This window comes from Tripterygium wilfordii, chromosome 13, assembly GCF_013401445.1.
Source record: "Tripterygium wilfordii isolate XIE 37 chromosome 13, ASM1340144v1, whole genome shotgun sequence".
In the NCBI taxonomy this organism is placed as follows: domain Eukaryota; kingdom Viridiplantae; phylum Streptophyta; class Magnoliopsida; order Celastrales; family Celastraceae; genus Tripterygium; species Tripterygium wilfordii.
In genome coordinates, this window is record NC_052244.1 from 3,960,399 (window position 1) to 4,097,876 (window position 137,478).

Here is a 137,478-nt window from a genome sequence, read left to right on the forward strand (position 1 = left end):
TTCTTTTTTATTTTATTTTATCAAAAAGCCAACAAAATCTACTTCGATTGTTGAAATAAATTGAATAAATCAAGATCAAGCTTGAATTGCATATAAAAGAAGAAGAGGACAACCAAAGAAGATGAAGAAGAGAAGAGAGAGAGAGTATACAAGAACGTGTATGCATATATACACGTGATGAGCAACGATCATGAAATAAAGTTGTTGGGACATATTTTAACAACTGTTTTTTAATCCACTGTTTATGTAATAGTGTCATCCAACCCATAATTAAAAATTATTGTCAAAGCAGAAGTAATTAGATTCAACTTTCATGTTCAATTGATTTCCTTAGAGTCAAAGCAAGTTGTAAGTAGTTGATGCGTGTGGAATGAGGGACTCAAGCTATTTCAATGGAACCTGGATTTGCCAAGTTGCTTTTGAGTTCCCTTTGAGCTAATTGAAAAGGATTTGATGTTTTCTAGGTATTGTAGTACTTGACGTGTGTGGAACGAGGACTCGGTACATCGGGTAGTTGGATCAGTTTTAAACACGGGCTGTCAATTCAGTCCACTCCACACTGGATCGATAATTCTTCGACGCAACAGTTGTTTGCTTTGACTCGAACCGTCAACTCAACCAACTCCACACTGATGACATGTAAGATCGGGTTGAAAACTATGCGACTCGAAAGCTACCATCAAGTCAACACTGCTGACATGTATGACATGATACATAATCTAAATTAGTCATGATTTAATTCATAGATGGAATTCAAATTTGACACAATGTATCTCAGTAGTCTAATTTTCCCGTTGTGGCAATCCCCTAAAGATCATGATTGACAAATATATATGTACTTGTTATATATGTCCTTTTCAGATTTCAGAATGTACACGCACAAGTAACCATCATATGAGGTACACTAATTAATTGAGACTCCTTCCACCCCTGCATCAAATACTTAAACCGACAAAATATTAATGCCACTAACATTGAACAAATTTTGTCAACTTTTTATTCCATGATAAATATTTTAGGTAATTAACAGCTTTTCGTAGGTTTTTAATTACCTAAAAAAGGTGGTAATTACCTAATATATGTAAACAATATCTTCATATATATATATATATATATATATATATATATATATATGGAATCCATATATTATATGAAAATAAGGTCTAGATACATTCTGCATGTGTCCGACTATATTTGCTCACAGGAGCCATTCATACACACGAGAATTGTTTCTCTATTAATAGTATCTCCATATATGTATAGACTCCATATATTATATGACAATAAGGTCTAGGTACATTATGCATATATCTGTTAACAGGAGTCATTCATACACATGAGAGCTGTTTCCCCTATTAATAGCTTTTGGTAGAGTGGTGATTATTGAGGTTCAAAAATAGCATTACTTTTAATGGCTTGTTGCCTTACTTGTACATATAACCAATCGGAATTTATTTTCAGAAATATATACCAACCGCTCTTTCTCATCTTGAATTGGATTTTTCCATATATGCATGAAAGAATGACTTCACCAAGCCCAACTTTGCAAATGTGACCAACGAGCCGTGACATGACAACATGTGGACTCCACTAATTTAATTCTCTCTCTCAACCAAAAAAGTTAGGGTTTTCTTTGAAATTAATTCATCATACCTTTGTTCCGCAACACAAAAATTAATGATGGTAAAAGATGTTTTTATCTTGCTTGTTATCTACTGTTTTTTAATAATATAAATATAAAATAATGTATGTAATTTAATTAAAATGACTATAATCTTCCAGATCAAGTTATACTCACGAGATGTTATTAAATGACATATAAAAAATTCAAAAAATTATTTATAGGTACCCTAATTATTGCATAACCTGACTACGTCCATACTGTCATTATTATTTATTTCCAGAAAATATGTACGTATCCCTTTTTATCATCATAAATTGGACTTTTCCTGTTTTCCATTTATCATATATATATATATATATGATATGATGTATGCATGAAAGAGTGACGTCACCAAGCACCACTCTGCAAACGTCATCCTTCATCAACACAAAAACTCCCCACTATATATACAGATAAACACACTGAAGAATTATACCAAAATTGCATTTGCAGTAAAACCTCTTAAATCTCAGCATTCATGGCTGAATCACCACATGTTCTGCTAGTTTCATTCCCTTCACAAGGCCACATAAACCCAGCTCTCCAATTCGCCATACGACTCGTCCATGCCGGCGTCCAAGTCACCTTTGCCACCACCTTCTCCGCCCACAAAAACGTCTCAAAACCCCAAAATACCCTTCCAGGCTTGTCCTTTGTCGGCTTCTCTGACGGCTACGATGAGGCCTTCTCCCTCGGGGTCAATCTTGACATTTACATGTCCGTGTTCAAACACCACGGCATGAAAAATCTCAAACAAGTGATTCTTAACATCAACAACGACAAAGAATCACGTCCGATTACACGCGTATTTTATTGTAATCTCATTCCTTGGGTGGCATTGGTGGGGCGTGAGCTTCACATTCCGTCGACGCTTCTTTGGAATCAAGCCGCGGCTGTTCTGGACATTTATTATTATAATTTTCATGGCTACGAGGGTTTTATTAGGGACAATATTGTCAATGAAGACTCCTTTTCGCTTAGATTGCCGCGTCTACCACCGTTAAGTGGCCGTGACCTACCGCCGTTTTTTCTGCCGTCAAATGTACATGAATATGTACTGCCGACATGGAAAGCACATGTTGAGGTTCTTGACGAGGAGGAGACCAAACCAATAGTGCTTGTCAATACATTTGATGCGTTAGAAACAGAAGCATTGAAGTCGATTGAGAACTACACTTTAATCGGCGTTGGACCGTTGATTCCATCTGCTTTTCTGGAGGGAAAAGATCCCTCCGACCATTCCTTGAGAGGCGATCTGTTCAAGAGTAGTGAATCGAAAAATTACACAGATTGGTTGAACTTGAAGGGTTCAAGTTCTGTAATTTATATATCGTTTGGAAGTCTCTCTGTTTTGGACAAACCTCAAATGGAAGAAGTGGCACGGGCTCTGATCGGTACAGGACGCCCATTTTTGTGGGTCAATAGAGAAAATCAGAAAGGAGAAGGAAAACAAGAAGAAGAGTTGAGTTGCAGAGGAGAACTTGAGAAACAGGGGATGATAGTGCCATGGTGTCCTCAGGTGGAGGTTTTATCTCATCCTTCGCTTGGATGCTTTGTGACTCATTGTGGGTGGAATTCGACATTCGAAAGCTTGGCTTCGGGAGTTCCAATGGTGGCGTTTCCTCAATGGACTGATCAAATGCCAAATGCAAAGATGGTGGAAGATGTGTGGAAAACAGGGGTGAGAGTGAGGAAGAATGAGGCAGAGGGGTTAGTTGAAGCTGATGAGATTAAGAGGTGTTTGGAATTGGTTATGGGGAGTAACGAGAGAGGAGAGAAGATGAGGAGAAATGCAAAGAAATGGAAGGATTTGGCAAGAGAAGCTGCCATGGAAGGTGGTTCTTCAGACAAGAATCTCAAGACTTTTGTTAATGAGGTCTTGAGGGGTTAAGCAAAAAGGAGTTTCTTCTCTGTTCCTGAATTGTTTCTATTTTTATTTTTATTTTTTGTCTTTAATGTGTGGGGTAGCATTGATTTCATTGCGTGGGAATAAAGTAATGCTTTCTGTTTCAACCTGTTCAACTCAAACTTCAACTAGAGTTGGTCTCTTTCACAATTTCAGAAAGTGATGCAATCGGTACTTTTTGATTCATAAATGATGGCATAAGAGCAAGAGGGCATAACCCGGTGCTGGCAAAAAAATCAGGACAGGTCCGGTGCTGGCAAAAAAATGGGTTTCGTATCGGTTTAGAGTCGGTCAACATTATATTTTTATAAAATATTTATATGTCCGAAACTTAACTCGGAATGGTTCAAACATACATGGTGTGTTTGGAAATGATTTTGGTATTTTACTTTTAAAAACTGATTTTGAGATTATATTTTGAAAATAATTTTAAGAAATAATGATAAAAACAAAATTCATTTGACAGAGAATTCTATTCAGAGAAAGAGGAAAAATGAAAGACAAAATAATAAAGAACTTTATAAAACTTCATATAACAGTTTTGGTTTTTTAGTTTTTAAAAACTAAAAACAGTTTTCAATTTTACAAAACAATTTCTAAAAACATCCACCCAAACGAATTTTCAATCCCGTTTGAATTTTCAAAAATAGAAAACAGTTTTGAAAACTGTAACCAAACAGACCCTAATTGACCAAATCCAGATTGGTTTAAATTTAGACAAATAAACTGAACAATAACCTAATTCGGATTAGTATTTGGACAAGTAGAGCAGACAAAATTTTTATGTTTACACCAAAACCCGGTTTTAAACCTAACAAAAATTGTTTGTTTAGACCTAGATTTCGAACATATAACTTATGTCCAAACTTTATCTAATACTGGTCGGAAATATTCGGTTATGTGGACCAGACAGAGTCTTACCACCCCTACACTTATGCACCAAAATATGTTTTTTTTTTAATTTTTTTTGAAATAGTTATATTTTAATACTGTGAATATAATAATATATATTTTTAAAATAATAAATTCATAAAAAACTATTATCAAATATGAACTATCAGATGAAATTTAAGCAATAATTTTTTATATAATTTTTAAGGTGAATTTTTTAAGTCTAACGGTTGAAATCATTTATATTTTATATTACCAATTTTTATCATTATTTGTTTTAATATGAAAAAAAAATGCACTTTAGGTTTTTTTTCTATACTTTGTATTCACCCCCTCTGTCAAAAGCACAAAGTAATTGGTTCACTAATGACTACATGGTAACACTGAACATGACGAGTTGAAAGTAGAGCCTTTAAACGGAAAGAATTTACTCTACACAACTCAACTACTAAAGATAAAAAGATACATTGCATTTACCAGAGGTTTAATTCACTGATTCCTCTACTTGAGGTATGGCTCTAACAGAATGGGTACTAAAATGAAACCCTAATAATAGAAACGACTCAGTTGAAAATAGTGATAGTTTAAGGACATAATTAAATGATCATTTTGCATTAACTTTAATATGTTATCGGAAGCATTACATATGTATAAAATAAATATATATAAACTTACATAAACATGTGACATGCCTATGTGGCTTCTTTAATAAAGTTTGTTTATTTTTTTTAATTTATGTGACATATCTATCTGATTTGTCACCTAAATTATGTAAGTTTATGGATGAAAAAATTATGGAATTTTATTAGTTTTGTATATTACCAATCCTAAAGAGTACAGACTATACATCCCCATGTCCCTAAACATATGATGATAAAGGTCAAACTAAATCATTTTCACTAAGGCTAATTTGAATGCATGGATCAAATGGACGTGGGCAAAACATGGGCCTTGTTCCGAGAAAAAGATTCAACAATCTTAGTATTGTGCCACTTCCAGAACCTAATGGGCCGCTTCTAGAACCCAACTTGAAAACATTTCCAATTTCCCATCAACAGTAGGAATCATCTGCCAGTCCAGTTCTTTTTTTCTTTGTTTGGAAAGAGAAAAAATGAAAAGAAAAAAAAAAAAAAGAAAGAAAAGTACCATGCATGTGTTTAGGGAAGGGTTAATTTGCAATAGGTACCTCAGAACAAGCTTTTATTCCAATATGTTCACCCTAATTTTTTTTCAATCCATAAGGTTCATAAGAGAACAAGATATGTTCCATTAAAAAAAATAATTTAAAATATCTTTTTTATTGACCAAACTACCCTAAACCATTGTTTTACTTCTTAATTTTAACAAATTTTTTAGTTAAGCGGCACCTCCCCTTACAAGACACGTCACAATGTGCACTCATAAACACCTACTATTTCAAATGTATTCAATGATTAAAACAAAAAAAAATCGGAATCATGTAAGTAAATAAATGACAAAAAAATCGGATATTCGATTATCGACGTTTTTGGTATGTTTCGGTGACACATATTTGATTCATAGTGATGAGACTCCTAGATTTGAGAGAGATCGGCATCTCTTGATGAATGGAAAGCTAATATCGATCGTTGATCTAGAACCATGGTGTTGTTAGTTTGATATTTTGTTTAGTATGTGTAATTGGCGTAGTCTGGCATAGGATAGGGTCGTTTGATGATGTTTGGTGTAGTATGTTGTTGTCTGAGAGTGTCTAGAGATAAATGGTGTTTTGTATATAGTTCTCCTCTTGTTGTGATGTAATCCATCTTTATGGTGACTCAAGTGTATTAGGGTCTCAAATTCTCTTATCCACGGGTAAATGAATACAATCCGATCTATGACATATTTTTCAAAGAAAAAGTTCACGTACCAAATTTATTACATATTTTTTTAATGCTATTGATATTTAGAATAGAGATATTGATGAATTTGTCATTGAATAGAATATTGTTCAGAGATATAATGTGAATACTCTTAGAAAAGCATTCCGTGTGATCCCATCTCATCCCATCCCATGCGCAAAAAGTCTTTGAATTCCTCTTGGTCTTTCACATACCTTTCATGGCAGGCACCATTCTTAATAGCTTCTGGCAGACGGGTATCTGAAGTAGATTCCTTACTGCAGTTTCAATCAATACGGTCCATTATATTTACTAAAGTTATAAAACAAATTTGGCCCCATAATGATAATTACAATGAACACTCTTGATTGAAACTACAAGGCTACTGCAATGACTTCCACTACAGAGCTTTTAACTCAGCTTCTAGAGGCGCTTTTTGATCAAATCGAGAAAAGTTATTACTGTCCACGGTTCTCTAATGGGGTTTGTCTTTGGTACTGTTAAAACTAAATCCCACATCCAGTAGTTGGGCAATGTAATCCAACATATATAGACAAATCTAGTTCTTTACCATCAACAATGTGTTTTCTTAAAGGAGATGGGGAGAGCGCTATTAGGATTGGTGACCTCCTAGGAATGCAAAATTGTGCGGGCCCGATGTATCTATTGGCGGACCTAGGAATTAAAATCACTAGGGGCACAAAGTTGTGCGGGGTCAAGAGGCAACACCCTCCATAATTTATTTATTTTTGCTATTCTTTGGTCCTTATCAATGGTATCATTGGTGTTCGGTCTCTGCACATGTGGGTGTTTGGATCTCCCTTCGTCCAGGTATGGGACTGGATTGGGCCGCCACGGAAAGGGCTACCTGTGAATTTGGTGGTACGGCTAAGGACCCCAACCCAGTGAAAGACCCCCACTAAGTGCAACCGACGTGAGCGTCGGCTCAGTAAAACGGGGGGGGGGGGGTATTGATGTGAATGTCCCACATTGCCTAGATAGGGTACTTGTGATCTATTGATAAGGAGGGCAAATGCCTTCCTCAATCAGTCAACAAGTTTTATAGGTAGTAACCTATTGAGCTTGTTGGTTATAACTAGCCCATATGTGGGTAGTGGTTGGACTTGTGTGGTTCGTTAGGGAATATATGGGCGCGCACCTGAGCTGGTTCTTAACAGTGATATCAGAAAAGCGGGGAGAATTGATAGAAATTCCCACATCAGAAAGAATTGATAGAAATTCCCACATCAGAAATATGGAGGAGTTAAGTGCCCTTTATAAGAAAGCAAATGTTACTCTTTAGCATGTCTAATAGGTTTTCACATGAGCTCATGAAATATTAGTATTGTGGAGGCCCATTGGACTACAACCGATTCGGGTTTGGGTTTGATAATTTATGAGTGTTAGTTAGTGGGTTGGGTTAGAATTAGTGGATTGGGGGCCTAATTTTGTTTTTTGATTGGGGGCATTAGCGTCATCTATGATGCACACCACCTATATAGGAATCGAACAACTCAAAATGGAAAATATTGTTGATGTATAGGGCTGAAAATTCTGATAGGTACACGAAGCTCGTGCAATTCCAAGTGTGGAGTCGTACACTTTCCATCGTGTGCCTGTCTTTCACCGTTTTCTTATATGGGAAGAATTGGAAAAGAAACTAGAGAGTCAAATGCAGTGATCGCTGCAGATTTTACTTCCCTTCAAGGATGCTCTCTTCTAAGTTAAGTAATTTCATTATTAGTCAATATGAGTTTTATAAAACAAATTGGCACATTGGCTATGTTTCCAATGCTTGCAGAATTTCGGAAGGACCTTACATGGAATTGCCTGAAACAGAAACCAAGGACCATGACCTTAAAGCAAAGCAAGAAAATGAATTTAGGCTTTAAGAGATGCTTCATTTGGGAACCATCTGTTAGTTTTTGATCAAAAAGTTTGAGGAATTCAAGTATGACGAGAGTATCAATTCGAGTTTGACTAGGATTAGGATTTGTACAACCTTATAAATTTGTACTTTAGGCATGAGAGTGGGTAAGCTTAAGAACAAGTATTACAACGAGAGAGCAAGGTAGAGAAAACTTTGTGGGAAATCTTTTTGGTGTAATTGGGCTTCGTGGGTGAGAAATGAAAAAATGTACGGTCTTAGAGAGCATGAGCTGAGTGGAGCTTATGATAATCTCTTGGATTCTTAAGTATTCTCAGGTAGAGATGTCATTAAGAATATAATTGTACAAATTTTTTATAAAGTGAAAGTTTTTCTAGTTGTCTTTAACAACGACAGTGATTTTTTTCTTTGATTATGGAGTTTTCCACATAAATTTTTATATTGTGATTGTGTTGTTTTTCTATATTTCAAATTCTCTTTTGTTCTTATTTCTGAAGGAAGATTCTGATAAAATTCCTACCACCATCCCAGCCTTTGTACCGATCTACCGGCCAGGATCTCTATCAATTTACCAGCCTTCTAAGCCTTTGCCCTCGTTTGGTTGACCTCTTTTAATAGCAATATATTGTTAGTAGACCCTATATGATTAACATCAACCAAACAACAATATTTTGTCCCAAAAACCGAGATAATTTTGAAGCAATATATTACCCATTCTAAAATGATCCCATTTTGTACAATTCTATTATTTTTGACCCTCAGTTTATATTGGAGTGATTATAATACTCTCATTCTCTCTGTACCTTTTTTACCTCACTTTGTTAGTTTGGATTTGTTAATAATTTAATTATTCTTCAAATAAAATTATTTAAAACAATGTAATTTTTTATTAATTTTATAAATGATTAATTATTTACTTTAATATTTATCTGTATCTGTTGCAATTTAAATGCATAATACACCAGCACGTAATTTACACAATAATTTTAACAACATATATGTTACCAATAAAAGTATAACCAAACACCTACCATCATTTCAAGAATTATATCTGCTATCATTTTTTATCAACATACAATGTATGTTATTGTCAAAGTTGAATATCAAATGGAGCCTTTGTACCGGTTTGCCACCCGGCCCGGTCCATGTGTAGACAAATTCCATTGATATGATGGTTGTGTTGAATGCCCTTTGCTTTTCTTATTAGTGTCGGCAACTTATTCTCTCCGTTTCGACTCCGTTTCTACTACTTTTCAACCAAACATCATTTGGGAGCTAAGAAAAAAAGTGAGTCAGCTTGAACAGGGAATCTCCCATTAATTTGTGATCATCACTTTTGATTGACTATATTCATGTTTAATGGATATGGAGGTACCGCCATTCTTTTTAATAAAGAAAAAAGTGTAATGTGAGTTTTCAATTATAAATTTGGAGGGTTTTACAGTAAATGTGTGTCTCTATTTTTGTTATGTTTTATAACAAATATTGAATTTTAAATTCACAAAGTTGATTCACATTTTTAGTTCACATAAAATTTCTTATATACATAGGAAGTGAGATCGAATCAACCACAACCGACTTGTGTCTATTACGTATCCTATTCAACAATGATTTAGTACATGGAATTGAAATATGTATTAAATAAAATAGACTATATATACATACATATATATATATATATACACATTTTCCCCTTTGTTTCTACATACATGCTAGAAAAATGCAATGATATATATATGGCCAAAAATTGTTTCATTGATGATGATTAGAGTGCATTGAATCATCATTAACTAATTAACCCATGATATATATTTTTATATTTTTACGAACATATTAACCCATGAATCCTTTTATTATATAATACATATTTTTTTAAAGATGTTGAGATTTAGAATAGAGATATTGATTCAATTGCTGTTAAATAGAGAATTTATAAATTGTCAAAAGGTGGTGTTTGAATAGATAAAATAGAGAATATGTTAATGTTGTTGAGATTTAGAATGAGAAATTTTATTTACACCACATAAACTACTAAGTTTACATAATTTTTTGATTTTTTTATTTACATATATATCCTTATTTCGAATTACAAATATACCCTTTATTAAAAATAAATATTAAATATGTATTTACATATTATACTAGAAATTTATAAATTTACACACAAATTCTCTCAAAACAGAGATATAATTTTATAGGCCAAAAACTTTTCAACGCAAGATTTATTGAAGAAGTGTTGAAGATGGAAGATAACGATTCACAGAAGGATTATACGAATGACTATTAGCTTCAACAACTTGAACATTGTCGACTATACAAGGAATGATGATGGCGTAGAGGTAAGTTTTTTAGGGTTTGTCTCATATATGAAACGATCAACAAATACCCTCTGATTATTTGTCTAATCCAATTTTATGAATCTAAATCGATACAAGGTACCGATATATTTGAGAAAAAGGTTTTGAGTTTGGGTTTTTATGGTTTTTTGTTCGTCTAGAACACTGTCTGTGTTGTAGTTTCCTTGTTGATTAGGTTTCTTACTGGTTGTTTTCATCCTTGGCAACAACAGGGTTACGTGTTAGTGATAAAAAAAATTTTAACGTAACTGCCTAGAACCTATCATACCCGATTGTCGAAATCCCTTCTTCTTCTTTTTTTATCGTCAACCTCCAAAAAGATCTCCCCTTATTGACTTGTAATAAGGTATTTATATATGTTTTAAACTCTCCCCAACCTCCTAGGGTTTCCTTCAATAATAATAAACACGTAAACCTCAAAGGAAACTTCTAAAACAAGTCAAACTTCTAATTCTCGGATTTTATTCTGTCGAGTAGCTGTTGAGCTCCTGTTGAGCATCTATTGAGCGCTAGCTGCTGGTCAATATTGTGACATCTATGCTCGAGCATGGGTTGAGCAGCTGTTGAGCGTAAGGAGCTGTAAGTATGGTAAAAAATTATAAACAACAATCATATGGATGAGAGCTTTGTGCAGTGATTTGGCTTAACTAAATCCAACATTTTGAATTTTCCTAATTCATCTTGTTGCATAGCAGTTCAATTTTGACGAAACAATCATTGCCAAATACTTGACTAAAATACAGAATATAATTTTAGTTCAATTGATGAGGTGTGTAAACTTAACACTTTTAATGAGGTGTGTAAACTTAACATTTTGTTAATCATAATTTTATAAATTAAGGGTAGTTTAGGGGATCCATTAAATATTTGGTGTAAACTTATCAAATTGATGTAAACTTATAAGGTAAAAAAAATGATGTAAACTTAGTAGTTTATGTGGTGTAAATAAAATTTCCCATTTAGAATAGAGATACTAATGTAGTTGTTGTTAAATAAAGAAGTTGTAAATTATTTTAAATAAGAAAATGCTAAACTTTCATACAACTATTTATCCATAAGTATTCATAATCCTGCCAGCTAGATATATAAGAAAAATAATAAAAGTCTGCAACAGTGTAATAAAGGCTGAAACAATGTAATTAGAGGTTGAAACAATGTAATAAAGCTCCGTGCACAATTGCTGAAATTGTCAGAAAATCCCCGACTTGGATCTTGCTGAATTTTTATTTTGTGACGATACTGAGAGCAGATTCCGACTTGTCTCACTACCTTGAGCTCAATTTCGACGAGTTTAGCTTGCCAAAGATAATTTGGACGCTTCTATAAAAACAACGTGAAAGAAGTTTGGTTCATTGAGAGAATAATGTAATAGGTTGCTGAGATAACGTAATAATAACGTGAAACAATGTAATAAGAGGTCGAATTAATGTAACAAATATTCGTATTTTTATTACTCCAGATAGTGTAATAAAGTACGACCAGACGAAAAATATCAATAATGAGTTTTGTTGGAAATTGTTTTACATGATGATTCCGAATATGTAATTGTTTTCGAAATCTAACATGCATTTTGAGAGATAAAATGAAAAAAGTAATTATGGATACTTAGGGATGTTTGGTTATGTAAATAAGTACTACCGATTTAAATAGGTAAAATAGAGAATCTGTTAAAAGATGCCATTGTGAATACAAAAAAATGACATGTAGTGCAACAGTTTGGTAGCTCATTAGAGTCTAACAGGTTATTCCATTGATTTAATCAATGGAATACCTTTATTACACTATTTTATCCCATAATTCATTGTCCAACATTTATTGTTTTAATATAGATTCCATTGTTTTTTAAAGCACAATTTAGAATCTATTGTTTTAGTACTGAATCCATTATTTTTGAAATTCCATTGAAAAATCCACCCGATAAAACTTATTGATGATATATCTTGTTAGAAAGAGTTTTATGCGCTAATTCCGAATATGTATTCTTTTTTTAAAAATCTAACATGTTGAGAGTTAAAACTTTTTTAAATTTTATTTAAAAGATTGGGCTTCCTTGGATTACCACTATATTTATATTGATTACCTAGCTTGTGAATACTCTTAGAAAAGCATTCCGTGTGCTACCATCTCATCCCATCCCATGTGCAAAAAGTCTTTGGATTCCTCTTGGTCTTTCACGTACCTTTCATGTCAGGCAACATTATTAACAGCGGTGTACGGTCACATGAGACTATTATTCTCACCGCGGCCTTGTATTATTGTGTGTGTGTTTTTTTTGGTCCGCGTAAATATTCAGATATTTTGGAGCGGTTCACTTGGCTATCTCTAATGCATTAGTAGATAAGTGTTTTAGTATTGCTCGATCTACTCTGGATCCTAAAACTTGAGAGCATAAAATTCTTTGAATGGGTGCCTGGGCTTCTTCCTTCTTTCCTCCCCCTCCTCCTCCTCCTCCTCCTCCAGCAGCAGCAGCAGCAAAGTATGACGTTTTCATTAGTTTTAGAGGGATAGACACTCGCGACAACATTACCAGTCATCTCCATGCTGCTTTGAGTAGAGAAAAAATTGTAACTTTCATTGATAATAGGCTTAGGAGAGGAGATCAAATATCAGAGGCACTTGTGAGGACCATCGAGGCATCCAAAGTCTCCATTGTTATTTTCTCCGAAAACTAGCTTCTTCCAAGTGGTGCTTGGAAGAATTGGTGACGATGCTCGAGTCCAAAAGAAAGTACGGACAAATTGTTATCCCAATCTTCTTCAACGTGGATCCATCACATGTAAGAAAACAAACATGCACTTTTGCACAAGATCTAGCTTCCTATCAATCTCATCCCAACATACAAAAATGGAAGGACGCATTGACAGAAGCTGCTAATTTATCTGGATGGGATTCGACTGTCATAAGGTATATATAATCTTTCACCTTCTTTGTTTTTTTATGAAATTTAAAATTGTTTGTGACGAATGAGTTTATAGATTTTACTACCTCACAATAATTTAAAAATTGTGATTTAATCGATTGTTTGGTTGAATGTGATTCAAAAAAAATCTAGTTGATGGTTTCCTTTTATTATTATTTAAGAAAAAATATACCTTTTCAAATTAATGGTTAATAAATTATGTCGTTGTTACTGAAAACTAGATAATATAACATTAATTAAATCAGGTTTTATGATGAACAATTTCTTTCTCTTGCATTGCTTGAAAAGGAGAATTATTTAGAGACCAGCTCTTGCTTATATTGTGATATTTTGTACATTATTTGAAAAGAACTTTCTTATTGGAAGTCACCCCCTCTTGTGTGAGCATAGACTCGCCAATATAACTACGTACTCTCGAGGTTACACAAAACTATGATGATTTGACCATTAGTTTTTTTTTTTTTTTTGTCATGGTTTGATTGCAGGCCTGAGGCTACACTAGTTGAGGAAATTGTCAGAGATATTTTGGAAAAACTATACCACGCCTCTTCAAGTGATATTGATGGCCGCTTGATTGGAATAAGATCACGCATTAAGCAAATTGAATCATCACTGAGCACTTGTTCGAGAGACGTTCGCATCATAGGAATTTGGGGCATGGGAGGGATTGGAAAATCAACTCTTGCTGGAGCATTCTTCAACCATAATTTCAATCAATTTGAAGGGCATTGCTTTCTTGCGAACGTTAGAGAAGAATCTGAAAAGCGCGGGTTGTACAATCTACGCGAGAAACTTCTTTTAGAAATTCTCAAGGATGAGATGAATCATGTAGATATTGGCGCTCCTCATCTAGGAATAAATTCGTTTACAAGGAACAGGCTTCGCCAGAAGAAGGTACTTGTTGTTCTTGACGATGTGAATGATTTGCATCATTTAGAATTTTTAGCTGGAGGTCGCGACAACTGGTACTTTGGCCCAGGAACTATTATTATCCTAACAAGTAGAGATAAACAAGTGCTTAAGAATGGAGTCGATATGATCTACCAAGTCCAACAACTTGACCAGCATGAAGCTCTCGACCTTTTCAGCCAATATGCTTTCAAACAAAGGCATCCCATGGGTGATGATCATATTGGATTATGTGACAAGGTAATAAAATATGCTAATGGTAACCCTTTGGCCCTAAAAGTCTTGGGTTCCTTTCTATTTCAGAAGAGCAAGGAAGAGCAGGAAAGTGCACTGAAAAAGTTGGAGAGGACTCCTAACATGGATATTCAAAAGGTTTTGCAACTTAGTTATGATGGACTGGACTACGAACAACAAAATATATTTCTTGACGTTGCATGTTTCTTTAAAGGGAGATTCGTAAATGAAGTTAAAACCATACTTGATGGTTGCGGTTTCTTTACTGAAATTGGAATAAGTGTTCTTGTTGACAAATCTCTTCTAGTTTTGCGGGATGATAGACTAGAGATGCATGATCTGTTGCAAGAAATGGGTCGAGAAATCGTTCGTAGGGAATCCATTCAAGAGCCAGGGAAACGTACTAGGTTATGGGATTCTCACGACATTTCTCGTGTGTTGACAACAAATACAGTGAGGATCAAATTCATCAACCTCGCATTTATTGCTAATTTTTTTAACGTTTTATAAACTACTTTTCTATATTGACTTACGCTAAGTTTGGGAGGAGGTCGGATTCGCTATGGTTAGAGAGGGAACTTTCCGAACTCCCATATATGAATCCTAGGCTCCTCCCAAGTTTAGCCTAAATATTGCTCCCTAGCTAATTAATTACTTGTTTGTTTGTAGGGGACCAAGGCACTTGAAGGTATAATCCTGTACACTTCTGAGACAACAACGTTAACCCTACCTCCAACAACATTTACCAGGATGCGTAATCTTAGATTACTTGGAATTGACAATTATGGGTCAAATGTGTGCAAAATCCTCCTTCCTCAAGGCCTTGAATTTCTTCCTGATGAGTTAAGGTATCTCCAATGGGATGCATATCCTTCATCATCCTTGCCCTCAAATTTTCAGGCGGAGAATCTAGTTAAGCTTAAAATGTGTCATAGCCATGTTGAACAACTTTGGAATGGAAGACAGGTATGCTGTTTTATATTTTGAAGGTATAATCCTAATACTACGTACCACTTGTCATTCAACCCTAAGATCTCCTTGATCTATGGGTTTTTTTTTTTTAATGGGGAAGAAGATGAGGTGGCAAGTCTATTTTTTTAAATTTAATTTTTATTATGAACTTCCAATCAGTGGCACTTTAGAAAATTAATAGTTTGACTTTTTAATGACACCTTGGCATGTTAACTGTCCGGAAAATCTGTCTGAGTGATTATAAATCAATTTCAAATATTGAATTAGTACGTAGTTTGGAGTGATTGAACACTGCATTAACCCGGAATTTTGCCAATCGAAGATAAAATGCTGGAAAACCATTTGGAGATGGTAGTGCAGCAGTAAGACAAAATGAGAGGATTTCAAATTGTCAGGCGGGGTGAATATTTAAATCTTATGAATTATTTTAAGCACTTATTATGTTACAAGTATATATTATTTTCTTTTCTTTGTTGGCACATGCAGAATCTTGTCAACTTGAAACAGATTGACCTCAGTTCCTCGACCAAACTGAGGAGAATTCCAGACCTGTCAATGGCAACAAATCTTGAAACTCTGCGTCTTTATCGTTGTAAAGCTCTGATTGAGCTTCCCTCCTCTGTGGAGCACCTTCACAAGCTACTACTCCTTAATCTTAGGGAGTGCGAAAGCCTTATAAATCTTCCCACAAACTTGTCTGCTTTGAAATCCCTTGAGTTTCTTGATCTCTTCGGCTGCTCCAGCATCACTGAATTTGCAGATGCCCCAAGGAAAATCAAACACCTGGATTTAAGTTGTACTGCAATATCAGTCGTTCACTCTTCGATCGGATATCTTCCTTCACTTGATACATTGAAAATCTCAAATGATATTCACTTGGACAAACCTCCCTTGTCAATACCTAGTAGCATTTGGACCTCAAAATCCATCAGAGAGCTTCATTTATCTGGAGCAGCCATCAAAGAGTTACCGGAAAGTCTTGGCAGCTTATGCTCATTAGCATTTCTACACCTAAAGGGGAACAATTTCCGGCACATACCTGCAACCATAAAACACCTCACTAAGCTGCAATACCTTGACTTAACAGACTGCAGGGGGCTTGAATCTTTGCCTCAACTTCCAATGAATATTGAGAGTGTGTATGCAGATAATTGTACGTCACTACAAGTGGTGTCGACTCCATTAACTACAACCAGAGAGGCGAAGTTTGTTGGGGATCAGTCTAAATCGTTCTCTAGGATTAATGTCTCTTTTTCCAATTGCTTAAAACTGGATCGAAATTCGCGCAACAGCATCGCCGTGGATGTAGAATTGAAGGCTCCATACCTTGGAATCTCTCGTATAAATACAAACGTGGTATGACGAATTTATATATTCATGTATCATGATGTATGCACGTAGCTGCAAAGATAATTAAGATTTTGATTATGATCTTGATGCAGATCCTGACTTTGACGGATCAGGTATGTTTCCCGGGAAGTGAAATTCCATATTGGTTCAACCATAAAAGCAATGGATCGTCCATAACTGCCAAGCTTCTTCCACGTCCGAGGAATGCTAAGTTCCTGTATTTAGCTCTATGTTGTGTTGTTGAATTCAAGGACTTTCCCGACAACTGGGGATTGATACTTGATTACAACTGCCATGTACGATACAAAAATGGCGACAGCTTCAATCGTGAGGGCTGCTTAGTACGATGGTTCAGTTATGACGGTGCCAAATATTCCAATTCACACCATGTATTTTTGAGGTACAAGGAAATGGAAATTGAAATTGAAGCAGACCACAATGTTGATGAGATTACAATTGAATTCTTCATCCCTGGCGAAAGTGAGACAGAATATCATTGCAAGGTTAAAAAGTGTGGGATCCATTTGATGTACAGTACTGGTACCAACGCTGACCAGTACTTATACTCAAAGCATGGCGTTGTGGATGAAGATGTTACAGAAGCTATGGTAGTAGAAGAAGAAGATGCTGAAAATGGAGGATGCTTTAATGGGGGCAAAACGCGTAGAGGATTCAGCCCTGATGAGGACAAAGATGAACTGGACGCTAAGAGATTAAAACTTATGGTTTGATCCAGATCGATCTCCATATGCTTCATTTGTATACCTAATTAATGTTCAAACCATATATATGTACTTTAAATATAATCTAACATTCAGCTTACAATAGGGTTTTCACTTTTCAATATTGTAGAGTTTTTTTTTTTCTTTCCGAATTCAATATCTGTCGGAAGCCCGTCTTCCTCACAAATGCTTCAAGCTTCTGTAAACAGTTCACATATTGACCTTGCTCTTTTCTGTGTAGGTGATCGGTGGAGCAAGAAGTTGGCTAGGTTTTTGTCCGATTCCCTTGGCTTCTGGACATTACTTACTTGAGTGTATCTTATAGTTGAGAATCCAAAGTTCTGCAACGGGACACAAATAAAGCAAGTGAGTATTCAATCGATTAAAAGAACAATCCGAGGATGCATTAATTAGCATCATGATGGTGAAAAAATCATGTGTGCATATATATATATGTGTGTGTGTGACGGAATCATAGAATAACATAATATGTTTAACAAAATTAAATAATGAGGGAAGGAGGTTAAATGTCAATAAAACCCTTACTCTGCAGCTACTTGGTCATAATAGACCTGGCCTAGAGAGATTCAACTTATAAAATGATGAGAGTTTAAGTAAACTACCAAATAACATTTAAGGTTTTTTTTTTTTTTTTGGTAACAATTGTCTCTACCTACAATCCTATTGATCTTTGACTTACTTTTAACTTTCAATACAACTTGATGAAATAATACTGGCCAAAAGCTCACGTCCCACATCATCAAATGCAGCAATATCATTTCCATTTTGAGATCATATCAGTTCAATTAGTGATTAATGAACTCATGATCTATCCAACTTGAGGTACTTTGATGCTTGTTTTTGCATATGAGAGTTTAAAGAACTTAAATTAAGTAGGACTAAAACATAATATACGAAATGTAAATTCAGTAAGAGCAGACAAGGGAACTAAGAATGATCAAATTACATGAGACAAAAGTAATAAAAAGTAAAGTCTTGGATTGATTTTCGAAGATGACGGAGATATTAGTGAAGATGTAGTCAATATGATTAAAAAACAGGGGGATGAAGTAGAAGAGTGCCTTTGGGAGTTTTATGCGATCAAAAGATTCCTTTTAATCATATTGACTACTGAATGTTATGTTTTTAATTGGGGTGTACTTAGTTATTTTTGGGATGCATATAATGTTCATCATATAAAAATCCCAAAACATATGAGAATTACAAAAGATAGGAAAGAAAAAGTGGCTGAAACCATCGAAATGGCCTTTTACGTGGCTGAAAAAGTCGTAAGCACCAAGCTGTCGAACTCGAAATAAGTTCCAATTTGATATTTTATGGGCCCAAAACGGACACATCTGCTGAAAGTTATGGCCCATTTAATTAGTTAACATGGGTCAAACATATCCTTGTTTGTAATCCCAATCCGCATAGAATTACCTCGCAACTGCATCATCCTCCCTGGCCAGGAAAGATTTCGTTTGAATTCTTAGAATCATCATCGTCAGAATTCTCACCTACATATGAAATCATATGCTTAACATTGAACACATAAGCAATACGGATATGGTTGGAAAGCTTCAATCGATACACATTCGAGTTGATCTTCTCGAGAATTTCTAATGGCCCAATTTTCTTGGCAGTAACCTTAACCTGCAAGAAACCGATCTTTGGTAAGTACATCCCAAACAAAATCTCCGATGTCAAAGTCCACAAAACGATGCCCCTTGTCCGCCTGTAACTTATGCATAGTAGTCAATTGATGCACATGTTAGACATTGGTGATGAAGTCCTCTGCCTTACTATAATACTATGAATCTTGTGAAGATCAGGAGCGAGGGCAAGATCAAGAAGATTTTGCGGGTTCATCCCATAAACAACAAAAAAGGGCTCTTACCAGTACTCCGATTGACCAAATGATTGGATGCGAACCCAGCCAAAAAAAAAGCGATTGATTCCACGACTTCAAATTAGCACTGACACTACAACAGAATAGATTTTTACCGACAATTGTTTACTAGCGTTTTAGTCATTTGCCACTATAACTTTTATATAACTTATTTTGAGATGGGCAATACTGGCAATATCAATTGCCAGTATTGGCCCAGGTGAAGAGTCCAAAACATTCACTTTTTCGTTCGTGGCGCGAAATTGTATTTCGTTCCCTCTTTATTTTAGATAATTTTATTTCAAAAATAAATTTTTTGTGTCAAAAATAATATTTCCTTCCTTAATTCTGCTGGATTGTTTCCGATTGAAAACCTAGCTGAAATCCCCTTTTCATTTTGCTGGGATTGTTTTCGTTTGAGACAAATTCCAATCCCCTCATTCCACAACATTCACAAAGGCGAAAGAGACGAAGGCGACAGCAACGAATTTGACGGGAACCAAGGCGGCGACGACGAAGACTAAGGAGACGATATCGTTGCCCACCACAAGGTACGTCTCACATCTGTAAAGACTCTTTTAATGAATACTGAGAATTGGACTCTCTTGTTCTTCTCTATCTCTATTTCTTCTGCAATTCTTCTTCGTTAAATAATACTTTGTATCGATCTATCACGCGAAGAATTGCTCATTCGATACACAAAGTTATTCAGATTGCCTCCGATAGGATATTTCAACTGCTACTCAAATAAACTTTGATTCACATATAAATATGTATGTATATATCTTGCTGGTTTTTGTTCATATATAAGTGTGGATTTTATTTAACTGTGACAATTAGCGTTGCAAGTTCATCTAGTAGGGCCAAAAAGCTCATCTTAACTACTCCAAGAGGTTGGATCGCTATTTCATGTCAAAAAAATATAGAAATCAAGTGATGGTTCCATGACTCTATCACTGAAAGCTATTTGCTTTTTGGCCCTACTAGATGGCCATAAATCCATCAAAGTAAAGCTTTGTGCACTATATCAGAACTTTTCTGCCAAGTCATTCTTGAAAAGTGTGTGAACAACCACATTGGCACATTTAATTTTCTTACAGAATTGGAGGTGATTATTTGTAAACATAGTCACTAGAATATCTCTCAAGCTATTGACATGTTCATCACTCGGAGAAAATTGGAAAAGCAAAATGTTGGATTCACTTTTCTGACAATTGTTTGATGAAAGTTTTTTTTACTTTATGCCCATGAGTGGACTTATTGAATTTTAAACTTAGAATTTCATTGCATTCATCTATGTCTGTCAATAACATCGAAAAATTCCTATCCCAACTAAAGATAGTCTATTTGCATTACGAAGTACTCTAACTCTCATTGATTATTCTTCAATTTTTGAACACTGCCAGGGCCCTTTTTGCACTTTCTGTGGTGGCAGAGACAAAAAATTGTTCATCATCATCCTTTGAGCGTCTGTGTTGTGCAAGCTCTGGTAAGACAGCAACAATTTCAATGTTTCTTTATCTTTGCAGATTTTGGTATGTCCTTTCATGGTTTTAGTTGAATTGGAGGATCATTTGTGCATTGACGATCTATTCTAGCCTTCTAGGTTTTAAATGATTTCTAGTGATCACTCTCTTATAGAATAGTAACTGCTTCTGCTAAATAAACTATTAGATTGCGTTGATTTATAGTTCATTGGGACTATTCAAAGCTTAATTTGTGTTGATTTCTCTGCGATGTTTTGAATGAATTTATTAAACATATTAATGTACTTTATGTCTCATATTATATATTTGATATGCAAAATTAAGGGATAGAAATCTAATATATTTTTTTTTATTCTTTCACTAGTGTAACATGTCAGGGAATTATAACAGTAAAATATGGATGGACTATAGTAGACTTAGCAAAGTTTATACTGATGGAGTGGAGAGCTTTCTTAATTTTGCATTTAGGAGTCAACCAGAAGGAGGAAAAATCCCATGTCCGTGTCAGCAATGTGTGCTTTACAAGTATGGAAACAGAGCAGAGGTGTATGATCATCTAGTTGTAATTGGCATTATGCCGGGATACAGGGTTTGGGATCACCATGGTGAGTCAAGGTCGAATCCTATTGAAGGTCATCATCTAGAACAAGAAACATTTAGGGTTGATAATATGAATGAAATGATACAGGGAGCTTTAGGAGTGAACAACCTAAATGAGAATATGAATATAGATGGAGAAGCTTTAGGAGAACAAACTGCAGAAGGATTTTTTACACAAGAACAAGAACAAGAACAAGCTAATCAGTCTTCACATGCCAAAAAACGTAAACGATTACAAGAAGATGCTGATACAGAATTATATTCTGGGTGCAAGAACTTCACTGTACTTTCTTATGTGCTTTATTTGTATCATGCCAAGTGCTTTTATTTGTATCATGCCAATGGAATGGACTGATCCAAATATGGACAACAGATAAATCAAAGGTACAATGATAAACATTAAGATAGTTATTAAGTCTTATATAGCATGATCGATATTAAGGGATTTATATATCATAGTTTATACTTTTTTGCATTATGTAAGAAACGCAGCGCTATAAATAAAATAAATCGCGCAAAACAAACTATGGCTCACACAGCGGGATCGAAAAGTTTTGCATGTTTGATGGCTGAAAAGGTACTTCATACTTAAGTGATTGTGAATAATATGTATGTACAAATTTCTGCAAATACTTCAATTTTGAATGATTCTTACCAGGCTAAGGATGGGGTAGAGCCATCACGAGCTCAAATATTTATTGAAACGCATAAGGACCGTAAAGATGGGAGACCAATTGACCAAGAGTCAGCCAGAAGAGTTGTAAGTAATCTTAACTTATTTCAATATACATGTTGGAAATTGGAATGATGTTGTGCTTTGTCCTTGGAATGATTTTTGATTTCTGAAGGAAAAATTTTTACCCTAATTAATGTGTTTAGGAAATAATGTTGGAAAAGCTAAGTCAAACTCCAGACTCTATCGAGCAACCTCCAGAGAGTGTTGCTTGGGAAGGTGATGTGTACTCCCAAGTAATGGGCCCTGAAAGGAATGGTCGAATGTGTGGGGTAGGACTTGGTCCAACTGTAACAAGTTTATGGAGGTCATCAGCATTTGAACAAGGAGAAACTTCAAATTGCAATGCAGCAACTGATGAAACTATCCAAAAATTAAAGGATGAAATGAAATTGATGGAACAAAGACATGCTGATGAAATGAACAATATGAAATCTGAACTTAAATTTTTCAGAGCATGTATGAGTAAGATATTTCCTTCTGAATTTGGAACTTCTGGATCTAATGGAGCATCCAATAGAGAGGTAAATTGTTCTTTTATGGAGCTTGGTATATTAGTTTTTAAGTAACATGCATCTGTATATGTGACAAAATTATATCTATTGCTTTTATGTTAGGTTCCTGATGCATCCAGTCCTCTTGATAAAGAATGAGGTAAGAATATAGTTGGGTGGTATTTTCTTAAATATTGTCCTTTATTATTGAAGAATTTAAGATATTATTAACTCTATTAGGATTGACAAGTATACCACGTTGCTATTGATTTTAGTAGTGCTTGGAGAGACTGTATTTTTCTTAGTTAATACATGGATGTTTGTGCTATAAATTTTGGATGTGTGGTGCATTGGCACCATGTTCGCAGGGTTTGGACTTTGGTACTTTGGGCATGGTTAAAAATTCAAGGTATGCATTTTTGTGCTATTACATATTTTGCAGGGTACTAGATTTGTGGGCATGGTTATGGTTTTATTTGAGGTTTGCATTTTGTGCTATTACATATTTTGTAGGGTTTGGATTTGTGGGCATGGTTATGGTTTTGTAATCACATATTTTTGTGTTATTTTCAGGTCAGATTAAAAATGATAACTTTCAGTTGTGAAGACTTTGCAACAATGTTTTGTGTTCTATTTGGGATGCTTCGGAGAAGATATTTATTATGAGACTAAGCACCAGTGAAAATGATTCTATTTTGAATTTTCTTTATAATATTTGGCTACTCAATGTTAAGAGTTATTTTGTAAGTTTTACCTTTTATGATGTCATGAATTAAAAAATTACCTTTTATTTTACATAGAATTGATTCCTTTCATAGCATGCAAACCAGACTCAAATTTAATGATTTTTTAGTGGTGATTAAAATGGTCATTAAAGATCTCTTATATCAACTATGCAATTAGTCCTGCTACAAATTCAACAGCAAATGTTGCCTGAAGCAAATGTCGGTAAATGGTTGTACTTTTAACGACAATTTCAATAGTCAGTAAAGCTCATAACCACACATAGAATGAACCAACATTTGGTGGCAATAAAAAATGCCAGAAAAGGTTCAAGTTTTAACGACAATTGCAATAGTCGGTAAAACTCTTGAATACATGTAGAATTCAGTCGACATTTGGTGGCAATTGCAAATGCTGGGAAATGGTTTAACTTATGCTGGCGATTCCAAAGGTTTTTACCAGCAATCAAATGAATCGCTGGTAGAACCTTTACCGACGAAGCCTTCACCGACAAAAGATTATTCGCCGGTAAAACTTTTCACGGCTATTACAATTGCCGTAAAAGAACAAAATAAACGCCAGTAAAAATCTATTCTGGTGTAGTGTGAGCAATTAGAACAATAAGTTTCCAAGAGACTTGTTCACAATTTCAGTCTGACCATTGATATGCACATATTTGATCCCACTTTTGTGTATATTTCTATATTCGATCTTGGTATTTTTGATGGAATTGGGTTGATAGTACATGAATTCATCATGTTTTTATTGTAGGAGAGCCCGCGAGAAATTATGAAGTGGAAATCGCTTCAGAAAGGAGTGAATTGGAATTGAGTTTCATATAGGACCTTTTAGGCACAAATGACCGCTCAAGCGGCCTAGTATTCCTCTCAAGCACCCCAGAGAGATCGAGCGGAGCAAAATAGAGCTGCGGGACCAAAAACTGATTTTTCCACCGCTCAAGTGGTCATTTCTGCTCAAGCGGAACTCGACGGACCAATTTTCTGAATTTACTTGGAATTAGGTTTCTTGGTGCTAAAAGATTATTGTAAAAGGGGGGCCACGAGTTTAGGGTTGAACTCACTCTTTTCCTGGGTTTTCAAGCAACAAAACTCCTTCTCTACAAGCTTTTGCAAGGATCCAAAGAATCAAGACTTCCTATCCAACAAAAATTTCATCAATTCAAGGGGGTTTTTTCATCTTCTTTCTATGAATTCTATTTTTGATTTTCTTTTTGTCCCTTGGATGATGGGTTGTAACTAAACTTCTTTGCTAAGGCTTGATGTAGCTTGGCATGAATATTGTAAGTATTTCAATTTAGTGAATGCATAATTTTGGTTCAATGATTCTTATCTTTAATTTTCATGCTTATAGTATATTGTTTGTTTGATTGCCTGATCACCAATTGAATGCTCAATTAAGCTCATCTAGCTATGACTAAGGAATGAACCGAATTCACGTGTGTTAGTGGAATCGGAATTAAAGAGATCAATTGTTGGCTGCCATGAACAAGGTTTAGGGGATTGATTGGTTTCTATAGTTCTTTAGATCGTAATGAGTTATTAGCCTTGGGTTAACGACTACGAACCAAACAGGATTAATCCATTGTTAATAATATTTGTTGGCACCGCAAATGAACGAAGCATCATATTTAAGAAAGAATCAACCCTTGAATCAGAATCATAATTGTGTGTTTGTTAATTGAATTCTTGTGATAGGATTACTAAGTGAAATCATTGTCCTAGTGTTCTTCTCATATTGATATTCCAAAAATGTGAATTTCATTCCTTGTTAGTTAGTTTAAATACATCATTCACGTCTCACTCTTCTTAAATTTTCATTCGCATAATAAGTTAGGTACATTAATTAGATTAACTAGTCTCTGTGAGATTGACCTTGTACTTACATACACTGTGCTATTCGTAAACTCTTGTGCCCTTGCGAGAATTTATTACATCAACCATTTGTTTGAGTATGGTAGGCACTGCTAAAATCAAGTTTAGTACTGGACAACCTCCATAAAATCCGCCAAAAATACCGCTTGTGTGGATAATTCCCTTGATATAATGTTGGTGTTGCATGTCTTTTGCTTTTCTTATCAGTGTCGGCAACTTATTCTCTCCATTTGGACTATGCTTCTACTACTTTTTCAACTAAACACCATTTTTGAAGTAGTGCATTTGCGAACCAAGAAAACAAAATGGGTAATCTTGAACAGGGTATCTTTCGGTCATTTGTGATCCCTTTTCATTGATTATATTCATGTTGAATAAGTGAGTATTTAGGTTTCCCTTCGGCATAAGTGAGGGTAGGGGTGCACATGGGTCAGGTTGGGTCGGGTTTGGAGAGAGACCTCATCCGATCCACATAGGTTCGAGTGAGGGTTCCTTCAACCCTTAACCGACCTCATTTTAGATTAGGTTGGGTCGGGTTTGAAACCATAGACCAAGCAATTAATTTAAGTTAATGAATTGAGGATTAGAATAGAAAACTAAGGATTAAAGAATTAAGGATTAATATAAAATTTTCATATTACATTTAATAGCTTAGGGTTGTGACTAATATAGATAGGACATAGTATAACATGTAATATATTCATATATTACTATATTTATATAAGTATAAACTATGTCATTTAATCCTAAATGGGGTTGGGTCGGGTAAAAACAGGTTAAAGACCCTCACCCGACCCATTTTAAGTATGGGTTAGATATATATGATCCATATCCGACCCTCGTTCACATGGATTAGGGTCGAGTTTCGCGAGTTCGGTCGGGTTTTAAATGAGTTTTGCATACCCCTAGGTGAGGGTTTAATTGATATGGAAGTGCCGCCCTCATCTTCTTGCTTTTTTTTTTAATAAAAAAAAGTGTAAAACGTGAGTTGTCAACTAGTCTCTTTTTTTCTTTTTAAAAGTCGAGACATTTGAAATTTTGAAAAAGTAATGTCTATAATTTTGACAAATTTAAGCTTTACCATTTTATTACTCCATCATGATATGACCTAACAGCTTATGCGTGTCTATATATATATATATATATATATAGAGGCTATAGTACGCACACCCGCACTTGTTAATCCAGCAGTTTATTTATTTGATGATAACAAAGTTTCTATTGTTACGATAGTATCCTAAGAAATTACAAACCGAACCCTAAGGAAAGGAGACACTCGTACTCAAGAAACAAAAAAAAATCAAACAATCACAAGAAAATACCAGGGTGACGACACTTTTGATTGGCTATATTCGTGTTGAATAAGTGAGAACTTCAATATTATGATACTAAGGCTACTATTAATATTACTAGTATTGTGCCCGTGCGATATGCTGGTGAGGTCATTCTTTCTAAATGTTAGTGAGTGAGAAGAAAATTGTTTTTTTCCCTTCTTTTTTGATTCATGAACGTAGAATTAATTTATTCTAAAATCATATCTCACCCGTTCTTCAAAAAATGTTTCTCATGTTAATGTACTTGAATAATCTACCAAAATCTAGTGTATTTTTTTTCTTTGACTACATGAAGCATTTAGGAAAAGTTCTACCAAGTTGTTACAACTACCCAAAAACCCTCATACTTATGGATTTCATTTGAATGAGTAGTGCAAAGAGATTAGGGCAATACGACAGAACACATAAAGCACAGAATTGAAAAGAGAGCACTTACTATATTTCTAAAATGAATCAACAAAAATGACTGAAAATTCAACACTTTAAGTCAACTCCACGAGAAATTCCACAACCTTCAACATTCACTACCCCACATTCAGGAAAACGGCCGGGGAACCAGCATGCAAAGACTTCTGTAATTTGTATGGATAAGTAAGAAGCATAGGACAATCTAGCACGGTTTGTCGGTTTAGAACCAGCACACGAATCCACTGTCCGCACACCACCTTAATCAAACACGTCATATTTCCGTTTTGAAGAATCAACACTGCCTAAAAAAAAACAGTTAATGATGAAAGGGAGATCACATATTTGGTTCATAGTGATGAGACTCCTAGATCTAAAGGAGATCAGTCTCTCTTGATGAAGGGGAAGCCAAGATCCTTGATTCATAATCATGGTGTTGTTAGTTTGATGTTTTGTCTTAGTCTGTGTAATTCGGTGTCGTTTTACGATGTCTGGTGTAATATGTTGTCTTCAAGAAATGTTCAGAGATATCTAGTATTTTGTATATAAATCTCATCTTGTTGTGATATAATACATCTTTATGGTGACTCGAGTGTCTTAATGACTCAAATTCTCTTTCTCATTGGATAAATGAATACAATCCGCTCTATGACCTTCTTCAAAATATAAAAAGTTCACGTTTATATATATATATATGATATTGAGATGTATAATAGAGATACTTATGCGATTGTTATTGAATGGAAAATCTATAAATTATCAAATTCCCCATTTTGTGACCCCAAAAAACCTTAAATTTATGTGACATTAAAATAATCATTGATTAAAAGAACATATGTAGGTTTCACTTCACATTCAATTCTCCACATAAGATAGAGTTTTTTTGAAATAACTTTTTAGGGTCTCAAACATTATTCTAATTTGGGTCTCAAGCATTATTTCAAGTAGTAATATTTGAATAAGTAAAACAAAAAAATCTATTAAGAGATAACAATCTGAGTAGTCTCAGAAAAGCATTCCGTGTGATCCAAAAAGTCTATGGATTCCCTCTTGGTCTTTCATGGCAGGCAAAATCATTAAGTGCGTTGAATACGGTAACAGAAGACTTGTATTAGTGTGTGTTTTCCTCGCCCTTTAAACATAAGTTGTACCCGTTTGTCAGTGTGTTTGCATTACGTTTAGATGCACCTCACCTCACAGCATCATAGTTTTTTATGACACAACAAACATTTTTTGTCAGTAGAACTCATCTCACAATATTACAACTTTTTACCTTGCAGCACCTCATCTCACCTCACAACACTCCCAAAAACTTACAATATATGTTAGATTGTCTCACGTAATCAAATTAGGTCAATTATTTTATTTTAGATTAATGTACAATGTAAACGTTAAGTGATTTTATATTAATATTATTAGTCATCTAATATAACCGTAATTTAGATACGTCAAACGCAACTCACAGCACCGCACCACAATTTTAAAAGTGATGCGCCAAATAACTTCGCATTTGAACTAACCTCACATCACCACATTTTTAGACCTCACAGCAGTTCACAGCACGCCTAAACAGACATAATTTTACTTGTCATTTTTTATATTTTGAGATGTCCCAAAACTAGTGTCATTTTTCTTCATTAATTAATAATTTTATTATTGTGTTTCAAAATTACCCTTGTTACTTTAATTACTCTTGATACAAGGGAAAAAAAGTACCCCCATAAATAAGGGTAGATTTGAAATAACATGATTATTTTGTGTAGTTGAATTGCATTAAATGGTTTCCCCTTAAAAAGTTTGATTTTCAAAGGATGACAAGCAAATTGGGACAGAGGGAGTATTTACTTTTTATTCCGCGTAAATATTCAGATATTTTTGGTTAGCTCCTATCCGATATATGCATTTTTAGACGGGTGTTTAAAGTGTGTTTTGATTGAGGAATTGGAAGAGAATGGAAGGAATAATATTTTTCTCTCTCCCATGTTTGGAGTAGATAAAAAAAAAGGAAGGAAATAAAATTAGTTAAATTTACTAATTTATCCTTATTTTTATGTTAGAGACTTAGAGTCTCATGTTACAAGAATAAAATAGGTTTTTAACATATAAATAACTTAATTAGTCATCATTTCCCTCCAAATGACTCCGTTTTGGGAGGAAGAATTTTGACAAAAACTTAATGAAATATTCCCTCCAATTCCCTTCAAATCCCTCCCCTTAATTTTTTATAAACTATCTAAACAAGGGAATCGAAAAGAAAATTCATTTCTTTTTCTCTTCTCTTCCTCTAAATCCCTCAATCTAAACACTACTCTACTCTGGATCCTAATTTTATATCTTTCTTGATATTGTCAAACCATACTCTCAGCTCTCATACCATATTAAAAGGGAAAACTCTTTGAAATCAATTACAATCATACTCGTCAATTAGCCTAATGTAACCATATCTTCTGTATCTTTGTTGGGCTCTTGTGTGGGCTTGTTGGTGGAGCTGAGAGTATGGTTTGACAGATATTTTGGGGAATCTAAGCATAACTCTCTTTGAATGGGTGCCTGGGCTTCTTCCTTCCTCCCAACTCCTCCTCCTCCACCGCCACCACATCCTCCTCCTCCCCCTCTAGAACCAGAAGCAAAGTATGACGTTTTCATTAGTTTCAGAGGGATAGACACTCGCCACAACATTACCAGTCATCTCTATGCTGCTTTGTGTAGGAAAAAAATTGCAACTTTCATTGATAATAGGCTTAGGAGAGGAGATCAAATATCAGAGGCACTAATGAGGACGATTGAGGTATCAAAAGTCTCCATTGTTGTTTTCTCCAAAAACTATGCTTCTTCCAAGTGGTGCTTGGAAGAACTGGTCACGATGCTCGAGTCCAAGAGAAAGTACGGACAAATTGTTATCCCAGTCTTCTTCAATGTCGATCCATCACACGTAAGAAAACAGATAGGCACTTTTGCACAAGATCTAGCTTGCTATCAATCTCATCCCAATATACAAAAATGGAAGGATGCATTGACGGAAGCTACTAATTTATCTGGATGGGATTCAAATGTCATAAAGTATAAATAATCTTTCACCTTCTTCAATTCGTTCATGAAAACTCTATTTATTTACCTAACTTGACTTATGCTCTGATTTTTTTAATTAAATTTAAAATTGTTTTGTATGATTGCGGTTATAAATCTTCTTGGATTTATAGTACTCTATTTATAATCCAAGAATTAATGAGTTTATAGATTTTATTATTTCTATTTTCTTGGATTTTTAGTTTAACTCACAATAATTATAAAAAAATTGAGCTTTAATGGATTGTTTGTATATGTGGTTCAAAAGAAAATATAGTTGATGGTATGCTTTTATTATTATTTAAGAAAGAAGATACATTTCTAATGGTATAAAACCATATCATTGTTACTGAAAGCTAGATAATAGAACATTAATTAAATCAAGTGCTATATATGAACATGGTTTGCAGGCCTGAGGCTACACTAGTTGAGGACATTGCTAGAGATATTTTGGAAAAACTATCCTACGCCTCTTCAAGTAATATTGAAGATGGCCGCTTGATTGGAATAAGGTCACGGATTAAGCAAGTTGAATCATCATTGAGCACTTGTTCTGGTGATGTTCGGGTCATAGGAATTTGGGGCATGGGAGGGATTGGAAAATCAACTCTTGCCAGAGCATTCTTCAACCATAATTTCAATCAGTTTGAAGGGCATTGCTTTCTTGCAAACGTCAGAGAAGAATCTCAAAAGCGCGGGTTAAACAATCTACGGGAGAAATTTCTTTCAGAAATTCTGAAGGACGCGATGAATCATGTAGATTTTGGCGCTCCTCATCTAGGACTAACTTCATTTACAAGGAATAGGCTTCGCCAAAAGAAGGTACTTGTTGTTCTTGACGATGTGAATGATTTGCATCATTTAGAGTTTTTAGCGGGAGGTTGCGATGACTGGTACTTCGGCCCAGGAAGTATTATTATCGTAACGAGTAGAGATAAACAAGTGCTTAAGAATGGAGTCCATATGATCTATCAAGTCCAACAACTTGACCATCATGAAGCCCTCTACCTTTTCGGCCAATATGCTTTCAAACAAAGGCATCCCATGAGTTATGACCATATTGGATTATGCGACAAGGTAATAAAATATGCTAATGGTAACCCTTTGGCCCTAAAAGTCTTGGGTTCCTTTCTATTTCAGAAGAGCAAGGAAGAGCAGGAAAGTGCACTGAAAAAGTTGGAGAGGACTCCTAACATGGATATTCAAAAGGTTTTGCAACTTAGCTATGATGGACTCGATTATGAACAACAAAATATATTTCTTGACGTTGCATGTTTCTTTAAAGGGAGATTGCTAAATGAAGTTAAAACCATACTTGATGGTTGCGGTTTCTTTACTGAAATTGGAATCAGCGTTCTTGTTGACAAATCTCTTTTAGTTCTGCGGGATGAAAGACTAGAGATGCATGATATGTTGCAAGAAATGGGTCGAGAAATCGTTCGTAGGGAATCCATCCAACAGCCAGGGAAGCGTACTAGGTTATGGGATTCTCGAGACATTTCTCGTGTGTTGACAACAAATACGGTGAGGATCAAATTCATTAACCTCGCATTTATTGCTAAATTTTTAACGTTTTATAGATTGCTTTTCTATATTAACTTACGCTAAGTTTGGGAGGAGGCCGAATTCGCTATAGTTAGAGAGGGAACCTTCCGAACTACTACAAACCCTAGGCTCCTCCCAAGTTTAGCCTAAATGTTGCTTCCTAGCTAATTAATTACTTCTTTGTTTGTAGGGGACCGAGGCACTTGAAGGTATAATTATGTACACTTCTGAGACGACAACGTTAACCCTAGCTCCAACAATATTTAGCAGGATGCACAATCTTAGATTACTTGGAATTAAGAATTATCCTTTTTCAAATGGGTGCAAAGTCCTCCTTGCTCAAGGCCTTGAATTTCTTCCTCATGAGTTAAGGTATCTCGAATGGGATGCATATCCTTTGGCATCCTTGCCCTCAAATTTTCATGCAGAGAATCTAGTTGTGCTTAGACTGTGTCATAGCCATGTTGAACAACTTTGGAATGGAAGACAGGTATGCTAGCTGTTTTATATTTTTCTTTTCTAACTATTGAGACTAATCATTAAACTCACCGTAGTTGAAGATCTTTTTTTTAGCTCACTATACTCCCATACAATAATATATTACACATGTTGGACTATTTTCAAACTTTCCAAACTAATAACTCAATATTTGAAATCGATCCAGTCCAATCACTTGGACAGATTTCTCATCATTCGGACAGTCAACATGTGGGTGTGAGACAAAAAGTAAACAACAATTGTTTTTATTGCTGGTATGGCCCTTGGCATGTTAACTGTCTGGAAATGGCCAAAATCTGCCTGAGTGACTATGAATCAATTTCATATATTGAGTTAGTACGTAGTTTGGAATGATTGAACATTGCATGGCTGAGTTGGAAGATGACAAATCTTTCAATTACCAAACATTGCATTAACCTTGAGTTTGCCAATTGAAGATAAAATGCTAGAAAACCATTAATTTAGATTATGTTACAATTATAATTTTCTTTGTTGGCACATGCAGAATCTTGCCAACTTGAAACATATGGACCTCAGTTCCTCGACCAAACTGAGGAGAATTCCAGACCTGTCAATGGCAACAAATCTTGAAACTCTGCATCTTTATCGTTGTAAAGCTCTGATTGAGCTTCCCTCCTCTGTGGAGCACCTTCACAAGCTACTCCTTCTCAATCTTAGGGAGTGCGAAAGGCTTACAAATCTTCCCACAAACTTTTCTGCTTTGAAATCCCTTGAATATCTTGATCTCTTTGGCTGCTCCGGAATCAAACACTTGAATTTAGGTTGTACCGCAATATCAGTTGTTCCCTCTTCAATAGGATATCTTCCTTCACTTGATACATTGGAAATCTTAAATGATCATTACTTGGACAAACCTCCCTTGTCAATACCTGGTTGGACGTCAAAATTCGTCAGAAACCTTTGTTTATCTAGAGCAGCCATCGAAGAGTTACCAGAAAGTCTTGGCAGCTTATGCTCATTAGAATTTCTAGACCTAAAGGGGAACAACTTCCGACGCATACCTGAAACCATCAAACACCTTACTAAGCTTCGAGACCTTAACTTAACAGACTGCAGGAGGCTTGAATCTTTGCCTCAGCTTCCAATGAATATTGAGAATCTGTTTGCAGATAATTGTACGTCACTACAAGTGGTATCGACTCCATTAACTACAATCAGAGAGGCACAGTTAGTTGGTGATCAGCCTAAATTGTTCTCTCGGATGCAGTTCTCTTTTTGCAATTGCTTCAAACTGGATGGAAATTCGCGCAACAGCATCATCGCAGATGTAGAATTCAACGCTTCACATTTTCGATTCAGTAGTATAAATGACCAGGTATGACAAATTTATATTCACATATCGTGATATGTATGTATATCAGTAGTAGCACATACAGAAAAATGATAATTACGATTTTGATTATGATCTTAATTGATGCAGATGCGGAATTGGGCCACCCATCATGTATGTTTCCCGGGAAGTGAAGTTCCATATTGTTTCAACTATAAAAGCAATGGATCGTCCATAACTGCCAAGCTTCCTCTGCCTCCGAGGAATGCTAAGTTGCTGTATTTAGCTCTATGTTGTGGTGTTGAATTCAAGGACGACTTTCCCAACGACTGGGGATTGATGCTTAATTACAATTGCCATGTAAGATACAAAAATGGCGACAACTTCAATCGCAAGGGATGCTTAGTACGATGGTTCAATTATGAAGGTGCCAAAATTTCCACTTCACACCATCTCTTTTTGAAGTACAAGGAAATTGAAATTGAAGCAGACCACAATGTTGATGAGATTACAATTGAATTCTTCATCTTTGGGAGAAGTGAGGTAGAATATCATAGCAAGGTTAAAAAGTGTGGGATCCATTTGATGTACAGTACCGGTACCTACGCTGACCAGTTGTACTTGAAGCATGGCGTTGTGGATGAAGATGTTACAGAAGCTATGGTAGTAGAAGAAGCTAAAAATGGAGGATGCTTTAATGGGGGCAAAAAGCGTAGAGGATTCAGCCCTGATGAGAACAAAGATGAACTGGACGCTAAGAGATTAAAACTTATGGTTTGATCCTGATCGATCTCCATATGCTTCATTTTATACCTATGGGCGTATGGCCCCTGAATGAAGTGTTTAATTTTGTGCTGGTATTATGTGGTCAGTTGAAACGTGAAAGGCAAAGCTATGCAGCAATTAGTTGGTAATTTAAGTAGGTAAACAATTTAGATTAGTTTAATTTGCAAGCGTAGATCCAATGATGGCAATTAAATCTGTGTTAAATAAAGCAGAGAAGAGCTGAACTTAGCAAGAAAGTTGGGAGATGAATTAAGTTTTTCAGCTTTTAAGATCAACAGTCACTTTTTATCAAGTATACTGTCTTCTCCACTACTTTCTTTTGTATATTATAGCACACACAAAAAAGAAATTGAATGTGATAACCGTAAAGTGGTAATAAAAAGGCATGTAGAAAGAATTTAAGCTCAAAGCCTAAACAAATAATTTTGGCTGCAAAATAGGAAGCAAAAGAGAAGATTATGTTGATAAAGAGAAGGTTTTTAGAGGAATATAGAACATGTAACATTTTACAACTATACACAGGCAAGTAACATTTATTTACAGATGCAAAAGAAGATATATGTCTCATGTTATAGCAGGAAGTAGTTGTTTACAAAAAGAACTCAGAAATCCTGATGATACCTAGATATTAATAGTTGTAATATTTTTTTCATACATAGCTAAGTGCGAACCTTTTTAAGAGTTGTTGAAGTTCTTCACAGTTTAGTTGTTGAAGTTCTTCACAGTTTTTTTGTTGACAGATGTACCCTTTTCATGTCCAACGGCTGCTTTCCAAGTGAGTTCCTATAGGATGGATATATATAAATGTAAATTAAAATACAGTGTAAAGGTCAGACTTAGTCAATCTCATTATACTATGTAAATAAGAGAAATATAATAGTAATCATGTATGATTGATTAGCAGAAAGATGGCTTATTAAGACATAGAAAACATATAGAAAATGGAACAAAGCAATTATAAGTAGAATAGAATTGGTCGTGGTGCTCCGACGCTTCTATTTGGTGGGTCGGTAGCCGGACGACAGTACTCCACCAAACCGGTAAATCTGTGTCATATGTTATTTGTTTTATTATATATATTTTATTGTATCTGTCTGAATACAAAAACACGAGAATTTCATTTGTTAATGTCATCGCAATGAAGGTTGAAATATAAAAATTTCATTTAAACATATATAATATCATCAAAATAGACATAACATCAACATATTTGAAACAGATATAATATGAGCAGATATGAAACAAATAACATATAATCATATTTAGAAACAAGAACGATTTTCACTCATTTTATCAGATCAAATTCCAAATAAGATACGTCTTGGTGCGGTGAGTTGATGGGTGATGGCGATGGTGGCCAGTGCGGTGAGCTTATTATTTAAGTATTTCAGATAAAGGTTTCATTGCTTGTAAATAAAAAATAAAAAATAAAAAAAGGGCGCCAAATGTCAATACCGATCCGCGAATCACACGCAATGCTTTTTCTAGTCAAAAAGTAAATACTAGTCATTATGTTTAAAGGGAAAAGAAACACACACACACACACAATAATACAAGTCTTCTGTCACCGTGTTGTCTGCCATGAAAGGGACGTGAAAGAAAGACCAAAAGGAATCCAAAGACTTGTTGCGCATGGATGGGATGGGATGGGATGTTTTTGTAATATCTATAATGTTAATATTATTGAGAAGGATAACCTTGAAGGGTAATGAATTATAATACGTAATTTATACAATAATTTTAACAATTTATATGTTACCAACAAAAAGTATAATCAAACAGTTATCATTAGTTTAGGAACCAAATCTGTTACCATTTTTTACAAACAGATATTGTACTGTTTAAATTATCTATCAAACAGAGTCTTTTTGCCATCCCGCTGGTCTTCCCGGTATGGTCTATGCGTAGAAAATTCCCTTCATATGATGGTGATGTTGAATGACCTTTGCATTTCTTAGTAATGTCGGCAAATTATTCTCTCCATTTCGTCTTCATTTCTACTACTTTTCAATCAAACACCATTTTTGAAGTAGTGCATTTGGGAGTCAAGAAAACAAAGTGGGTCTTCTTTTTTGATACATAAAAGGTATATGAACGTAGAATTAAAATTTTCTCAAATCATATCTCACCCGTTCATTAAAAAATGTTTCTCATGTTATAAATGTACTTCAATAATCTACAAAATGCATCAAAGTTAATTTAGAGACTCTAGTATTTTTTTTCCTTTGACTATTGAAGCTTTCTAGGTTAAAATACTGGACAAGCTTTTAGGTTAAATCCTACATCATTCTTTGTTCATTTGAATGTATGTAATTTTGTTTTGAGAAAGAAATCAAAACAACTTCAAAGACCAACATAAAATAGAACACAAATTGAAGCACATAAATGCCTAATGCCAAATACAAAGAGTCTATGTATATATGTATTTATTAAAGGTTATAAATTTCCTCTACATACATACATTCTTATTTTAGTTTTCCAATTGTTGTGGAATGTAGTCCATCTTTATGCTGCCTCGGGTGCCTTAATTAGACCTCCAATTATCTTACCCATTTGAGTAAATGAATACAATCCGCTCTATGACTTTCTTCAAAAAAAATGTAAATATATACATATAGATAAAATACTGTGTATATATATATTTACATTTTTAATAAAAAATGTAATCGCATAAATACTGGAAAATGAGAAGCATACAAAGGCCACAGACTATTATTCATTCATGACATGATATTCGATAGTGTCACAGATGCCATAGAGACTAACATTTGAGAAAATAAACAATAAACATATTATGATAAACTTCAAGACAACAGCGTATTCATCTATCTGTAGTGTAAGACAGACCCTCGATTCCATTTATTAATTCATCGGGTCGTTCAATCCAAGTTGTGTACAAACTCTTTACAACACATGCAAATTGCAGTAGTTAGAATTGTTAGGTAATGCAACCGTTTATTCTGAATAACAGTGCATGCATGTTTTCGTTTTGTCGGCGCCCAACTTGTTTCGAACTATATTACACCTAATATGTATATATATGTGTGTGTATGTATAGTCAATGATTTAATTGTTGGAATGAGTGCTAAAAATATGTGATTAATCCATCTATCGTAAATGAGATTATTAATTAATAGACTAAGAGTTGAATGTATTAATGGTGGATGCAAATGTAGTTGTAAAGAGATAATCAAAACACCAAAGCACATACATATATAATTTCTCAAATATGTGATAAATATATATACCCTAAGTTGGGTTTCTAAGAGGTTAAATGAATTGAGTGATTATAATCAACCCATGCAGGTTTAGATCAATTGATCATGATTAATTAATTATCGTGTAAAGTCAAGTACGTACGTACGTACGTAGGATACATTGCGTTGGATCTATAAAATATAATATCCTAACAAATTATAATTACGATTACTAACGATCGACTACAGAATTTTGTTGCTTTAATTGATGCTTGGATTTGTTTAATTACTACAAGAGTTATTTTTTTTTAAAAAAAAATCAAGAATATTATGAGGAATGTAAGAACGTTACTCAAGTTGAAACGTTTGAAAAATGAGTTCCAGAGTTGAACTAGGTCAAATTATTCAGTACCCAAAAGTACTATTACCCCTGAGGAATGTTCACATGTCACAAGTACCCAAAGTGTTACATATATATATATATATATATATATATATTGGATTTGTTTTTCTATTTGTCATTATATATTATTTAAAAAATACAATAAATGTCCAAGTCATCAATTTGTCAGGACCACATCAGCAAAAATCAGTTAAATTTGACTTTTTTTAGCCACATCACGGATTTGACTGACCGAACTGCTTGAAAACTGCCCGTGTGAGCATTTTGGAACAAATTTGAAATTTCGATACTCGAGTTGAAACGTTTGAAAAATGAGTTCCCAAGTTGAATTGGGTCAAATTATTCAGTACCCAAAAGTGTTATTACCCCTGAGGAATGTTCACATGTCACAAGTACCCAAAGTGTTACATATATATAGATATAGGGAGAGGGAGAGAGAGAGAGAGAGATAGAGAGAGAGAGAGAGAGAGAGGGAGGGAGGGAGAGAGAGAAAGAGAGACCAAATTGGTGATTTGTATAGCAATTATTATAACGCGTTTGTGAGGAATGTTTGAACCTTACAACTTTCATGGTGAAATCAGAACTTGTTTTTATTCCATTTTTAATCATTATTATTGGACTTGCTAATATATATTGGAAATTTTCAAAACAACAAAAATTACACTCATTGCAAGTTTGCAACCACTTCTCACATATAATTATTCCAAAATCAAGCTTGGTCCAAATTTTGGAAAGAAAAAAAAACAAAAGCATTTATTCTTTTTGTCTAGGTCTTTTTTTATGTGTTTACCATATATATTCAATATATGTAAGTGGGCAATTACATATGAAAGTTCAGTAGAAAGAAGAAGAAAAAAAAAGATTAAATCAAAATCTGCATTATTAATAATAATCTTCACAAGCCAGCTGCCCATTTGAAGCTTCATTGAACTTTCTTTTTTTTATTCATCTTTTGACTTTTTGGGTTTCTATCGTTCCCTAGATTCCCTCCATTTGGAATAATTTGCACAATTTCAGGGATTTTTCTGTCTTTTAATTTTCAAATTGTGCATACCCAGTCTTAGTCATCTAGCTAAGTATTCATAGACACACACACACACATACATATATTCTACTGGTGTAGGTTCATGCTACATTAAATTCAAAATTTGACAAATTCATACAGCTAGCAGCTTTTTAAAAAACTGTGTGTTAATTTTTTCAGAGACTTGAAGTTGAATAACTGGACAACATTTATGTTTCTTGGAAAATTTAGGACACTATAACTTTTATAATGAATCAACAAAAATGACTGAAAATTTAACACTTTAAGTCTTCGCCACAAGAAATTCCACAACCTTTAGCATTCACTACCCAACATTCAGGAAAACGGAGAACCAACATGCAAAGACTAATGTAATTTGTATAGATAAGTAAGAAGCATAGGACAATCTAGCACGGTTTGTCGTTTTACCAAACACATCATATTTAGGATCTACTTCACATCTAACACTTCATAGTTCATATTAGATGATGTCTTTTAAAAAACGATTAAGAGATAACAATCTGAGTACTCTTAGAAAAGCATTCCGTGTAATCCCATCCCAATCCCATGTGCAGAAAGTCTTTGGATTCCTCTTGGTCTTTCTTGGTCACAGAAGACTTGAATTATCGTGTGTGTTTCTTTTCCATTTAAACATAATAACTACTCGTATTTACTTTTTATTCCGCGCAAATATTCAGATATTTTTGGGTAGTTCCTATCCGATAGACCCATTATTAGACGGGTGTTTTAGTATTACCCGATCTGCTCTGGATCCTGATTTTATATCTTTCTTTCTTGATATTTAGGGGAATCTAAGCATAACGTTCTTTGAATGGGTGCCTGGGCTTCTTCCTTCCTCCCAGCTCCTCCTCCACCACCACCACCACCACCTCCTCCTCCTCTGGCTCCAGCTCCAGCAAAGTATGACGTTTTCATTAGTTTCAGAGGGGAAGACACTCGCCACAACATTACCAGCCATCTCTATGCTGCTTTGTGCAGAGAAAAAATTGTAACTTTCATTGATGATAGCCTTGAGAGAGGAGATCAGATATCAGAGGCACTTGTGAGGACGATCGAGGCATCAAAAGTCTCCATTGTTGTTTTCTCTGAAAACTATGCTTCTTCCAAGTGGTGCTTGGAAGAACTAGTCACGATGCTCGAGTCCAAGAGAAAGTATAGACAAATTGTTATCCCAGTCTTCTTCAACGTCGATCCATCACATGTAAGAACACAGAAAGACACTTTTACAAAAGGTCTAGCTTGCCATCAAGCTCATCCCAATATACAAATATGGAAGGATGCATTGACAGAAGCTGCTAATTTGTCTGGATGGGATGCAAATGTCACAAAGTATAAATAATCTTTTACCTTCTTCAATTCGTTCATGAAAACTCTATTTATTTACCTAACTTGACTTATGCTTTGATTTTGTTTAATTAAATTTAAAATTTTTATTGTATGATTGCGATTATAAATGGTTTTTTTTTTTAAACGAATGAGTTCATAGATTTTATTATTTCTATTTTCTTGGATTTTTAGTTTAACTCACAATAATTAAAAAACTGAGCTTTAATGGATTGTTTGTATGTGGTCCAAAAAATCTAGTTGATTGTTTCCTTTTATTATTATTTAAGAAAAAATATACTTTTCAAATTAATGGTTAATAAACCATACCATTGTTACTGAAAACTAGATAATAGAACATTAATTAAATCAAGTGCTATATATGAACATGGTTTGCACTTTGCAGGTCTGAGGCTAAACTAGTTGAGGAAATTGCTAGAGATATTTTGGAAAAACTATACTACGCCTCTTCAAGTGGTATTGAAGATGGCCGCTTGATTGGAATAAGGTCACGGATTGAGCAAGTTGAATCATTACTGAGCACTTGTTCTGGTGATGTTCGTGTCATAGGAATTTGGGGCATGGGAGGGATTGGAAAATCAACTCTTGCTGGAGCATTCTTCAACCATAATTTCAACCAGTTTGAAGGGCGTTGCTTTCTTGCAAACGTCAGAGAAGAATCTCAAAAGCACGGGTTGCACAATCTACGTGAGAAATTTCTTTCAGAAATTCTGAAGAACGCTATGAATCATCATGTAGATATCGGCGCTCCTCATCTAGGACAAAATTCATTCACAAGGAGCAGGCTTCGCCAAAAGAAGGTACTTGTTGTTCTTGATGATGTGAATGATTCAAATCATTTAGAGTTTTTAACGGGAGGTCGCAACGACTGGTACTTCGGCCCAGGAAGTATTATTATCGTAACGAGTAGAGATAAACAAGTGCTTAAGAATGGAGTCGATATGATCTACCAAGTCCAACAACTTGACCATCATGAAGCCCTCGACCTTTTCAGCCAATATGCTTTCAAACAAAGGCGTCCCATGAGTGATGATCATATTGGATTATGTGACAAGGTAATAAAATATGCTAATGGTAACCCTTTGGCCCTAAAAGTCTTGGGTTCCTTTCTATTTCAGAAGAGCAAGGAAGAGCAGGAAAGTGCACTGAAAAAGCTGGGGAGGACTCCTCGTATGGATATTCAAGAGGTTTTGCGACTTAGTTATGATGGACTCGATTACGAAGAACAAAATATATTTCTTGACATTGCATGTTTCTTTCGTGGGAGAAACGTAAATGGAGTTATAAGCATACTCAATGGTTGTGATTTCTCTACTGAAATTGGAATAAGCGTTCTTGTTGACAAATCTCTTCTAGTTCTGCGGGATGATAGACTAGAGATGCATGATCTGTTGCAAGAAATGGGTCGAGAAATTGTTCGCGGGGAATCCATCCAAGAGCCAGGGAAACGTACTAGGTTATGGGATTCTTGTGACATTTCTCGTGTGTTGACAAGAAATACAGTGAGGATCAAATTCATTAACCTTGCACTTATTGCTAAATTTTTAATGTTTTTTTTAGACTACTTTTCCATATTAATTTACGCTAAGTTTGGAAGGAGGTTGGGTTCGCGATAGTTGGAGAGGGAACCTTTCGAACTGCTATGAACCCTAGGCTTCTCCCAAGTTTAGCCTAAATATTGCTCCCTAGCTAATTAATTACTTTGTTTGTTTGTAGGGGACCAAGGCACTTGAAGGTATAATCCTGTACACTTCTTTGACGACAACGTTAACCCTACCTCCAACAATATTTACCAGGATGCGTAATCTTAGATTACTTCGAATTTACAATTATGGGTCAGATGTGTGGAAAGTCCTCCTTCCTCGAGGCCTTGAAGTTCTTCCTCCTGAGTTAAGGTATCTCGAATGGTATGCATATCCTTTGCCATCCTTGCCCTCAAATTTTCATGCAGAGAATCTAGTTGTGCTTAGAATGCAAAGTAGCCATGCTGAACAACTTTGGAACGGAAGACAGGTATACTAGTTGTTTTATATTTTTCTTTTCTAACTATTGTGACTAATGAAAAAACTCATCGTAGTTGAAGAATTTTTTTTAGCTCACTATATCCCCCATAGAATAATATATAACACTCGTTGGCCTACTTTCAAATGTTCCAAACTAGTAACTCAATATTTAAAATCGATCAGTGCCAGTCACTCAGAAAGATTTCTCATCATTTGGACAGTCAACATGTGGATGTGAGATAAAAAGTCAATAACAATTGTTTTTATTGCTGCTATGTCCTTTGGCATGTTCAGTGTTCGGAAAGGGCCAAAATTTGCCTGAGTGACTATGAATCAATTTCATGTATTGAGTTAGTACGTAGTTTAGAATGATTGAATATTGCATGACTCAGTTGAAACATGACAAATCTTTCAATTACCAAACATTGCCTGCAGTTTTGTCAATGGAAGATTAAATGCTAGAAAACCATTTAAATTATGTTACAATTATTATTTTCTTTGTTGGCACATGCAGAATCTTGCCAACTTGAAACATATGGACCTCAGTTTGTCGACCAAACTGACGAGACTTCCAGACCTGTCAATGGCAACAAATCTTGAATTTTTGTGTCTTGAGGGTTGTAAAGCTTTGATTGTGCTTCCCTCCTCTGTGGAGCACCTTCACAAGCTACTATTTCTAGATCTTAGTGAGTGCGAAAGGCTTATAAATCTTCCCGCAAACTTTTCTGCTTTGAAATCCCTTGAAATTCTTGATCTCTTTGGCTGCTCCAGCATCACTGAATTTGCAGATGCCCCAAGGAACATCAAACACTTGGTTTTAAGTCGTACTGCAATATCAGTTGTTCCCTCTTCAATAGGATATCTCCCTTCACTTAATACAGTGGAAATCTCAAATGTTCTTCATTTGGGCAAACCTCCCTTGTCAATACCTAGTAGCATTTGGACGTCAAAATTCGTCACAAACCTTTGTTTATCTAGAGTGGCTATCGAAGAGTTACCGAAAAGTCTTGGCAGCTTATGCTCATTAGAATTTCTAGGACTAACGGGGAACAACTTCCGGCGCATACCTGAAACCATCAAACACCTTACTAAGCTGCGAGTCCTTAACTTAACAGACTGCAGGAGGCTTGAATCTTTGCCTCAGCTTCCAATGAGTATTAAGAGTGTGTATGCAGATAGGTGTACGTCACTACAAGGGGTGTCAACTCCATTAACTACAATCAGAGAGGCACAGTTGGTTGGGGATCAGTCTAAATTGTTCTCTGAGATGCGTTTCTCTTTTACCGATTGTTTAAAACTGGATCGAAATGCACGCAACAGCATCATGGAAGATGTAGAATTCAAGACTTCATATGTTGAATTCAAGGTATGACAAATTAATTATATTCATATATCATGATGTATGTACGTAGCTGCACATACAGAAAGATAATTAAGATTTTGATTATGAACTTAATTGATGCAGAAGCGGGGTTTGAACACCCATCACGTATGTTTCACGGGAAGTGAAGTTCCATATGGGTTCAACTATAAAAGCAATGGATCGTCCATAACTGCCAAGCTTCCTCCGCCTCCGAGGAATGCTAAGTCGCTGTATTTAGCTCTATGTTATTGTGTTGAATTCAAGGACTTTCCCGACGGCTTGGAATTGTTACTACGTTACGTTTGCCATGTACGATACAAAAATGGCGACAGCTTCAAGAAGGCCCTCTCAGTAGGATGGCACGCTAACGGAGGTGTCAAATTTTCCAATTCACACCATGTCTTTTTGAGGTACAAGGATATTGAAATTGAAATTGAAGCAGACCACAATGTTGATGAGATTACAATTAAATTCATCAACTTGTCTCTCAACTTTGAGCCAGATAAGGCAAAATATCATGGCAAGGTTAAAAAGTGTGGGATCCATTTGATGTACAGTACCGGTACCTACGGTGACCAATTATACTTGAATCAAGGCGTTGTGGATGAAGATGTTACAGAAGCTATGATAGCAGAAGAATAAGCTGAAAATGGAGGATGCTTTAATGGGGGCAAAACGCGTAGAGGATTCAGTCCGGATGAGGACAAAGATGAACTGGACGCTAAGAGATTAAAACTTATGGTTTGATCCAGATCTCCATATTATGCTTCATTTGTATACATAAATATGTTCATACCCTATATATGTGTATATATATGTATGCATGTACTTTAATTATAATGTAACATTCAGCTTACAAGCTCTGCTTCACTTTTCAATGTAGAGATTTTTCCGATTCCCTTGGCTTCTAGTCTAGACATTACTTATAGTTGAGGATCTAAAGTGCTACAACAAGATAAAAATAAAGCAAGGGAGTATTCGATCGATTAAAAGAACAATCAGAGGATGCATTAATTAGCATAATGATGGTGAAAAAATCATGTGCATATATATATATATATATATAATCATACAAGAACATAACATGTTTAACAAAATTAATTAAATAAGGAGGCAACGAAGTTAAATGTCATTAAAACAAGAAATTCATAACGAAAAGTACCAACCACTCTAAAATCTTGCAATAATCGTTCAATATATGAATGTATACACGACAAATAGTCGTCAAATTTCTGATACAAATTTTTGGGTCCCTCGTTCCTAATTTTCAAAGAATCTAAAACTAAACAAAAGCTCTGCTACCAGCTCTGAAGATTTCAATGAAACAAGAATCTCATCCTCATTGCAATTCTAATGGCCCAACTAGAATCCGCTGTTTACCTCTCACTCTATAAAACCCATCATCTAAAACCCTAAAATGTACAAAAAACGCTTGGGTAATGATCGGGAAGAACCCCAATGAAACCAAAAGAATGCAACTTCACAGCCACCCAAACCTGCTTCTCTCCCCAACTCAAGTTTCTTGGGATGCTTTCAGGTTGTTAGATTCCATTGATGAGGAAGCCAGGAAAAGCAAGAGCAAGCATCATTGTGAAGTATATCATAGTTGTTATGCTTAGAAGTAGAATTCATCCACACTAGGAGGAGAAAGTGGAGGGACAGCCGAGGCATCAGCATAAGAATTGTCATCGGTCTGCAAGACCCTACGTGCAGTAACCTGAGATTGTTCAAAATCACCAATCTTTCTTGAAGTTCTCTCTCTGAATCTGGTTGCTCTTGAAGAATTACTACTTTCAACCGAGGATAAGAAATTTTCCTTTGAAAGAGTTGTCAATAATGCCGATTCAATTACAGAGCTAAATACTCCAGACTCCCTCAGTCCTTGAACAATGACCTATGAACAGAGAAATTTTGAAATGTTCCGAATTAAACCAAAGATATGCGCATAAATATGCAATAATTGTTCACTGCAAAGCTCAAAATTGAACTCGAAAAGAGGAGGAAAATCTCGAATCAAACTTGTGGACAAAGGAATTCACCATGGGAGCATAAATGCGAGTCAAGATGCCCTTTCTTAAAAGTTTCAGGTTCAGTGTTTTGTCTGTCCAAACAACACGTTCACGGTACCTAATGTACATTAAAATTGCATTTCAGAATAATATGATTTAGAAACCTCAGAATAGGACAAGAATAGTAATACTTCAAATATCATTACCACCGAAGCATTTCCTCCTCCGTTGCAGTTGAAGCAATTATGAATGCCTGCATAACACAATGGAATATTATTCTACAATCCAGTCCAAAACTACTCTCTACACTAATCCTTTCTCATCCATATCCTTCATTACTTCCATCTAAATATTTTCTGGTCTCCCTCCTCTCATCTTAGAATTTTCTGTTTGGATTTTCTCATCTCTATGCACTTAAAACACCAAAATCTATACATTGTACATGCCCATAGTACATTATACAATTCTCTCTCATCTTATCTTCAACTGACTCTACTTAAAATTCAATGAGTTTTTCTTCATATTACATTGTGTAACTAATGGATGGATGAGAACTCACAGATCTGTCAAATTCCAACATAAAGCAACGTTTAACATCTTCCTTCGTAGGCTTGCATCCACATCTGTCACGTCTTGAAGTCAAATCAGAGAATTTTGGGTATGTGTAATGTAGTACAGCTGCCTCATCCAATTTGATCTCACTGCCAAAAATGGTCAGTCATTCATTAGACTCATTAATACTAAGATTGTACCAATACATAAGAAAACAAAAGTGTCGAGTTTTACATGCTCAGGACAGCAAGAAAATATAAAATGCATGCATCTAAATGTATTCCATGATATTTATACGCTTCATTAGTTATAAATGTAGATATGTAAACATGCATCCTAATGTGAAATAATCGGCTAATCGGCATACTTTGGGGTCTTCATATAGTTATGCCACCTATGGGCACCATTAGGACGAAGATGATCCTGTATACGAGCAGCAGACTTCCCGTTTCCATAAGTTAGAAAATAGTTTGGATTACCACGTGTTGCCTCTCTATAATTTCCAAAGTATACATCTTTTGGAAGGTGGTCAAAGTTCTTCTTGAACATCGAAACCTACACCAGAAAGTACATATCCCATTTTAATTAACCAAAACCATGACGCTGTCTATATTTGCATTAAGGAACCCAATAACATATGACAGACTTGACATCCATTCTGAGCTTTATAGCCAGAGATGATCAGTCTCTCTATGCTTGTAGACCAGAATGCCAATGGCCCAATGGAAAACAAAAAAATCAGGTCAGCTCCTTCTGACAAAGTTGTGGTCCAGGAGGAATTTTTTAAACATTATTTTTCTGAATAAAATTTGGCTAAAATTAAGCATCTCCACTTTTACCAAATCGAAGTACAAGATCTGTCAAAGATTGAATAGAAAAAGCATAGTAAACTTGCAAAACTTTAGGGTAGCTACTAGCTCAGCAAGCTACCAAAGTTTAGACCACAGCTTGTATAGGATGTTACATCGCTTCAAACAGATAGGAGCCAAGCAAAAAAGAGTTTGTACCTCACTGAAAGGTTCCTTGATATCATCCCGCTCAACACTACTCTCCTGAAACAAAAGATACGATATAACAATGATCAAATGTAGTGATTGTCATGATTACAGAGGTGAATCTCAAACTAAGAAAAGTTGTTCCAATGGTAGAATTGTAAGGGTGGAACCTAGTTGTCACATGTTCATTTTCTGAAAACAACCTCTCCACATATTATGTTGGGGTAAGGCCTACACACATTATGCATGTCTCCAACCCCGCCCACTGCGGTAGTCTTCTTTATAGGGGTTGTACATGTGTCATAGCTTATAAACATGTGTCATAGTGGAGAGTTGTAGGAGTGCAACGTACAGGTCACAGGTTCAATTCCTGGAAATAACATCTCCACATATTATGTGGGGGTAAGGTCTGCATAAAAACTGTCTATCGCTGACTCCGCCCACTATGGGTGCCTTGTGTAGGGAGTTGTTTACCTAAGATAAGTTGTTCCACTTACATAATTTGGAAAGATAACCATATCCACATTTCCAGGCACGTCTGATAGCAGTTGTCTCAAGGAGTACTCACGAGCACCCGCAGGATGTAAAAGTTCATCGGTATCAAGATGGATAATCCAATCCATGCCAGCCTCCTAAGATAAATAAAACAAAAACAATTAAGAACACGACCTCACAAAACTGCATTGAGCTATGTAATCTATAAAAATGAACTTGCTCATACCCTTGCCAAGACGATTGCCATCTCCATATTAAGGGATTGCTTTACAAACAACTCATAGTTGCATGGTTTGTAGAAGAAGCTTGCCAGCCAAGTCTCATTCCAGATCCGGCTAACAACCCAAATATGATATGGACAAAATAAAAGAACATAAGTATACACCATCACATGCATAAAGTGGGCATGGAATATGGAAGAAAACTTTCACGGAAATGGAAGAACAAAATGTCAATCATCATTTCATGAGAATGGCCAGATCATCTTCACCAGAACAATTCTACAAGATTACAGCTAATTATGAAAGCAGAGGCAAAAGCATTAAGCTTTAAATTATGGTTTTGAAATTTTTTTTTTAATAAAAAATTTTATTAAGGCACCAAGGAGGTGCAACCCAGGAGAATTACAGAGAGGAAATATTCCCAGAGAAAGAAAGACTCCAAGATTTAAGGCAATCGAACCATCTATCTATGAAACTGTCTAAACTAGTTTCGATATTGTTGAAAATTCTATTATTTCTTTCAATCCAGATCAGCCGCATCACATATATTGGGATCAATTGAACAAAGCTTCTTTGATGCTTGTCATTGCCCATAGATTTCCAGGCTAACAACTCTTTGTCCACAGTAGGGTGTGTGACCCAGCGAATGCCTAGCAACAACAGAGCATTTCCCAGACCTTTGTGGACCAAGAGCAATGCAAAAGAAGGTGATTTATAGATTCCATGGCGGCCTTGCATAAGCAGCATCTATTTACCAGAGAAATGCCCCTCCTTTGTGAGTTGTCCATTCTTAAAATTCTGCCCCAAACAACCTCCCAACAGAAGAAGGCAACTTTAGGAGGGGCCTTTGAAATTTTAAAGGCTTGTATATGGAAAATGTACTTTTTAAAGCATCTAAAATCATTTATTTCACAAAAAACATTTGTCTCTTTCTGATGATTGCCAGTTAAGACACTTTTTTCTAAATGCTTAAACCTCATTTATGAAACGAATCCAGAGCCAAACTATAACAAGTAGAATGAAGTTTATAATCACAAAACTGCAAATGCGACTTATTAATGCTTCTGACTTTGCAAATGAAGTTACATTGTGATACCACCGAAGTGGTAAAACATGGATGAATTTTGTATAAGAAAAAAGAGACGAGAAATTCAAAATGGTAAACTTCAAGCAAAAATAAATAACAAAGTCCATGTGGAATAAGTACTACCTTTTAGCTTGTTTTTCCTCTAATTCTCCAGTTCTGTATATTACTTTCACCCCCTGCAAAAGATAATAGCTTTTATGATGTAGATCACAACCAGGAATAGCCATGGAGATGCAAAGAAAAACAACATACTAAAAAACAAAATTTAAAGGAGAAATTCACAGGTTTTAACTCACCGGAATGGCTTCTAAGATTTTAGATGCATTAGGTGAGGCAGCCTTTCCCTCCACAAAAAGGAAAAAATTTGAAACTCCAATGACTTTGTGATAGAAAATCCAGGGCAAAATCTGCTCCAAGCCTGCAGAAGTGCTTGTTGTGATGCATATCTGGAGTACAGCAAATCACAAGAGAAAAAGGTCATAAGATGAACAAAGGTTCTGCAAAAAGAACAACCGCGTCGACCAAAAGGAAGATATTGATGGCTATGATGATAAAAAGGGCACAAAATGAACAAAATGGATATAAATGTCCCTTGGAATGTGCAGCCCTTGAGATTGAGCATGGCATTTTGATGAGGGTGCAAAGGAAAACAGTAAAAACATTATTTATGGGTGGGTGGGTGTATGTGTGTGAGGGCGTGCGCCCTTGAAAGAATCAAATGAACTGTCAAAATAAACTGAAGATTATTGTCATGGCTGTGTCCAAGTCAAATATAAACACAATGGCGGCAAACACAAATACAAGGAACAAATAAGAAAACAAGGACCCACAATTGCCCAAATTTTTGGCTGAATGCCTTGGCTAATTAAACGCACAATGGCAAGGAATGAAATTCCTCAGGGAATAATTAAGACAAAAAATAAATGAGCTCAAAATTATGATCATTAATGCTACTTGTTGGTTTCTCACACAAGCATCGATTGCTTAACAGAACTGACTGCTGTATGTGACAATGTGATCTCCAAAGATGGATGCTTATGTCCATGTGTTTGTTAATTGAGGTTGAATATACATCTCAATCAATGCACAACACATTATGATGCAAATTTGGCAGGCTTTCCAAACACTCAGATCACAACTGCAATTGGGGTGTCAACAGAAAATGCAAGAATGTAGGAATCTATCTCCAGTTACTCCAACAATAGGATGGAACTCATAATCCCACATGAACAGCATGTGACCTCCTTAACAAGTTACTATGACTTTAACTCTCTTTTCAGCCATCAGGTTTCCAGTGGCGTACCTTTTGATCGCTGATTTGAACATTATTTCTATACCTCGGATAGAGCTCTGTAGTTTCTTTAATTTTGGAATTTGAACACTCTAGCTAAAGAGAGAATCACTTCTTTTGTAATATTTCCAGTTATTACTAGTTAAATCGATATCTAAGCCCTTATATGGATTCCCCTTTCACTTGTGAAATTGTGATTCTGTATTTGTTGTGCAGATCTGCTACTAGTCTTATCAGGTAAACAACCTTCACATTCACAACATCTAAGTTGGTTATGTTCTACATAGTGATTTAAAACGTTCAACAAGCCCGCATCCAAATGAATATAGAGATGAAGGAACTTATGATCAAAGAAATACATATATAAACATTAGACTTTAAAGTTTAAACCGGCATAAAATTTGGCAAAACCCAGTTGCCAACTTTAAACAGAAATAAAAACACGAATAGTGATAAGAAAATAGAAAAACACACGCACAAGCATATCGTAAAACCAGAAATGAATGGCTTCAACAGTCTAAAATTTTTTGGACTAAACAAACAAACACAAATATTCATCAATACCTTACATAGAAACAAATCAAATCATCAACATAAATAATAAAGATACCAGATCCAAAAACAATTTTTTATGCGAAGATCAACGCTGACGAAAAAAGAAAAGAAAAGAAAAGAATAACCCTTCATGGACAAGAAATAAATAAAAAGAAGATGCATTAATTCAAGCTGACCTTAGGCTTCAGATCCGACCCGAACCCGAACTTCCACTCCTTGAAATACGGGAAAGCCAGCGAGCGGCTCCGACCCAGAAGATCAGTACATCCGGAACCAGAATTCTGCGTCCCGGTGCCAACGGAACGCATACCGGGGAACCCGTCGGCATCCGACGACCATCGAGAGACCGGGTCGGTCAACCCGCCCCGCCATTGCAAGATAAATGCGAAGCAAGCAAGCGACAATGGAAGGAGCGTGAGAAGCAATAGGGCTCGCGAAGTGAGCGCCTGATAAGAAGATGCAGAGGAGGAGGTGGGTCTTGACGAAGAGTACAGACCCGCCATTAGTTGTTGCAGAGACAGACGGGTTGGTGCATATATATGCGTTTACTTATATAAATCTTTACTTTAATAAATATATCTCTACATATGTTATCTTGGTGTGTACGTATAGGTCCGTGTGTATCGATAGAGAGAGAAGTCGGAAACTGAAGAAAGTTGGAAACTTGAAGAAGGAAGACACCACCACCCCAAAAGAACCGTTTTGTCGTTAAAGGCATTTGTTATTGCCGTCTTCAATTTCTGAATTTCGATTTTTTATTTCAAAAATATTTTTTTTTATAACTAAAAATTAGATAATTATCTTAAGTCAAGTTGAAAATTGAATGTAATATCATTTAACTTTTTTTCCTACAATAATATTACAATTAGAGTTTAGATTAATTGTAAAAATATGTGATGTATAATATCATAGGGAAAATTGTATGGAAAACACTTGTTAATTTAGGGTTTTCTTTATAGAATGGGAATTCATTCTTTATATCACCTGATCCAAAGACATTATTTCCATCACAATGAGATTGTGAATTTGTGCTTTTTGATAAGCATAACATAAATTTTTTTTTATTTTTTAATAAGAAAAAGGAAACAAAAGAATTAAATCACTAGTTTGAGTGATAAGATCATTTTGAATTAGATTCAAATGTAAGATCTAAGATCTGGATTACCTTCTCTAGTAACCATATTTCAAGAGATTTGATAAAATTAAGATAAATATGGGATTTAAAATCTCACTTTTTTGGTTGTAATGTAACTTTTTCTTCATCTATTAATAAAAGTCAAAACTTTATCAATTAGAGTAGTACATTCAAATTCAATGCCACCACCACAGCTTTTATAGATGTTAATGCATTAAATTTCATCACTTATAAAAGGCTCTAATAATGTGGATGGTTCAATAATTAACCTTATATATCGTAGTTATGCTGAAATCAAAGTGATGACCTCTTGATATCATGTAGTTTCGGTGTAATGGGATTTGCAGAGTTTTTGGTGGACTCAAATCTCAAATGGGCGAAATATTATATTTACACGTCTTTTTTTCCTTATCACCGAGGAACCACTTAGTTCAATATGTCCTTCATACAACTGAATAGACGTAAATCTCGGGTCATCAAAATAATTTGCATCACACGACGACAAGTAACATTGGATCAAAACCCATGAGGGAGAAATACTCTTAGCTATAGTTCCATGACGTTAACCCAAGAAGGAGAATCCTATTTGATTTTAGTGATTGTTGGATGTAAACAATACTTGAAAATGTATCATGAGTTATCAATAGCATACCCTTAACTGGAACACTAGCTAGAACAACAGAAAGGATCAACAAAATGAAATACTTCAAAGTTCCAAGAGTGGTAACCTAGGCAAGAAGGAAGACTTTATCCACAAATACTGTGCAAAATGAATCACTAAAGAAAACTCCATTATTATTTGGAGAAAAAATGGGATCTAATCAATCAATAAGGTTAAAAGAACAAAACGAATGGTTTCAACATTCATGGTCGTCTCCTTAGTAGCTTCAGCACGTCTCCTACCAGATGCAATGATCCGGTGACAAGAACCTAATAAGCATAAAAGGTGTTGTCTACTAAGCACAAAGTTGTCTTAGAAAGCCAAATATTCCGCACATGCAGTAGAAGGAAATGATAAAACTAGGAAAATCCGGGGCAAAATCAACAAGAAAAAATGTCCGATGTTTTTTTACCTGAAGTCGAAGAGAAGGGTTTTCTTTAACGCAATCCCTCAACCATTTTATTGTCAATGGCAACGAAGGAATCACAGCACTGCAAGTAAAATCTTTGTTAGCAGGACAGCAGTGAGAAGCATCCTTGTAAAGGAATTCATGAGATGGTAAGGTCCCTGCTTTGATCATCTTGGATGTATTGTCGAGTGCAATGTTGGTTTCTGCAGAATCCAAATCATCAATAAGACTTTTATAAGATTTTTCTAGCTTTTCAGGAAGCAAAACTACATAACTCAAGTACAAACCTTTTCCATGGATGATCTTCTCCCAGAGTCTTTGAAGGCTAAATTGCCATGACAAGTCCTTGTTCAAGATCTCGGAGGGAAGGACCGAGGTACCAGAGGTCACCTTGGTATATTTGGACGTGCTTGGAGTAAAAATAGCCTTTGAGAAATGAGTGCCTGCACACATGATTGCACAAAATAGAATGCCGAATGCGTAAGTGCTTAACTTCCAGTTTCAGCAAGCAACGTACCAAGCTATACAAAACACATAAGGACTACATAATATAGATCTATCAAGAGCTAAATACTCCGTAAGATTTCACAAGACAATCCCAACGAAAGAGTAAATGGAGAACTGCAATGCATGTTGGCAAGTGAAGGTAATTAATAAAAAACTGAGAAGTTCATCGTTCATTTGATTGTAACCTACCCTATAAGTAGAAGGCAAGGCAATGGAAAATTTCTATAAGAAGTCGACAGAAAATTGTGCACAGAACTTTGTGCTTAAACCGCTATACCTGAGGAAGCACATGTACTTAGAATCTGAGGAAGTAAAACTTCAGGGTCTCTCAACTCCATGCAATTGAACAAAAGAATCTACAAAGTACAGTACTTTACATGAGTGGCCAAGAAATGGAAGCAGTCCGAGCCATTTAAAGGTAGAAGTAAACATCTGTCACTGGCTAATAAGATTTCACAATAATATGAATACATGATCACTTCACATGGTTTTTACCTTCTTAGATATCATGTTGGACTTATCGGCGTTTTCTTTTAAGTGTTCAATGGAACCATTTCTGCCACCTTCTAAAATACTTTCATGGTAAGCTGATGATGATGATGTTGATGTAGATTTTGATAACTGCTTGTCCACTGTAACGGCACCTGAGAACCACTTGGCACAAGCCTCCATGCTCTCAGGACTGTGGGCTCCATCCAAGTAAAAGATCAGATCTCCGGTTACATCGGATGACTTTGAAGAACAATCATAAACTATTTGAGCCCTCCCAGCAAGATGTGCTGTTGAAAGACCTATAAGAAATGCTTTTGGCAAGTCAGCTGCCCTTTCTTCCTGTTTTCAATTTTCAAAAGTTCATAAATAGTCAATTATAAAATATTGAATAGCTTTATGCATTAATATATATACGCACACATATATTTTCACGAATAATATTGATTTTAATTAGTTGTCTTTCGCATGTACGAGGATTTGAACCTTTAACCTGATCGAAATCCTAAGGAATGGCTACCACTAGGTCAAGAGCTCCTTGTTTTTTTATTATTTTATTTTTTGTAACCGAGACTTCTCTAGCCTAACATGCCCACAGGATAGCTGGGCCAGCTCTAAACTCAGGCCGCCAACCCAACCAAGCCGAAATCTGTGTGGAAAATAACAGCGAATTTGTTGGGTGTGGGAGTTGAATTTGCGACCTCCTGCGTTTGCAAGGAGTTACCACAATCAACTTCATCATCCCAACCAAATGTTCTTTGTTACTATCTCAAGAAGATATATGCACACACGTGCATTTATAGCCCTTTTTACTAGTCTCAAAGGAAATGAAAAATGGATGAATCAACAACAGAAGAATCTATTTTATGCTTTAAAGGAAAGTAGGAAACAGAAATTGACACCATGAAAATCAGTGATGTGCACACTTTTCTGAGTCACTCATACGTGGATGGAGAATGAACTAACATTGTGGAATAGCTTTTCCCAGTTCCCTGTCTTCTGCAGCCAACATCTGCAGAGCGAAGCAGCAAGACCAGCATTTATGAGCTGGTGATCACCTGACAAGCTAAGCTTGACCCCCTGCAACTGCTTAGAATCAAGAGGTGCAACAACTTTGAGAGGAACCTACAATTCGTGAAGAGATCAATTAGGAATGCCACTAGCACTGAACCAAAATTAACTAATCTAGAAACTTATAGTGCAAGAACAAAATGACAAAAGTTAGATGATTGTTATTCTAGATACATAGATAATCGATTTCCTCAATGAGTATTAATCATGATTTGTTTCATATGAAACGTATATGTCAAACAGACTTTCATATGGCATCTAAGGTGAAAAGGTTGTAATCAGACAGGAATTATTTATTTTAACTAAATTATTGTCATTGTGATCTGTATGAACACGCATATGAATACTCTCGACAGAATCATGAGGATACGCAAAAGTTGAGAACTGCAACATTATTATCAAATTAATTTTATATATTCTTAATCCCTTCCACCCAAAGAAATTTGTAAACCACAATCCATCACTTAAAAGAGTTCAGGTAAAGAGTTACTAACACCCCATCATGTCCAGATACAAGGATACAAATCATATAAGTTTCAAAATAACTATTCTTAACAACATAACAGTTCAAAAATTGATTACCGCAAGGCCATAGGCTGTTTGCTGAAGAACATCCATTGCTTCAGGGACTTGAGGAACAGTAAAAGCAGGAACATGAGGCTTCAGGAGCAGGGTAGCCATCAAACAAGTGAGAAAATACTAGAAAATGAATACTGCCCGTTTGATAATCAAAACAGAAATATTGCGATAAATGACCCATTATCAAAGGAACCCCATTCAAGCTGCTTTAAGTTGCCTAAGTATTGAGTGTTTTATACCTTGAAAATTCCAGCCTTGTGAGCAGCAATCTCTGCAAGTGTATGACCTGCAAAAGATAAGGGAATTTCTCTCTGTATTCAAAATATTCAATCCAAGAACATGCAAAAAAAGGATGTTTTCTTGAAGTCGAGCATAGTTTCATAAAACTGCTGCACTGAAAACTAGACACTATACATAATAAATGTGAGACATAAAATAAGCAGAAAGCATTCGTATTTTCAGAGAATGACGCACCCAATGTCTCCATATGATCCATCCCCAGAGAAGTAATGCCGCAGACAACAGGTTCGTTAATCTGCATACATTCATTACAAAGTAACAATTGCCCCTGAATCTTTTACTGTTTATCTAACAAATTAATCAAAGAATGAATGAATGGAGTGAAAAACTTCCTTGCCTAATTGCTTTTCATGGAACTGTAGAATTTGTATAAAATAAAGAAAAGTTCAGAACTTTAGACTATAAAATAATGTAAAGTTCAGAACTATAGACATTCTAAGAAACGATATACTTAGGTAAGTAGGAGAAGGAATGCATACCACGTTTGTTGAATCCTCTTTACCTCCAAGACCGACTTCAATAATAGCAACATCCACCTATTGACAAACATAAAAGAAAAGGCAAATAGGCCTTTCATATTCTTAATGTTGACTGCGATAGATTACTTCAAAAGGGGGATCACATTCAATAACAAATATAGATTATTTATAATGAATACAAAGTACAAACATTATGTTTATTATACCAGTATACACACAAGAAACCAAACAAAATACTACTCCAGAGTCTGTATAATCAAACGAGCACTCATTATAAATTAAGAAAATCAATCTCTCTTGTATTCTTAAATCTCAAAGGTATCTCACTGTGGAGGTCTTTTTATTTATGTATGCATATCACCTACATGCAGCTGAACAAAAAGCCACACAGTGAGCTATCAGGCACTTCCTAAGTGAACAAAAGGGAGCCTTACTAACCTCAAAGGAAATAAAAAGATACCATAATTTACCTGTTCACAAACAAACACCTTGAACGCCAAAATAGTGAGGAACTGAAATAGAGGAGGCATTGGCAGGTCCTCAGAAACATTTTCCTGCAAAATGAGACTTCTCTCGAGTGAATGAACTGCCACTTACAGGATGCTTACTTTGAGCAGATAAAGCCATTCCATCTGCAATTGACTTTTCAAAACTTCCCACCAATGATCATAAGTCATAACCAGCTGCTTAAATCTGGTCAAGTCGGAATGTCTAAAACCCCAAGATAGTGCACTCGTCTGATTCTTATCCAATGTTAAATTATTAAAGCAGTAGATTTCACAAAATTGTAGATCAGCAACGCACCTATGAAACCTCATCATCCTTTCTTTTATCAGGTAAACAGAATATCGAAATGAAGACCCCCAAGTTTGGTAACTGATAGCCTCATGCCTTGCCATCGTAGAACCATCCTCTTTAGAGTATGGTGACATGTTGTAATACTAGAAAAATTAAAATTCCAGATTTTTCACCTTGATTACTTGTTAACGTAAGTTCGTATAATTTCTTACCTAAATATCTCTCTGGGTGAAAAAAAAGGAGGTTAATCAATAAATTTCTTCATCATAGAAACAATTATCTCAAATGTTGCCACCATCCTAAAGAAGAAAGAATGACATTTCAACATAAAAGAAAATCAAATTTAAAATATAGGAAAACATGTGGCCCTAGAATGAACACTTCATAAACCAGGACCAAGTCTGTCATGCCCCAACCCAAACACATGAGGTATTGTCCGCTTTGTGCCTAAGCCCACACGATCTCTAAGAGGGCCCTCATATGTTTGAAGATGGGTGTTCTATTATAAACAACAAGATCTCTCCCTCTCCATCCAATGTGGGACGAAGAGAACTTCACTCTTCTTCCGCACTTGGGTTGCTCACCAGGATCTCTCTCTATCTGCCCCGCTGAATCGCAAGCCGGGTATGACAACGTCTGCTAAAAAAAGAAGATATGCCCAGTACTGGGACCTAAAAGACCATATTGAGGCCTTAATAAAATTCAAATGCCCCACCTAACCACATGCAGGATATGTATACCTTATTAAGAAAATTTAGTTGTAGTCATCTAACAACACATGGGGACATAAGAAATGATACCTTTAATTGATTCCAACAATCCCAAAAATACTGTAGAAATTTATCTTCAGATATGTCCGACCTACAAAGACATTTTCAACTCAGGAGCGAATAATAAATGCTCTCAGCTTCTAAGAAAGCATTCACAATTAACCAATTAGATTTATTTAGGCACCCGTCCTAGTCCCAATCTATTTTCAAGACAACTTTCATATATTTTCAACCAACACTAGCATAGACATGGTAAGGTTAAGCGTAAATCCTGACCATAACAATGAATTTAAGCCTTGATATATGCCAAAGAACTGGCACCTAGTTCTCTCTCATTTCAAGAAGATAATGTAAATGGGAGAAATTAAAAGCAAAATTTACTATCGAATGTACTTTGTAATCCAATTTATCCATCTTTGTCAACCTCCAGTCGAACATGAGAGTGATCTCATGTCCAGCTGGTTACTATAATTTCATGCACCCAAAGTTTGCAGCTGGACAGGTGCGGAATTTTTTATGTTAGTAAAATAATCACCCATAGGTGATAGATGGTGATGCTTTGGACAACTTACCCATTTATACGGAATCTTTCTGTCACATCAATCAGGTGCGGAGAAGTAAACAGTCCAGTTTGGAGACCACATGCCCTCAATATAGCCTCACAGAAAGTGCAAGTTGAACCCTGAAAAAAATATTTGCACCAATATACTGGAAAGTTATAATCCAGATCTTTGTCTCATTAAAAATAAAAATACAAAGGAAATAAATTTTGTTCCAGAGGGTAGGATGAGAATCACAGTTCAAAAGGGTGTAAATGATGGTCTGCAGCAAATGATAACATTAAGCAAATACAATTAAGTAGTTAGGATAATTCTGCACCTTTCCTTTAGTTCCAGCAACATGGATTATCTTGAGCCCAGCAATACGTTCCTCCAAGCCTAATATCTGTAGAGAAATTTCACTGCAAGCTAACTTAAAAAGTTCCGTTGAGCATAAATGGAGAAAGGAAATCAAAAACTGCTTAGAAATCTTCTCATGACTAACACCTTAAGCATGTCCAAGGTGCTTAAAATTGTCACGCTACCTTAAGATACCTCGACATCCTCTCCATTTTCCTGAATTTGTCAACTACAGGCGATTTGTCACCACGTTTCTGCTGTGTAATAAGAGAGGAAAGTGCTTCCATGGCAGTATCATACGAAATTGAAAGAGGCAAGTCTGGCAAATCATCGTTGACAGCCACATTGATTGGTCCTCTTTCCGTGATTCGAAATGACATATTTGGGTATCTCAAGCCTGAAATATTGTGCCAAAAAGAAACTCATGGTTCACTTTTGTGCTGATATCAACATGCATTACAACCACATGATTCAAGTTGTTTGCATCTATAAGGTTCTAAACAATTAAGATTCCAAAAAGTTGGTGAAATCACAACAATTTTAGATACATTCCACTGGATGTCCATATGTCAAGGACGTAAAAGCACCTATTTGTTCACCTTTCCCAAAATTTCAGTTCATGTCAATGGATTAGAACAGAGAGAATAAGAGAACTAAAGAATGGTGTACCTTTAATCCTACCGCTTTCTTGGTAATGTAGCTTACAACGAAGAACGAGACTGTGTGAGTCTATGCAAGCAGGTTTACAAGACAAGCTCCATCTTGTTCTGATTGACAATCCACGCTCTGTCCCATGGAAGTGTGAAACACCAAATACTTCACACTTCGGATGAATACTTGTAGAAACATGCATATGGAAACATCAATCCTGCAAACAACACAGCAGCCACACCGACGATGAAATTAGGAGAATGACCAATATTTTCTTTAGAAAATAAATAGCAAATGACATGCCTATGAAAAGGTAAAAAGTGCAGTGCTACATAGAGCAAACGACACCTCCCCCATTGCCCACACTGCGCATTTTCTTCCTTTTCCATTTCATACAACTAAGAAGTCACAAAAACAAAATTTATGACATTTATTATCAGTACTGATGCTATCATTAAGGACTGAAAAAGACTTGTGTATACAAGAAAATCCGGGAACAAGAAAAATACAAAATAATAATTCTATCCTTCTCTCTCAAGGGGTAATTGTGCGCCCACCACAGCATGTCATTCAACTCAATGCAATGAATTGCCATTAAAATTAAAGAAATGTTGGAGGAAGAGTGTAATGAAATGGTAAACTCAATTCATAAAGTGTAGTTTAGCCAATCAGGTATAATGATTTTTAGGTTTTGCCACCAAAAACTCCTTACAACAGTACATGTACTCTATAAAACCACTCATCAAACATCTGATATGGTAATAAAGTATCAGGCTTTCTTATTCAATGCTAATATTCTAAAAACTAAAAAATCAAGACAGACAATTGAAAAAGTAAAATACCATTTTTTTTCCCTCAAGACCAGACATTGAAAGCCAAATTCCAGAAGATTTTATCTCTTTCATCCGCCCCAAACTTTCTTGACAACAATAAGGAGTTACTACGTAAAACCCGTACCATAAAACCAAAAAGAAAAATCAAAACGCAGACATTCCTCCACCCAATCCCCGCCACTCTCATCCTTCCATGAGAATTTCGAAGAAACAAACTCTCACCAACAATACAAGACCCACCAGCTAATCAAAACAAATACACACAGACATGGCTTATCTATATAGATAGAAAGACTGACAGAGAAAGTAACAAGTGGCCACCAACCATGAGAGTCCAGAGATTCGTTCGCCACCACCACTTCTATTATCGGACGAAACCTCACCAGTAATACAATTCTCCCTGGGAGCTTTCAGCTTTGTGTGGCTGCGTTTGATGGTGGATTAGTGGAACCGTTTAGAAAATTTGAAGGTATGGTCTCTTTGAGGAGTGCGATGCACGTGATCATGATTTTTATTTTAGGGTGGGTGTGGGCCCCAGTGCCTGTTTTGAAGTCTCAACTGGCGTCACGTACAGTACAAACTAACCTAACGAACAGCGACGGAGGAAGTTGCCTCAAGGCTCCGGCTCCCTTTTTCCCTCTCCCTCCCTCTCCGAACCAGAGAAAGAATGGCGAGTGAGCCAGAGATGAGTAACTGGACCGATCTGCTTCACTCCTCCACGAAGCTTCTAGAACAAGTTGCTCCTTCTGCTCAGTTCCCTCCTCTCCAGGTATCCTCAACTCTCTCTGTATTTCCCTTTTGCTTCCCCAGTAAACGCGAGACTTAATGTAAAGAAAAGCACAATCTTTACTGTCGTGGAATCTCGGTGTCTTGATCGCGAGAAAATACGGTAGAACAATTAAAACAAGTTCGCCAAGAATTCTTTGTTGCTTAGGATGCGAAGTAGTGAACTAAGAGATGAACTATCTAAGATTTAGGGCAATAAATTTTTTATTTGTCCAGTTTGGGAGGAGCGATTTTCTATCTAACCTGGCATAGGTTCTTCTCTTCTGATTGGTTTTGTTTTCCGTTTGTTTTCTGAGAAAATTACAAGAGAAATGAAAAGCTAAATTGCAATCAGCCGTTCACTTGGTTTCTCTTTTTGGAGTGGACAGATACTGGAAAAATTTACATTTGCAGATATTTTTATTTATGAAGTGAAAGTTTTTAAGTTAGAATTTCAGGTTCTTGACAAGCATTTTATTCTCACTTTTTTGTATTATATATTTGGCTGCCAATTGTCAAGAAGGAATGCTTGAAATAAAAGATATTGGACTAGTTTTCTTTTGCAATGAAGAGAAAGTATGAATCGATATTAAGGTTTGGGTTAGTTGCTTGGGAGTACTACTGAATAATTGGTGGCTTAATAGTTAACAAGTATGAGGATAAGACGTCAAGTAAAGAAAATTATGATATGTAATTCAACATTAGTCTTCCACATGCTTTCATCTGGCTGTTTTAGAAATTTCTTAGATTGTATTAATTTCTCCGTAGTCTGTACTGTGACAAGGTACTTAAAATTGCGATCCAAATGGTAAAATCCGACGATTTTGCAATTTTAACTTGGAAAAAATGGTTAAATCGCATTGGAATCGGAAGTGGAACAATTTAGCAATTTTTAAATACCATTATTTTTTGATACAAAAGGACCAAAGAAAAGAAAAGAGAGAGAATTGGTAAATTTAACCGGAAATAAGTAGGAAAAGGGGGTGAAAATGTGTTTAATACCATGATTCTCCTGGTTTTCGGTTCCCCTACAGTGGTGTCTTCATTATTGATCACCGGCTTGAAAGGCCTAATGGAGCAGTGGCACTCTGTTGTCTGGGTTTTAGGACAGATTAGGAGTGGAGGCTGTGAGGCAGAGAACGATAGTTTCCCTGGTTAACGTGTCACTCACTTCCTGCCTGCTTTTTGTTTGGCTAACAAGAAACGGAGGAAAATCCGGAGAAAATTTGGTGGTACTTGGTTTCCCTGTAATTGAATTCAGACTTAATATCTAAACAATGGAGGCGCAGGACCACTGGGAAGGTTCCACGGGAGGAGAAATAAGCGACAGTGATGTCAGTTTTCAAGACACAAATGACGGAAATGAAGATGAAGATCTCTACACATCAGCTTCCGGTTCTCCATCCAAGCTTCAATTCAGGTAAAGAAAGAGATTAATAAATCTTCTTTTCTTTTGTCAGAATATTGGACTATTATTCATTGAATCCCAAATTTATTATTCTTTTGTAGGAGAGATGTTTCAAGGGCACGTTGGAATCAGGAGATGCAAATGGCTGAGGTTTTGGAAAAGAAGGGTAAAATGTGGATAACCACAGGAATAGTGCGTGGTGGCCAGACTTTCTGCTTCCTTGAAGAGACATTGTAGGTGAAATTTTGGATCTGTATATCTTTGTTTCAAGCTATTATTTTCACTGAATTTTTCTTCAAAGCTTACTAATTTTGCTCTTGGTAGATTTCTTGCTGAAATTGGGGCACTGCATCTTCTAGGTGATAAAGATACCTGTTTAGCCCTAAAAGATATCTATGAGAAGGTCTCAGAGGGAAAGAGTGGATGCTGCTATGAGTTTTTTCAGGTTTATAGGCAATTGAAGTCACTCGGTTACATTGTTGGGCGGCATGGAGTAGCCTGGACAATTAAGAGTTCTAAGAGCACCTCAGAGTCTCATTCTTTAAAAGAGAAGGATTCAGTCATTGAATTGTTCGGTAATATGCAGGTCAATGACAATTTTAGGCCAGCCTTTGATGTATACTATCCAAACAGCAGGTTTAGAAAGTCGGCCCCAGGCGATCCAAGCTTTGTGCTTTGCTTAGCTAGGTAATAATGTAATGGTAACTCACTTTTGCTTTAAGTGGTGATTTTTGGTTATTGATTTCTCATTGCGTGTTGTTGATATTTGTCATTGTAACAATTTTGGAGAATTTAATGTTACATGTTTTGTTACGGGAGGAATTTCTGGTGGTATTTGGCTCCTAATGCTGCTTGAGTTGTTTTTAAATTTTCAAAGACATCGTACAAAAATAGGATAGAAATGAAGTTAGACATTTTTTTATATGTTTCTGGTAATGAATACATAGAAGATTGTTTTTGTTTTCTAACGCAAGATGCTTCTGCCTGGCATTAAGGATTCATTTAAGAATAGATCAAGGAAAAAGAAATTGGTGCTTTGTCTCTGCTGTATTTTGATATTCAAGCAAAATCTTCATGTAGCAAAATGAATTTAGATCAGTTGTTTAATATTCCGAAATTTCCTTGAAGTTATTATGCTCATGATTTCTTTATTGCAATCCTTTTAGTGGGAGACTTCTCACTGATATGCCAATTCTTATTGTTAAATTTCTACTCAGTAAGTTGGAAATTAGTTTTACTGAAGTGCTACCCATAGAGAAGAAAGGATTTATGTCATTCACAACTAAACACTATTAAATTATAACTTTCTCTTTGAGAAAGGGTGGCTGCCTTTGAAAGAAAACCATTTCAACTTTGTGTTCTCTGCTGAGAAAAGAATTGTGAGCCCATTATTTGTCACATACATTATTTATTACTGTATGCACATCCTCGTTTCTGTATTTTGACTTCCTGAAATTAATAAGAGGAAGCAAGATGTAATCTTGTGCTTCTGGTGAATCTTTTTCCTTTTCAAAAGTGAAGGTTTAGTAATCTACACTTCTTGCTGAATCATTGATAATCTTCCTTTCTCTTGTAGTGGCTCTCCACCATCGGAAGCTGAAATACAAGTCCTTGAGAAACAATTTAACGGCGTTCCTTTGAAATTTTGTCATGTTGAGCATGGACGGGTCAGTTTTTTCTCCTTTGACAAGGTTGAGCTGCCCGTCTTACCTTGATTTTTTGGATGGGTGCAATTTCATACTAATGGAGCATAAAGAATTTGCTAGAGGCTTAATCTGAAGGCATGGAATGGAAGCTTTGCAAGCCTGTGTCGAAGATTCTATGCATGGTTTCAATCAAATCAAGAAGAGTTGTTGCTGTCCTTGGCTCCTTTTACTAGTATTTTATGTGGCAACAACAATTGGAGAAGAAACTATAGAGAGTCAAATGCAGTGATCCCTACGGATCTTCTTTCCCTTGGAAGGACGCTATCTTCCCGAGTTGTTCTCATTAGTCAATTTGAGTTTTATAAAATGGATTGGCTTTTCTCAATACTTGCAGGAGTTTGGACAGGGGAAATGTTTTTGGTAGAGATGACGTGGCTACATTACTCTCTCTGACTCTTCTTTGGGGCAAAGGTTCATGTGACTATTCGAAGGCCCTTATGGTCAGATGTCTTGTCCTCTTTCATAAAAATTCAAAGAACCATGTATGATGTATCAAAGATATTAATATTGTATGAAACACCCTGCGTATAAATTTTAATAAACTTAAAAAAAAATCAAATTGAATATTTTGTTTATTTTTTTTCATTTTTTTCATTTTTCATTTTTATTAAGATAATATTGTATATATAATATTATAAACATTTTAAAATTTTAATTTTATTTATATAAAAATATTTTGTAATAAACTAATCTCAGCTTCACCAAACACTTAATAGTTTATTTCACAACTTATAAATTAGAAGTTAGCTTATTTTTCACGACTTGTAAACTAGCTTATTTGGATATGAGAGGCGTAATTTGGCTACTATCTTGGCATCTTGAATCATTATGCTTCAAGTCTTGCACGACTCTGTGCATCTTACTATATTAAAATAGAATGCCAATGAGGTAGGAGTCCGGTCCGTTTGATTAACAATTTTGACAAGTAACATTAATGCTAACATTAATTTTGATAGTTTTACTGGTTAAAAATGATTGCAGATATGATGTCTAAAAAGCTCGTAGTGTTTTTACTGGTAGCATTTTTTTACTATTGAAATTATTATAGCAAATTACGTGCAAAGTATATGCTTTTAACTTGTAACATATTGAAATAAATATTTAATATTAGAAAAATATTTTAATTAATTTAATAAACTAACAATAAAAGTTAGTTATTTAAGTATGAGGAATTAAGATATTAGAAAATATACAACTAAATTCATCACTACTGCTACGGCTAGAAGTTGAAGACATATCTCTGTTACAGTAAAAAATAATTACGTTAAAATTCAAGCAAAGCATAACAAAAATTCCACAGATAAAAATTTCAGCATATTAAAACAGGACAAGAAACCAATTAAACAACAAAATCTAGTTATGCAGAACAACAAAATCCAATTAAACATAGCACAATACCCTATAAGGGTATTAAAGAGAATTCAATTTTAAAGCATGGTTAAAGAAGTAATCTACAGCAAACATCCACAAAATTGTTCAATCTTATACAATTGCAAAACAATAATTTTGAGCCACCAAAATTGACTCAAAATTATGTGAGAATCCTGTTTTGTGTACAATTAGCATTAATGCTACTAATACTAGCATTAATACTGATGCTGAGAATTCCTTTTGTGTACCGTTAATATTCAGTAGCATTAATGTTGATGTAAAATTGTGCACAAAATAGGGCCCTTGTCCACACAATCCGATGACAGCAGAATGCTAAATAACACTTGATAACAGAGTGTATCATTCATTTCCTTTTGTCTTCATACCATCCATTCATGGAAATGCATCTACTATAGTAAAACGATATGATCTCTGCAAATCAGCCAAAAAGTTCCGGACACCGACCGGCCTTCACCTAGTAATATAAAGTCCAAATGAAAATGACATGCATAGGTATTTTCGTCGGTGCTCAGTTGCTTCTTGTTTTTTCAAAATACAGTGCAAAAAGACCTGTCAAGGCCTTCATCATCCTTATCCTCTTCAATAATCTCTGATTGGTTTTTGTTATCAAAGTTGAAGAATTGAATCCACACCAGTTTGGGAATTTTAATTTGCAAGAATACGGACTAAAGCCAAAGTTACAAGCTAATTACAAGCAGTGGCCAAACTGATCTGGGATTTGTTTTACGACTCTGTTCTTAGTCTTTCATATTGTGCGTATGTGGAGTAACCTTCACTAGTCTTCTTCACAAACCCTGCTAAATCAAAAGGAAAAATTAAATTATGTAATGGAACCCCACTTGCACATGTATGCTTTTCGTGCTATCTTCTTGTCTCCCTTCATTTGATTGGGAATGTATGATACAATTTGTTCACGGCACTAGTTCATGCCATTTATATGCTGTCCCTTTCTTTGCAGAATTGTGTCTTTATGAGTCAGTTCCCAGCTGTAGACTTTAAAAATTCTTGCTTTACTGGTGTACTTGCATATCTGCCCATGTGTGCATTCTTATCTGCGAGTACTAGAAAAAGATTTTAACCATTAAGTAAAAAATCATTGACACTGCAGTTAAACTGTTTGATGAATTGTCTCTGTGGAGCTACCTTGTGATATGAGCAATGAATGAGTCAAATTCCCTGAGAGAAACCCCACCTTCGCCGGTGGAGCGCCTCACTTTGCTGCCTAATTCTGCTGCTCTCTTCCTCATTTCATCCCCTTCTTTTGAAGCCATTAGCCTCTTCACAGCACCTTCAACTATACCTGATGTCACAAGCTTCTCTCTTCTCTCCCAGTCCTTGACAACAATCCCAATTTTGAGTAGTTTTGTTATGAGTACTGTGTTTCTTGGCTGATCAGAATGCATAGGCCAGGCTGCTATTGGTACTCCCATGGTGATACTTTCCATGCAAGAATTCCACCCACAGTGACTCATGAATCCACCAATTGCAGGATGTGCCAGAATCTCCAATTGGGGTGCCCAATCTCTCACCACTAATCCTATTTCTTTCACCGATTCCTCGTACCCTTTTGGGAGCTTACCTCTTCCCACATCACGAACTTCATTGAAAACATGTCCCTTGTTTGCATCTCTCAAAACCCAAATGAACTTTTGCTTGCTTTTCCTCAACCCACCAGCTAGCTCACTGATTTCCTGCTCATTCATTGATGTTGATGTCCCAAATGACACATAGATCACTGAATTATTGTCCTGTATATCAAGCCATTCCAGGCAGGAATGCCTACTTTCTGATCTTTTCTTCTCAGGATTCAACTTTATTGGGTTGAATGGTCCTAATGCCCAATGCTTAATCCCTTTGTCCTTGCTTTGTCTCTCAAGCAAATCCATGTAATCTCCTTCTATGACTCTGCAAGTGTTGTATACTTTGCCTGAAATGTTTTTGTGGTACTTATATTGAGATTTCATGAAATCAACAAACTCTAAAGAGAAGCATCCCTCAAGAGATGGAATCTCATCAGGGATCAATACATTTGAGTACTCTATTGGTTTCTTCTCCATTTGTTCCAGTATGTAGAGGAAAATAGTGAAAGCTGACACACTGTGGAAAGTATATGACTCTGCATTTGAAATCACACCAACTTCTTGAACCACAGATGCCATTAGAGAATCATGGATGACAATCACTCTTCTGGACATGATCGAAAGTGCATGTAGAAGCTTCGAAACGGGCTCAGTAAGGTTCAACGAGGCATTGAAAGCAGGAAGCCAGTAAGAAGGGAACCTGTTTGATAAATTGGAGTCAGCAGGGGATGGTGTTTGATGTGGAGGGATTTTGAAGCTGTGGAAATAGATGTTGGTGGCAGCCAGAAGATCCCATCCTTGCACCCGGTGCTTCGCCTGAGAGGTGTGTGTGGTGGTGCCAACGTAGTGGACTGGAATGTTGTAAGAGGAGACCAGACGAGACAGTTGGAGAAGCTGGTTCAGGTGGCCTTGTGCAGGGAGTGGCACCATCACCACAACAACATCTTGTTGTTTTAGGCCATTTTGGCCTGTTTTGCAATGGTTAACCATTGAAAATTTTTGTTGATAGTGGTTTGGTATGGGAGGTTTCAGATTTTGTAGTGCTCTTTGGTTGTGTTGTTGGAGTTTATATAGGAAAATTTGGAATGCTTTCTACTGTTAGGCTCATTCTCCTCCCAATAAGTATCTCTATTGCAACTAGAATTATTATATTTCCTTTATATGTAGTGGACCTCAATTATATAAATAGGTCACTCATTGTACAATTATATAAACCAAATTATGCATACAATATAATTTTCTCTCGCCAGTAAATTGCATAGCAATTCTCATCTACTTATTTAATTTCCTTGTATCAAAATATTACATATCATATGCTTCTCTCTTGGCCCTTTTTCATTTCAATAACTGAGAACAACATCACGGGTCTAAACTCGGATAGTTATGTCCATAAGCACATATTTTTTCACTTAACGATAGGGTAAATTTCTCTCTTAGCCTTTTTTTTTTTTTCCTTTTGGTAATTGAGAACGACATCACGAGTCTAAACTTAGGCAGTTACATCCACGCGTACAATAAATTTCCACCAGATGACAAGTTAAGTAAAGCCAAGATCAGCATGTGGTCATAAGGTATTGCTCCCAATGAGAATCGAACTTAGGAGCTCCCGAGTCTATAGGTTTAACCTCAAAAAGATTCATCAACTAGGCTATCACCAAATTCGACCCACATGACATTTGTTTCTTACATGGGGTATGCGTGGTGAGAGCGAAGACTCTTTTGAGTATGATACAAAAATAGTAAGTAATCTTTCAGGGCTTGCTTGAATTGATATTTTAGAAAGTTAGTGATGAGAGTTAAGGAGGGAGGAGTAACTTCACCTTACTTAGAATATAGGAGAGAGAGTTAAGTGGGGTGAATGAGGGGGGAAATTCCTCCCACTTAACTCTCTAACTCTACATTTTGTAACTCCTCAATTTCGGAGGTTTGTGAGGGGGAGAAAAGTTTGTTCATTATTTTTGTAACTCGTATCTCTTAACTCTACTTTCTATCTATCCAAGTAAAGATGAGTCAATGTAGTCCCCCTTTTATAAATCTCCTGACTTAACTTCCCCTCCATTAACTCTACCCAGTCTTTATTTTTCAATCTAAGCGAACCATCAGTTCACAGGAGGCTTCATATATGCATGTGATGTGAACAAATTGTTTCTTTTCAAAACAAATATGATATTACAGGGAGTTGCCACTTGGACTCTCTTTGTCTTGGTTTGCTAATATCTTTAATAGATTGGAAGATAAAGAAGATGAAACATTGAAACAGATTTCGATGAGGTTTCCAGTTGTGTTTGTTCTTGTTGATTTGCATAATTGTGTGGTCCATTTGACAAATTAAAACCATGCAAATATGGTCCATGTGTGGTCCAATTGGCTACCGATGTGAGTCTTTTTGGTAGAAGATTTAGATGGACCAATTGATCATTAATCTCTAATTCTTTATGTGGTTCTTCATCATTTGAAATCTAAACTAACTAATTAGACTTATAAAATGGGCACAAACAGGCCTAGGAGTGCCCACACACAGAGTATGTCATGGCATTTTATTGTAGGTTGAATACTTGAATCAAGTGTCCCCTTGGGAATATCCAATAAAATTCGAATGTTTAATCATATATATATATATATATATCCTTCCTCTGATGTTTTTTTTTTTTTTCTCATTTGAGCAATACTACATACCTCCAAATTATGATCCTTATTTTACCCCCAATTTTATATGGTATATGTGATAGTCATTGATTATAAATACATATGTAGGGTCCACTTGACATCCAACACTCCCGATGAATCTATCTATACTATAAAGTGGAATGTCAGCAAAGTTGAAGAAGCATCCTCATGTTACCACGTCATCAAATAAGCTTCATAAGAGTTGGGCACATGGATTATTATCAAATTAAAAAAAAAAAGACAATGATCAATTATTCAACGCATTAAATATCAATTTAAAAGAAAATGAAAATGACCTCTTACAATCTTGCAATTCGAAACAGTTCTTTCAAATTTATGGATTAAATATCAATTAAAAAAAGAAAAGAAAAAAGGAAAAGGAAAATGAAATGACCCTTGCAATCCAATCCTGGATTATTTAATGCATTAAATATCAATTAAAAAGAAAAAGACATTTACAATCCTACACAATGTTCCTCTATTTTCTCTCATCATTTCTAAAAACAATTTTCCTCACCATCATTCCCTCTTTTCATCGATGGAAAATTGAATGACTGCTCTGATATGATCATGAGGATTGGAATTTAGATATGTTGGAATGTCAACTGCACCAGTACATATATGATAAGCATTGGAATTTAGACACGTTGGATTCTATATTTCTCTATAAACAAACACTATAAGCTTTTAATCGAAAGCAACTTCAAAGTTTCGCCTATGGAGTTACAAATAAATAATGTTCGCGCAATGCGTAGGTTCACCACTAGTTGAAAGTAAAGTGGGGGTCTCAATCAATTTTTTTTTTCAGTCGCATAATAATATGTTTACATTGTTTTATTTTTCAATGTGAAAAACTGTGACCATTATTCTTTGGGTATGTGCTGAAATAAATTCATGGACCCATATGATAACATATAAATCATGCTTGCCAAATAAAACACATGAAAATTTCATTTGTGATTGTGAGTTCGAATAGGAGTTGAACTCGCAATCTCCATATCCTAATCGTTAGATTAGGAGTTGATTACTAATACATTATTGACATTGTTGATTCAAGTATTTGAAGATTTAAGAGAATTAATGATAAAGCATTTTTCTTGGGTGCTTAATTCCATCAGTTCACAATAGGTATTTTCGACTTAAATAGAGTATTAGTGGAGTTAGATGACCATGTTTAAATTGTTTGAAAAACTTAAGTGGGTGTCAACATTAACTATGGAAAAAAATGAATTAACACATGAGGACAAAATGTAAGTGTTATGTGTCCAATAAGAACAAGCCAAAATTATTTTCGAAATACCCTTTTATTGTAAAACAAACACACTGTTCTCTCATTCGGTCATTCCTTCTTCATTCTTCTCCCTTCGGGGCTTCTCTCTTCTTCCTTGATCAACGCTTCTTCTCTCTTCCTCCTTCAATTGCGACATAGATAAGCACTTTTATTCGTCTTCTTTGCGACTGAGATCGGGATTGGGTCGAGGCTTCTTCTTCTTCCTTCTCTTGCGGCAAAGACAAATCTTTAAAGTAGAGCTTTTGATCCAAAGAGAGAAATAAATAATGCAAATGAAATCAGTATTTGATATTATATCTGTTTTGTATTTGTTAATATTATATATGTTTTGGATCTGTTGAAATTATATCTGAAAAGGTGCATCACCTTTCTTCTTCTTTTTTGTATTTTCTTTTTCTTCTTGTTCTGCATATGATGGATCTGTTTATCTGTTATAGTTTTGGATCTATTGAAAATTTGTATGTTTTCTCAAAATGTTAACTGTTTCATCATACTTTTATTTGTCCTAAATTTTCAAATGAAATATGTCCAAAACACACAACAAAATTAAACCAAATCAGTCTCACCTACCTAAAGATTTACAAATAACATATATCATAAATAATCCAGAAGTTAAAAAAAATACGTGTTATCTATCATAATGAAAATTTATTTGTTCAAGAATACAATAATAAAATCCAACGAAAAAAAAAAAACCGAGAGATGGCAAACATACATGTTTACCTATTGTGGTTTCCCCACTTCCCTCATCTACCACACATAATTTCCCTTCTCCATTGTAAAAATACGATATCTGCACGAAACAAATAATATATATTAGAAACAAATAACAAATAACAAACAGATAACGTATCACCAAGTTGAAATAAATAACATATTAGAGGATCTCACGGTATAGTAGACTACTATGTCGTCCGGCCATCGATCAAGGCTGCCAACCCACCAAAACGAAACGCAGGTGCATCACGACCAACCCCCAGCCATTATTCGCTACCATCAGCTGTTGATTTCACCAGAATTTGACCTTGAAACTTCGGGCACCCGTGAAAAAATTGTCTGATTCAGCTACTGAAGACAACACCGCCGCAAGCCACCACCACGGGAGTGTAACTTAGAGAAACAAATAATAGGAATTAAGTTACAACCCTAGAAAATAAGTTTCCATTTTATAGAAAATGGTGCAGCTCATCAGTCGTCCAAACACCCCTATCAACCATCTGGAAAGTTCTTCAATCTTTCTCGATTCAAAACGTCCAGTAAAGCCCTTCTGCCACTTCACGTACCCAAGGTGTCCGGACGGCTAAACCCCTCATCCGGTTGGCAATTGCAGAAATACTAGCAATATACCTCGCCTCCACAAATTCCAAATCGATCCCAAATTTATTATATGTGTAGCTCTCTGCTTGGTTAATGAATTTTCCTTCTATATATATATATATAATACTCCACATTAATTGGAGGTAAACTGAAAAGGATAAATTGGAGTGTCAAGCATTTTCTAATTAGTAATTTAGTATAGAATAATGCTTGAGACCCCCAAAATTTGACCTCCAAAAGACCCTCATTTAATGTGGAGGGTTGGATGTGAAGTGGGTCTTACATGTGTGTTTTTAATCAATGGCTATTTTAATGTCACATAGATTTGGGTGACTTTTGGGGGTCAAATTTTGGGGGTCTCACGCATTACTCTTAGTATATATACCTATATGATTTCTGACCGACAGATGGTGATTGTGGGACCTATTAAGTTCCTAAAAAGCCTTGTGATGCACATTTGGTTTTGTGTTTTGGTAGCTATCCAAGGAACATTAATTTCTTCACGGTCTATATCTCAAAAAAAAAATGAACACTTATCAAAAAATAAAAAGAAGAACAAAGATGGGTGGGGGGGCCAATTGTAGATCATCATCTTGTGGACAAGGGGTGAGACCGTGAGAGATATTAGGTTGGGCCGGCCACCCAACTTTATGGAGTCACACGTGGTGCATTTTGCCTGGTTAGAGCACATCATCAGACATAGAGACAGGGCAGTACACTAGTAGGAATAAGTCATTTATCAGTTACGGACTCGCATAAATCGTTCTTCCATGTTCTTTTGTCTTGATGGATGATGTTCCTACCCCCATGGACAAAGTCACAACACATCTTTCACGTTTTTCATACATTTATTTTATATCTTCAAGCTATCTTCCAAATTTCAACCCACGTTTCATAAAATCTTGCTCTCTTTTTAACTAAAACAACTGTAAGCTTCAATGTCAAGCAATTAGCTACCCTTATCTATTTTTCCTCAACAAATCATGTTTTTTTTACAATAATAATTGTTGAGTGTAGAGGCAAATTTCGTATCTAATCTGCTGTTTTTGGACAAGAGGTGTAGTTGTTCGAACAGCTGAAGACCCATGGAGTGTGGATGCTAGCAGAGGCTTAGTCAATCGAGCGACAGGTGTGCTGCCCGGACAGGAGGTCTAGGTGTTACCTACATGACTGTTTCAATACATTCTACAACCTTGTACATGTCTAATACAATATGAGATACAATTAATCACTTATCAAACAAAAAAATGTACTGACGGAATTCTCAGGATGAACATTATTTGCATCCCATTTTTTATTAAGTGCACCACATTCTAGTGTGTTTTTAAAGAATTAATGGGGTGTAATTAGTAAAAAACGGGGTGTAAATAATGTTCATCATTCTCAGATAATGATAAATTTGATTTACATGCATCACGACAGAAGCTGTAGAGACAGATGAATGAGAATAAAAGCTTGCGTGAACAGGAGGGGAATGGTCTGAATAGATGAGCCGTGAATGAGAGTCCTTCAAACTTTCTTAAATTTAATTTGATTTAATTTAAATAAAAAACATCATAAAATAACTTCGTTTTCTCTAGTTTTTCCCACGTGGCACCAACATTAACGGGGAATCATACTTGAGGCCTCCAGTCTATAGAATCAAGAATAAAGGGTACAAACACGAAGAACTCTCACCTAACAAGGTTTGGCCGCACTCTCTCTCACTATTTTTTTATGGATTCTTCACTAAGAAGTGTGGAACAAACTTCCTTGTAGTCTAGGCTCTTCTTCCCTTTGGAATCCACTACAATAGAGGAGTCTTTCACTGCGTTTTAAAAGTGCCGTGAATAATGAAAAAGCGTTGTAAAAGATATTTCACGGTATTTCAGGAAACGTCGAACAAGCTTCGTTAATATAGGTGTCGCAAATATTATCACGACGCTTACAAGTAATGTCAAATTACCCTAAACCCTAAAATTAACCCTTATTCTTAAATAAACCCCAATAACCCTTCATAACCTAGACCTAAATAAACAAGTCATATTACTATAGGGTCATATTGACTTCTACTTGTAGATAGAAGTATGATTTAAGGTATACTATAATAATGGGTTCATATTGACTTGTACTTGTAGGTATAAGTGTGTCATGAAGCCTTATAAAACAAAAGTATGTTATAAAACATTACGACGCTTTATAGAGAAGAGTCGTAATGTACTGTATTTTACGGTGCTTGGTTACGTAGCGTCGGTACAATTTCGTTTTTACGATGCATATTCTTAATATCGATAAGGGAAAAAAGTATGACAGCGTTTTTCATATAAAACGCCGGTATTAGACAACGGTTTTTTTGGAAGCGCCGCTACTTCATTCGCGCCATTGTTTAGCGCGTAAATTTTTTTGATACGACGACGCTCTGTTATTAAGCGTTGGTATTGTTCCCTTTCAACATAAACAACTGTCTACTATACGCATGCCCTTAACTTATAAAGTTATGGGCGTTCATGTTCATAAGAAATTAAGCCATGCTTAGACATGTATTTCAGATATTTAAAATTTAAATGTGCTACACGGCCTTGCCATAATGAAGAAGAAAAAACAATGTAAACAGAATTATAAATAATTTTATTATCAATACTGAGTTTGAACATTCCATCACCAATCAGGACTACTGACCCACCAAATTAAAGCGTCGGAGTACCAAGACTCACCCAACCTTCATTTGCCTCCAATAGCCACCTACTTCGTCGAATTCTCTTCTTGAAGCCACGCCCAACCGAAATTTTTGGAGCCCAATCCGGCCATTGTATGCCACCCAATTCCGTGAACCATCACTACTACCGTTGAATTTGCCTTGATGAACTCTGTAGGTTCCAACCCTTAGACGGTCGGAACAGTCGTCAGAAAGTGAAAAATCCGTTGAAGGGGAGGGGAGGGTAAATATGAGATAGAAAATAATTTGAGATGGTGTTGGGTTACTTAAGGGTTGAGCTCTTTAGCCCTTTACACCTGCAATCGGCAAAGAACTCCTACCTCAAATGTGTTTCAAGTCACAAAGGGGCGAAAGTGCGAAACAATCAAATCTACATATCATGCTGCTCAATTCGCAATGGAGGCAAAATGGGCCGCTGAAAGATTATGATCTCAGATTCTCAACTTATTCCCTTTCCCTTTTCTATTTCAAATTCTCCTGATGTTTGTACATTTTGGGCCTCATCCGCTCTTTTATGTCCGCAAAATGGGCCACTGAAAAAATTATGGTCCAAGTGATACACACCTTCAGGCGTGGTCAGACTTTCCAATTCTCTTAAAGGAGTCCAAGTCCTTCAAGTAACAAGAGGTCAAAGTGAATGCAACAACACATTTGTGTTCTAAGGCAAGTTATTGACCTAAATCAAGTTCAATTGAAATTTGAAACGTTGGAACACATAGACCATTCAACAAATTAATTGCAGAAAAAAGAACTACAATCCCCATATAAGTAGTAAGTTCTCTCATTACTTGGTAATCTTTTTACAGAGGAAGTAGTAACTGCTTTGTAAGTGGAAAGATGTGTGTCAAATGATTTGTAGGCCCAATAAGTGACCCAAATGGATTGAAGTTTTTTTAAGATCGAGCATATGTTCTAATTCCATTTTATAAATCAAATTCGTGAAACTATCGCATAAATTAACCCAAACAACTCGATGATGTATTGTCCGCTATGAACCCAAGTCTCACATGACTTTGTTCTTATTAAGGAGCCTCAATCCTCAAGTATTGAGATGGTGAGATTGACTTATAAACATCAGTTGGTACTCTTCAAACGATATGGAATACTGTCATTCTAACACCGGTTGGGTTATCCTTTGAAACAGCGATCAACAAGATGCCCTGGACGGTTCGAATGGGTGCATAAGAGCTGATCCTTTCTTGCCTTGCATGGGCTTTCCTCCAAACCTGCCAGAGTCCGACTGAGAAATATAAACCAATAAAGCATTGGAACCACTAGGCTGAACAGAGTGAGACACCACAGGTCTCTGGCTCTCATCCTGCAAAACCAATGCCAAGACTTTGTTGATTGTTGAAACAGGATCCATTAGCAGAAAATGTCCCCGCACAGCTCCAAGCGAATCCTTTAGACATATCAGAAATTGAAGCAGGCACGCACGATTAAAACGTTTCATCATTGGGCTTGGCGGCCGAGCAAGAGCAGCAAAGGGGTTGAGAGAGTCGGGGAACCACAACACAGAAAAAACGAGAGGTAATCTGACAATGTAGATGCATCATTTGTCATAAAATAAACTTCCAATAGGTTGGTTCAAACTTATGCGGTTTCTTTACACATAAAAATATAAAATCAATTCAACTAGTGTCATTTCTAATCTTATTCTTTTGGATTTTGTGTTTGTTCATCAGCGTCTTAATGAAACATACTAAATTACCATAGAGAGGGGAAAAAGGGAAGACAACAAAACTCCAGCATAGTTCTTATCCGTTCCGAGACAAGGGCCTCAAAGATCATCCAAATCCAGGTTGTTCACGCTTGCTATACTTCAAGGGCTACAAAGGTTCTTGAGATCTTCCTCCTTGGCATACCAGCCTGGTATTATCTTCGACACATGGGGATAAAGATCCTTATAAGAATTTCTTATTGTTCCTTCTGCAACTCCTGTGGCGATTGAAATATCTGCATATATATGGAATCAACTACTTATTAGCACATGCACAGTGGCGCAAATTAATAAATGTCATAACAATTGATAGTTTTTTTTTTTTTGTCCAGCCATAACAGTTGATAGTTGTCAACAACTTTTTGTCGCCAAAAACTTCCAGCTTGATCGTATGAAAATTACTCATAGTTCAGCCAGCAAGGCAACAATATCAAGACTATAATAAAGAAAAATCCACATTCAAATGACATCTTCTCGTTCAACGAAAGCAAAGGCAAATTGTCAAACCTCTGAGAGGCTTTTTGTCATCAGAGAGTTGAGTTATAATGTATATAACAGCCGCCGCAATCGATATAGGGCTCCTCCTGCAAGAATATTTAGGGGTTAACAACACCCACAATGGCAACTGGAGAAATGAAGATTAAAATTGAGTGATGGGATTCAGATACAACAAAATTGAAACTCAAAGTCCCAGGAGAGATCCAACAATCCATTAACAGAAAACATGCATTTCACCTATATCTAACAAAGTCAGTCATGCCATGTTTGAGGGAATGCAACTTTCAATTTATTCCATAAAGGGTTGTACCATAAAGACAAACAGCATACTTCCATCTTCTTTCAATCATGCACCTTAGTTTTTACCTTTCAAAGACCAAGTGAAGGATAAACTCCATAGAAGTCAATGTTCACAAAACGCTTTGAAATAAATCTCACCCCACTTCCTTCTTTCCTCTTCTTCCTTTTTTTTGGCTAAAAAACGAAGAATAAAAATTTCCCTTCTTCATTGACTTTTTTAATAATCCTGCCAATATGCTATTAACACACAAGGGCTACCATACTTTGCAATCACCAATCTAAAGGCTTTCATCATAATTTGTTATTCTCCATCTGGAGCAGTTGTAGTATATATTTTCATAAAAGCTGAGCCATCTCAACCATATCAGGCTTAAACTTGAATAAACGAAATCAGTAATATTAACTTCTTACGCTCCTGGTAAACCCTAAAATGTAAAATGATTTTGAATTTCTACACATTTAATCAAAAAATGCAAGACACATAAACCCTATCATAACACTCAGCAAGAACGTTGTCAGAATCCCTTAAGAAGTACCTTATATCAAATTCTTCAGACTTCTGAACAGCTTCTTGTGCAGCTTTAACTGCTTGATTATTCATACCAAGATTTGAGCAGAAGCGTCTCTGAAAATAAAATTGACACTAATGTTAGTGGAAATATCACTCAAAGAAACAATCTCCCTATGAAAATCACATGGTTCGGGTTGGGTCCGATTTTGGGAGAGACCCTCATCCGACCCGCATAAGTTCAGGTGAGGCTTTCATCAACCCTCAACCAACCTCATTTGAGATAGGGTTGGGTCGGGTTAGGATTAGGCGGGTAGGGTTGGGTTTTAGGTTGCGTCGGGTTGGGAGCCTGTTTAGTGTTTATCATAGTTTCATTATTCAAATAATTCAAACAGCCTACAAATGCAAATAAATAATAGTATAAATTTCTAAACAGATTTCTAAATGTATTGCAGTGAAGGTAAGGTCAAATCACAAGACTAGTGGACCAAGACTAAGTGAGAGAGACCAAGTGTAGTAGTATAAATGTGGGGTTGGGTTGGGTTACATCATAACTCATATCCAATCCGTATAAGGTCGGGTTGCACATTAGATAACCCTTATCCAACCCTCATCTAAGTGGGTAAGGATAGGTCGGGTTGTCGGGGTTGGGTCGGGTCACATGCGGGTTATTGTGCACCCCTATGAAAATGCATATATTCTCATCTTTCTATTTTTGTAAAAAAAGCATATAGTCAAATCCAAACAATAAACAAAAGTACAAATGAGAAACAAAAAACAGGGGAAAAAGTAACTGACCATAAAGTCCCCTGCATGTATTGTCCCCATCTCCACTGATTGACCTGTCTCCAACCCCAGTTGTTTCACAATATATTCTTTCGCTCGGCCAATTTCCTTCTTTGTGGCTCCATTGGCGACAGAGCAGATTTCTAGATGAAACTAGATGTTCAGGGGAGCCCATGCAAAGGGATAGATAAATCATGAAGCATCCAGATGTTAAAAGAATCTTAAGCAGTACCCTTAACAGTTCGCGGCTTATCTTCTTGGCGACAAGCAATGTACAGACAAGCAGCCAATAAAGCATCCTGATTTCTTCCTCGACTAGACTTCTGATCCTCCACTTTCTTATAGATCTCGTTTGCACGGTCCTTCAAGTCAATGACAAAATAGTATCATCAGATACAAAATATTTAAGAACATGCACATCAAACTGAATAATAAAGATCAAAAGAAGCAAAACAATATGATTCCTTGATACCCAATTCCCCAGGGCCAACTTCTACCTTATATCATTTTTCATCTAAAAGGAAAAGACAGGATATAAGATGTTTGTTGATCAAGAATCAGGGATCCAAATTAGTGTTACAGACTTACAGTTCAGTCTCCAAGCTAATAAAAATACATTGTTTCTAGCTTATAGGTACATCTAGTTCATTGAAAACAGTAAAGTCGAACCAATATTAACAACCACCACTTATATCCTTCACAAAAACTGGAAGTTGCAAATGAGTTAGTTCCTCCAATACCATGGCAATTTGTATGACTCAGTTTTCACAAGACTGCAAAAGCAGGAAGAAGCATACCTTGATAGTTGCAACAAGGCCCAACCTGAAACACCAATGTCAATTGTATTAGTACTATTTCCGCAACAGTCTACGTCTTCGAACATGCATCACACTGCATCAAAACATATTTACGTAGGTGTGTGTCCAACATTTTGACATTATGGCTTCAATAATTCATTTATTATGTGGATTAATATACTTGCTAATGGATAAACACGCACACATAGAGGATGAAACAATGCACAATTTTTAAGTTTCTAACAATTTTTCTATTTATTTGTTTATAATTATAGCCGAGTAGAGACATCTGACCTCATTCAATTTGAACCAAAAGATCTGCCGTTGATTGTATGCAGACAGGCGCAAACAGAAACACAACTGTCAATTGTGAAACACAGTTTACCCCAAAAGCTTAAGCTGATGGGAAGGGAGAATCTTTATCTATCATATATTACTCTTAACACTCCCTCACTTTTGGATGGGAGAAAAGTAGAAAACCTTTAATTTGAGAGGCTAACAAGTGCAAAACTTTAATTTTCTCAAGCAGGAGGAGGCAAGTTTGAACCTAAGACCTAGCACTTGCCAAAGGCTTCAAATACCATGCTAAACACAACTTATCCCTAAAAGCATAAGCTAATGGGGAGGCAAACCCTTTTTTTTATAATTTATATATTACTGGAATACAGAAACAGTTTGGCCAACGCATATGCCCATCAATGTCAAGATAAAAATAATTCCAGCAAGAAAACTACAGGAAAGTTTCTTCAGTCATTCTCAAGAAGTTGTGAGTTATAAGCACTAAGGATTACTAATGATTGGTCTTCTGGGTTGTGTACGCAAGTTGATTTCTAAGGTGCTGCTTTTAGGCTCAAGTGTTGTGAGTTATAAGCACTAAGGATGACCAATGATTGGCCTTATGGGTTGTGTACTCAAGTTGATTTCTAAGGTGCTGCTACACTTGAGCCTATAAACATTGATGAAGGGTAGGAAAATCCTATATGCCACTTTGATTGCCAAGGAAGTAGTATATTCGCACCCACAGACACACAAAGTATGTTACCTGTAAAGTTAACATTGAGAAAGCCTATAAACATTGGGTTCTACAAAGCTCGGCTTCGTCAAATATATAATGGATTGGAAAGGATAGACAACAATGAAATGAAAGGTTCTTATGGAATGAGTGAGTGGGAAAAACTTCTAAAAAGAGCAGAACAAATCGCACATTAGTTGGGTTTCAGTAGGGAAACAAAACTTTGTGCGACTTATCAAGAGAAAAAAAAAGGAAACTCAGTAAGCTTTTCAAATGGTTTTTGGTGTGGTAGTGGGGCCTTAGATTAGAGTTTGTCTGAGACTCTAACCTTTCCATTTTTTGTGCTAGCTAAAGAATAAAGATGCCATGACCATGGTGGAGGAAAACTGACAAGTTTAAATAGTAGTATTAGCTTAAGCTGGATCATTGGGTTCAAATAGACATGTTGGGGATTGCAAGATAGATCTTTTCACTGATTTCAATGGTAATATTTACACGACCCTTCCTCATGTTGCGGGGGAATATCAGCTTCTCCATAAAGGGCGTAAGGAGGAATTCTAAGATTGAACGATATTACAGAATTCTTGCAAAAGGAAAAAAAAGAAGGAAGAGGAATAGAACTGCTGCCCAGTAAACCCCCTAAGAAACCATAGGTTCCCACTGACTGTCAGTAAAAACTGAGAACTGCTCATGCATGAGTCATCAATGTTTTATTCTAAGCAAAATGTTTCCTTAAAAAAGGATAGAAACATAACTTGCGTAAGAAACTCTAATAAAACCTAATATCTCAATTGATTATCTAATCTCTTATAAGTTGCCAAAACTGCCAGACCAGCCAAGCACCCGTACAAAAGCACCAAACTCCGCTAAAAGAAATAATTATGTTGATGTTTTTCCTGTGGCAAATGTAATAAACTCAGATTATATTAGACATATAGCTGCACCAAGCTGAGCAAGGGTCTTGATTTAATGCCAATCCTTCAAGATTTCTTGGGGACCAAATGAAGGCTCCTCTAAAGTCTAAAGGTCACAAAAACAGCTCTCAAAGGATTATCAGCATTTCTATGCAAAACCAAAAAAAGAAATAGTATGAACCTAATGAAACAGCCAATAAAGACCTCGCAACTGAATCCCGATCTCCTTGTTTTAGCCACTCAAGTAACCCAGATATGGAAGAAATCAACTCCATAAAACAGGGCGAGTAAAATTTCATATGTCCATTCACAGAAAATCAATACTTGGCACTAACACTAGCTCAATCCAGCCTCAACAACCAAACACAAACCCGTAATTCAACTACCGCTAACGGTGTTTGTAAATTAAAAAACTCAAAACGCTCGAAAAAGAGGAAATTTCAACGAAAAAAGCGAACACATTTTACCTATCAGACATAGTGGCTATAGTTTTAAATGCTTGAATAAGCCCCCGATCGGGATTGGATCCGCGATTCTGCCATCGGCCGAGGGAAGAAGAAAGGAAATCGCCGGTAGCGCCGTTGGGCTTGGCGATGACGGTAGAGAGGCCGCCATCCGTCAATAGAGGGTTTGAGGGTCCGCCAACACGGACAGGGTCGTTGTCGCCAGACTCGTTGGCGAAGGTCCTCCACTCGGAGGTCTCATCGATCGAGTGGGACTCCAACACCAGACCGCATTCCGAGCACACCGTATCCCCAGCCGAGTGATCGAACACCACCTCCGTGTGCTTCTTACAGTCCGAGCAAAACGCATCCGCCATTACAAAATAACAATAATTTAACTAAAGATTTAATAAATTAATTCAAACCAGTGAATCAATTAGAAAATTTCCGTGTTTCGGTTTCTCCTATTTCGCGTTGTTTCTTCTCTCTCGATGCAAAGAAGGGGAACGGAAATTTAATGGAGATTTACAGAGAGGCGTTATTTATAGAGAGAGAGAGATTAGTGAATCGCGAGCTAATGGGGGGCTGAAATAGTGAAATGCATAGTGGCTGGAATTCCTAGAATATTTTAAATCCTAACCCTCCGTGAAATCCTATGGCTGAGATTGCGATTGAATGACCTAACTAAACTCTAAAACTCAACCCAATTTGATAAACCGACACCTCAAGGCTCAAAGGCTCAGTCCCAGCTTGACGAAGAAGATAGATCATCTGCAGCAATGGGGGGCTGAATTTACCGGTGTCGGAATTGGAGTCGCCGAAGTTGACGACAAACGGGAAGTTACAAGAAGAAAGTACAGGACTTGGTAGTAATACAACTGAAATCAGAAGCACAAATAGGAGGAATAGGTCGGACTGAGATCCCATGAGAGACAGATAGAAGGAGAAATCACATAGAGGCTAATCGAAGGCATAAGCCTCACACGGTCACACCGGATTCAGGCTCTTTAAAAGGTCCTGTCCCTATCTAGTCCACCAGCCAAGCCCAGTGAACCAGTCGATCCAACTTTGAAGTCGGAGAAAGCTTTTTGTTAACAAGTCGAACGAAGCCATTAAAGGGGCGTTTTGGCAAGGATTACAATTCTTTTTCTGAGCCAGTATATAAATAGATTGGTTGCTAATAGAGCAGCCGCCATGGGAGGAGGTGAAAGAAGGAAAGATGTAAAAGGGCAAAGATGTAAAGGGGGAAAGCAAGGCCAAAAAAGTAATTTACCAATACTGAGTTGTCCATTGTAACATTGATTATTGTATGACCATAGGATTGAATGAATGGGTGGGACTTAAAAAATTCTAAGAATTCCAGCCACTATATGCATTTCAGCCCCCATCCCAAATATATATGTATATATAATATATATCTATAATTAACAAAAAAAAAATGTACAAACCCTAAACCACTATGTATATGTGAATGTGGGGGGTGATGAAATGTTGTAGTGGTGAAGGTGGTGAGAGAAGTTTCAAGATAAGTAAATTAGTTTCAGTTATCATAATTTTCTTTTTATTAAGTAAGAATATCTATCCTTAATAACAAATGTAATGTTTTTAGTGTGGAGATCATCATCATGTATTTTTTTAGAGAAAAAAATTAAATTCGTTGATAAAAAATTGATACAAAAATAGAACATTTTGTACCATTTGATCAAATACTTATTTGACATTTGAATTGTATAGGGCCCGTTTGGCCACGTGTTTGTCGAAAAATATCCGCCGCACTACTTTAGTTGGGACGCGTTTCAGCTATAGTTGTTTGGCTGCCCGTTTGGGTTGGGTCAGACCCCACCGAAGCTCAGCCCAAGTGAAGTTATTGATAGATGCTTTAACAGGTGAATCACTTTTGCGTGAACTGCAATACGGAAAACAACACGCAGGCTCAATTACTTGCCTACCCGCATATTATTTCACTAATACCAACTATGCCCTTTGTACCACAAAACCTAACTCGTTCTCTCTCCACGAACTTCCCCTGCTACACCGCTCTCTCTCTCGCTGGTATACCACTCATCTAGGTTTTCCTCTACTCTTCATGCATTCTTGTATATCTATCAATTGCATTCATACGCACGAAAGTTCACCATTTACCTTAACTGCTGCAGGCATTTGATTGTGAGATCTGCAAAGATGAGTCTCCATTTCAAATTAGACCTCTTTCTCTATTACATATGTGTATTCGTTCCATTGTACGCATACGTTGTGTTCTATTTCATTATTACCCATTAAACATCTCATTCGGTGTCAGCACCTTAAAATTGGTTGATCGTGATGCTCAATTGAAGCTTTTATTTTCAGTTGGAATTTTTTAAATAAATCAAATTGCCTTATTATTATTATTAACAATTTATTACTACTACTGCTTAGAAAGCAACAACTTGTTGTTCTTGATTCTTGGCCAAATGCATGCCTAGTTGATCCAACTAAGGGGGTGATCCTTATTGTTTATCTACTATGTGCTGTTGTATGTATATTTTGTGGCTCATGTGGAACCTTGTTAGTTAATCAATTTGATAAGTTCGGCTTGTTCTATATACTGAATGTTCCCTGTGATATTTGTCTTGTGTTTATGGGTATAATATATTTTTGTTTATGTCATGTATGAAATATAATTTGTTGTGAATGTCTATTCCTGAATTGATGTGTTATATTGAATATTCCTGTATGGGATATACTTTAGGTTGTGAATGTCTAATCGTGATTGTGTATGCCTAAAAATATGCATATCTTGCTGGTTGTGCAGATTATTGTAGAAAATGAGTCTACCACGTGAACAAATAACTGGAGACAAGGCAAAATGGAATGCCAGTTTGAGAAAAACTTTTATCGACGTCTGTGTCGAACGTCGAAAAGCGGGTGATAGGCAAAACACGCATTTTAGTCGAGAGGGTTGGAAGAATGTCATTGCAGATTTTAAAGCAAAAACTGGCAGGTCTTATGATCAAGTTCAACTGAAAAAAAAATGGGATAACTTGAAGAAAGAGTGGAGATTGTGGGAGAAGTTTATTTTTGGCTAGACAGGGCTTGGATGGGATACCAGCATCACATTGTGTTGGCAGATAACGAACGGTGAGAGAGGAAAATCAAGGTAATCCTTATTACAACAGTGTTTTCTTAGTGCAACATAAACAATTGATCATTACTTTTTTTATTCCAACTCATGACATTAATGTACATCAAATTCTGTTATAGGAGGATCAAAAGTGTACTAAATTTCACAACCAGGGTATTGAGAATAGAGAGGAATTGAAGTTCCTCTTTGGAGGACAATCTACCATTGGACGGCATGCATTCATGCCTTCTGCCACCACAATTTGTAATAAACAAATTTGTAGTGCAACATAAACAAATTTGTATTTCGTATTTAAATGAATTATATATAAATTAGATCTAAAGAAATTCCCAATTTGATATTATTATTAAAAAAAACATCATAAAAAATACTACTTAACAGATATAATAGTAAAACATAAAAAATTATTTAGTAGAATTTATAACATAAATAATTATTTATTACAATTTTATAGTAATACATATATCAACTCACTTCACAACATTTTTGTTCATCCAAACACTAAACTGCAACTCACCTTACCTCACTACAGTTTTTTTAGTGACACGTCAAACGCTTTTTCTTAGTAGAACTCACCTCATAACACCACAACTTTTTACTTGACAACATCTCACCTCACAACACAAAAATACAAAGCACTCCCAAATGGACCATATGTGTCAACCAATTTAGTTTTTTTTTTGTCTTAAAAAATACATCATTATAATCTGTATCCAAATTTACTACAGGCCACCGAATCCCAAATTAAACACATGAACTTTTAACCTCTCCAACATTATTGAACAGAAGAAAAAGATTCTCTCATTTGCTTTAGAAGGTGTCTTTATCTTTTTTAGAACTCTTCATGTAGTGTGAGTCTAGTTTGCTTGTATTGTAGCTAGATCTTTCCACCGATTTGGTGGCTCGAGTGTCTATTTTGGTCTCTAGTTCTTTTGCCCTACTGCTTGGGCTCTTCAATATATTTATGGTCTCAGACCATTTCAAAAAAAAAAAAGAAATATATGAGATTATTGAATCGCCTATCTCTTTTCAAATATGTCTATTGATAAGTGTTAAGGTATCAATATAAAACTAAAACTTGTGTTTCCTGTACGAAGATGATTCATCCTCTATTGAGTCATCCATCCCTAAGAATTCAACTTGTAATCTAATTATAAGGAGAGAGTCTTCATTCTCTGGAGGTTGTGGATTTGATTCATATTATATGTATGTGCATGCAATTTTCTTACGGTTGTCTGACAAACGTAATTTTTGAGTTATTGCATGGATTTATCAAGTGCATAAGTGAACTCCTTACAAAAAAAGGTGCACAACTGATGTGAGCATATTTGTGCATGTTTATATCAGTGATATTCTGTCACTTTAATCATTTTCTTGGTTGATGAGGTTGATTTGTGATGAGATTTTATGAAGATAACTTCAAGGGGATGATGTTAAGAAACTGTGCTTTAAATTGGAAATTACAGAATTTTGGTACTTAAGACCTTCTTGTATATTTTGCAGGACATTCGGTAGAAGGAGCTGACAGAATAAATTGCAGTCTTCAACGGACTTTTAGAGGACATTTCAAGCTGTTCGGGAAGTGCTGGTTCACATTAATTGGAGTACGATGGAACTCTGAACATTACCCAAAGGCAGGGCTGGAAATCTTATGAGAAGCAGGATTTTATGCTGCGGACCGGGTCTTTAGAAGCTCAGAACTGGAGCATATGAGGTCCAAATCGAGTGATTCAAAAGCCCATAAATAAGTACACATTCAGAGCTACAACTTTGATGAAGAAGTTCACGTCTGAATATGCTCAGAATCTCCCAGAATCCAGTTGCAAGATCGTGACAGATTTCTGTTTCCTAAAGTAATTAAGGAAACAGAGTGATTTTAGGAGTCTTAAACTAGGGTTTCTTGGGAGACGTGAGAGGTAACTAATTCTATATAATGGGACGGCAGAACTAAGAGGGACACACAGGGAGAGAGAGCCATATGCAAAGAATAGAACGTAGGTTTCTCTCCACACCATGAGCGGCTAGTTTATTTCTTTGGTTCAAGGGATTTGACTCCAATTCATGAGATTTTGAGACTTGGTTTGTTATATTTAAATTCATTCTGGATTCGAACATCTGTAGTTCTTTATTATATTCGTGAATGATTACATGAATTAATTGATTGAGATGCATATTGATTGATATTTCGTGTGATCAAATGCTATATTGAGTACATGATACGTAATTGTTGTGTTGCTTGATTAAAAGTAGCGATTGGGCGACGTGATTATGATCCAAGTTTTCATCGTTTGCACAAGGGAATTACAGGATGAATTAAATAGTTTCCGCTTGTTAAACTATTGTTCAGTCTTAGTTTCTTCCAAAACTCCAATGCTGTTATTGATAGGAAGAGGATTGCTTAACACCACTTCCATTGATAACAAGAATTAACTTGAGTGCTGAGCTCATGTTAATAACAGAAGGAAGGTAAGGATTTATCTGTCGTACAAATAGATTTAGCTAAGTGTTCGATAAAGATTGTGTACCTTAGAAGTCTATGATAAATCCATGAATTGGTTGCTCAATATCCTTTGATCCGAAGTTTGTTAATTCTTATTTCCCGTAAGTATTGTTGTGTTTACATTCTAGTTCAGTTGAATTAAAATCAAATCTTCCCCTATTTCAATTAGCGCGTTAAGAACTGTGAATTAATCACTTGGTCCCTGAGGATCGACCCTTATTCATCACTTTTACCAGTTAAGGTTTTAGAGTAAGGTAATTATTTTTGCTTGCGCTCGGCACGCATCAAAATTTGGCGCCGTTGCCGGGGACCAACTGTGATTGAATTTTCTGTTGTTAACGTTTTTTTTTTTTTTATTTTTTTTTAGGTTTATGACCAGGTCGTCTCACATTGGTGAACTAGAATACGATCCAGAACTTGAAAGAACAGTCCGCAGATTGAGGAGGGAAGCCCGACAAGCTCAAGCATTATCTCCTCCGTCAATAAGCACTCCCTCCGGAATCAACATAGCGATAGATTTACACTCTCAAAGCTCATATAGTGAATCTGAATCCGAAGAGGAAGACATGGCTGCAAACGATAGGACTCTTAAGCAATTGGCTGCACCTACCTTGAATCAACAACCTTTATGCATTGAATTTCCTGCATTAGGTGCTGCCTTTGAGTTGAAGTCAGGACTAATTCACCTTTTGCCTACTTTTCGTGGTCTAGCAGGTGAAGATCCGCACAAGCATCTTAAGGAATTTCATGTGGTGTGTTCTAGCTTGAGGCCGCAAAACATCACCGAAGAACAAGTGAAATTACGAGCTTTTCCTTTTTCCTTAGCCGATTCGGCCAAAGATTGGTTGTATGATCTTCCTTCGGGGTCCATTAATTCTTGGAATGAGATGAAGTGTTTTTTCCTAGAGAAATTTTTTCCTGCATCACGAGCTGCCAGCATAAGGAAAGACATATGTGGTATTCGCCAACTGAATGGAGAAACTTTATACGAGTATTGGGAGCGTTTCAAAAAGTTGTGTGCAAGCTGCCCACATCATCAAATTCCCGAGCAGCTCTTGATCCAATATTTCTATGAGGGGTTAATGCCAATGGATAGGAACATGATTGATGCTGCCAGTGGTGGAGCACTAATGGACAAAACACCAGCAGCTGCAAGAACTTTGATTGCAAACATGGCAGCAAATTCACAGCAATTTGGGGCACGTACGGAGCATCCAGCCAAGCAAGTTAGTGAGGTAAGTACTTCTAACATTGAACGTCAAATTTTTGACTTGACTACTTTGGTGAAACAAATGGCTATAGGATCTTTACAAGCAGCAAAAGTTTGTGGCATTTGTACGATGGTTGGGCATCCGACGGATATGTGTCCCACTTTGCAAGAGGAGGACTCAACACAGCAAGCTAATGCCATAGGAGGTTTTCCAGGGCAACTTCAACGGAAATTTGACCCATACCCCAACACATATACCCCAGGATTTAAACATCCAAATTTGAGTTATGGCAATCCAGCAGCTGCCCAGAATAGTTTCCAATTTCCTTATCCAGCTAGACAACAACAAGGGACACAACCTCCAAATTCAGGTATGGCACTTGATGAAATCATTAAAGCATTGGCTAATAATACTCAACAATTTCAACAGGAAACAAGGAGTAGCGTTCAAAATCTGGAGAAACAAATTAGCCAATTGGCTACGGCAGTGAGCAATCTTGAGGCTCAAGGATCCGGGAAGTTACCATCTCAAACAATTGTGAATCCTCGAGAGAATGCAAGTGCTGTCACATTGCGAAGTGGGACAAAAACCGCTGATTCCAATCAACATCCTATGGTTTCAGCCCAGAAAAAGGAAGAGGAGAGGGAGGCCGACAATGACATTAAAGATTCTTCTAAGGTAACTTCTCAAACCACTATGCCGAATTCTTCTAATACTATTCTTGTTCCTTTTCCTAGCAGGTTGTCCAAGTCTAAGAAAGAGCAACAGGAGAAAGATATCCTAGAGACCTTCAGAAAAGTTGAAGTAAATATCCCATTGTTGGATGCCATCAAACAAGTTCCAAAGTATGCAAAATTTCTCAAGGAATTGTGTACTACGAAGAGGAAATTAAGGAGTGACGAGAAGGTCAAGGTGGGGGAGAATGTGTCAGCCATGATCCAGCGTAAGCTACCTCCAAAACAAAAAGATCCAGGAATGTTTACAATTCCATGTGTGATTGGTAACAAAAAAATTGAGCGTGCCATGTTAGATTTAGGTGCATCTATAAATGTCATGCCACACTCAATTTATGCATCGTTGAATTTGGGTCCATTGAAAGAAACAAGAGTGATTATTCAGTTAGCCGACCGTTCTAATGCATACCCCGACGGGGTAGTTGAAGATGTTTTGGTGCAGGTTGACGAGTTGATTTTTCCGGCTGATTTTTACATCCTCAATATGGAAGATGGAGGGTCTCCAAATCCTGCTCCGATTTTATTAGGAAGACCCTTTCTCAAAACAGCAAAGACAAAAATTGATGTTCACGATGGTACTCTCACCATGGAGTTCGACGGGGAAGTTGTGAAATTTCATATATTTGATGCTATGAGATACCCCAATGACACTCACTCTTTATTTTGTGTTGATTTGATTGACGTACTCGTGCAGGAAGCTTTTGAATTAACGGATGAAGATGAGTTGAGCATAGTTATTGCAAACGACTTAGGAAAAATCAATGCAATTTCACCTCTGAATTCGGCATTGGAGGAGACAATTATGGCACTGGAATCGTTATCTCCAATTCCTAAGAGGTTTGAATCGTCCAAAATAGAATTACCACTCTCCCATTCTAAGTTGTTACCTTCTATTGTGCAGGCACCTACTTTGGAGCTAAAGCCTCTTCCAGGACACCTAAAATATGTCCATTTGGGAGACAACAATACACTTCCAGTCATCATTGCTCATGGTTTGACGGCATTGCAAGAAGAAAGATTAATTCGAGTGTTACGGGATCATATCACAGCAATCGGTTGGACCTTAGCCGACATTAAAGGCATCAGTCCATCGATGTGTATGCATCGGATTTTATTGGAAGCAGGGTCCAAGCCAAGTCGAGAAGCCCAACGGAGATTGAACCCAGTCATGAAGGAAGTGGTCATGAAAGAGATCTTTAAGCTTTTGGATGCAGGAATCATCTACCCGATTTCAGACAGCGCGTGGGTAAGTCCAGTACAGGTAGTACCAAAAAAATCGGGAATGACAGTGATCAAGAACCAAAACAACGAGCTCATTCCAACAAGAGTACAGAGCGGGTGGAGAATGTGTATTGACTACCGCAAATTGAACGCTGTGACAAGGAAAGATCATTTCCCTCTTCCATTCATTGACCAGATGTTGGAACGATTGGCAGGTAAGTCTTTCTACTGTTTCCTTGATGGTTATTCTGGTTATAATCAAGTCGTCATTGCACCTGAAGATCAAGAAAAAACCACATTCACATGCCCATTCGGGACATTTGCATTCAGAAGAATGCCATTCGGACTTTGTAATGCACCCGGAACATTTCAAAGATGCATGATGAGTATTTTTTCTGAATTAATAGAAAATTGCATTGAAGTGTTCATGGATGACTTTACTGTTTACGGTGATTCGTTTGACATTTGTTTGGATAATCTGGGTCGCGTGTTAGACCAATGCGTTGCAACAAACCTTGTTTTGAATTTTGAAAAATGTCATTTTATGGTGAAACAAGGAATTGTCTTGGGTCATGTTATTTCAGAGAAGGGTATCGAAGTTGATAAAGCTAAAATTGATTTAATCATACACTTACCATATCCTAACAATGTACGAGAGGTGCGTTCTTTTTGTGGCCATGCAGGTTTTTATCGCAGGTTTATTAAGGACTTCTCAAAGATTGCTTTGCCTTTATCTAGACTTTTACAAAAAGAAGTTCCTTTCGAGTTCAACCAAGAATGCAAGGAGGCTTTTGATAAGCTGAAAACCGCATTGACGACCACTCCTATAATTCAGCCTCCTGATTGGACACTACCTTTCGAGATTATGTGTGATGCCAGTAATTACGCGGTAGGAGCGGTATTAGGACAGCGATTTGACAAGCAAGCTCATGTGATCTATTATGCCTCCAGAACACTCAACCCGGCGCAGTGCAATTATTCCACCACTGAGAAAGAGCTTCTAGCCATTGTATTTGCATTAGACAAATTTCGGTCTTATTTGCTTGGTTCTAAAGTGATTGTATTTTCTGATCATGCAGCTTTGAAGCATCTACTAGCCAAGAAGGAGTCGAAACCGAGACTGATTAGATGGATTCTTCTTTTGCAAGAATTTGATATTGAGATCAAAGACAAGAAAGGAGCTGAGAACCTTGTTGCTGACCATTTGAGTCGATTGAGAAGGGAAGAAGACGCTGAGCCTTTGCATGAATTTTTCCCTGATGAACATTTGTTTACCGTCAAAGAGATGCTCCCTTGGTATGCTGATTTGGTAAATTACTTGGTTGCCAGAATTTTACCTGATGATATGACTAGGGCCAAAAGAGATAAAGTTAAGAGTGAAGCAAAATATTATGTGTGGGATGACCCATACTTGTGGAAAATGTGTTCAGATCAAATTATTAGGCGGTGTGTGCCTGATTCAGAAATTTTGTCTATCCTTACATTCTGCCATACATATGCTTGTGGAGGTCATTTTGGCCCCAAGAGAACAGCGAAGAAAGTTTTGGATAGCGGATTTTATTGGCCTACATTATTCCATGATGCTTACGTGATGTGCAAGAATTGTGAACCGTGCCAAAAGACAGGCAGCTTGACTCGTCGGAACGAGATGGTACAAACACCCATTCTTGCGTGTGAGATTTTTGATATCTGGGGTATCGATTTTATGGGTCCATTTCCATCATCTTTTGGATTTGCTTATATTTTACTTGCTGTAGATTATGTGTCTAAATGGGTGGAAGCAAAGGCCACTAAGACTGACGATTCCAAAGTTGTTTCAGGTTTTATCAAAACTAACATCTTTGGCAGATTCGGCATTCCACGGGCAATGATCAGCGATCAAGGAAGTCACTTTTGTAACCGCACGATTGACGCATTGCTAAAAAAATATGGGGTCTTTCATAAAACCTCCACTCCCTATCACCCCCAAACAAATGGACAAGCTGAAGTATCCAACAGAGAAGTCAAATCCATTTTGGAGAAGATGGTCAAGCCCAATAGGAAGGATTGGAGCATGAGGCTTGATGATGCTTTATGGGCATACCGAACAGCCTATAAGACACCACTCGGGATGTCTCCTTATCGGCTAGTTTTTGGGAAAACATGTCATCTTCCCGTCGAGTTAGAGCACAAGGCATTTTGGGCAGTAAAACGCTGTAATATGGACTTGGAGGCAGCCGGCCAAGAGAGAAAGTTACAACTCCAAGAATTGGAAGAGATACGATTAGAAGCCTATGAAAACTCCAGAATTTATAAGGAAAAGACCAAAGCCATTCATGACAAGATGATTGTTAGGAAGCAATTTGTGGTTGGGCAAAAAGTTTTGCTTTATAACTCGCGCTTGAAGCTTATGCCAGGTAAGTTACGTTCTCGTTGGCTTGGTCCTTTTGTTGTTACTAATGTGTTTCCTCATGGTGCAGTTGAAGTCAAAAGTTTCGACACTAACAAGGTATTCAAGGTCAATGGGCATCGGCTGAAACCATTTTATGACGGGTTTCAAGAGCACACTGTGGAGGATATCCCATTGCACGATCCAGTTTCTACCCACTAAGGAGAGTGGCTGCGTCGAGCTTAACGACGTAAACCAAATGCGCTGCTTGGGAGGCAACCCAAGAATGACCTGTTGGTCACAATTAGCTATGTTCTCTTTCTCTATCACTTTAGAATAATTTCATCTACTGTCTTTAAAAAAAAAAAATGTCGTTTCTTTACAGTGAGGGCACTGTAAACCTCAAGTGTGGGGGAGACTGTCATGTGCTGATAACCTGTGTGTGAATAAACTTGGGATTAGGCTTAAACTCATTAAGATACAGCATGCATAGGGGTTCGCAACCTCAGCTTGGACCTTGCAATGTCTTGTGAATTTTTGATAAGCATACTTAGTTCTTAGTAACTGATTGAGGCAGTATTTCTTGTGAGGATATGTATACTGACAACCTAGCAGTGAAGAAGGATTGCGCAGCAAACTTTTAACCCTTTTTCCTCCTTAGGCCAGTCCTATATCTGGGTTTAAGTAAATAGGGAAAGGTCATCACTTTGGTAGGATGGAGCATAAGATGCACCTATCAAACCCCAAAAAACAATTAAAGTGAGATGGAGCATAAAATGCACTCACCAAAATGTTACTTCTGTAGTAAGATGGAGCATAACATGCACTTACTGCAGGCAAAAAAAAAGAAAAAAAAAAAGAAAAAAGAAAAAGAAAAAAAGAAAAAATTGTGAATCCTTATTTTACTACCTGGATTGTAGTGGCAGGGAGAGAAAGGAAGGGGTGAGTTGTGCAGGAATTGTTCATGTTAGATTGGAAGTCCCATGACTGATCAAGTTACTTGTAACATGATGTGAAAAGAGATGAGTATACTTGACTTAAGTTTAATGAACATTGCCAGTGTTCTGAGATGGGTATGTGGCCTTGCATTTTTGCATGGGTGCGTTTTACTCGAGGACGCGTAAAAGTTAAGTGTGGGGGAATTTGATGTGAGCATATTTGTGCATGTTTATATCAGTGATATTCTGTCACTTTAATCATTTTCTTGGTTGATGAGGTTGATTTGTGATGAGATTTTATGAAGATAACTTCAAGGGGATGATGTTAAGAAACTGTGCTTTAAATTGGAAATTACAGAATTTTGGTACTTAAGACCTTCTTGTATATTTTGCAGGACATTCGGTAGAAGGAGCTGACAGAATAAATTGCAGTCTTCAACGGACTTTTAGAGGACATTTCAAGCTGTTCGGGAAGTGCTGGTTCACATTAATTGGAGTACGATGGAACTCTGAACATTACCCAAAGGCAGGGCTGGAAATCTTATGAGAAGCAGGATTTTATGCTGCGGACCGGGTCTTTAGAAGCTCAGAACTGGAGCATATGAGGTCCAAATCGAGTGATTCAAAAGCCCATAAATAAGTACACATTCAGAGCTACAACTTTGATGAAGAAGTTCACGTCTGAATATGCTCAGAATCTCCCAGAATCCAGTTGCAAGATCGTGACAGATTTCTGTTTCCTAAAGTAATTAAGGAAACAGAGTGATTTTAGGAGTCTTAAACTAGGGTTTCTTGGGAGACGTGAGAGGTAACTAATTCTATATAATGGGACGGCAGAACTAAGAGGGACACACAGGGAGAGAGAGCCATATGCAAAGAATAGAACGTAGGTTTCTCTCCACACCATGAGCGGCTAGTTTATTTCTTTGGTTCAAGGGATTTGACTCCAATTCATGAGATTTTGAGACTTGGTTTGTTATATTTAAATTCATTCTGGATTCGAACATCTGTAGTTCTTTATTATATTCGTGAATGATTACATGAATTAATTGATTGAGATGCATATTGATTGATATTTCGTGTGATCAAATGCTATATTGAGTACATGATACGTAATTGTTGTGTTGCTTGATTAAAAGTAGCGATTGGGCGACGTGATTATGATCCAAGTTTTCATCGTTTGCACAAGGGAATTACAGGATGAATTAAATAGTTTCCGCTTGTTAAACTATTGTTCAGTCTTAGTTTCTTCCAAAACTCCAATGCTGTTATTGATAGGAAGAGGATTGCTTAACACCACTTCCATTGATAACAAGAATTAACTTGAGTGCTGAGCTCATGTTAATAACAGAAGGAAGGTAAGGATTTATCTGTCGTACAAATAGATTTAGCTAAGTGTTCGATAAAGATTGTGTACCTTAGAAGTCTATGATAAATCCATGAATTGGTTGCTCAATATCCTTTGATCCGAAGTTTGTTAATTCTTATTTCCCGTAAGTATTGTTGTGTTTACATTCTAGTTCAGTTGAATTAAAATCAAATCTTCCCCTATTTCAATTAGCGCGTTAAGAACTGTGAATTAATCACTTGGTCCCTGAGGATCGACCCTTATTCATCACTTTTACCAGTTAAGGTTTTAGAGTAAGGTAATTATTTTTGCTTGCGCTCGGCACGCATCAACAACCGAACTGGAAGGTAGCGACTGCATGTTTTCATCTCAAAATAAAAATCATGGTTTAACCAACTATTACGTGACTCCATAAGTTTATGAAGTGCACATCCAATGGGATGCGAAAACTCTAAAATACGACATATTTTGAAATTTTCATTTAATGTGCATAAAAAATCTAATAAATTTTAAAAGTGGAAAAATAAAATTATGAAGTGATATGACGTACTTGTAAGTCCTCGAATATAAAATTAGAAAATAGTCAAGATGGCCACTAGCAAATAAAATCTAAAAATAGTCAAGATGACCACTAGCAACTGCAATACGCATGGAAATGGATATTCATAAACCATGTCTTTCATCACTTTTGCCCATAAGCTTGAAAATCACAATCCTCAGATATTCATGTAATATCCAATTTAATTACAATGAAAAAGAGACAAAAATAAGTATAAAATGAGTAATAAAAATATGAAAAATATGATGTTATCAGATGGATATGGAGATAGTTGGTGCAATCAACCACAAGTTGTGCTAAGGCCTATGCGACTCTTTGGGTATCTATGAAGCGAAGAAGTACTCTGATGTGATGAGAGAGGAGGAAGATGATGGACTTGTGTCAGTGACCATAGAAATGCATCCTCAAATTCAGCTTCCCACATCATAAAAACAGAAAAGGAAAGGACATAGGCCATAAAAGTATAAAGAAGCCCATTAAAAACTCAAGCCTTTTTTATTTTGAAAATTTCTAGTTGGGTTATTGATGTAGGAGAAATTTCTACAATCGTTGAAAAGTCAATTCTGATGATGTGGGGGTCTGTTTGCACATTTGACTCTTGCAAACTTCACAACAAGAACAATCCTAAAAAGCTTTAGGAACCGGACTGGGGGTGTCGATTGTAGAGGCTCCAATGACCAAGTTAGTGACTAAGATGATCAAAGTGACTAGAGGTGGGAGATCGACGAGGGATCGAGTGTTTTGGTTGAATCTTTAGTTAGAGGTCGAAAAGTGCATGTCTGGCTTGTAATGGTCCGAATCCCCTTCTCCAAGGTAGGAGAAGGATATTTATACGAGAGTGAGGTTTCCCTCAAAAGTTATGTTACCAACCCGTGTCCTTTTTGGTAAAACCCATAATGTATGCGTATAAAAGTCAAGTGCAGCCGATATGTCAGGGTTGATAGACGAAAAGAAGATGGGAGTGTCAGGGCATGTGTTTTGGAATGATGGGGGTTGGAAAGGTGTTGGTCGTGGAGTGGAGGATCGAAGTGAGCAACTATAAATGAATTGATATCATGTGGTTAAAATATCGTACCTCAAGATCTGTTACCTGTCAGGTCCAAGAATATAGGTGTGGACTGAATCATATGTATTCTTGTAAATGGAATATTCGAGAGTCAACTTGGCGTCCTGGCGTCTCCACGTTAGTGGCGCGATGTCTCTGTTGTGAAAATCCATGTCAGGGAATGACGTCCTGTATATGGTAAAGTTGATGTTAGACATGATGTCTATCATCAGTGTCAAACGTGACGTCAATGTCACTGTTTGTGGTCACGTGATTGGTGGGTCCAAGGGTTGATGGATTTTTGAGCGTTTGTGCAGGCCTTTGTATGGGCCTTGGTGCCAAGTGGGCCTGAGGAATAAGAATGTTGGGCTTGGGCCCTTGGTCGAATGGTTTAGTGGACCCATACGAAATCTAGTCACTGCAATTGAGTCACCTGATAAACCCGAAAACATCGTACCTCAAGATATGTTACCTGTCAGGTCCAAGAATATAGGTGTGGACTGAATCATATGTATTCTTGTAAATGGAATATTCGAGAGTCAACTTGGCGTATTGGCGCCTCCACGTTAGTGGCGCGATGTCTCTGTTGTGAAAATCCATGTCAGGGAATGACGTCCTGTATATGGTAAAGTTGATGTTAGACATGATGTCTATCATCAGTGTCAAACGTGACGTCAATGTCACTGTTTGTGGTCACGTGATTGGTGGGTCCAAGGGTTGATGGATTTTTGAGCGTTTGTGCAGGCCTTTGTATGGGCCTTGGTGCCAAGTGGGCCTGAGGAATAAGAATGTTGGGCTTGGGCCCTTGGTCGAATGGTTTAGTGGACCCATACGAAATCTAGTCACTGCAATTGAGTCACCTGATAAACCCGAAAACATCGTACCTCAAGATATGTTACCTGTCAGGTCCAAGAATATAGGTGTGGACTGAATCATATGTATTCTTGTAAATGGAATATTCGAGAGTCAACTTGGCGTATTGGCGCCTCCACGTTAGTGGCGCGATGTCTCTGTTGTGAAAATCCATGTCAGGGAATGACGTCCTGTATATGGTAAAGTTGATGTTAGACATGATGTCTATCATCAGTGTCAAACGTGACGTCAATGTCACTGTTTGTGGTCACGTGATTGGTGGGTCCAAGGGTTGATGGATTTTTGAGCGTTTGTGCAGGCCTTTGTATGGGCCTTGGTGCCAAGTGGGCCTGAGGAATAAGAATGTTGGGCTTGGGCCCTTGGTCGAATGGTTTAGTGGACCCATACGAAATCTAGTCACTGCAATTGAGTCACCGATAAACCCGAAAATCATAAAAACCTTAACCCAGACCGACCCTATTATGGATATACATGGGCCGAGTTTCTCCTGGACTGATAAAAGAAGTTCGGGCCTGCCTAGTAAGTCTCGGATCGGTCCAGTATTGAAGCCCCGTTTACGTATCCATTAAAAGATCATAAAAGTCCATTATAAAGTCCAAAAGAAAGGGAAAAAAAAAAAAAAAAACACAGAATCACAAAAGTTTAGTTTTGTCATGCGTATTAAGAAATTCCGCCGCCGATGTTGGCTTTCCTTGCCTTAATTACAGCGAAATTTGCTTATCTGGTATACATTTATCCTCTACATTCAAGGCTACCTGTAAGCAGTGTTCCTTTATTCCTTCACCAATTGAAGGCGCCTTCTGATTTTCAACCATTTGAAAAACTCAAATCCTTATGACAAGAAACATGGAAAGTATCATATTAATACTGTAGATATATTAATACAGATGATATTGACATTAAACTTCAACAATTGAATTACTCTTTGCGAATCGCGATCGTCTTTTGAGCCTCATTGGCTCCAGGAGATTGTATTGATAGATCTTCTATCGACTTCTATTTAATAATATATAATCCTCGCCTTCAAAAAAAAAAAAGAAAAACAATTGAATTAACTCATTTGACTAAATACTATTATAACATTTGATTGGACACGTAATAGCATAGTTTGTGGATATCTATAATGGTAAAGAAAAGTTGATTAGTGGCAAGAGACGATAGATTGATGGATCAAATACATAGAGATAAGGTATGTGTGTATATAATCAATTAACAAAATGAATTATGAGTCCACCCATGGAGATGCGTATACTAATCAAATATTGACTTCCAATACATAGAGACAACGATAGAGGAATTAAAACGACCACCAAATTGATAGTAACTTCCACACTTCTTCATTTTAAATGATGCATTTTGTTTTGAAAAAAATTCATTATACTATAGAGGCCAATGATGATTTTCGCCCGATGGTAAGGTACATGCTAGTCATGTTCTCCCACCGAGGTTTAACTCTCTCAAGAGGTATGAGCTCACACATAAATTTTTCATGCGTTTGTCTGACATGCATAGTTTGTGGGGTATTATGAAGGCTCAATAGATTTACCCAATGCACACCTAAAGGGTAATAATTGTGGGTGTTATAATTTGAAAAATTTGATAGGGATGAGAAGAAGCAAGTAGTGAGATGATAGAGATTTGACCAATCCACATGTAGATGTATAGTCAATTTTGGGTCTTAATGTCAACGGGTTTGTTCTTAAAAAGACCCTCACAGTGAGAGTCATTGCCCTCGAGTCTCATTTGCATATATTGAGGTTTTTTCTAATATGGGTGGAAGTCCTCGTGGATCTAATCCCTTCATGGGCCTTTATGATTGAAAATAATATGCTCAAACTTATAAACAACGGTCGATTCTCACCAATCAATATGAGGCATTTTGTATTTCTAATAGCGGGTCCATCATAGAAAAAAATCATTATACTATGGAAAATAGTTGGACTACAAATACATCTTTCCAAGTTGTGTTGATTGATTTTAAGATAGGTATATATAGATTTTTCAAGACCATATAATTAGTAAATACGTGTTAGAAGTCAAAATTTCCTACAACAACGATATCTAATAGTTTTTCTTTCTAATATCTTTAATGTTAATGCTAATAGTTACAAAATTAATATTATTAATTTATTATGTTAATTAGGAGGATGGTTCTTGGTGGTTGGAAAAAAATTTACGTCGTTGTATTAACCCATTCTTCCCCAAATATCCCAAACCCTTCTCACAAAACATAACCTCAATATTTTGATTTTATTGTCCCAACTCGATCTCAATGAACTAATAATAGCATCTTTCTATTAGTGGTATATATTATAATCCATTTTTAGTGTATGAAATATAATTTTAATATACAAATTCTTACTATTTTTCAAATCTATTTTATCTAAACACGATTAAAAAATTGAACTCGATGGCTCGTATAGTTAATGGATTTGGATATGAGAAGGGAAATAGTATGTTAGGCAAGTTATTTTCTTGGCATCCTGATTCTTTACAAATGTTTGGATCACACATTTATACCATTTTAGTTATATAATTGATTTTCTTGATCATGTTTGATTAGAGTGAACATTACAATTCTTTCACATTATAATTTTATATGACATATTTAAATTAAAAATGATAAAAATATAAAAAACGAAAATATAATTTTTTTATGTTATCAAATTTAAAATACATAATTGTGAGATATTGTCAAATTATATGTATTTTAAAATGATATTATATGTTTATAATTAAAAATAAGTGAGAACTTCAAGGATTACTCTACTTTTGAGAGGAAATGAGAAGTCCTCCGAAATTCAATTTTTTCTGAAAATTCTAAATTTTAAGGATTTCAAACGGTCAAACATATGAGTCGTCATTGACAAAGAAAAAATTCTTTTTTTTGGAAAGCTTGATATCGCGAAACAAATGACATTGGAGTCTCCAAACAAAACAATTACTGGGAAACATGATATCCAGCCAAGCATGGGAATCTCGACTACTGTATTTTTGTCTTGGTACTTCAAGTATATCGTCCAATGACGATAGAAACAAAGATGATAATTAATTAAAAATCGATAATGCTGTTGTTTATTTATTAATGCAGTTATTGAGCAAATAATATATATGTTATGGTTTCTTCAAAACAAGCAACCACCTAAATTAATTGTCACAAATCATATGACAAAACAAAAATGCAATACAAATATTCTTTCTCCACGCGCCTCCTAGATCCGTGGCCTCCAGCTAGACTTGTACAGAGAATACAGATACTCCCTATTACCTATATGTTTCCTATTCAGATCAAAACACATGGCTCAGTCACACAATTTAAATATTTTATTATCCACTTGACCCAAAAGAAGAATTATAAATAATTTTGATTTGATTCACTCAAAAAAAAAAGTTCGTCTTACAAATACTCATTCCTAGTAATAATTATGATTTTTTTGATAATTATTTTCATGTAATCATATTATTTTGTTTATAAGAAATTCACATATTTTATTATTTTTGTGCTATTATTTATATAATATTATTGATAATAATAATTATTTCATTTGTCTTGAAAGAAGTGATTTTGCAGGAAAAGCGTCTATGATGAGAGAAAGGCGCGTTAGGTATCGAGAGTGACCGAATATCTAAAATGGAAGGCAAAAACCCAAGGAGCCAGCCAATGGCCAACCTGCACCACGCGCAAAGACACCTTCCTCCTCTCTGATGGTTTTTTTTTTTAAAATTTATTTTACTTTTATGTAAAGCCTTCATCTTTGACGCCTTCTTTTATTTCATGTTCTCGCGCATTCCCTCTTCTCATCTCTCTCTCATCTCTCTCTCTGTATATATACAGTTCAAAGCATTACCCTTTCCATACTTCTTCATTAATCAAAGCTCCCATTTTGCTTAGCTCATCTTCCTTTCCCTCTCTCCTCATTTTTTCTTCACAATTCTCTTTTTGCCAGTTGAGCAAAACAAATAACGCCTCCCTCAGAAACAAAGCCTATTCATATATACATATTTTTATTTTGTGTTCAGCCATCATTTTTGTGGAAGCTCCTCTGTTTTGGTGTTCCTTGAACTGGGTTTTCTTAATTTTCTTGCCTCTCTGTTTTGGGGGTTGCTTGGGAAGGATGAAATCTGTCACGGGGAGCAAGAAAGGTGTTAACACAATAGAGCAGAAAAGATCAAAGCTTTACATGTTTAAAAGAAGTGAAAGGCAACAAAAACACATGGAAGATGATGTGGTTTTCTGGGAGTTTGAGAACTCTGGTTACTACAACAACAGCAGAACATTAAGGCCTAAACTTGTCTCTCTCCTCTTGGTCTCTCTTCTCTCTTGCACCTTCATCTTGACTCCTTATCTCTTTAGCTCCTCTGCGTATTCTCTTTTGTGTAAGCTTCTCTCTTCCTACTTGGTGTTTTTGCTTGTTTCACTTTGCTTTCCTTTTATGGTTATTTCTCGCTTTTGTTTCTCTGTTTTTAATGGGTTTGGCTGGTTTTTGCAGATTCATTTGGCACAGAGAACGATAGAATTGTTGCCGCTGCAGATGTGAATAGTCCCTTGTGTTCTTCAGTCTCAAATGGTTTGTAAAGCTTTCATCTTTCTCCTGATTGTTTATATTGCATAATATTTGTTGTCCTTCATCTTTTCACCAAGTTTAATTACATAAAATTACCAAGTTTAATTAGATAAAATTACCATATTGAAACGCAGTTGCTATCTGATTCAAGCTTTGTAAGGTTACAGCAAGAAATGAATTATAAGTTAAAAGAAAGAAAGAAAGTAATACAAATTCTTCTTCTTCTTCTTCTTGGGTATTCTCAAGTCCATGTAGCTTGAGATGAGGGTTTTGGTTTTTGTGTGACCTAAGAATAGATATGTTTCTTATGTTCTTCGCAGGAACATAGAGAAAATTGTTTGCTATCTGATTCATGTTTATTAATATTCAAGCAATTTAATTAAAGAGAGAGGAACAAAGGAGTTTGAATTCTGTTTTTTCGGGCATTTTTAAGTTGTTGAAGTAGCTTGAGATGAAGGATTCAGTACATGTCTTGTTAATGTTCTTTGCATTAAAATACAATTAGTCCTTGCTATTTGATGATGAGTAATATCTTATATTTTTATGGGTAAATGCAGGAAGTATATGTTGTGACAGAAGCAGCATCCGCTCCGATGTTTGCATCATGAAAGGGGATGTAAGAACTCACTCTGCTTCCTCTTCGGTTTTCCTGTACATCTCCAGAAATGTAGACGATTTCATGAACTATGTTCCAAACATAGTTGAGAAAGACCACAGAGAGGAAGATGTGGAACTCCGACAAGAAAAGATCAGACCATATACTAGGAAATGGGAAACCAGTGTTATGGACACAATTGACGAATTAGACCTCGTATTGAAGAAAGAAAATGCGGCGACGAGCCATCTTTGTGATGTTCAACACGATGTTCCAGCTGTGTTTTTCTCAACTGGGGGCTATACGGGTAATGTTTACCATGAATTCAATGATGGGATTTTGCCTTTGTACATCACTTCTCAGCATTTCAACAAGAAAGTAGTGTTTGTGATCCTTGAATATCACAGTTGGTGGATCATGAAGTATGGTGATATCCTTTCACGTCTTTCAGATTATCCTGCTATTGATTATAGCGGAGATAAGAGAACCCATTGCTTCCCTGAAGCCATTGTCGGTTTAAGGATCCATGATGAGCTCACTGTAGAATCTTCACTTGTTCCAGGGAGCAAAAGCATTGTTGATTTTCGTAACCTTCTCGACCAAGCTTACTGGCCTCGTATCAGAGATTTGGTTCAAGACGAGGAAAGAGAAGCACAGGAGAAGCACAGAGAGAAAATGTCTTTATCTCCATCATCAGGACACCTGTTAGACCATGGAAAACAAATGATAGAAGCAAAATCCAGAAAGCCTAAGCTGGTTATCCTATCTCGAAATGGTTCTAGAGCGATAACTAATGAGAATTCAATGGTGAAATTGGCAGAAAAAATTGGGTTTTCTGTTGAAGTTCTGAGGCCAGAGAAAACAACAGAATTGGCAAGGATTTACAGAGCACTGAATGAAAGTGATGTAATGGTTGGAGTCCATGGAGCTGCCATGACTCATTTTCTTTTTGTGAAGCCTGGCTGTGTATTCATTCAGGTCATTCCACTTGGAACAGAGTGGGCAGCTGAGACATACTATGGAGAACCAGCAAGGAAGCTTGGATTGAAGTATATTGGCTATCAAATTCTTCCTAGAGAGAGCTCATTGTATGATCAATACCATCGGAACGATCCTGTTCTTAGAGACCCGAATAGTGTGAACCAAAAGGGGTGGGAATACACCAAGAAAATCTATCTTGATAGCCAAAATGTGAGATTGAACCTCGGGAGATTTTACAAACGGTTGGCGCGTGCATATAATTACTCCATGAGTAGAAGTCATCGTCGTTACCAGCACCAATCCCAGTAACTTCTGAATAGTTGTGTGAACTGTGGTTACATGTGTTCTGTTATTCTCTTATAACTCATTATTTAATGTATAGACAGGTGAAAATTGCATCTAGGATATGTTTTGTAGCTGATTAGTGTTCATATGCATTCTGTGTAAATTCACTGCAAATAAGATTCTTCTTTTCTGGTAAATAGAAAGAACATTGAGGCCATTCCTCTTTCTTTGGTTGTATGCTTGACTTTTCTTGTATTACTCTGCTCTTTTTTTACTTTATTTTTTTCTTCATGTCCTTTTCATTGCGCCACCAAGCCTAATATTGGGTCAACTATGTTTTGATTCCATTAATGGGGCTTATCGGCCTGTTCTCTTCTGCAAATAAGTCCTTTGTTTCTCTATCATGATGACATCAAGCTTAATATTTAACTATTCTCGCTGGACAGTATGATATGCGGTTTTTCATAAAATGTAACACTTAAGATGATACATTTTTGGTTGAAAATGAGCACTTTTATTAGGAAGAGAAAATTCGGATGGTCCACAAAGAATTTCTTCTTAATGAATCATGCAAAAATAATAATGCAAAAGGGCCTTTCCCTTTTTTAGCCTAAAGCCTCCTACTGAATGAAAAAAAGCTAACCACCTGTCTATCAGCATAGTTTGCTCCATTGAGATTCAAGTGTACATGAATCTATTGTTGCTCAATCTTTGAAAACTCCCTTACTACAGCTTTTGGACATGCTTCGAGTCAAAGCACCATTGGTAGAGTTCTTTGCTTTCTGTGAAGTGATCTACATCCATGGCTTTGCCATTTTTGTTGATGAGCACACTGGAGGAGGTGTCTTTGCATTCCTCCTACTGTCATCGGCATCTAGAGAACAGAATACAAAGCGAAATAGAGGCTTATCATTCGCATGGATGTAAAATGTTGACATGAAAGATCACTTGTAAGTTGTAAGATGATTATGTTAATTATATTCACCAGAGTCGAGTGGCTTGCCTCCAAGAGAGGATCTTCGAGATGATTGGATTCCAGTAAGTGATTGCCTCCTCATTGCTCTTGCATTAGCTGTGACTGTTCGTGATTTAGGATTGTTTGTCTCACTGACGGGTGGGTCTGCTTGCCTCTCATTCTGTTGGTTCCTGCAGAGTTGAACAGATGATAACTTAAAAAAAACACGTTCATTAAATATTATATAGTTACTGTATTTACCAAGGGAAACTTCACCTACCTCTTCTCAGACCCACTGATCAGCTTCCCAATGGTTCGTAGGGATTTTCTGATTTGTGAACCTTTTCCATTTGTGCTGCTAATCAGTTTGCCTTTCCGTGAATTAGCAGAAATAGTAAGTTCACTATGCATCACAATCTCGACATCATTTGTGGCATGTGCTTGTCGTTCTGGTGTCTTTGGCAGCTGAAGAGTTGGAATACGAGTCTTACCATCTGTTCTGAGAACATCTATTTGATTGGGAATAGTAGTGGGGCTAAGAGGAGTCCTAGGATGATAAATTTCCATCATTGAACTGCCATTGTTGGAATTCTCAGATGGCTTGCTAATGCTACGTGAAACATTATCCTTTGGGCCATATCTTGGACCTTCCAAACTTAATCTTCGGTCTCTAGCTGGTATAGTAGATGTTTTTAGAACTTTTCCACAATCAGAATTCATAGGTTTCACAGTTTTTGTGGTGCTGCAATTCTCAGTGCTCAGTCTACAAACATGTGGAGGAGTTAGAGCAGTCATTGCTTTTGGTTTGACATTTTTTGTGGTGCTGCAATTCTCAATGCTCAGTCTACGGGCACGAGGAGGAGTTCGATCAATCATCACTTTTGGTTTCTCACGCGGAGATCTTAGTTCCTTCATTTTACCGAACTGTGCACTCTGTGCTTCCTTGTCTGCCAAAGCCTTCTTAAGACTCTCAATCTGCAAAGTTTGAAGAGCAGCTGACTGCCTCAGGTCATAAAAGAAGCTTTGGTAACTAATTACTCTCCTTATTCTGTTCTAAATAAAATCTAATTGAAAGAAATCCTCATAGCCAGATGACAATAACATGTCTCTTACTCATTTAGTCACTTAAAAAAATAAAAGAAAAATCGAAGCCATGAATTCATTTTCTCTATAGTTACATGCAATTTCATAAAAAACAAAATTGCCAGAAGAGGTATCTTATCTTGTTCTTATAATACTAGCAAGATAACTTATTAGCAGAAAAATGGATGACAATGTTAGGATCCTACAATTATTTTGTAGCACAAACTTATGTCACAAAATGATTTGATTATTGTTATAAATGATATTATATTATATAAGATCAGTTCAGGGACATTATTTGCATAAAGAACAAGTAGCAGAGGCCATATTTACCTGTTCTTTGAGCCGCATAACTTCACTACTTTCTTTGTTTGCACGGGCTGCACCAAGTTCAACTGTGGAAACCCTTTGAGCAAACTTCAATGTGCAAACAGTTTCCCCGAAAGAATCTCCTTCCGGACTCACATGAGCAAACATTAATGTTTTAGCATGCCCACCTAAGGCATATATTCCCAATAGGAAATTTGTATGAGAGAGTGCGCAATTTTATGAAGGGTTCAAATTTCTATATGAAACAATGTTCTCAAGGTTCAAATGTTACACATTCACGACATCACAATTTGGCAGGATATTCCCATTGCAAATATACCAAAAAACACCAATACAGTGATTTGGCATAAAATTGGGTGATCAATGACAATAAGAGGATGCTATGAAAAACAAAGAGTAGGTTTGAAAGAAAAGTAAGGCATTAGCAAGGGTATCTCTACCTAATGAGTCTTGCAACAGCAGTGTGAGTTTACTATTTCTGTAAGGGATATGAGAATTCTTCTGAGCCAAAGCTGTGATTACATCTCCAAGACAAGAGAGAGACTTATTGATATGCTGTGCTTCCTTAAGCCTATCTCCTGTAACTTCTGATTTGTCAACCCTCTCACTACCTGCAAGGTCTACCAAATGTAGGCAACTTCGTATAATGCCTCCAGATGTATCCTCGCCTTGCACGTGGACTGTCAAGACACTGCATACATTGTAAAACACAAGTTTAATTAATTATGTTCAACTACTTTGTACAAGCTTGTGTTCTCAGTCAAAATATAGGTTTTACATATTGGAATTGCATTCCTGTGGAAGAAAGATTCATAAAGGAAAACCTGTGAGAACGACTGCTCCGGTTATTCATTGCGGTAGAACTGACAAGACGGTTAACCTCACCAAGTTTCATCAGATTGAGAACATCAGTAGTAGACTTCACAGAATGTATAGTAGCATCTGGAAGACTCAAACCATTGTCACTAGTACAGCTTCGAATCTCTAACTTGAAAATAGTTAAGAACATGCATCCATTATTGCAGTTTGTTATGGTTAGATGCCTACTTAATACTTAAATCATCGTTTAGTATATGTGAAAGGATATTGCAGTTTGTTATGGTTAGATGCCTACTTAATACTTTAGTATATGTGAAAGGATATTTGGTGGTTGACGAATCTTCTGCAAGAAGATCTCGTACTTGCTCATTGTAGATTTCAACCATTTGAACTTGAATATCATAACTTATATTGTCCTCCCTAATATTTGACATTTTGAAGAGGTCATTGAGAGCTAGGTAATTAATTCCCATATCCTCAGCCGATCCACCAGATGGACCACTCTGTCATGTAAGAAAATATAGATCAGAAACACAAAATTGTTTGGAAAACACTGAAAGTCGTGAGACATGCGAAAATTGTGATAGCCTGATAGGTAAATAGGTTGAAGATCTTACCATGGTATAAGTTTTTCCAGATCCAGTTTGACCATAAGCAAAAATGCATACATTGTAACCGTCCATCACAGACCTGATTAATGGCTGGGTGTCTGTGTATACCTCACCTGGAAACAAAAGAGAAGACAAATAGTATCCCAGTGTGCATAAGCTGTCTGATATAGCATTAAGGTATAATGTTACCTTGGGTAGCTAAGGGACCAAAAACCCTGTTGAACTGAAAAACTTTCCGTCCATCTTTTTGAGGCTTTGATGGGTCTAAAATCACTAGTGATCCATCATCTCCAATATACTCTATAGCATTCCTAGCTTCAGCATTGAAAGCAGGTCTAATTCTGCAGTAAACTCGAATATTTCCTGAAAAAATGAACAGCCTTCGATTGAATAAATTTTCAGAGAAAGTTATTAGCTATACAAAAGGTAAACTTACCTTTCAGGTCCTGAACCATGTTGTAAAGATATCTGTTCTCTGTCACTACTTTGTGATATCCTTGAGCAGCGGTGGACATCTCTTCTACTTGACTGCCTAATCCAATATAGAATAAAAATATTTCTTATAGTTCTTTCCATAGAGCCTCCTGAAGAGGATATTCATATTCTATGAAGATGAGAACTCAACTTCCAAAGAAAATTTAAAAAGGCCTTAGGCCTTCTATAAGTTCCATATATATATATTGACATAAAATGGTACAAAAGCAGAATTTCAGGGCCTTTACATATAACACTATGCAAGCAAAGATGTTAATAAATAAAAAAAATAAACACTAAAAAGTATGCCTCAAAAGTTCTAAATACTATAAGAACAGAACCTACAGAATATCATGCACAATTCAAAAAATCATGGTCGATATGAAAACCAGAGGAGAGTACGAAGGGAAAACAATTTTGAAAGAAATGTTTGCTACCATAATCTTAAGTAGAGGGTAACTAATGCGACAAAGGGAAGCTTTTATTATTTATGTGTCATTTAATTCTGTTTAGAAAACAACATACTAAGCTCTCTCAAATCTGTCTCCAACTGAGACTGTAGGTCTGCAAACTCCCTTTTTGTAGTTGACAACAATGACCTTAGATCCTGCAAAATGAACAAACATAAACAAGTACATTAAAATTTTTTGTTGAAAAGCACTCAAAACAACATTAAGGACATCGGAAAAGGTGCATGACTTGTTTCAGATTTTGATTCTTTCTTTGTTTCAGATTTACCCTAGTGACAGGATGGTAAAATTCTAACTAAAATGAGGATATGCACTGGAACTTCTAAGTCCAAAATGTACGGAATGTTCAAACTTTTTATCTGGTATGGCGTTTATGAAACAATCTGGAATTTCATTTCATATCTTTATGCTCCTTCACCACATCTGTCTACGAGACAATTTGTTTTAGAAAGAGTTTCTTCAGCCTTCTGCACACTTTTGCACCCTTTACTGTTATTGAAAAACTTAGTACTCTAAATCAAGATTTGACGCTGGAAAATCGTTAAAAAGAAAACATAATTAATTAGAATTGGAAATTACAATAACAATATTTATGTATATACGTAAAGTTATCAAAAATATAACCATAATGGAAAATGCATTGCTACTAGATTGTTATAACTCTAGATAAAATAATAATCATATATGTTTTCAATTTTCATGCTGTTAGGAAATTGCAAAAATACCATCGTTGTCGGTATATTTCAAAAATCAATTCAGGTGTCAAAACCAGTAAAGGAGATACTAACCTGAAGTTCCTTTTCTTGCATTTGAAATAACTGCCTGTGATTGCAGTTACCCTTTCTCAAGCAAGCTCCACAACACTGTACATAAAAAATTCTTATTGTGACAGACAGCTCTAACTCAGGTAATATATATACTGCAATACAAAATATAGAACTACTGAGAAAAAGAACAAGAATTACAAGCCTTGCCAATTTATCGAAGTTCAAAGTAGGCGTTTGTGGAGCATATATCTTGTCACATGGCTCATAGCAAATGAATCATTTTTCTAATATAAAAGAGTAATTTTGCATGGAAATTTTCATATATTTTAGTTCCAGCATTAGATGAAACTTTAGAGTTTAGGCAGATTTTTTTCCCCATTTTTACAAAACAAGCAAGTTTTGAATGGATCATTTTGGCAGTAAGGCTGGTACAAAGTAATAATTGTGAAGCTTTCACTCTAGTCACATAACTACGACTCATTTCCCACGCATTATAGCATCTTCAATTTTTTCACCCGGGTGTAGCAATAAATGAGCGAAAACTAGCATGGGTGTATCTCAATATCTGTATCGAACCCCGGGAGTAGTGATAAGTAAGGGCATGCTAGGGCGGGCATTCCCCGCAAGCGACATGCTGCATCAGCACCCTGAAGTGGTGAGACATGAGTCGTATCCAACCGCACCCATATCCTAGTTTTTGTAAGCAAGCAGAAGCTAACACAGGTTTCTAACTAATGATAAAGATTGTTGGACATTTATCACATAGACGACATTTGAAGCAAGATTAGGAAAAGCATACCTTTGAATCTCCAAGGAGAGATCTATCCTCTACAGGAATGGATGTTGTGTGGGCAGGGGAGCCGTGTTCTTCCTTCAGACAATCTTCGAACTTCATCTGTTTTTCAGGCAACACAAAATTTCTTGGGTTTGTAAAAACTTTATGCAAGGGAGGAATTGACAGACTCAAGAATGAAAATATTTTAAATTGTTCACAAAGTTAATCTTCTCACAATAGTATAAGTTATACACTCACTCAATCTCTGGGCTAAAACATGTCAAATAATTTAAAGGATACCTATTGATGACAAGTAATATTAGAAGGTAAATCTTAGGTGGTCACTTTTGTTTTTTTCCATTTGAAGAAAGGAATGCTATGTATTTACGCTAGACTAACCTCCTTATGTGGTTTGGTAGCATACAGAAGAAAATTCATTCTGTGAGATTGGGGGAACTTTAATAAAGTAAAATCAAACTCACCTCAAGGTACTCTTTTCGAAGTTGTTCATCCAAACAACTTGTAACTATTTTGCTGAATAAATTGAGTGGATCTTGTTCCATAAATGAACTATAAGATAAATTGAAATCTGGTACAATCTTGCCTTTTCACATCCACAGATATTTATTAAAGGCAAAAAATCCTTCATACAAAGAGAAATTTACCAGATTTTGATTACTGAAGGCAACAAGAAAGTTTTCATCAATATTTTCCTTTCCGTCAGCCATATGTTCAGCAAGGACCTTTGCAATTAGATCTACACAATACAATGCATTACAACACGGTAAGGAAATTGCTTTACCAAGAGAAAAGTAAAATAAATAAATAAAAAACTAGCCACATCATAGTGCCTTAAGGTTTACATATAACTTAACAGTTTGTCCATACCAAATGCCAGGACATCTAAATGCAATGACTATTAGACCCAAAAAAACATAACTAGAATAAAGTCTTCCATCATTGATAGAAACCAACAACCTCTATGAAATACTTCCCAAATCGGGCCACAGCAAAATAAGAAAGACACATGCGAGAATAAAAACTAATACTACCCAACATTTATTTTCATTTCCGCCAAAATTCTTATAAAGCTTGGTATTCACAGCGTGACATTAAAATTCAGATTAAAATGGGTTGAAATGAATGTTGTCAGTTAGATTTTCATAATATGCCCACCACCTAGCACAGGAACACCAACACCATACATGACTCGTTATTGAGTTTGGCCAAATCACCAAAAATTGTCATTGATAATCCAAAGTCATATTTGGCCGTAACATGATAACTAAGAACATCTAAGAATAAAACTCATTTGATTCATCTTTGCGAATTGATCCCCGCAGCATTTATGTTTATTTAAGGAAAGTTAAGAAAGAAGATTCCTATAGAATCTGACATAACGTTTGGAAGTACAATTCAAAACAAAATGGCCCAATTGAAGCTTTTCACCTAGAAGTTAGTTGTATCAGTGCCAACAATATGCAAGATATTGTATTAGGCCATCAAATTGAACATTTATACTGGGACTTCCTGTTGAATTCGAAAAAATGCCTATGCCCCTCATTGATCATCCAAGGAAAATTCAATATTCAAATAGTAATCTCTGCTTAAAGTTATATGGCTACAAATATGCCCATCTATCATAAGAAAATAAAAGAGAAGGAATACTAGATGGACCTTCAAATTTTTGATGTCCACCAACAGCAGGTAATGGTTTCTCAGGTGTAGGAGACATGTCCAAGCGTCTGCGAGAGTCTGATGAGATGACAGCCAAGGGTTGAGATCGCTTTGAACTTGTAGAATGCATAACCATTGGCGATCTCACATGCTTATAAAACCCATTCCCACCATTTGTCTGCTTCCACTCATGGTATGATTTGAGGGCTAATATGCAATCAACAACCTTGCTCACTGACCCCAGCTCCAACGTATCCTTCAAAGATTAGAAACCAAAACTTCATTGAGTGAGAAAATCAACAATAATCTACCTAACATGGAGCATACATCAGAATCCATATGCATATGTATAACTTATATATACATAACAACAATATGCATGGTTTACCCTTTCCAGATCAGAAGCTTCAAAGGCAGGCAGCTTCAATTCTTCAACTGCTACGAGAAAATTCCTAACATTCTCAAAGTATTGATAGGCCGGTAATGGCTGTGATTCTCGGGTGATTGATTGTAAAGGTGAATGATTCTCCACAACCACGACCTTGAGTGATTTCCAAAACCATGCCAGTTATAGAAAGAATTATATATCCCATTAGCGAAAGTTAACTAAATAAAATTCGCAAACATAAAACAGAAATCACTAACATATCTGAGCCTAATTGTAAACTTAGTTAACAGAGGTTTGTTCTGACAAGCTTGTCTCTGTGTAAGTCATATCATCAGACACCAGAAATCGCATCTGGGTCATAACAATGTGGCATTCATATATTTCTTTCTCTTTCTTTTATCGGCAATCAAACAGAATTAAAGTATATGGGGATGATGTAGCCACACCTTTGGCACTGCCTGAGGCTGGATCTTGTTAATGGCATTGCACAGAATCAGGCCATTTCTCAAGCGAGAAATGAACTCTCTCTCTGATGGTCGACTGGAAAAACCAACTGGGCCTACTAGGCTCTCGATCCACTTCACTGCTTGGTATCGCCTCCAAGCTGCATAATCAGGCAATTAAAGATAAATCAATCTTGAAAATTCAAGAAATAGATTCAACTCTAAATCTTTTAAGAAAACTGAAACCAACAGCTAAAGTGAGCCAAATTACAAGTACTTCTAAATGTTAAATTAATGTAATACTCTTTGCTTTATTTTCTGAGAAACCAAACGGGTACAATGAAGAACAAGAAACTTGAACATAAAGGAGAAACCAAACCAGCTTCTTCAGCTTTTCTTGAAGCCATATTCAGGTCATGCATCCCGGTTCTTTCACCATCTCCCATCCCTGCCCAATCTTTTTGTCACCTGCAAAATATTAGTGAGCTCTCTCGGAAAACCAACCAAGAAATTTAAAAAATAATAGAACAAAATGAAAACACAGAAACCCAAGAGCCTTATGACAAATTTGAACAAAACCCATCAAGAGATTCCTTTAAAATCTACACAAACGTGTAAATACAAATACATACACACATGTTTTTCAATGAATGACGATTCAACAACATACTTCTTGTTCTCTGACCCCAGCAAAACCAGATATGGAGAGAGGAATACAGTCATAGTAGCAGCGAGTACTTACCTAGGATTTGATTATATTTATGTTGAAATAGGACCCAGCAGAGGGTGAGATTTGTTGGTTTCTGGCTTGGTCGCAATCGCTACTGTACAGATATGCTCCCTCTTTGTTCTTTTGTTTTTGGTTAGGTAATAGGTTCGGATCAGAACCTGAGGCTACGAATCGTAACGTTAAACTTCTGGGGTTTTATTTTGAATTCAAATGGCACAAGAAATCTCAGCCGTTAGTGTTACCACATGTAGTTTCATCGAACGGTGAACGCTTGAGTTTTTGCTTAAGATGGGCCTGGCACTTGGGCTTGGGCTCGGACTCTCATACCATCAAATTTGTTGCGTCGCTTTAGTTGCGAGTGAGATACACAGATTCTTAAAAGTTGGAGCGTGGTTCACACGTAGCATACATAGATATAAGTGACACTATTCTGTTCCTGAAGTCGGAAGGAGTACCTAAACGGCCTTACTATTTCGTCGTGACTATTTTTAACCCCAAAATTGCTTCTTACACCCCCACTATTAATACTAGCTAGCAATTCTTTTACTTTTGCGTCAGAAAAATGTTGAAAGGGTCCTGCTATACACACTTCCCTTTTTTACTTTATAAACCCCCTCTATTATTCCTCCAATCAAATCACTTGTCATTCACACTCTTCCGTCACTCCATCAGAGACTAAAGTGGATCCTAGGCTAGCAATTATTCAATGTCAGCAATTAAAGATTAGGCTAGAGATATAAAGTGGGACCATATAAACCACGTCATGCCACATAAGCATACAACTATAGTCAATGGAGAGTGAAGTCATGGTATGCCCATGTCACATCATTCTGGCTTTTGTCTTTGATTTGTCCCCTAGTAAAATACGTCGTCGTTTTAAATGCTTGGTAGGTACTACCTAGATGCCGCAGATACAGACAATTCCGCAAGACATGTAAGTAACTACCCTTGAGAAAAATGAAGTGGAAAATTATCCAAGTCAAAGAAAGGACATATATATATCGATGCTAGATTTGCATCGAAGTATAGAATACGTATAAAGTAGAATGCTTTAAGAAAATACCAACACAAAATTTACGTGATTCGACAACTTGCTTATGTCCACAACGTTTGATCTCTTATTAGAGTAGAGTGTCCAATAATCCCCCTTACAAATGTCAGAACGATTTGTATCTATAGGTCTTGCGAGTTTGTCAGTTGATGTAGTTATGTCAGTTCCTAAAATAATTTAACCTCCTCTGGTAACATCCTGTTGTAACTGCTCTTGCCTAATTGTAATTGTAGGATAATTGATTTGTCTTGGAACTGCTTGAACTGTCGGATAAATTGTTTTTGGATAAAGCTCTTTTGTCTGGGAGCTGCCAATCTTCTGGAATCATATTGACATACATATGAAATAAATTATTTTTATTCATCAATAATAATTAATACAATCAAAATAAATTATTTTTATTCGACATTATTATTTTACTTTACTCAATAGCTTTTTCACTGTGATGAGTTTGAAAATGAAGTTACAGGGAGCTCATTTCACTCTCAATGCAACGCGAAAGGGTAAGACCCATTTGGTTGGACTTTGATTCGTTTTTTTTTAGTTTTCCTACTTGTGGAGTACCTACCTACTCATCCTTACTCTCTCTAGCTATAGCTACAGCTAAAACAGTCTAAGTTAATATTTCTCAATCTATCACTCTAAGCCTATGCGGCAAACTAACCCTGAATACTTGTCTACTTTTCACTGAGATATCACACTAACTTAAATGTTGATATACCATTTGTACTTGACTCATGGGACTCACATAAATTTGTCTTGTCAAACTTTTAATCTCTCTCTAAAATGGTTGTGATTTCACGTATTGGTATCTCAAAGTTTACTTGTCATAAGAATTATGAAATCGTCAAGCTTAGAGAAGTAGATTTGACCTTAAATTTGACACGTTTTGATGATGATATGACTATCCTATCGGTAGGATACAGTAATTAGACAAAATATTTATTTTTAAATTTTTTCAAAAAAATAATATTAAAAAATATTCATTTAAGATATATATTGAAGTTCATAGTTTTCCAAGGAAAAATAAATAAATGTTGTCGTCAAATATTTTTGTTTGCGTGTGTTTAACGTATCACATTTATACCAATATCGAATATTCAAATAACAAATTTAAATGATGTCTTTTTCATTAAAAATGAAATTTATATATAACCCAAGTGGAGGTTACAAAACAGACAAGAGAAGAGAGAGGGATGGGGCAAATTCCAAGGCAGTAGGGGCGTAGAGAGAGAGAGGAGAGAGAGTCTATGTCTGTCAGACTTTTCATTACATCATCAACAATTTCAACATCGGCATGACTATTTTTACCCCCAAAATTACTTCTTACACCCCACTGTTAGTACTAGCTAGCAATTCTTTTACTTTTGCGTCAGAAAAATGTTGAAATTGTTGATGATGTAATGAAAAGTCTGACAGACATAGGCTCTCTCTCCTCTCTCTCTATACACCCCTACTGCCTTGGACTTTGCCCCATCCCTCTCTCTCCTCTTGTCTGTTTTGTAACCTCCACTTGGGTTAAGAAATATATATATATATATATATATATTTCATTTTTAATGAAAAAGACGTCATTTAAAATTGTTATTTGAATATTCGATATGGGTATAAATGTGATACGTTAAACACACGCAAACAAAAATATTTGACGACAACATTTATTTTTTTTTCTTTGGAAAACTATGAACTTCAATATATATCTTAAATGAATATTTTTTAATATTATTTTTTTGAAAAAATTTAAAAATAAATATTGTCTAATTACTGTATCCTATCGATAGAATAGTTATATCATCATCAAAACGTGTCAAATTTAAGGTCAAATCTACTTCTCTAGGCTTGACGATTTCATAATTCTTGTGACAAGTAAACTTTGAGATACCAATACGTGAAATCACAACCATTTTAGAGAGAGACTAAAAGTTTGACAAGACAAATTTATGTGAGTCCCATGAGTCAAGTACAAATGGTACATCAACATTTAAGTTAGTGTGATATCTCAGTGAAAAGTATACAAGTATTCAGGGTTAGTTTGCGGCATAGGTTTAGAGTGATAGATTGAGAAATATTAACTTAGACTGTTTTAGCTGTAGCTATAGCTAGAGAGAGTAAGGATGAGTAGGTAGGTACTCCACAAGTGGGAAAACTCAAAAAAAGCGAATCAAAATCCAACCAAATGGGTCTTACCCTTTCGCGTTGCATTGAGAGTGAAATGAGCTCCCTGTAACTTCATTTTCAAACTCATCGCAGTGAAAAAGCTATTGAGTAAAAGTAAAATAATAATGTCGAATAAAAATAATTTATTTTGATTGTATTAATTGTTATTGATGAATAAAAATAATTTATTTCATATGTATGTCAATACGATTCCAGAAGATTGGCAGCTCCCAGACAAAAGAGCTTTATCCCAAAACAATTTATCCGACAGGTCAAGCAGTTCCAAGACAGATCAATTATCCTATAATTACAATTAGGCAAGAGAAGTTACAACAGGATGTTACCAGAGGAGGTTAAATTATCTTAGGAACTGACATAACTGCATCAACTGACAAACACACAAGACATATAGATACAAATCGTTCTCACATTTGTAAGGGGGATTATTGGACACTCTACTCTAATAAAAGATCAAACATTGTGGACATAAGCAAATTGTCGAATCACGTAAATTTTGTGTTAGTATTTTCTTGAAGCTTTCTACTTTTTACATATTCTATACTTCGATGCAAATCTAGCATCGATATATATATGTCTTTTCTTTGACTTGGATAATTTTCCACTTCATTTTTCTCAAGGGTAGTTACTTACATGTCTTGCGGAATTGTCTATATCTGCGGCGTCTGCGTAGTACCTACCAAGCATTTAAAACGACGACGTATTTTACTAGGGGACAAATCAAAGACAAAAGCCAGAATGATGTGACATGGGCATACCATGACTTTACTCTCCATTGACTATAGTTGTATGCTTATGTGGCATGACGTGGTTTATATGGTCCCACTTTATATCTCTGGCCTAATCTTTAATTGCTGACATTGAATAATTGCTAGCCTAGGACCCACTTTAGTCTCTACGGAAGAGTGTGAATGACAAGTGATTTGATTGGAGGAATAATAGAGGGGGTTTATAAAGTAAAAAAAGGGGAGTGTGTATGGCAGGACCCTTACTATTTTCACCCTCTTTTTCTTCTTTCACCCCTTTATCACATCATGATGTGACAACTATCAATCGATTTAAAAAATGACTTCATTTAACTATTTCTCTCTCCATTCCTCTCTCTCACTTTATTTTCTTCTCTCCATTCCATTCTCTATCTCTCCATCTCACTTTCCCAAGATTGCCTTGCGAGATTCTTCCTCTTTCTCACTCTCAAGATCGCACAATTCTCACAAGATTTTCTTCCTAGTTAAACTTTTTTTTTAAAAAAAATATCAATTATAGGTTAAAGTTACACTTTTCCCCCTCTTAGATCCAACACTTCTGAAGGTGTTTTGTTTTGCGGTGGCTAAGGTGTTTGGAGAGGAAAATAACACCACTTTAAAATTTTCATTAGAAATTATAATGAAAAAAAGGTATTCTTCCTCCTCAGTTCCCTTTTCATTTTCAGATCCAAGTATCCAAACACTTCATTTTCTCAAGATCTTCTTCTTGTACAAGGACGGCCAGGGGAGCTCTAGCCACTACATCCTCCTCAATTCCCTTTTCACACTCAGATCCAACACTTCTTTTTCTCAAGAACTTCTTCTTGTACAAGGATGGCCAGGAGAGCTCCAGCCCCTACATCGTCGCCGACTTCGTGACTTGATTTGGTATAGAATGAGACTCTGGAGTTTATTTTGTACGAGGAGCTTGACATCGAGGTTTCTAATGACAGGAAGAGGAAGATTATCTGAGATTATGTGAGGCAAAAATCATGGGACAGAGAGATGATGGAGTGAGATTGCTGGTGTTTGTGGGTGTGGAGAGAGAAGAATGCGTCGTGAGAGATGGAGAGGAGTAAAGGACGGAAAGAGAAGATGAGGTTTTTTTCACTTTAGTCTGTGCTGAAAAAAAAGTGTACTAGACCTAACCATCAGTCTCGGTATAACCCTTATTGTGTCTTTTCGGTAGGGAGTTTAAATGGTAAAAATGGAGGTCTCAATAGCATTACCCCTACCTAAAGGAGGCTTGATATTTGATACAATTTTTTTTATTTACTTCCATAAATACTTATTCATTGATTGATTTCCAATTCTTATATTATAAATCCTACAAATGTCAATTCTTTCCATAAATACAAGGATTTCCTAAGACAACATTCACAAATTGACGAAGAGAAGCATATAAAGACAAAGCATGCCGTCTATCTCTCTAGTTTTTCTCACACAGGGGAGTCTTCCTATCTGGTTTTTCTCTCAAAGTTTAACCAGAGGACAATGTTTGAGTCTTTCTCTATGTTGTTCTCACAGAAAAAGACGGAGTTTTTTCTTGTCGAAGTCATGGAAGAAATTGTGTCCCAGTGGAAGTCTTTTGCAATGATAGAACAAGAAGATTCTGTGCTATTTGTGACTATAGTCATCTGCAAGACTGTCATGGTGGAAGGTAATTCAATTGTCCTTCTCTTATGGATTGTCGACTTCACAAGACTGCCATGGTGGAACTATATGGAGCAGACCCGTATCTCCGTTCAAGGATTTCGATCATCTCACAATGATCACCACCTCCGGCACCCATGTCGTCGGCTTTTTCGGTACCCAACAAGCATGTTGCTGAATTGGTGGTTACCACAATATTTACTAAACTTTAACTACCCTTCTTTCTCAGGATGAGGGGTTGTTGGGAAAAAAAAAATTGCTGGTGCAGCTAAGGGTGAAATTAACTGCTTGGTAATCGTTCTCATATGGAAGTTGGTGTTTCTTAGCGTAATGTATAAGCTTGGTTATGGCTTGTATGTGCTAGAGGTGTTAGATTATGGACTATTCTGGGCTTTCTTTATGTCTTTGGCTCTTTTTAGAGTCTGAACTGTGCTATTGGTGAATAATTGTGTTCACTAGGCAAGTTGTTTGATTTATTCCAACTTAATGAAAATCTTTTAATCATTTTATGAATGGTAGGGATGGCAATCCGACCCGCGGGTCTGGGGACCCGAAATTTTGGGTACGGGTTCGGGTGCCACCCGAATAAATTGTTGTGGGGACAGGTAGGGTATGGTAATGCCATACCCCGCCCCGAACCCGACCCAAACTTAATACTTTAATAAATAAATATATATTTATATAGATATAATGATATATCATATATAATATATTGTACATATATATAGGAATATTAATTTGTATTTAGTATACTTATTTTCTTATATTTTTCATAATGAAATATATGATATGCTCTCCTAGTCCATATTATATATAATTATATACTTAATACTTCATTTCAATTCATTAAAAGTAATTAAGTAAAGTATACTATATACTCTACATAATCGGATGAGTTGGAAATTGAAATAATTAAATCAGATTGTGACTTGTGAGGTGTCGACTAGGTCAAATACTCAATAACTCAAATATAATTTTTGTTAAAATATTTGATCATTATAAATTTATAATCATATACGAAATTTCAGATCATACGTCCTAAACCCTAAACCCTACGTCCCAACTTCCTAAACCCTAAATCCTAAACCCTAACTAAATAACAAAACCAAAATATATTTTTTGTTGTAATTTGGATTATTATGACATTATAATCATATACGTAAACCCTAAATCCTAAACCCTATGTAGTTACAAACCCTAAGTAAACCCTATACATTATATAGTATAAATAGTTCAATACTTTATACTACGATGTATATGTTAGACTATTAGTATAATTTCTTTTTAAGGTTTATGACAATTAAATATTCAAACATACTAGTTTGATAATCTCTAGACTCTAATTCTCTAAACCCTAAACGTCTAAACCCTAAACCATACGAATACGATGTCACGATTCTATACTCTATACAACCTACACCACATCTCTATTCTCTACGACTACGACTCTACCTCTCCGAACCCATATTAGACTATTAATATAATTTCTTTTTAAGTTTATGAGAAAATAAATATTCAAGGGGCCGGGGATGGGGATTCCCCATCCCCATCAAGGTCGGGGATCCCTGAATCTCAAGGGTTCGGGGATGGGGATGGCCTACCCTCCCCCACCCCGTCCCGTTGCCATCCCTAGTGAATGGTGAAAATAATTAATCTAAAATAATAAGAATTTACCAACCGGAAATAATAGTTAATTATTCAAGTTAACTTTTTATTGACAATCAAGAACGATACTACACAAGCTTGCCCTTTGAACATCCGATATGAATTTAAACTCGGAACATCCTCTTACTAAAATCTATAGAAACAATGGACCAAATATTCAAATAACTTAAAGAGTGATTATTAACTTGACTTAAGGCTTAGGGTTTTAACAACATAAAGTGAATTATATGTTTTTACATATAAATATGCCTCTAAATTATAAAAAAAATATAGAAAATTTAGGTATATTTATATATAAATTTAAGAATATTATTGATCGGGCATGTCACTTGTGGGGCGGGTGGAAAGTAGATTCGGCCCCGTCCCGCATGCGGATTGAGTTTCTTTGTCCCGTCCTCGTCCCGTCCCAAAGTCGAATCGAGGAAAGTCCGCATGAATTGGGGTGAAGTTATTGGTCGGATAAGAATTGCCATTCCTAAAGATTAAGACCATATACAATATACTTTCTTTGGGATATCCAACAATTAAAATTAGAAATACTTTACATAAATTTATGGTGTGTGATACAATTTATCATTAACACATATATTTGTCCAAAATGTATATGTATAATTGTATATACATCACCAATGGCGCAATTTTCTTGTTACAAAACTAAAGCCTATAAAGGCATTTCCTTCTATTATTGGTCACCAAAGAAACAAAAGGCAATCTTCAGAGCGGCAGAGCCAATATTGATTTACCTCAAATGGCAATATATAGAGATAGTGTGAGAGAAAGAGAGAAGGTTAATTAATGTATTTTGAAGGCAATCAATTTAGGCTATTTTCAAAACATACAGAAACTAACCATATGTTTATGGACATTCTAGAAATAGATAACATGAATTTAGTAATATCAACATAAGCAGTAATTAACCAAAATTTATCAACGAGAGATAGTTTGGTTGACAATCGACTGGGTAACGCATATGTGTATCTAAGATGAACAATTCCAATAAGATGCATATTTCTTATCGGTATTTCAAAAAAAAAAAACCAAATTTCCATAATTAACATTGGTCACTCATATTATTCATTAATTAATATCCAATTATGTCCAATTTTCTAAAATCTTGTCAAATATAAAATCATTTAGAACTTGCTTCACCTAATTGTTTTGAATGATTTTCTAAACATCTAAAACTAACCAACCTAATTAGAAAGTCTAGAATATATCAAATTCTAAAAAGGGAGTAAAAATATTACCACTTCCATATTTATATACCACAAGAAGGAAATCCCTAATAAAAACCTTCCCTCTTTTAATCTTTTGCTCATAATAGAAATACCCCATATTTTTTTTATTGGCTCTAAATTGGCAAGTTTGTCTTTATCAATCACTATTTTTTAAATTATTTAATTATATATACTAGCAATGAGATAAAACCTATTAAAAACCTTAATGCCCTCTTTTATGGTTTTGCTAATGATAGAAATAACCATCACAAATATTTATTGCTCTAAAAATAAAATTAGCAGGGGTTGTGGTTTTGAATCACTATTCTAAAATTTTAATTGAAACCCAATTGCATTAAAAGAAAAGGGTACCAGAAGAGGCAAATACCAAATCCTCAAGTAATTATCAATTCCAAATTGGACAATTCCTACATATAGAACTCTATCTGTCACCTTTCCAAGACTTAACCTAATTTTGGCCACACTTTCCCACATTAGACCCACAGAATCCTTTTCAATTTCAGAAACTTTCTCATAAATAGTCATTGCTTTCTTGTCCTCTCTTTATATACATAATTACATGTGTGTATATATTTCTGTAGTGTTTTGTGAATTCTCATCATCTTCTCTGCACAACATTTTAGATTCTTATTTTCTAGGGCAAAAAAAAAAAAAAAAAAAGAGACTGGAAGATTGAGAGAGACAAACACAAACACAAGATGGGGAGAGGAAAAATTGAGATCAAGAAAATAGAAAACTTGAATAGCAGGCAAGTCACCTTCTCGAAAAGGCGTAACGGGTTGCTGAAGAAGGCTAGGGAATTGTCTGTTCTATGTGATGCTGAGGTTGCTGTGATAATCTTCTCCGGTACCGGAAAGCTTTATGAATACTCAAGCACTAGGTACATAGTTACATACCCTTAATTCTTTGATTCTTCATCTTTATTTGTGTTTTGATTTTTTATTTAAGATAATTACAATCTTTTTTTTTTTGTAGGATTTTATGTTGTTAATCGATCATAAAAAAAGAAAAGATGACACTTTTTTGTTTCTTCTTTCTGGTTATGGATTGTGTGTTTTATGTTTGTGAAGAGAGAGCATTAAAAGAATATCTTACTAATGTTATAAAGTTGAAAATTACATGGACCCAACTAGACCCAAGTATGGGAAGGTAATGGGCTTGAGTTGATAATGATTAACTGGTATAGACTGTGTGTTGATCCGACTTTGGGCCTTTGGGTTCAGTTCATAAAGAGATCTCACCTTCCCACCTCAAATGATCTTTAAAAAACTCATTATCTTATATGTTTTGTTCTATATATACTTATTTGGGCTCTTAGGGTATATGCAAGGTAAGAAACGTCTTTAACAATCACATAAAGTATGTTTAGAAATATAAATATGAATTGGATAGATACGAGTATTTATTATGTAACCACTTGATAACCTACTGGTGAATATCTATGGGATCAAACTGCGTGGACTCGGAAGGTCATGAGTTTGATTCCTCCTGAGAGCAATTTCCTTATGGTCATGCGCTGAGGTTTGGCTCAAATTACGCCTGTCAGGTGAGAAACTTCTATGCGTGTGGGCATGACGGTCCGAGTTTATTTCCATATCAGATATTCAATGGGTAAACTTCTACGGGGTGTTGTTCTCGATTAAAAAAAAAAGAGTATTGATCATCTTAAATGCTCCTACAATAATAACAATAAATCTTCACCAAAAAACAATGGGATATTGCATTAAAAATGTCCGTAATGTTCACAATAAGATATTGTTAAGTAACACCTGAGTCACTAGCTGAAATGGTAAAAATGGTGCGTGGCATTTGGTGACAAGGTTCGAATCCCCCCTCCCATGTTTCAAAAAAAAACAAAGAAAGAGATATTGCTAAGTAATTAAATGAGTTTTTATTTCATGAAGCATGGAACACACTCTTGCGAGGTACGGTAATGGCCTGGATTTGGAATTTCATGAACATCATGTAGATGACAATGGGGTCGAGGTATGTAAAGTTTGCTAATTTGGTTTCTGAAGCCAAGGTTTATTCAATGTGATTATGCTGATCAGTTCTTATCATAATCAAATGAACAACAGTCTGATATGAATGCAATGAGGGAAGAGATCGAAAGGCTGCACTTGTCCTGCCTGTAAGTTCAATTATTTATTTATTTTTTGGATAATATATAAGTTATTTTCTCGTATTTATTAAATTTATATGTATACATGTATGTATATTTGGGTGTTTAGACAAATGATGGGAAAGGAACTTGATGGGTTAACCTTGAAGGAGCTGCAGAACATAGAGAATCAGTTAAATGAAGGAATATTATCTGTTAAGCACAAGAAGGTATACATAATATTAATTGTTATAATTAATTAATTAATCATATATAATTCCTTTTTGTATAGAGTGGTCAAATTTATGTGTAAACTAAATTAAGACTTGAATATTGCAGGAACAACTGCTCTTAGAGCAGCTTAAAAGGTCAAGGATGAAGGTATATCTACTTAGTAAAAATGTATTTTTCTTCTTTGAATTAATTAATTTGTATCAATTTTAATCTCGTAATTTAATTAATCTTAATCAGGAGCAAGAGACCATGCTAGAGAATGAAGCTCTGTCCAAACAGGTTAAATATTATATCCTCAATATTCCACGTATTAATTTAACTAAAAAATAAAATAAAATAAAGTAGATTTTTTTTTTCCCCTTCTTCTCTCACCGATGATCTATATATAGATTGAGGAACTTCGACGGTCAAAGTCAGCAGGTTTTATGGAATTCACTCGCTTAGAGAGAAAGTTGGTTTCAAGACCTAATTGTGCATCAGAAGACAATGAACTCTCCCAGACTTCATTGCAATTAGGGTATGTCCTGATCATCAAATTGTAATGAATCTCGTCTCTAACATTTTGTCTTGTTATTTTATTTTTTTGTATGATCTGCAGGTTGTCATGGGAGTATCATCGCAAGAGTAAGGCTTCAAGGAGGAATGAATCTGTATGCAATGATTCAGCAAGTCAGGTGGCCTCAGATTGATGGAATAATAATACTGACATCATCTCCATGGACTTTTCCAACTTTTTTTTTAAAAAAATAATAAGTTAGTTAAAGGTTGTTCATTGACTTGATCAATATTATAGTATATGAGGTTAATTTTTAGACTCAATTTTTCAGATGATGGTAATGTCCTTTAAATGGTGACCTTATAAAATATATTAAAATGCATACATGTTAATATTAGAAATCCCACGTCATTTGCTGACAATCAAGTAATGTGGTTTATAAGATATATAATTAGTCCAACATCAAACATACCCTCTTAATAAGAAAATCGTGCGAGCCTAGGTGTAAAGCGTGTAAACAATATCTCAAAATGGTTTGGGTCAAACATTCTCACATCTTTCTTCTACTTCTCATCCCTCTAAGTTTTTTCAAATTATAACAATACAAATTGACCGACACCAAAGTGTGTGTGTGTACTTACCCCAAGTGTAGGGTATCGTCAAGTAATAAACCGGTGAGTCCGGTATCGATCCACGAGGAAGCAATGCAAATTTGAAGTGAATGATATGCAAATGACTAGCTAACACTAATAAACACAATGAATTTCAAATAAAAGCAAGTAAAAGAAATGGGCCGAATGACTCGGTAGCATGAGCGATTTTGTAATCAAAGTAAGCACAAATTGAATTTAAAACAATTAATTAAAAACCTAGTCTCTAGTCCGTCCCGGTGGTTACTCGGTTCTCATACTCAAGGTATCATTGCAAACACACACAACCATACACAATGCATTGTGTGATACTATCAATCATGCATATGCAAAGAGAATTGGGATATAAGACTTCAATTCATACATGTAGGCCATCGGGTCTCTTAATCTACGATGAACGCAAAGGGATAAGCACCTAATATTATGGATTAATGTTCCCCCTTGGGGCTCGGCTTGGCTAACACCCTAGTTTCACACTCAAAGATCAATTAACCATAACTCTCCCATGCACATTCCTAAATTAACCCAAAACCCCATCATCAATACACATAATTAATAGCTATGCAATGGAAAACTCAATTAATTAAGGAAATCATGCAATGGGTTTAACAATTCTCAATCAAACACATTAGATGCAATCCCTAGACTAGACAATCCAAAGATACAATCAAATATGTCATCTCCATAGATCCAATCACACAACCACGAAATTAAAAGAGCAAAATCAAAACTACAATTCCATGAACATACCTTGAGTAATTGAAACCAAGCACCCACCGTTTGGGACTAGAAACTAGAAAGAGAACTTAGCCACTCATCATAATGGGTATAAACATCAATTTTATAGATGAAAATCAATGTTTACAAACAAAATCACGAAAAACCAAGAAAAACTTAGAGTGAGAAGTAGAGAGAAAACAATGGAGGCAAGAAGTTGGAGAAGATGAATTATGTGAAGGAAGAAGAAATCTTAGGGTTTTCTTCTCCTTTTACCATTGAAAATACCTAACTGCCCTTATACAAACGTTCCCCATTGGTTATATACATGATTTACCCCAAATGCCCTTGAAATGTTGTGCAGAAAAGTTGCAGTTGTCCGGACAGGTGTCCGGACGGGTGTCCGGACACTTCATGCTTCCATCAACTTTGAAGCCTCTGTCTCAATTTGTGAAGAAAGCGTCCGGACGGCACTTGAGGCGTCCGGACACACTGTCCGGACAGGTGTCCGGACACCTGCTGATTCCCAGCTTCTTCTTTCAGCTCTAAAGGTGCCCAATTCAGTCATTTAAGCCCGATTTCCTGCAAAACCAACGGGAAACATGTATAAGGGTAAAATTACTTTATTTAAACACAAATGAATTACTATAAACACTAGAACCTCCTAATTAGATAGTATTAGGACCTCAAAATAGAGGTCCGGTCACAAATCAACAAAAATTCCATTGAACTTCCGGGGCATGTTAGTGAATTGCATTGAATATAATAAACCTATACATATCTTCTAATTAATTAGACTCCCACACCCTTCTGTGGTCGTAACCTTCACGACTACGTTGATTTTACCTTGTTCAATAGAAGCACTCTCATTCCGGTGTTAGTCTTCTATCTCTTGCTTTTCTCACTTGACACTAGGTAAATTTTAAGTCATTTTCAGGAAGACAACCCCTCAAATTAGCAATTTTGTGTTCTCGTTTGATGACAAATCATGTTGGTGCACAAATTCCCATATCAAATACATCTTTGGATTGACTGCAAGTTCTGGTATGCTTGCAACACACATCATCACAACCTAGGATATATCACACACTCTAGCTCCCAGTCAGAATCGGGGCTTCTCTTGTCCAGCATAGTAGATAACCAACAACTATCGCATGAAGGATTTACTGGTAATTAATTTTTAGTGTATATATATATATACAGAAATTCTCCTATGTGTACCAAAAGTGTGGATCAAGTTTGTGGACTTGTTTTTCAACTATAGATGTGGTGGGTCCCATAATAAACATGTGGCCCCCACTTATGTTGTGTTTTATTACAATCATTGGATTTTGATCCACAAACTTGGTCCACACTTTTTGATCAACATAGGAGAATTTCTGTGTATATATATATTAATAAAATATTGTACCAAATCCCAAACCAAAAATCTTAATATATAATAAAATTCCTTCACCAAAGTCAAGAACTCATTCCACACTAACATCATCATTATCTATTTATCGGGTTCCTCAAATGTGAAAACAAAAGTAGGGGTGGCAGGGGTCGGTTGTAGTTTTTACGACCCCACTGTAGGTGATTTAGATCACAAAATCTTTTTATTTTATTTTGAAAAAATTATAGATGTGTAGTTTATGATCTAACGAATCCAACGATATATTTTTTGCTCGAAACAAAAATCAAATTCATCGTGATCCAGACACCAAATATTTTGAGTTTATATCCGACGGTCTAAAATTGTTAAGCATTTTTCATGTAACATATGATTTTTGTTTTGAACAAAAAATATATCGTTGGATTCGTTAGACTATAAACTACACATCTATAATTTTTTCAAAATAAAATAAAAAATTTTTTGTCTCAAATTGTCATTATAGCGGGGCCTACTGTAATTTTATTACAGCAGAGGCCCGACACCCCAAAAGTAGCAAATGCTCGATTGGTGAAGACAAATAAAGCACACGATTGTGAATATAAAAAGCAAAAAGAAGGGGAAAAAAAAAAGGGCCGCCCAATTGTGAATTACAACATTTAAAATCAAAGTCAAGAAATCTCAGCCCAATGAAAATCAGAACATTCCAATGTGTCCTAATCCCATGATTTTATTTGTATCTTTTATAGCCAACACATGAACCCCACACGCTTAGTAAACCAAAATTTTCTATTTTGAAATATTATTCCTATACATAATTAAATAAAATGTAAAAAACATATATAATAATGAAAATTTTCTTTTAATTTTGCAAGACATGTCTTATAATTTTTATTCCCTACCTACAATCTTTAATATTTTAAATTATGTTAATCTAATAAAATCATTTTCTAAAATTTTTATTAATTTATTTTTTCACCATGGATTTGTCCCTTCCAAAGAATTCTCTGACTTCGCCCCTGTGCGTGTGTAAAGGATTTTAGACATGGATAATAATACCAAACAAAGTCAAGATAGTGGCTTCAAAATAATCAGATACACAAGAAAGATTTATATATATAATTATATAAAAGAAAATTGAAAGAAACTATAAGGAATAACTAATATCCCCAGAGAATGGAAGGTAACCTGGTTGGTCAGATTGCCTGCTCAAGACCTTGAGGTCCAGTGTTCTATTCTCACCAGGGAGGGTTGGGATATGGGTAGTTTCCATCCGCTGTGGTGGCCTTCATGTCCCTGAGGCATGGCTTAGCGTGTGTGTAACCTATGAGCCTTTAAAGAAAAAAAACACTAATATCCCCCAAAGTACACAATTTTCCTTTAAAAAAGAAAAAAAAAAGCAAATACTATTGATCATTTAATAATTGTGAGAGAATGACATTAGCTGATGATTGACATATGGCCTTTTTTTATTTTTATTTTTTTAAAATAAAACAAAAAACCAAATGCAAGGTCAATCTCGACGGCTGCTGTTTCTACTTACAAGACATTAAAGTCTATGTAAATGAAATTTCAAATGAAAGAATTAAGTCTATATATATATATATCATCAAACAACAACGATATATATATATTTTTTAAACCAAGAATGATACTATCATGCTTGTTTATTTTGGATAGTCAAGTTGGGTTTGAACTCGAACTTAATAGGTCGTGCACATAACTTATTGATAGATAAATTGAGTCGAGACCTAACACAAAACTGAACGTGATAGATCCCACTGGGGATCGAACCACGAAAACCCTGCAGACATACATATTTGGTCAAAGCCTATGACTAATTGGGCTATCCCAGTTTGGTTAACAACCATATAAGATGAATCTATAACTATTAGTGATATGCTAATTGTAATGCTAAAAATTGTTCAATAGTTAATAAACGAAACTTGCGGCTCAATAACAGGTAGGACCATATAACTACAGGTATGTTATTCCACATATCATTATTGGCCAAGATCGTTCATCATCTTCTTTGACATTGTCTTCTAATTCCTTTTGTTTCGACACGAATTCTCCCTTTCGCAGACAACAAAAATCCATGTCGTCGACATCGATCCCTCGTGCCGACGACGTGCAATCTACATCTTTGACACCAAAGTTATATCTCTTCGACTTTGATTCTCCAATTGCCTCGACCTCGATCTCAATTCTCAACCCTTGTAATTGAGCACTTTACCTGATAAGACCCTCACATTACCCGACATGATCCCTCATAGAAAACAATCATCAATCATCCTATCTCTCACCTACATTCGGTGAAATCTATCATCATGTTAATCTTGAACCAATATATGTTCTTGCTCCTGTCTTATCAGCCACTTTATATTTACCTTGAAATGCGCACTTATGTCATTAATAACAATCAACCAAAACATTGAACTTCCTCCTAACAAAGGGTGGATTCCAAGGATTCCAAGAATTACTTCTTACACATGCCTAGTGCAAATCTTCTAGACCTAATCAATTCAAAGATCTATTTCTTTAGCAAAAAGATCGGATATTCCCGCCATAAAAAGAGGTATCCTATATCATGGAAGGAGATCCAAAAAATAGACCACTCAATACTATCGAAAATGCATGGTAAAAGGGGATGTTGACTTGATTGTCAGAACTTCTTTGGCCAAAATCCCTCTGGTAAATGATTCTCTAACGTCTTTTGTGAATTTTGCAGAACTACCGATAGTTCTCACACTACAACAAAAAGACTATATCCCTGCGGTTTTACACCCGCGGTCATAACGTGACCGCAGCTACACATAATATTTACTTGCGGTTTATAAAATCACTGCTAGATTTCTCTTATTAACTTGCGATTTTGTACGGTCACAGGTCTAAAAACACTATTAGCTGGGTACTTTAATTGCAGTAAAATTATGACCGCAGGTGAAAAATATTTACGTTAAGCTACATCGTTTTGTATACGCAGGCTCTCAAAAGTAAAAACATCTTTCTTCCCTCTTGTTTATGTACGAGAACTCCTGAAACCCCACCCTTTCTTCCCTCTCTTCTCTCTCTTTGCCGGTGTGTTCTGCCTTCGGCTTTTACCTCTCGTCGTCGGTGCGTTCTGCCATCTCTTGTCTCGCGTGTGTTTCGCCCTCCCTTTTCTCACGTGCGTTTGATTTTAAACTGTAAGGATTTTGTTTTATGTTTACAGTTTCTAAGATTGATAAAGGGGATCTTTCCTTGAGTTTTCAAATTCGTGTTCATAATTCCTAGAATTTTCTTTTGATTAGGGTTTAGTGTTGTGGACCACCGTATTTTAGATTCCATTGATGCTTAACGAAATTGACGCACTAGGTATGTTCTCTGCTTGTTGCTATGCACGTGATTGTATAGTTTTACTGGTTAAATCATTGATCGTAGAATTATGCCCCACACTAATATAGTTTATTAACTTGAAGTTGAAACGATGATCACGGGGTTGTATTGTTAAGATTGTCTTATTTGACTATATCAATGAAAGCTCTTGATCTCTGTCCCACCTTGATTGCTTGACCCAAATGACCAAAAACATTAAACAATATCACATTTCAATCACATTTAATTTACCTAGTCATGTTTACAAATTGCCAATCCAGAAACAGTAATAATTCATTTATTTATTGCACAATTGGATAGAAGTTGTGTTGTTGTTAATTGACCGCCACCCTGTAACCAATGAAGAATTTACATCACAATATATATATATAGAGGAATTCTCTCATGAGATTCTAAAGTGAGGTCCTAACTTTTAGGGATCAAAACATTTTTTTTTTAAATTTTAAAAAATATATTTGTATTTTGATCGGTCTCACGAACCCAACGACATATTTTTTGTTCGAAACAAAAAAAATTCAACATGAAAAGTGCAAGATAATTATGGATCGTTGGATATAAAACAAAAGACATTTCATACACTTTTTAGGTTGCATTTAATTTTTGTTTCGAACAAAAAATATATCGTTGGGTTTGTAAAACCGATCAAAACACAAATATATTTTTTTTCGTATTTTTGAAAAATGTTTTGAACCTTAAAAGTGAATTCTAAAAGTTAGAGCCTCATTTTAGGACCTCATTTTAAGACCTTCTGAGGGAATTCCTCATACATACATACACATGTATAATATATGGTTTTCCATTTTACTTAGTGATGCTAAATTCCAAAATTAAACAAGTGATAATACATTTAATACAATAAGTATATGTTACATGTTGTGCTGTTGTTTATTGACCACTCCAACCATATTAAACCTAGCCAGCCATGAAAATAAGTATCACACGATGTCTATTGGTCTAGAACATCTCATATATATTCACACACACATATACATACATACATCATATACATATATATATGCCTAGTTAGTTTCTACATACGTTTCAACTATTTCTTTCTCTTGGAAGTTTAAGAGAGACAGAGAGCCTTGCATTTCTCATGAACCGTGGAGCCGTATTGGGTTTCTATTGTTGGGGTTGGGAGTTCTTAACTTCTCTTCTTCTCTTCTCTTCTATCTTCCCTTGATTAATAATTAGATAAAGCTTTCACACACTTCTCTCTCTCTCTCTCCTTTTTCTATTTTTCTTTCAACATGGAGTCCTTTAGTGAGTCCCATGAAAAGGGTTTGTTAGAGTATGCAAGAAAATCAACACCACCACCATTTTTATTGAAGACATACATGCTTGTGGAAGATCCGGCGACCGATGAGGTGATATCATGGAACGAGGAAGGGACGGGGTTCGTAGTGTGGCAGCCGGCGGAGTTTGCCAGAGATCTCCTCCCAAAACTCTTCAAGCACTGCAACTTCTCAAGCTTTGTTAGGCAACTCAACACTTATGTACGTATATATGTACATATACGTATATCATAACCCTCCATCATCATACTTGCTTAGTAGTTTGTAGTTTAATTTTGTTCCTTTAATTTAGATTACTAAGGAAGGAGGAGGAGTAAAACAGGAATCATAGTAGATGTTTTATGTTCTGATTTCTATAAGTCTTTGTCATGCCACCATTAATCTTCATACTTCAAAACTTGGTCAAGCTGACTTAAAATTGAGCTCCTAATGTGGGTTTTAAGTTTTGATTTTTGGGTTCTTGATATAAATTAATTAATGATATGGTGTGGAGGTCTTGTCTAATTGCCTAACTCAGTATTAATTAATGATTAATTAATGATAAGGTGTAGAGGTCTTGTCTAATTGCCTAACTCAGTCATTGGTGCTTGGTCTTATTGAGTTCTTTTTTTTTTAATGTTTTGGAAATGCATATAGTCAAAAGTATGTGGTTTGAAATAAGTACAAGTCAAATACAATTTTTTGAAAAAATGAAGATAAATATTTGGTTAAATTATTTAGTCCAACATGGGCGTGGAATTCAACCCATCAAATTCATGAGATGATAGAAATGGATATCCGAATATAATTTTAAAAAATAATCAAAAAAACTGTGCATATGTTACCACTCCAAAAATAGAAATTTGCCTCCATCTAATTTCCACTGATTATATATCTCTTAATTTCTTGACAAAAGCGCATATAGACATACATACATAGATTTCTCACACAAGGATGTAAAGTAAGGGTGTAAAATAAAATAATTAAATTAGTTTTGATGGATTCATGATTATGTAGAAATTTTTCGATGAAATCGTATGATTTATTCAGGAACCCTAGCAAAAAGAAAATCATGAAGTACCTTGAACAATTTCTTTTTTGGATCACTTCACATATTCTTGTAATTATATGTCTTATTTTTCATTATATTTACTTAATTAATGTGTATATATATGTAAATATATATATGTAGGGTTTTCGTAAAGTGGCAACAAGTCGGTGGGAGTTTTCAAACGAGAAGTTTCAAAAGGACAAAAGAGAACAACTTTCTCAAATTCGTCGGAGAAAAGCATGGTCCAACAAACCCAACAAATCCACACCACCATCACCAAAACAGCAAGATCTTCATCAAGACTTCATTAATACTGATAATGTCGTCGATGAAGACCAAAGGTCTTCTTCATCGACTTCAAATTCCTCATCCTCTGAGCTAACGACACTTGTCGACGAGAACAAGCGACTCAAGATGGAAAATGGGTTGCTAAACAATGAGCTTAGTAGCATGAGAAACAAGTGCAAAGAGCTTCTTGATTTGGTCGCAAAGTCTGCTAATCACTTGACCAAAGATGAAGACGAAGAAGATGATGACGAGGGGCCTAAGTTGTTTGGAGTAAGGTTGGAAGTTGGAGGGGAGAGGAAGAGGAAGAGAGCTTATGAGATTATTAGTGAAAGTGCAAGCTTTTTACTATCTCAGTCATGCAAATAGATCATCAAGACATAATATAAGTGATAATATAAGTGATTGAATCCATCTTTGTAGAATAAGTATCCAACTATCAAGGGAGCTACTTGAAATGAATATTGTAGCTTCTTTCTCTCTCTCTCTCTCTATATATATATGTGAACTAGCTATATAGAGTAAGGGAACACATAAATGTATGTATACTTCTAAAGGTGATAAACAGGATGTGAAATGACATCCGTTTGTTCAATAATTATGAAAACTTGTGATTTGAAGATTTGTACTTTCGTTACTAAACTTTCTATGCTTATAATTGTGTGTATTAGGGTTTTGAGTTGGACTAATTAATAACTGTATTTCTCACTTAACACATTTTGTTGTCATACCTAAAACTTAAAATTTTGGAATAATATTTGGAAATTAATCAGTAGCATAATAATTATAATGTTGAAACTCAATTCTTCAAATTCAACCACGAAACACTTGCAAGAAGATATTCCGAAAACACTACAAGAAAACAAGTATTTTGCGATGGATTTTTTCATCGCAAAATAAGGAAATTATGTCGCATAACAGCTCTACGATAGAATTTATGATGAAAACAAATTCATCGCAAAACAACTCGTCACTAATTGCCATGACATTTAGCGATGGATTTGAGATGGAAAATTAATGACGAAACCACTCTGCGACGGAATTTTCGTCTCAAAAATAAAAAAGTTAAAATATCGTCCACTTTTGTGTCGGAAACTAAATCCATCGCTAATTATCATGACATTTAGCGATGAAAATTTCATCACTAATAAATAATTGTGAATTATTTATCATTTAATTACAATATTATAATTTTAGTTTAGCGATAGAAATATAGTGAAAATTTCGTTGCTAATTTTTTTTTAGATAATTGTATTTGATAAATTTTTAAAAACATTTAGTGACAAATTTTTGTTAAATTCCGTCGCTCAAATATTTTTCATTAATTTAATTTTCATTTAGCGGAAAGGTCTATTCCGTCGCTATTTTTGTCAAGTATAAAATTTGATACTGTTTTATGACAGAAATTTGTTATGTTTTATGACAGGTTCCATCACAAAAAAAATCTGTTTTCTTGTAATTAAAGTCAAGAGAGTATATATTCACAGATACATGGGATGAGATGCATGTATCTAATTGGTGGCATTTGAACAATCAAAAGAATACGGCAGTTCTTTTGGATAAAGAAGACTGAACAGAAAAATCAAAGACACCAACGTACAAGACCTTCCACTCAGATATGAACCATCATTTATATGTATATAAAGACATTGGATTATAATATGAATTATTCCCAATTCTTTAGGGATTAGTATGGACACAAAAAAAGACAAAAAATAAAAATAAAAATTTGGGACGTCATTACATGGAAAAAACACAGCTAAAATAAGTAATCTGGTGTCAAACAAGAACTACAAGCAGAATAAAATTATATGCAGCTAGGGAGTGTGTGTGTATATATATGTATACATCAATGAAATAACATCTTAGCTAACAAATCCTGACTTATAAATAGATACCCTAATTAAGATGTTCATTTAAATAGAAAGTCAAGTCTACAGACAGAGAGGTGACAAGGACTACTCTGCAAGGGGAAGCTGGAAACACTTATCCAATAGGAACGTATAGCTGGATTTCTTTGTTTTCAAAGAGAGACCAGGTGTCATTCTTTCATTTTATTATAGATGAAAGTTCAGAGCCCAACTTGACTTTGAAAAATGGTTGGAAACTTGGAAAATATATGTGCTGTGCATTCACTAACTAATTAACGTACATTCATAAGAAAGCTCTTATCATATTCTGATTCAATTGGGTCCGTTTGATAGTGTTTTGTATTTTTATACTGTGAGGTGAGGTGCTATCAAGTAAAAAGTTGTGTTGTGAGGTGAGTTCTGCTGAGAAAAAACGTTTGGTGTGCCACTAAAGAAACTGTAGTGAGGTGAGTTGATGTGCAATTTTGTGTTTGGATGAACAAAAATGTTGTGAAGTGAGTTGATGTATTACTATAAATTGTAATAAATAATTATTTATGTATAACTATTATATTTGTTAAGTAGTAGTTTTTTTTTGAAAGGTCAGAGACCACAGATATATTTATATACTCACCAACTGAGTAAACGAAATGGAGGCCACTATAGGCATTCGGGTCACCATATAGGTGGGATACAACCTTTCAAAAAAAAGTAACAGTTTTTTTATGGTGATTTTTTTTAATAATATCAAATTGACAGTTTCTTTAGATCTAATATATAATCCAATTTAATATGTGAAGAATATAGTACAAACCTAGATGGGGGTGGTATACCAGTGAGAGAGAGCGGCGGTCATATTTGGAATTAGTGAAAATATATGGGGTAGACGAGTAATTGGGCCAGCATGTTTATTTCTGTAACGCAATTCACGCGAACTGATTGAGCTGTGAAAGCACCTCTTCATAGCTTTCACTTGGGCTAGGCTGGGCTTCGGTGGGGTCTCACCCAACCCAAACGAACAGCCAAACGCCCATAAGCGAGACGCGTCTCAATTAAAGCACATGCGGTGCTGAAAATTCACGTGAAACGCGTGGCCAAACGGGCCCTATATCTGTCACTTCATGACATTGACAAGCAAGTTCAAAAGATAATGTTCAACAAAAGATTCACAGGACCAATTCGTGAGGGTGACTGGAAATTATAGGCAAGAGCGATCTTTGAACTGATGAATAATACAAGATGCTTGAATGCTGGGAGGATATTGAAGACTTTCTAGACTAAAATATGAATTACACTTCTTAATCTCTCACCTTTCCTAAG

General features: G+C 35.9%; 12 protein-coding genes, 1 long non-coding RNA gene, 1 other non-coding gene and 1 pseudogene across 22 annotated transcripts; 9 read left to right on the forward strand and 6 right to left on the reverse strand.

Moving 5' to 3' along the window:
* Window positions 1-2,072: 2,072 nt before the first annotated feature.
* LOC120011862 (UDP-glycosyltransferase 75C1-like) lies at window positions 2,073-3,685 on the forward strand. Its single transcript, XM_038863005.1, has one exon. It carries the CDS (start codon window positions 2,142-2,144, stop codon window positions 3,552-3,554), a length of 1,413 nt encoding a protein of 470 aa, XP_038718933.1. The 5' UTR covers window positions 2,073-2,141; the 3' UTR covers window positions 3,555-3,685.
* Window positions 3,686-12,874: 9,189 nt separating this feature from the next.
* Window positions 12,875-17,788, forward strand: LOC120012801 (annotated as a pseudogene).
* A 4,760-nt stretch (window positions 17,789-22,548) lies between these two features.
* LOC120012803 lies at window positions 22,549-23,687 on the forward strand. The gene is made up of 4 exons (XR_005471279.1): window positions 22,549-22,903; window positions 22,997-23,033; window positions 23,242-23,282; window positions 23,447-23,687. It is a non-coding gene; the product is annotated as an uncharacterized LOC120012803 (long non-coding RNA).
* Window positions 23,688-29,564: 5,877 nt separating this feature from the next.
* On the forward strand, window positions 29,565-34,690 carry LOC120012802 (disease resistance protein RPV1-like). 2 transcript variants are annotated; one of them, XM_038864326.1, is made up of 5 exons: window positions 29,565-30,287; window positions 30,704-31,817; window positions 32,029-32,328; window positions 32,842-33,672; window positions 33,778-34,690. In XM_038864326.1, the coding sequence occupies exons 1-5, from the start codon at window positions 29,770-29,772 to the stop codon at window positions 34,405-34,407; spliced, it is 3,393 nt and encodes a 1,130-aa protein (XP_038720254.1). In that variant the 5' UTR covers window positions 29,565-29,769; the 3' UTR covers window positions 34,408-34,690. The 2 variants fall into 2 exon arrangements, with proteins under 2 accessions (XP_038720254.1, XP_038720255.1); XM_038864327.1 differs by having other exon boundaries at window positions 29,918-30,159.
* A 4,825-nt stretch (window positions 34,691-39,515) lies between these two features.
* Window positions 39,516-44,600, forward strand: LOC120013922 (disease resistance protein RPV1-like). Its single transcript, XM_038865906.1, has 6 exons — window positions 39,516-39,667; window positions 39,844-40,387; window positions 40,788-41,904; window positions 42,119-42,415; window positions 42,920-43,771; window positions 43,871-44,600. The coding sequence occupies exons 2-6, from the start codon at window positions 39,870-39,872 to the stop codon at window positions 44,408-44,410; spliced, it is 3,324 nt and encodes a 1,107-aa protein (XP_038721834.1). The 5' UTR covers window positions 39,516-39,667; window positions 39,844-39,869; the 3' UTR covers window positions 44,411-44,600.
* Window positions 44,601-44,897: 297 nt separating this feature from the next.
* Window positions 44,898-51,590, reverse strand: LOC120011699 (glycosyltransferase-like At2g41451). Its single transcript, XM_038862797.1, has 11 exons — window positions 51,150-51,590; window positions 49,424-49,573; window positions 49,251-49,303; window positions 48,046-48,154; window positions 47,822-47,956; window positions 47,337-47,381; window positions 46,697-46,884; window positions 46,337-46,478; window positions 45,984-46,030; window positions 45,808-45,895; window positions 44,898-45,662 (listed from the first exon to the last, which is right to left on the reverse strand). The coding sequence occupies exons 1-11, from the start codon at window positions 51,474-51,476 to the stop codon at window positions 45,384-45,386; spliced, it is 1,563 nt and encodes a 520-aa protein (XP_038718725.1). The 5' UTR covers window positions 51,477-51,590; the 3' UTR covers window positions 44,898-45,383.
* Window positions 51,591-52,796: 1,206 nt separating this feature from the next.
* Window positions 52,797-61,029, reverse strand: LOC120013653 (folylpolyglutamate synthase). 3 transcript variants are annotated; one of them, XM_038865534.1, is made up of 17 exons: window positions 60,880-61,029; window positions 59,740-59,938; window positions 59,256-59,467; window positions 59,051-59,116; window positions 58,744-58,853; window positions 58,202-58,262; window positions 57,074-57,157; window positions 56,604-56,660; window positions 56,299-56,359; window positions 56,064-56,110; window positions 55,828-55,905; window positions 55,141-55,299; window positions 54,181-54,516; window positions 53,963-54,041; window positions 53,466-53,621; window positions 53,182-53,381; window positions 52,797-53,038 (listed from the first exon to the last, which is right to left on the reverse strand). In XM_038865534.1, the coding sequence occupies exons 2-17, from the start codon at window positions 59,921-59,923 to the stop codon at window positions 52,973-52,975; spliced, it is 1,956 nt and encodes a 651-aa protein (XP_038721462.1). In that variant the 5' UTR covers window positions 59,924-59,938; window positions 60,880-61,029; the 3' UTR covers window positions 52,797-52,972. The 3 variants fall into 3 exon arrangements, with proteins under 3 accessions (XP_038721462.1, XP_038721464.1, XP_038721463.1); XM_038865536.1 differs by having other exon boundaries at window positions 60,854-60,980; XM_038865535.1 differs by lacking the exon at window positions 60,880-61,029 and adding an exon at window positions 60,025-60,109.
* A 41-nt stretch (window positions 61,030-61,070) lies between these two features.
* LOC120013654 lies at window positions 61,071-64,991 on the forward strand. Of its 3 annotated transcripts, XM_038865538.1 has the most exons (6): window positions 61,071-61,323; window positions 62,609-62,739; window positions 62,829-62,960; window positions 63,052-63,414; window positions 64,304-64,394; window positions 64,768-64,991. In XM_038865538.1, exons 1-6 carry the CDS (start codon window positions 61,222-61,224, stop codon window positions 64,795-64,797), a joined length of 849 nt encoding a protein of 282 aa, XP_038721466.1. In that variant the 5' UTR covers window positions 61,071-61,221; the 3' UTR covers window positions 64,798-64,991. The 3 variants fall into 3 exon arrangements, with proteins under 3 accessions (XP_038721466.1, XP_038721465.1, XP_038721467.1); XM_038865537.1 differs by having other exon boundaries at window positions 64,304-64,991; XM_038865539.1 differs by having other exon boundaries at window positions 61,224-61,323; window positions 62,581-62,739; window positions 64,304-64,991.
* A 1,410-nt stretch (window positions 64,992-66,401) lies between these two features.
* Window positions 66,402-68,640, reverse strand: LOC120012285 (zeatin O-glucosyltransferase-like). Of its 2 annotated transcripts, none has more exons than XM_038863633.1 (2): window positions 66,969-68,640; window positions 66,402-66,877 (listed from the first exon to the last, which is right to left on the reverse strand). In XM_038863633.1, exons 1-2 carry the CDS (start codon window positions 68,393-68,395, stop codon window positions 66,874-66,876), a joined length of 1,431 nt encoding a protein of 476 aa, XP_038719561.1. In that variant the 5' UTR covers window positions 68,396-68,640; the 3' UTR covers window positions 66,402-66,873. The 2 variants fall into 2 exon arrangements, with proteins under 2 accessions (XP_038719561.1, XP_038719560.1); XM_038863632.1 differs by having other exon boundaries at window positions 66,402-66,886.
* An 8,266-nt stretch (window positions 68,641-76,906) lies between these two features.
* LOC120013420 (transcription initiation factor IIB-2) lies at window positions 76,907-83,323 on the reverse strand. The gene is made up of 7 exons (XM_038865222.1): window positions 82,378-83,323; window positions 79,985-80,009; window positions 79,420-79,549; window positions 79,200-79,330; window positions 78,430-78,518; window positions 77,603-77,679; window positions 76,907-77,331 (listed from the first exon to the last, which is right to left on the reverse strand). The coding sequence occupies exons 1-7, from the start codon at window positions 82,728-82,730 to the stop codon at window positions 77,198-77,200; spliced, it is 939 nt and encodes a 312-aa protein (XP_038721150.1). The 5' UTR covers window positions 82,731-83,323; the 3' UTR covers window positions 76,907-77,197.
* Window positions 83,324-88,912: 5,589 nt separating this feature from the next.
* LOC120013972 lies at window positions 88,913-89,019 on the reverse strand. The gene has a single exon (XR_005471510.1). It is a non-coding gene; the product is annotated as a small nucleolar RNA R71 (small nucleolar RNA).
* A 13,058-nt stretch (window positions 89,020-102,077) lies between these two features.
* LOC120012749 (beta-1,2-xylosyltransferase XYXT1-like) lies at window positions 102,078-104,925 on the forward strand. Its single transcript, XM_038864219.1, has 3 exons — window positions 102,078-102,651; window positions 102,765-102,842; window positions 103,397-104,925. Exons 1-3 carry the CDS (start codon window positions 102,390-102,392, stop codon window positions 104,722-104,724), a joined length of 1,668 nt encoding a protein of 555 aa, XP_038720147.1. The 5' UTR covers window positions 102,078-102,389; the 3' UTR covers window positions 104,725-104,925.
* A 142-nt stretch (window positions 104,926-105,067) lies between these two features.
* On the reverse strand, window positions 105,068-114,366 carry LOC120012748 (kinesin-like protein KIN-14L). 3 transcript variants are annotated; one of them, XM_038864218.1, is made up of 19 exons: window positions 114,235-114,366; window positions 113,872-113,960; window positions 113,496-113,653; window positions 113,050-113,202; window positions 112,662-112,917; window positions 111,650-111,741; window positions 111,009-111,104; window positions 110,231-110,305; window positions 109,498-109,579; window positions 108,935-109,030; window positions 108,688-108,861; window positions 108,505-108,611; window positions 108,212-108,390; window positions 107,893-108,057; window positions 107,509-107,759; window positions 107,072-107,235; window positions 105,936-106,630; window positions 105,704-105,846; window positions 105,068-105,574 (listed from the first exon to the last, which is right to left on the reverse strand). In XM_038864218.1, exons 2-19 carry the CDS (start codon window positions 113,936-113,938, stop codon window positions 105,495-105,497), a joined length of 3,033 nt encoding a protein of 1,010 aa, XP_038720146.1. In that variant the 5' UTR covers window positions 113,939-113,960; window positions 114,235-114,366; the 3' UTR covers window positions 105,068-105,494. The 3 variants fall into 3 exon arrangements, with proteins under 3 accessions (XP_038720146.1, XP_038720144.1, XP_038720145.1); XM_038864216.1 differs by having other exon boundaries at window positions 105,174-105,574; window positions 105,686-105,846; XM_038864217.1 differs by lacking the exon at window positions 114,235-114,366 and adding an exon at window positions 114,163-114,230 and having other exon boundaries at window positions 105,174-105,574; window positions 105,686-105,846.
* An 8,990-nt stretch (window positions 114,367-123,356) lies between these two features.
* On the forward strand, window positions 123,357-125,930 carry LOC120013842 (agamous-like MADS-box protein AGL18). The gene is made up of 8 exons (XM_038865798.1): window positions 123,357-123,630; window positions 124,655-124,736; window positions 124,829-124,881; window positions 124,982-125,081; window positions 125,191-125,232; window positions 125,323-125,364; window positions 125,475-125,602; window positions 125,684-125,930. The coding sequence occupies exons 1-8, from the start codon at window positions 123,449-123,451 to the stop codon at window positions 125,772-125,774; spliced, it is 720 nt and encodes a 239-aa protein (XP_038721726.1). The 5' UTR covers window positions 123,357-123,448; the 3' UTR covers window positions 125,775-125,930.
* Window positions 125,931-132,715: 6,785 nt separating this feature from the next.
* LOC120013759 (heat stress transcription factor B-3-like) lies at window positions 132,716-134,943 on the forward strand. Its single transcript, XM_038865692.1, has 2 exons — window positions 132,716-133,194; window positions 134,165-134,943. The coding sequence occupies exons 1-2, from the start codon at window positions 132,949-132,951 to the stop codon at window positions 134,675-134,677; spliced, it is 759 nt and encodes a 252-aa protein (XP_038721620.1). The 5' UTR covers window positions 132,716-132,948; the 3' UTR covers window positions 134,678-134,943.
* Window positions 134,944-137,478: the final 2,535 nt, after the last annotated feature.

Bases quoted from the DNA above. Each gene is read 5' to 3' on its own strand.
- LOC120013842 (XM_038865798.1), top strand. From the start codon at position 123,449: ATGGGGAGAGGAAAAATTGAGATCAAGAAAATAGAAAACTTGAATAGC. The intron at 125,082-125,190 runs GTATACATAATA...TGAATATTGCAG, and splicing joins TATCTGTTAAGCACAAGAAG to GAACAACTGCTCTTAGAGCA. The intron at 125,603-125,683 runs GTATGTCCTGAT...TATGATCTGCAG, and splicing joins CAGACTTCATTGCAATTAGG to GTTGTCATGGGAGTATCATC.
- LOC120012285 (XM_038863632.1), bottom strand. From the start codon at position 68,395: ATGGTTAACCATTGCAAAACAGGCCAAAATGGCCTAAAACAACAAGAT.
- LOC120013759 (XM_038865692.1), top strand. From the start codon at position 132,949: ATGGAGTCCTTTAGTGAGTCCCATGAAAAGGGTTTGTTAGAGTATGCA. The intron at 133,195-134,164 runs GTACGTATATAT...ATATATATGTAG, and splicing joins TTAGGCAACTCAACACTTAT to GGTTTTCGTAAAGTGGCAAC.
- LOC120011699 (XM_038862797.1), bottom strand. From the start codon at position 51,476: ATGGCGGGTCTGTACTCTTCGTCAAGACCCACCTCCTCCTCTGCATCT. The intron at 47,957-48,045 runs GTATGAGCAAGT...TATTTATCTTAG, and splicing joins TGGCAATCGTCTTGGCAAGG to GAGGCTGGCATGGATTGGAT. The intron at 46,885-47,336 runs GTACAAACTCTT...TTTCTGGTGTAG, and splicing joins TCAAGGAACCTTTCAGTGAG to GTTTCGATGTTCAAGAAGAA.
- LOC120013420 (XM_038865222.1), bottom strand. From the start codon at position 82,730: ATGGCGGATGCGTTTTGCTCGGACTGTAAGAAGCACACGGAGGTGGTG. The intron at 80,010-82,377 runs GTAAAATGTGTT...TTGGTGTTTCAG, and splicing joins ATAGCCACTATGTCTGATAG to GTTGGGCCTTGTTGCAACTA. The intron at 78,519-79,199 runs GTCAGTTACTTT...TTTTATTTTCAG, and splicing joins TACATGCAGGGGACTTTATG to AGACGCTTCTGCTCAAATCT.
- LOC120012802 (XM_038864326.1), top strand. From the start codon at position 29,770: ATGGGTGCCTGGGCTTCTTCCTTCCTCCCAACTCCTCCTCCTCCACCG. The intron at 31,818-32,028 runs GTGAGGATCAAA...CTTTGTTTGTAG, and splicing joins GTGTGTTGACAACAAATACG to GGGACCGAGGCACTTGAAGG. The intron at 33,673-33,777 runs GTATGACAAATT...TAATTGATGCAG, and splicing joins TCAGTAGTATAAATGACCAG to ATGCGGAATTGGGCCACCCA.
- LOC120013653 (XM_038865534.1), bottom strand. From the start codon at position 59,923: ATGCATGTTTCTACAAGTATTCATCCGAAGTGTGAAGTATTTGGTGTT. The intron at 57,158-58,201 runs GTATCATTTCTT...CTCATTTTGCAG, and splicing joins ATTGTTGGAATCAATTAAAG to GAAAATGTTTCTGAGGACCT. The intron at 54,517-55,140 runs GTTAGTTCATTC...AATTGAAAACAG, and splicing joins GGGAAAAGCTATTCCACAAT to GAAGAAAGGGCAGCTGACTT.
- LOC120011862 (XM_038863005.1), top strand. From the start codon at position 2,142: ATGGCTGAATCACCACATGTTCTGCTAGTTTCATTCCCTTCACAAGGC.
- LOC120013654 (XM_038865537.1), top strand. From the start codon at position 61,222: ATGGCGAGTGAGCCAGAGATGAGTAACTGGACCGATCTGCTTCACTCC. The intron at 62,740-62,828 runs GTAAAGAAAGAG...ATTCTTTTGTAG, and splicing joins CCATCCAAGCTTCAATTCAG to GAGAGATGTTTCAAGGGCAC. The intron at 63,415-64,303 runs GTAATAATGTAA...TTTCTCTTGTAG, and splicing joins TTTGTGCTTTGCTTAGCTAG to TGGCTCTCCACCATCGGAAG.
- LOC120012748 (XM_038864216.1), bottom strand. From the start codon at position 113,938: ATGGGAGATGGTGAAAGAACCGGGATGCATGACCTGAATATGGCTTCA. The intron at 110,306-111,008 runs GTATGCTTTTCC...TTTTATGTACAG, and splicing joins CTCTCCTTGGAGATTCAAAG to TGTTGTGGAGCTTGCTTGAG. The intron at 109,580-110,230 runs GTTAGTATCTCC...TTCATTTTGCAG, and splicing joins TGCAAGAAAAGGAACTTCAG to GATCTAAGGTCATTGTTGTC.
- LOC120013922 (XM_038865906.1), top strand. From the start codon at position 39,870: ATGGGTGCCTGGGCTTCTTCCTTCCTCCCAGCTCCTCCTCCACCACCA. The intron at 40,388-40,787 runs GTATAAATAATC...TGCACTTTGCAG, and splicing joins TGGGATGCAAATGTCACAAA to GTCTGAGGCTAAACTAGTTG. The intron at 41,905-42,118 runs GTGAGGATCAAA...GTTTGTTTGTAG, and splicing joins GTGTGTTGACAAGAAATACA to GGGACCAAGGCACTTGAAGG.
- LOC120012749 (XM_038864219.1), top strand. From the start codon at position 102,390: ATGAAATCTGTCACGGGGAGCAAGAAAGGTGTTAACACAATAGAGCAG. The intron at 102,652-102,764 runs GTAAGCTTCTCT...TGGTTTTTGCAG, and splicing joins CTCTGCGTATTCTCTTTTGT to ATTCATTTGGCACAGAGAAC. The intron at 102,843-103,396 runs GTTTGTAAAGCT...GGGTAAATGCAG, and splicing joins GTGTTCTTCAGTCTCAAATG to GAAGTATATGTTGTGACAGA.